At 46.1% G+C, this 117,811-nt stretch overlaps 6 protein-coding genes across 12 annotated transcripts; 3 read left to right on the plus strand and 3 right to left on the minus strand.

Moving 5' to 3' along the window:
* The first annotated feature begins 11,817 nt into the window (after positions 1-11,817).
* Positions 11,818-20,524, plus strand: GDF11 (growth differentiation factor 11). Its single transcript, XM_054441992.2, has 3 exons — positions 11,818-12,439; positions 17,262-17,659; positions 18,172-20,524. The coding sequence occupies exons 1-3, from the start codon at positions 11,995-11,997 to the stop codon at positions 18,550-18,552; spliced, it is 1,224 nt and encodes a 407-aa protein (XP_054297967.1). The 5' UTR covers positions 11,818-11,994; the 3' UTR covers positions 18,553-20,524.
* SARNP (SAP domain containing ribonucleoprotein) lies at positions 19,860-89,366 on the minus strand. Of its 3 annotated transcripts, XR_008492746.2 has the most exons (13): positions 88,652-88,862; positions 86,087-86,346; positions 72,126-72,225; positions 69,342-69,388; positions 69,045-69,112; positions 64,531-64,582; positions 63,322-63,395; positions 62,875-62,903; positions 59,157-59,182; positions 57,667-57,735; positions 29,082-29,171; positions 25,937-26,107; positions 19,860-21,509 (listed from the first exon to the last, which is right to left on the minus strand). XR_008492746.2 is itself a non-coding variant. In XM_063646975.1 (12 exons), exons 2-12 carry the CDS (start codon positions 86,120-86,122, stop codon positions 26,066-26,068), a joined length of 633 nt encoding a protein of 210 aa, XP_063503045.1. In that variant the 5' UTR covers positions 86,123-86,346; positions 88,652-89,366; the 3' UTR covers positions 25,824-26,065. The 3 variants fall into 3 exon arrangements, 2 of the variants coding, with proteins under 2 accessions (XP_063503045.1, XP_054297965.1); XM_063646975.1 differs by lacking the exon at positions 19,860-21,509 and having other exon boundaries at positions 25,824-26,107; positions 88,652-89,366; XM_054441990.2 differs by lacking the exons at positions 19,860-21,509; positions 88,652-88,862 and having other exon boundaries at positions 25,824-26,107; positions 86,087-86,412.
* Positions 86,438-88,890, plus strand: ORMDL2 (ORMDL sphingolipid biosynthesis regulator 2). 2 transcript variants are annotated; one of them, XM_063646977.1, is made up of 4 exons: positions 86,438-86,532; positions 87,412-87,586; positions 87,755-87,906; positions 88,673-88,890. In XM_063646977.1, the coding sequence occupies exons 2-4, from the start codon at positions 87,413-87,415 to the stop codon at positions 88,806-88,808; spliced, it is 462 nt and encodes a 153-aa protein (XP_063503047.1). In that variant the 5' UTR covers positions 86,438-86,532; position 87,412; the 3' UTR covers positions 88,809-88,890. The 2 variants fall into 2 exon arrangements, with proteins under 2 accessions (XP_063503047.1, XP_063503046.1); XM_063646976.1 differs by lacking the exon at positions 86,438-86,532 and adding an exon at positions 86,696-86,947.
* Positions 89,367-89,397: 31 nt separating the features above from the next.
* DNAJC14 (DnaJ heat shock protein family (Hsp40) member C14) lies at positions 89,398-99,519 on the minus strand. Of its 4 annotated transcripts, none has more exons than XM_063646972.1 (7): positions 99,360-99,519; positions 95,916-97,375; positions 91,814-91,920; positions 91,482-91,601; positions 90,987-91,147; positions 90,788-90,890; positions 89,398-90,602 (listed from the first exon to the last, which is right to left on the minus strand). In XM_063646972.1, the coding sequence occupies exons 2-7, from the start codon at positions 97,317-97,319 to the stop codon at positions 90,392-90,394; spliced, it is 2,106 nt and encodes a 701-aa protein (XP_063503042.1). In that variant the 5' UTR covers positions 97,320-97,375; positions 99,360-99,519; the 3' UTR covers positions 89,398-90,391. The 4 variants fall into 4 exon arrangements, with proteins under 4 accessions (XP_063503042.1, XP_063503044.1, XP_063503041.1 ...); XM_063646974.1 differs by lacking the exon at positions 99,360-99,519 and adding an exon at positions 98,839-99,222; XM_063646971.1 differs by lacking the exon at positions 99,360-99,519 and adding an exon at positions 98,152-98,282.
* A 70-nt stretch (positions 99,520-99,589) lies between these two features.
* Positions 99,590-104,974, plus strand: LOC129009299 (transmembrane protein 198-like). Its single transcript, XM_054441993.2, is given in 7 exon segments — positions 99,590-99,754; positions 100,745-101,011; positions 101,667-101,768; positions 101,770-102,208; positions 103,297-103,454; positions 103,579-103,702; positions 103,705-104,974. Coding segments are annotated over 7 exon segments (1,272 nt in total). The 5' UTR covers positions 99,590-99,751; the 3' UTR covers positions 103,884-104,974.
* Positions 104,975-105,153: 179 nt separating this feature from the next.
* MMP19 (matrix metallopeptidase 19) lies at positions 105,154-111,763 on the minus strand. The gene is made up of 9 exons (XM_054441991.2): positions 111,503-111,763; positions 111,131-111,216; positions 109,879-110,009; positions 109,441-109,656; positions 108,209-108,454; positions 107,328-107,453; positions 106,565-106,729; positions 106,277-106,404; positions 105,154-106,096 (listed from the first exon to the last, which is right to left on the minus strand). Exons 1-9 carry the CDS (start codon positions 111,587-111,589, stop codon positions 105,767-105,769), a joined length of 1,515 nt encoding a protein of 504 aa, XP_054297966.1. The 5' UTR covers positions 111,590-111,763; the 3' UTR covers positions 105,154-105,766.
* Positions 111,764-117,811: the final 6,048 nt, after the last annotated feature.

A 117,811-nucleotide genomic window follows, 5' to 3' on the forward strand; every position in this document is an offset into this window, starting at 1 on the left:
GATCCCAGCATTTTGGGAGGCCTAGGCGGGTGGATTACCTGAGGTCAGGAGTTCGAGACCAGCTTGGCCAACACGGTGAAACCCCGTCTCTACTAAAAATACAAAAAGTAGCTGAGCATAGTGGTGTGTGCCTGTAGTCCCAGCTACTTGGGAGGCTGAAGCAGGAGAATTGCTTGAACCCAGGAGGCAGAGGTTGCAGTGAGCAGAGATTGTGTTGCTGCATGCCATCCTGGGTGACAAGAGTGACACTCCGTCTCTTTTTTTTTTTTTTTTTTTTGAGACGGAGTCTCACTCTGTCACCAGGGTGGAGTGCAGTGGCGCCATCTTGGCTCACTGCAACCTCCACCTCCCGTGTTCAAGTGATTCTCCTGCCTCAGGCTCCCAAGTAGCTGGGACTACAGGCACGCGCCACTACGCCCAGCTAATTTTTGTGTTTTTAGTAGAGATGGGGTTTCACCATATTGGCCAGGATGGTCTCAATCTCTTGACCTCGTGATCCGCCCCCTCGGCCTCCCAAAGTGCTGGGATTACAGGTGTGAGCCACCGTGCCCGGTGAAACTCTGTCTCGAAAAAAAAGAGGAGGAACACATTCACCCTAGGTATAATGCTTGTATATATGGAGAGATGTGCTCTGCTACAAAAGTTTGTGATAAAGGATTAATTTTCTTAATTACTATATTTTGTAAGAATCGATATTATCTTTTTTATTATTATTATTGTTTCCTTAACCATAAACATCTAGGTTTTTTGTGTGTTTTTTTTGGTTTTTTGTTTTTTTTTTTTTTGAGATGGAGTTTTGCTCTTGTTGCCCAGGCTGGAGTGCAGTGGCACAACTCACCACAACCTCTGCCTCCCGGGTTCAAGAGATTCTCCTGCCTCAGCCTCCTGAGTAGCTGGGATTACAGGCATGTGCCACCACGCCTGGGTAATTTTGTATTTTTAGTAGAGCCGATATTGTGCCATTGCACTCCAGCCTGGGCAACAGAGCAAGACTCTGTCTCAAAGAAAAAGAAAGATGAAAATGTTGTGGAGATGGACGGTGCTGATGGTTGCACAATGTGTATGTACTCAATGTCCCTGAATTTTATGTTATATATATTTTACTACACACGTACACACAAAGAATGGCCCACTTCTACAGCCTGGAAAGTTGACACAGAGCCCCATGTGTTTGCTGAGGTGCAGGATAGAGGGGCCTCTTAGTGGGAAGTGGCTGATCTCAGACCTGGCCCTTCACATCCTTCAGATCCCCCAGCACCTGCTCCAAGTGCCTGACATCCAGATATGCCACCAAGCCGTCCCAGCTGGCCCAGGCTGCTGCCTCTAGGTTGCCTGGTAGGTGCGCTGAGGCAGGGACCCTTGTCCCTCCACACCAAGCAAAGCCAGGTTGCCCTCCAGCTCCACCACACCTCCACCTAGGCCCAGCGACACAGCATGGGGGCCACAGATGTCTCGAGCAAAGGTGCAGCCTTCTGAGAGCATGTAGGCATCAGCCAGACCCAGTGCCATGCACAGCAGCTTGTAGCCTGCATCTAAGCACAGGAAAAGGTGAGGGGATAAGAGGAAGGTGAGGAAGAAAGAAGGGATCCAGAATCAAGGGAAAAGAAGAGGAGAGTTGGGAGAGGGGTGAGGAAAAACGAGAAAGTGGGAGACACAGAGGAGGGTGGGAGGCATGGGGAAGGATGGGGGAAGGGGAGGCAAAAATACATGAAGGATCAATGCTTCTTGGGCTTCGGTTTAAAAAACATTTTCTTTAATTTTTGAAAAATAGGTGTAAGAGAGGAGTGGGGAGAGGGAAGAGGAAGAGATAGGGATGGGAGGGAAGAAGGAAACAAGGATGCATCATCAAAGCCATCCCCCCACTGGGAGGGTAAGGAGAGTGGTGGCTAAAATTCAAGATCCAGAGGTTGGGTCTGAAATGAGGGCCTGAAATTTAAGTCCAGAGGCCTCAGCTTTGGATAAGGAGAGAGGCACGGTGCCTGATGGCATCTCTCAGATCGCAGGGTGAAGGAGGGGCTGCCCCTGCGCGTTTGCAGGTCCTGCTGGCAGAAAAGCTCATAGACCACCCTGCAGGGCTCTCCAGAGAGTAGGTTATACGCCCCAGCACCAGCACTAAGTGCAGCCCCCAGGGGAATACTGTGCACGGGCTCCACGGCAACATCACCACTATGTACTTACCAGTTGGTGGAGACTGGGGAACACAAAGGAGTCTCCAGGCCGGGCGCGGTGGCTCACGCCTATAATCCTAGCACTTTGGGAGGCCAAGGCGGGTGGATCACCTGAGGTCAAGAGTTTGAGACCAGCCTGGACAACACAGTGAAACCCCATCTCTAATACAAATACAAAAATTAGCCAGGTGTGGCCGCGGCGGTGGCTCACGCCTGTAATCCCAGCACTTTGGGAGGCCAAGGCAGGCAGATCACGAGGTCAGAAGTTCGAGACAGCCTGACCAACATGGTGAAACCCTGTCTCTACTAAAAAATACAAAAATTAGCCGGGCATTGTGGTGCACGCCTGTAATCCCAGCTACTCAGGAGGCTGAGGCAGGAGAATCACTCTAATCCCGGGAGGCGGAGGTTGCAGTGAGCTGAGAACACACCACTGCACTCCAACCTGGGCAACAGAGCGAGACTCTGTCTCAAAAAAAAAAAAAATTAGCCAGGCGTGGTGGTGCATGCCTATAATCCCAGCTACTCAGGAGGCTGAGGCAGGAAAATTGTTTGAACCTGGGAGGCAGAGGTTGCAGTGAGTCAAGATTGTGCCACTGCACTCCAGCTCGGGCAACAGAGTGAGACTCCGTCTCAAAAAAAAAAAAAGGAGTCTCCAGTCACTGGGTGGCCATCTCTGCTCCAACTTTTTGGGGGAGGCCACACCCTTCATAATTGGCAAGACTACATTACCATGGTATCCAGAAGAACATATTGCCAAAGTCCCTTTTTATCTCACTTCCAGGAAAGTGGAGCTTAGAGAGGTAAAGCCACTCAGGGTCAACAGGTCAACCTGCAGGTAAGAATCTGGGTCTTTTTTTTTTTTTTGAGACGAAGTCTCACTCTGTCACCCAAGCTGAAGTGCAGTGGCACTCGGCTCCCCAAAACCTCCGCCTACCAGTTTCAAGTGATTCTCCTGCCTCAGCCTCCCAAATAGCTGGGATTACAGGCTGTAGCCAGCCACCACACCTAGCTAATTTTTTTAATTCTTTTTTTTTTTTCCCGACAGAGTTTTGCTCTTGTTGCCCAGGCTGGAGTGCAATGGCGAGATCTCAGCTCACTGCAACCTTTGCCTCCCGGGTTCAAGTGATTCTCCTGCCTCAGCCTCCTGAGTAGCTGGGATTACAGGTGCCCACCACCACGCTGGCTAACTTTTTGTATTTTTAGTAGGGACGGGGTTTCACCATGTTGGTCAGGCTGATCTTGAACTCCTGACTTCAAGTGATCCACCTGCCTTGGCCTCCCAAAGTGCTGGGATTACAGGCGTGAACCACCACACCCTGCCAGGGTCTTGATGTACCACTCCAGTGCTGTCACACCTGCCACCAGCAAGATGCTTTCTGAGGCCAGAAGCCCTGGTGTGAGACCTGGTTCTGCTGCTCACGAATGGGGTGACCTCTCTCCCTGAGCCTCAGCTTTCTCCCAGTTGAGTAGGAGGGAAACAACTCCCTTCCCCACCTCACAGGGCAGTTGTGAGGATCGCAGAATAAATTAAGGGAATTGGTTTTATTACTTTAAGAATGGTGGCCAGGGCCGGGTGCGGTGGCTCACACCTGTAATCCCAGCACTTTGGGAAGCCGAGGCGGGTGGATCACCTGAGGTCAGGAGTTCGAGACCAGCCTGGCCAACATGGTGAAACCCTGTCTCTACTAAAAATACAAAAATTAGCTGGGCGTGGTGGCATGTGCCTGTAATCCCAGCTACTCGGGAGGCTGAGGAAGAGAATCGCTTGAACACAAGAGGTGGATGTTACAGTGAGCCGAGATCGTGCCAGTGCACTCCAGCCTGGGTGACAAAGACTCCATCTCAAAAAAAAAGAATGGTGGCCAGGCCGAGCGCAGTGGCTCATGCCTGTGATCCTAGCACTTTCGGAGGCCGAGGTGGATGGATAGCCTGAGCTCAGGAGTTTGAGACCAGCCTGGGCAACACAGTGAAATTCCATCTCTACTAAAATACAAAAAATTAGCCGGGCGTGGTGGCATGCACCTGTAGTCCCAGCTACTCAGGAGGCTGAGGCAGGAGAATTGCTTGAACCTGGGAGGCGGAGGTTGCAGTGAGATCTCAGCACTGCACTCTAGCCTGGGTGACAGAGCAAGACTCCATCTCAAAAAAATAAATAAATAAATAAAAAATGGTGGCTGGGCACAGTGGCTCACACCTGTAATACCAGCACTTTGGGGAGGCTGAGGCAGGCGGATCACCTGAGGTCAGGAGTTCGAGACCAGCCTGACCAACATGGACAGACCCCCGTCTCTACTAAAAATACAAATTAGCTGGGTGTGGTGGCACGTGCCTGTAATCCCAGCTACTGGGGAGGCTGAAGCAGGAGAATCACTTGAACCCGGGAGACGGAGGCTGCAGTGAGCCGAGATCATGCCACTGCACTCCAGCCTGGGCAACAGAGCAACACTCCTGGATCAGCCCATCTGCTAGCATTCTGAGGTCCTTCTCCAAAGACCTCAAAAAACAAACAAAAAAGAATGATAAGGCTTTATCATACCCTGTTTTTAGACTCATGGGAATTAAAATGATTTTGCTTTGAGAAATATCTGGATACCCCACCCCAACTGACGTAGCCAAGGTAGGGTGGGAGGGACAATCAGCCTCCTTCTGCCCCTCACACTCACCTTAGCCTTGGCCTTGGCCTAGACCCCCCAATTCAAGCCCCAAGGTCTAGCTCCTCTTGCAACCCCACACTCCAGCTCCACCCCCCACCAGGATCTGTCCTTAGGGCCCGCCTCAATTCCTTTCCCCATTTCTTGGGCCCCTAGTTCCTGACCTCTGGCCCCTCATTGTCACTCCTGTCCCGGTCTCTTCCCAGCCAGTGCCATCATTAACAACGAGGTCCATCCAAATGCCCAGCTGGTGAGTGGGCAGGATGAACAGCTCCAGCCCATCCTGCTTGAGAGCCTCGTCCAGGTTCATGTCTTGTTTATGCACTCCCTTGGCCAGGATCTTAGCTGCTGTGTGGTTCTGGCCCAGAACCAGGCACAGGAGCACAGAGGTATCTACCTGAGAGTCACAGAGCCTCACAACTAAAGTTTTTCCTAGGATGGAACAGAGATGAACATAGGAGAAATGACAAAGAGGTGATGCTGGGACTGGGTGGTTATCTCAGGTTTCTGTTCCTTGGGACTAAAAAGCCAAAAGGCCTAGGCAGGGGCTTAGGAAAAATTCATTCATGTATTCATCCATGTATGGGGAGCCTAAACATGGAGATAAGTAAGACATGTCCCTGCCTTCAGGGTGCTTACAACCTTATAGGCACAGACAAAAAATACAGTGTGGTGAGAGGGCTATGACAAAGAGAACCCCTGGGTTCTGGAAGCTGCCTAGCACAGGCTGGGGGATGCAGTGGGGCAGCAGAGGACCTGAGATACCTGCCAAAGAAGAAGGGCCTGTGGCACTCACCCAGGCTGTTCTCAAACTTGTTGGGTTATTCCCCATGGATGTGGTCTTGCAGCCCAGGGAACTAGGGGTGAGGAGTGCTGGCACACCTCGGTAGAGCCCAGACCAGTTTCTCCTGCCCTCACCAATTTCAGGCTCCCATTCCCAGATCCCAGCCAGACCCTCTGGTCATCCTCACACCCTCACCGTTCACACACACACACATGCCCCTCATTTGACAACTTTGACCTTCACTACCCTCTGCTTTCTCCTTCATTCCCTCTGGAGAGATAATTCCCTCTGAACACTCCTGCAGTTCCTCCCTGCTTCCCAACAGCTCCCTCACCTGGCAGCCCAGCTACTGCTTTGTCGCCTCCTGGATCAGCCCATCTGCCAGCGTTTTAAGGTCCTTGGAGAAGCTGACATTGCACTCAGACCCGTTCTTTTCCTGGAGCAGCAGCTGGAATAGTGGTGCCTCCTGCTGGCAGCATTGGCCACTGCCAGAAATAGGGCCTGCAATGAGGACCCACCATGGGCCCAGAGAGGGAGCAGTAGGTGAGAACTCAGGGAAGAGGTGGGGACCCCAGGGAGGCCAAGAATGAAGATAAGCAGCAGCTTGCACCCAGTGGTGTTGTAGAGCTGGCCTGCCATGAGAAGAAGAGAGGGGACAGATTGGGGATGAGCAGGAGGGATGCCAGAGGCAAAGGAAGACATAATCCCAAATGATTCTTAGAGTCCCCCAGTTGTATCCTGCCACACTGCCCACCACCCCAAACACAAACTCTTTGGCCCCCTTCTCCAAACTCCCAACTTCTCTTAGAGGGCCTTGGGGCTAAAGAGGTTAACAAGACTGCCAAGTGATCCCAGCAAGATAATTATAGGGTTTAGAATGTGGTGTGGGAGAGGACAGTAATTACAGTGACATCCTCTCTGGAGCTGCAGAATTTGTGGGCAGAGGACTGGAAGGGGTCCACTCTACTAACACACCACCCCCTAGCCCAGAATAGCCTCCCCACTCCCCCAGAGGCACATGCAGGGAGAGCAGGAGAGCCGGGGAGTAAGCCTCTCCCCTCTGCTACATCTCAACGAGATGTAGCCCCTCCCCTCCTTAGAAAGCCCTGCAGTGCCAAAGAATGAGTCCACTGACCCTCAAAATAGAAACTTTAGGAGAAAAAAAGGAAGAAGAGATAGGATTAGGGATCCTCCCCAGGGAGGGGAGAAAAATAGCTACTCCCCACTGAGCCTAGCTCTGATAGACAAGGCAGTTTGGGTGTGGAGGTGGCCATTGTGGTGAAGGTGCAGGGTGGCGGGAGTCCCCCCTTACAGGGTTCCCTTACAATGGTTCCCCTGTTCTGGCAGCAGCACTTCTGATCACAGTCCAGGCAACTCTGGCCTCAGACCCCGGTGACAGGCTCCAGGGAGCTGCAGCTCTTCCTGAGGATGTAGCAGACCATCTACCCAAGCACCTCTCTCTCTAGCAGGTCCTGAAACCTCATACCTTCCCCCGGAACACAGCCTCCTTCTCTCCTGGCAGCTCGTACATTTTAAGCCTAAATGCCTCCCTTAGGCTGCGACCCACATTTGCTATGAACCAGTCAGGACCTTGAAGAAGGCGGGCCTGAAGGTTGCCTGGGTAACTCTGGGAGAGGGGCACCCTTGGCAGGAAGACAGTTGCCAGGGAGACTAGGACAGTGGGCGGGGCCCCAAACCTTAGCATGTACTAGGATAAGGAAAGATCTAATGTCCAGATCCCCCCGAACTTATTTTCCGTAAAGCCACCAGTGCCCCATTTTTAGGGAGTCTGGGGCAGCTGGAGTTCTGAAGCTCCTAAAAGAAACCTCCCAGGGGTTAATTCCTGAAACTCAGGGGATCCCAACAGGACCAAACCTGAGGGAACTCAAGGAAATAGGCAAGATCTAGGAGATGCTGGAGAAAGGACAAGGCTTAATGCATTATGATATGGAACTTTTCAAACTAAAAGTCTAAAATGAAAATGTACAACGTATGCAAAAATAAAACCCTTAAGCCGTGCTTTTAGTTCCACCTCCAAGGAGCTGATATTCCAGATTCTACCATCAGATGGCAGTCTTGTCCACTTATTGGATTATGTTTAGTCTTGGAAACTGAGGAGGTTATCAGGAGATAGAAATCCTTTCTGTCTCAAATGTTCCTGACTCCAATTCCCTGTATTTGACAAATACCAATAACCCCTCATATATACAAATACACTGTTTTCTTTCCCCCACCCAACTCTTATCAAGTTCACTTAGCAGGGCTCATTCATTCTTTATTCAAAGCTGTTAAGGAATACTTTGGTGAAAAAGTTCTTGCTCTCTCTGGTCTCCCAAGGTGAGCGTTGTAAGTTGGGGTAACAGTAATAACTAATGCATTTAGAACAGGTTTTCAGACATTTAATCTTCATAACCTTACGAAATAGGTACAATATTGTTATCCTTGGCCAGCTATAGTGGCTCATGCCTGTAATCCCAGCAATTCGGGAGGCGAAGCGGGTGGATCACTTGAGGTCAGGGGTTCAAGACCAGCCTGGCCAACATGGTGAAACCCCGTCTCTACTAAAAATACAAAAATTAGCCAGACTTGGCGGCGCGTGCCTGTAATCCCAGCTATTCGGGCGGCTGAGGATAGGAGAATCGCTTGAACCTGGGAGGTGGAGGTTGCAGTGAGCCGAGATCTCGCCACTGTACTTCAACCTGGGCGACAAAGCAAGACTCCGTTTCTCTCTCTCTCTCTCTCTATATATATATATATATAATTATCCCCATCTTACAGGTGAGGAATCTGAGGTATAAAGAGGTTTAATAACTTGTCCAAGTTCACACAACCAGAAAAGGGAGAGAGCTGGGACCTGAACCCAGCCAGCCTACTTCTAGTCTAGAAGCTAGGTGATTAATCTCCATACCTCACAGAATGGTGCAGATATATCTGGGAGAAGCAGCTACTCTAGACCTGAAGTCAGGAAAGGATTCTTGGATGGGATCTATGCTGAGACCTGAAGAAAGAGTAAACTTGGCCAAGAGATTGGTGGGTGGAAGAGAGTGGAAGTAGTAGGGGGAGTTGTTCTAGGAAGAAGAAACAACCTGTGCAAAGATTCAGAAATGGTCAAGAGGACAAGGGTGAAACAAGACATTCAGATTTCTAGCCTGGATGATTGTCATTCACTAAAATGAAAAGCTGCAGGATGGGACACATTTTAGGGAGAAAGAAGGGGTTCTCTAACCTATGATACTTGAAGTGCCATGAAACATCCAGATTGAGATACGCAGGAAGCATCTGGCCTAGAGTTCTGGCTGGTCTTGTTTACTTAATCTCTCCTCTCCTCTCCTTTCTTCCTTCCTTCTTTCTTTCTTTGTTTTTTTGTTTTGTTTTGTTTTTTTGGTTTTTTTTTTGACAGAGTCTTGCTCTGTCACCCAGGCTGGAGTGCAGTGGTGTGATCTTGGCTCACTGCAACCTCCGCCTTCCAGGTTCAAGTGATTCTCCCACCTCAACCTCCTGAGTAGATGGGACTACAGGTGCACACCACCATGCCCGGCTAATTTTTGTATTTTCAGTAGAGACGGGGTTTCACCATGTTGGCCAGGCTGGTCTCGAACTCCTGACCTCAGGTGATCCACCCACCTCGGCCTCCCAAAGTATTGGGATTACAGGCGTGAGCCACCGTGCCTGGCCTACCTAGTGTCTTTTCTAGTTTATCTGTTCTCTGAGGAAAGGAGCTGAGTCTTACTTACTTTTGCATCTCATTTATCTTTGTACCTGCCACTAGATACATGTTTGGTGAGGAAGTGAAGTCTGTACTACCTTCTCTTAAGGGAGAAGAAGGAGGTGACACCAACTTTGCTCTCACAGCCTTTCCAATTTTGCTGAAGAAATGACAGAGAAACATTTTACGACATAGGATATGCCAGAATATGTGCTAAAGGCAATCACTGCTCTGAAAAATCAGAAAGGAAAGGAAGAATCATGAAGGAGAAGAAGCCCATGAAGGCCACTATCGATTGCTTATATGGAATCCCCACAACCAGTTAAGGGTAGGGATTGTAGCCCCATATTATAGATGAAGAAACTTGGTGAAATGCTGAAATGCCCATGTCTTGGTTGAAAGCAAGGGAGGGAACAAGCTGTCTAAGTTTTTGTTCCAGTCTGTTTTGTTTTCAGTTTCTGTTACCCATGGAAATGGATTGTCTCTTCAAAGCTCCCCAGCTTGGTCCTCCTAACCCCTACCCAACCTCCTCCCCTCATACCTGGATCCCCAGTTTCTTCCCTTATTCTACTCCAGTTCCTCAACCCAACTCTATCCTTATGTCTGGTGCTCCTGATGCCTATGCCAAGCCAACTTTAAGACATTTTATTGGGCTTTAATTCCAGAGAGGAAACCAATGCCCCTCTATTCTGAGAAGCCCAATAATAAAGTTCATCCATTTATTAAATAAACATTGTGGATGCCAGGAAATTAGCAAGACCTGATTCCTTCAAACATTTTTTCTTTTTTTTTGAGACGGAGTCTCGCTCTGTCACCCAGGCTGGAGTGCAGTGGCGCTATCTCGGCTCACTGCAAGCTCCGCCTCCAGGGTTCACGCCATTCTCCTGCCTCAGCCTACCCAGCAGCTGGGACTACAGGCGCCCGCCACCATGCCCGGCTAATTTTTTGTATTTTTAGTAGAGACGGGGTTTCACCATGTTAGCCAGGATGGTCTCGATCTCCGATCTCCTGACCTGGTGATCCGCCCGCCTCGGCCTCCCAAAGTGCTGGGATTATAGGCGTAAGCCACCGCGCCCAGCCTGGCCCGAACATTTTCAATTTGACTATTGCTCCAGGGCTTTCAGATCCAGAAATAAGCCTGGAAAACCTGAAGTCAGAAGTTAAGCACCCTCAAAACATTTTTTCACCTTTGTACTGTTCTACTCTGCTCTCTGACTGCCCAGGATCACACCTGAAGACTAGGGCTGGTCCCACATCTGTATTTCATCTTGTGCATCTGAGCGCAGACTTCTTTCCCATGCTCACCCTTGCAACCTCCAGCCCCTTCTCAGACTTCTAAGACCCTGCAGATCCAAAGATATAGCTAGAAATCCAGAGATCTAGATTTCTCCCCAAGTATAACAGCCTCCAGCCATCTCCTCCCACCCTTCCCCCAGTGGCCTCTAGCTCCTGCCTTTTCCAGCCGGCTGACTACCTTAGCCCTGTTAAGCCCCAGTTTCAAGCTCACAGTCTTCCCAGCTCTGTCTTCCCTCTGTTTCAGTTCTTCCCATCACCTCTCCACCTTCTTAGGTTGTCCCTGACCTCTTCCTCTCCTAGTCCCCTTAATCCCTCTGATGAGCCTAGCCTGGTGCTTCCTTCCATGGCTTCCTTGAGCATCTTCTTTGGGCTACCTCTGGTGGCTAGAGCTCCTCTGGTCTCAAGTTCTCCACCTCTGTTCCCTGGGCTCTCTGTGCTCCCACCAAGGCTGACTCTTGTGGCTCCTTCTCTCAGGAGTTTCTGCCTTTCCTCTCCCCCACCCCCAATCCCCTGCACCTGCCTCCTCAGGGGCTCCCTTGGTGTCTCCCTGTCTGTGCCCCTCTCTCTCCTCCCTCATCCTGATTTCTTTCCCCCTCCCTCTCTTTCCCAGGGCACTCGTCTGTCCTCTGTTTCTCTGCCCCTGTTCCCATCTCCATGACCCCCGATCTCTTCTGGTCTGGCTCTGTAGACCTCTGTCTCCCCCTATCTAGTGGTACCCCTCTTCTCACCATTTTTGTCTCCACTCTAACTCTCCCACTAGTTGTCCCAGTCTTCCTCCTTCTCGGTTCTGTGTCTCCCACAGCCACACTATTTCCCTCTCTAGCTAAGTCTCACACTTCTGCGTCTTCCCCCGACTCTCTTTTTCCTCCTTTGTTTCTCCCTCTCTCCTCCTCCTTTTCCTATCTCTGCCTCTTCCCCCTTTATCTCTCTGATTCTCCTTGGTCTCTCTGGCTCTGATTTTCCCTCTATATCCGCCCCCCCCCCCCCGCCCCCTCATATCTCTGTCTCTTCATCTCTCTCTGGCCCTTGCTCCCTCACTCCCTCCCTCTCTCTATTCCTCGGCTCTCTCCGGCTCCCTCTTTCGCCTCGGATGACAGCGCTGCCTCTTTTGTTGGCTCCGCAGCCAATCGCGGCCGCTGACGACACGGGGGCCGGGGCTATAAAGGGCCTGGCCCGGGCTCGGGCCCCCCCAGCCGCCCGCCCCGGCCGCCCGCCCGCCCCGCCCGCGCGCCCGCCGCCCCCGGCCCCCCGGGTCCCCCCTCGGCCGGGCAGCCCCCAATCCCGCGCCGCCCGGACCCCCTCCTCCTCCCTCCCTCCTCCCTCCGCCCCCTCCCCGCGGGACTCCGGCGTCCCCGCCCCCCAGTCCTCCCTCCCCTCCCCTCCAGCATGGTGCTCGCGGCCCCGCTGCTGCTGGGCTTCCTGCTCCTCGCCCTGGAGCTGCGGCCCCGGGGGGAGGCGGCCGAGGGCCCCGTGGCGGCGGCGGCGGCGGCGGCGGCGGCGGCAGCGGCGGGGGTCGGGGGGGAGCGCTCCAGCCGGCCAGCCCCGTCCGTGGCGCCCGAGCCGGACGGCTGCCCCGTGTGCGTTTGGCGGCAGCACAGCCGCGAGCTGCGCCTAGAGAGCATCAAGTCGCAGATCTTGAGCAAACTGCGGCTCAAGGAGGCGCCCAACATCAGCCGCGAGGTGGTGAAGCAGCTGCTGCCCAAGGCGCCGCCGCTGCAGCAGATCCTGGACCTACACGACTTCCAGGGCGACGCGCTGCAGCCCGAGGACTTCCTGGAGGAGGACGAGTACCACGCCACCACCGAGACCGTCATTAGCATGGCCCAGGAGAGTAAGTGGGCTGCGGGGCGCGAGCAGTGGGGTGCTGGCTCTGGCCCCGCGAAGGGCGCCTTCTGCTCCAAGCGGGGCGCTCCCTGCTGCCCCGGCCCGGAAGCTTTTTCTGCTAAAACTTGACGAATTGGGGAGCGGGGGCTACTTCATAGAAGTTTTCGGAGCGGTGGAGATGGGCTGCAAAGTTGTATGCACGCCTAGTTCTCGGAGGTTGAGGCGGGGGGAAATGGGGCGGGTTTCGAGATACTGCCTCCCACCCCCAGTATGCCAAAAAGATCCTTGTTGGAGTCCGGGGAAGCTGGGACTGGGCAGTGACTCTGTCCTGAAAAGCCGTGGTAGGGAGGCTGGAGAATAGAATCGGGAGGCTGCAGGACCCCCGCAGCCCCAGCTGGACTGCAGTGCTCTCTGCTTCCCAGTGGCCCTGGCGCTAACTCCCCACTCCGTGCTCCGTTCGCAACGTGCCCACCCGGCTGCAGAGAACTGTGTGCTCTCTCCCAGGAATAGGGTCCCAGAGCCCTGTACACCTCCTGGCAGCCCAGCTGGCACCCTTTCCATCCTGACCCTTGTCTCAGACAGGGTATCCCAAGGGGTCGGAATAGCTGTGCCTTCTTGATACTGACCGAGCTCAGAGAGCTCAACTCCATTGCGCTGGGGGCTAGGGACACTCATTGGCTACTCAAACCTTAGTGTTCCATCCCTTATTCGCCCGCCCCTACCGCAGCTGGACTTGAGAGAGACGAAGACCTAGGAAAAAAGAGAAACTAGTAGATGGGGGAGCGGGAACCCAGGCATCCGAGCCCCTGACCAAACGGAAGATGAACATATAATAGACATGAGCTGCTTTGAAATTTTATGGCCTGGAAAATCCAGGCGAATACTACACCCCCTCTTTCCAGCTCTCCCTAGGGTCAGGTGACTCCTTCTCCTCCCCCACTGAGGTCTCCCCCCCCTCCCCAACTACAGGGAACCAGGCCTGTCTTATTCCCTAGTGGTTTGGCAAGGTTTCCCCCCTTCCCACAGCCCCCTGCAACACACACAGAGTTTGGTTTTATGGCTGTGAACAGAAGACGGGGGAGACTGGTTTATTGGCAGATGGGTCATAAAAAGCTGGGGGCTGAGGGGAGTCCCAGTGGCCCACCCCCATGGGAGAGGCACAGGAACCCAGGTGTGCATCTGGGAGGCTGAGTGCCTCACACTGCCCCTGGTATTTCTGCAGACCTCAATTCCACAAGACTTGGTCAGGGCTGTTAAACTCAAAGAACCAGGAAACTGGCTGTGGGGGTGGGAGGCCTGGGGATCTGGTCTGGGGTTCCTCAGTTTCCCTTCTATTCTTAAGGCTTCTGCTTATGGAAGCTAGGGTCAGTCTCAGATCGACTGAGGGCAGGGGTAGGGGGTGGGGTTTCTAGGATACAGAGTTATAGAGGAATTCAGATCAAGAGTTTGCTGGAAGATGAAGGTTACAGAGGGAAAAGATACTCTAGTCTATGTGGTGTAGTGTGTGTGATTTCCAGGATGGGTGATGGGGCTGTGGACTTCTCCTTGCCCCTAAATATCCTTAGCATCCCTTAACCAACAGGCCTGAGCCCACCAGAGTTAGCTCTGGTAATGGGGATACACGAAGTGAAGGGACCCTGCCTACATGAGTTGGGCTGTGCAGGTGAGGCCTGGGTCGGTGGGGAGGGGACACCAGCTGGTAGGATCCCATCAAAACTTCCAGTCCGGTGCCACCCCAGGACTTGTACAAGTAGGGAACTGGGTCTCCGGCCAGGTATTGTACGTCCCCTTTAAGAGCCTAAGCTGAGCTCTTAAGAGAGGGAGGGGGAGTGGAGGGGAGGGGAGGGGAGGGAGAGAGGGGAAAAGGAAAAAGAGACTTTTATAGTCTAATCCCCAGGGACCCGCTTTAATAAGAGACTTGTGCTCTGCTAATCGGGGGAGGTGTTTGTCAGCAGAGATGGCCTCCGTTCCCCTCCCCCTCCCTCCCCTCCCCCAGCCCTCAACCCTGGACCCCAGCCCCCACCTCTCCTAGGCTGTTCTGCCTGCCCTAGTTCCCTCTACCCTCTCAGGCTCTCCCACCAAGCCTTCATCCTGGGAACTCAGCCCCCTGCCCTTCTGGAAGCCAAGCCCAGCCCCTGAGTTTCTCTCTCCTCCCCACACCAAGAGGCCCCTGCCCTCTCAGCCCAACCTCCTGCCCTTAGGCCTTCCAGCCATGGTAGGGAGTGTGTGTATTGGGGGGGTTAGGGTGGGGGGAAGGGGAGGTGGTGTGCAGGGAGGGGGTTGGGCATTTGCTGAAAATAGTGCGGTGACCTCTCTCTCCCACCAGCGCCGCCTACTAAACCTGACCTGCTGCCTGCCACCAGCCCGATCAATTCAACACAGATGTGGCCCCTTTTCCTCCCCATCAGAGCTCGGCATATGTGTGTTGGGGACTCTCTCGAGCCCCGTTTCCCTCTGTGGCTCTACCTGCTTCTCCTTTGTTCCTCCGTCTGTACCCTTTCTATCCTTTCTCTCCTTTTTACCCCACTAGGTTTAGCTTCCTCCCACCCTTAGCTTTCTAACCATCACCCACTCCTTTCTATCACTGCCCCTACATCAGGATTCTCAAACTCCCAAACTTATTCTCCCTTTGCCATGATTATCCCCTGCATCTTTCCACTCTAACTTCTATTTCTCGCCCTATATCTACTAATCTGCCTTCACCTCTAACAGTCTCTTCTCTATGATCTCCCTCACCATCTCGTCTCTCCCCCGCTGGCTCTTCTCCCTGCTCTTTTCTTTCTCCCTATGTCCTGCCTCCCTGTAGCACTGACTGTCCCCTGTCCACTGGGACAAGTATGTGGAATCAAAGACTTAGATGTAGCCCTCATCTTCAAACCCTGGATCAGCTTAGGTAGAGGGAGGGTTTTAGAGCTTAGTAGAGAATGTGAAAATAGTAGTAGCTTCTCAATAAATGTTTGTTTTCTATTTTCACATTCTCTAGTTAATGCTCAGCACTCATGTAAAGCAAGAATTATTATTATCTGTATCACACTGAGAAGTTTGGTGAGTAAGGTTAGATAGTGGTTAGTAAGGAATCAGGCAGTGATTAAACCCACTTCAATTATAGCCAAAGAACAGAATTTAGATGCCAGGAAGAACTTTCAGGCACTTGCCTGTATAATTTAAGATTGGGAGTTTAGGGAGTTCATTCACTATGTATTTATTGAGTGCTATCTGGCACTATGGGAGGCACTAAAGCTACAATGGTGAGCAAAACAGACACTATGAATAACAACAGTGTCCACTCTCATGGAGATTAGTACCTAATGGCAAGAAAATAGACAATTCCTATGCAGAAATTTGTAAAGTATGCTATTTGAGATGTTGCTTGTCACTCCCCATCTCACTAGTAGCTTCCCTACCCCAGCTACTTCTGATCTCTGAATTCTCACCCGCCAAACCCTACTCTATTGCACCATCACTGAAGCTCCAGCCAGTAAAATAACTGGACTACCAGGGCCCTGGGACCTCAGAGAATAATCAAGAAAAAAAAAAGCTATAGAGACTTTGGGTATCATATCCTGAATAATGATGTTCATTAAGCACTTTCTCCTCATCTCACTTAGAAGGTCCTCTTTCTCCCAGGGTGGGGGTGGGGAAGAGCTGACAGGATATCCTAAGTCCATCCTGATTTTGCAGAACTGAAGACATGGGGAGGATACTTAAAGGCCTAGACTTCCTAACCCTACTTATCCGGCTCTGGAAGCTCATTCCTGATTCTTCCTATCTAGAGTGAGGATAGACATATTCTGTCCAATGGAGACATGTTGTAGGGCACTCCCAACTGACTTAGGAAAGGCAGTGAAGAGGAGCTGGAATGGAAGCAGAGGCAGATATTTATTGAGAATCATCCATTAGACCCAAGAAGGATCAATTTAACGTCCAGAGCAAGGGGAAATGGGTCAAAATGTAAAGTTGGGATGTTAAAACTTTGTAAAGACCTACTGGCACTAGACTGAGAAGCCAAAGGAAGCTCAGGGGAGAAAAAAGGCATTGTAGTTCATCTGGTGTATTTAATATTATTTCTGGTGCTTTAGGCAAATAGGAGGCAACACTATGGAGGTAATTATTCCTTTCCTCAAGAGCTTCGGGCAGTTATGGTGATGATGATGAAGCAGCAGCTGAAGAAACTTCTTAGGAGAGAGAGAATGGGGAGACAGATGTATAGGAAGTGCTTCGATAGTTCCATTTTGCTGGGTGTTATTCCTAATGGGAGTGAGGCAAGAAGCCTAGATCTGAATTCTGGTTTACATAATGGGATAAATTTAGCTCATGCTCCCTATCTGGACCCTGGGTTATCCCCTCTCTGAGGCCATCTGTGTTTTTTTGTGGGGGAGGGATGTGCCAGGCCCTACCTGTCCAACAGATAAGTCAGAGCAGATAGGGGCAAGGTGATGGAAGGGCAGCAGGTGTGATAAGAGGTATGGCTTCTATAAAGAGCTTCAAAGATTCAGAAAATGTTGGAGCCTTACATGCTGGGAAAAGTTGGACAGGAAGGATGGTGGTGGAGGAATAATTTTGCACGTTATCTGGTAGACAGGAACCTATATATTAGGGCAAGTGGATTAGGAAATGGACACAGATCAGTAAGGCCTTATAGGGCCATCATCCTAAAGAGCAAGTGCTGTTTTAGGTACCGGAGACATGGTATAAGATAGGCAGGGGAGAAGGGTAAAGAAGAACTGGAAAAGTCAGGCTGAGAAGTCCAAAATTGCCAATGCCACACAGGACTACTGATCCCCTACACAAACACCCTTTGCTGATGCTGTGCCCTTCTCTCTTATCAGCGGACCCAGCAGTACAGACAGATGGCAGCCCTCTCTGCTGCCATTTTCACTTCAGTCCCAAGGTGATGTTCACAAAGGTACTGAAGGCCCAGCTGTGGGTGTACCTACGGCCTGTACCCCGCCCAGCCACAGTCTACCTGCAGATCTTGCGACTAAAACCCCTAACTGGGGAAGGGACCGCAGGGGGAGGGGGCGGAGGCCGGCGTCACATCCGTATCCGCTCACTGAAGATTGAGCTGCACTCACGCTCAGGCCATTGGCAGAGCATCGACTTCAAGCAAGTGCTACACAGCTGGTTCCGCCAGCCACAGAGCAACTGGGGCATCGAGATCAACGCCTTTGATCCCAGTGGCACAGACCTGGCTGTCACCTCCCTGGGGCCGGGAGCCGAGGGGCTGGTGAGCAGGGGGCCTGAGGTGGTGGATATGTGTAACCTGGCCCTGAGGAGATGGGGTTACATTGGAAAAGGTAGACAAGGAATGTGAAGGAGGCTGGGGACTAGCATTACTTCTCTGGGGTCAGCAGCTGATTCTAGAGAAGTTGAGGAATTGGGTGGCAACTATTACTTCTCAAGGATCCAAATCAGACAACAGCTGAAAACTGGATTTGAAGGTAAAGGTGTCAGTTAATGGAAGAGCTGTGAGAACAAAAAAACTGGCTGTTGAGGCGTTGGGCCAAGGGGCTGACGGGGGTCAGGTTGCCAGAAGAGTAAGAATTAGAGATGGTGAGTTGAAGGAGAGCTAGCTAGCTGGCAAGAAAAGTGGGCAGAATAATTCTGGGGGTGGGAGCAATGGAAAAGCTGAGAAGTCAGCGGTCTCTATTCTGATACCCCTGGCAGGTGGGAAAGGAACAGGGAAGAGGAATTGTTCAGGGCCATATCACATTTCTTTCCCCTCTCCCTGACCCGCAGCATCCATTCATGGAGCTTCGAGTCCTAGAGAACACAAAACGTTCCCGGCGGAACCTGGGTCTGGACTGCGATGAGCACTCAAGCGAGTCCCGATGCTGCCGATATCCCCTCACAGTGGACTTTGAGGCTTTCGGCTGGGACTGGATCATCGCACCTAAGCGCTACAAGGCCAACTACTGCTCCGGCCAATGCGAGTACATGTTCATGCAAAAATATCCGCATACCCATTTGGTGCAGCAGGCCAATCCAAGAGGCTCTGCTGGGCCCTGTTGTACCCCCACCAAGATGTCCCCAATCAACATGCTCTACTTCAATGACAAGCAGCAGATTATCTACGGCAAGATCCCTGGCATGGTGGTGGATCGCTGTGGCTGCTCTTAAGGTGGGGGATAGAGGATGCCTCCCCCACAGACCCTACCCCAAGACCCCCAGCCCTGCCCCCATGCCCCCAAGCCCTAGAGCTCCCTCCACTCTTCCCATGAACATCACACCCTGTTCCCCGACCAAGCAGTGTGCAATACAACAGAGGGAGGCAGGTGGGAATTGAGGGGTGAGGGGTTTGGGGGAAAGGGGAAGGAGGGGCATAGTCAGGGTGGGGAGTGTTTGAAGTTTGCAGATGAGAAGGTTTGACAAAAAGACAGAGAGATGTAGAGACAGAGTGATAGAGACAGAGGAACAAAAAGAGCAGCAGTGAGAAGGCAGAGAGAGGCAGAAGAGACAGACTAGGCAGAGACAAAACACTGAGAAAGAGACTGAAATGGAGTAATAAATGAAAGCCCCACACCAAGCCTCCTTTCTTCCACTGGCAAGGTGAGGGGCTTGGTATAGTTTGGGGAGATCCCCTGACTACTCAGTAGAAGAAATCAAAAATCCATTCTTTTTCCTTCTCTCCCTCCAACAGTGGCCAGGGGAAGGGGAAGTGAGGGCAGGGGCAAAAAGATTTGGGAATTTTTATTTATTTATTTATTGTGACTTTTCATTTTTTTGGTATTTGGCTTTACTGGAATAGGAGGGCCCCTGCCCACTGTGCCCCATTTATCCCTTATTCCCCAAACCCTGCTCTCCCCAACACCTACTCACTTAAGCACTTGTATAAAGCCTCCAGGGTTGGGAATGGGAGTAAAGGGCAAGAGGGCAGACACATGAAGTTTAGTTTCTAACCCATCATCAACCTAACTCAACCTTTTCTGAGCTAAATGGCTTGAATTGAAGCCAGTTGTCATGGAAATAGTAAGAGGTTAGGGTTTAAGAGCTGGGGATGCGGGGGTGGGAGAGAGAACCCTCAACATCCAGGATCTATATAATGAGAGCTACTTTAAACCCTCAGGTCCACCCTCATGATACTGAGTTATTTAGCCAGAGGGTGCAGCCTGCTTATGCCCAAATTCCCTCAGCCAAGAGAGAGACCAAAGAGCCTCTGGAATGGCCCTGCTCCCAGCCTCTATCTTCAGGTCAATTAGAGAAAGTATAGAGACCCCAGAGTCCCCTGGGTCTGGAAAGCGTTAGGAGAGGTCAAGAAAGGAGCAGTAAGGAGGCTGAAGGTTACAGGGCATTTGAATCCAAATCACTGCTCTGGGCTAGGGAATAGAGCCAGCAGACCAAGGTGGGAGGGATTCTGGAAGGGGGACATTTTAGTCCCCTAACCCCAAAGCTCAGGGTGGAAGAGGGGAGAACAAGGAAGCAGAGTGTATAATTATTTTTTCCTTTTATTTTTGGAATCTAACAGTACCTGGCAGCAGGGAGGGGAAAGTACAGTGGGGAAAAGCATCTGACAAGGCCAGTTAGAACAGAGGATGAAAAGGATGGAGACTCCCGGGTTTGGAAGGCTAGGAAGCAGGCAGAGACTAGTTGCCATTTCAAGTCACTAGCTAGGCCCATTCATTCCTCCCACAACCCTGACCCATTCTCCTCTGGACTCACTGTGCCTCAGTTTCTTCCCCTCAATGGAATGAGAAATGACAGCACCCGCCACAGCCAAGAGATGAATTCTGAGCACTTACCACGGGCACTTTATGGACATAAAATACCTCTCGCTGTGGGACAGATAACCAGGGCACCAGAGTAGTGGTGAAGAGATGTGAGGCTTAAGAGGAGTCACAGGCTTCAGAGTACAAGTTCCCCTCTGCCTCCCAGCTGGACAGTGCCTAGAAGCCAAGGAGTTGAGAATCTCCTGATCCACACCCTATCCTTACTTCACCACCAGGCCTCTTGGCTCCACTCAAGAGCGTAGAGGATGTCAGGAGAGGTGGGGGTAAGAACCTTCAGCAAAACTGTCACTCTAAGTAGAACCAGCAGTTACGGGTCTGATAAAAACAGTACTGAACTAAAGTAAAGCCCAAGCTGGTGAGCAAAACTGGATGGCTCATTCTTCCCAAGAGCATGACTCTCCCCCTTGGCCAGTTGGTGGAAGGGGCAAAGGTATGTGACCACCCTTGAGAAGGTGATGTTGGTGAGCTTTAACATCTTATTCCTATTTTTATAGTGAGAAAGTGAAACAAGGTCTTTCAGTAGAGGAATGGGCAGGGCTGTTAGGCTCTTCAGCTTGCCTTCACCCATATAGCAGCTATGCTAACCCCAAGCCTCTCTGGCCCTGTTCTTCATCCTTCCTTCTGCCCCAATCCTGGAGGACAAGACACACCCGACCATCAATACCACTCACATTTCCTTGGTGGAAGGAAAGGAACAAAGAAGTGAAGAACAGATAATATCTCCCTCCAAGGTCAAATGCCTCTTGATCTTGGCAGAGTAGGGATTGGGCAATAAGCATCAGGTATCTTCCCTCTACAGATTCTAGAGAGCTGGGGCATTAAATATGGGGGACACTTAGAATACAGCCCCTTAAATACCACCAAATAAAGACCTTTGTTTGTGTGTGGTGGGTGGGGGGGCAGGGGTCTTTCTCTTATGAACATAAATCTGTGAGCTGAAGTCTCATTCCCCTGTTCCTCCCTACCCCCAAAGAGGCACAGAGTAAAGGGACTTGGGGGGCACAGCTCAGCAACCCAGTGGGAGTTAGCACCCCCTCCCACCTTATGATGTGTGTGGACCTGGCCAGTGCCCCTCTGAACATATCATTATTAGTGTAATTATCATTTATTTTGTGTATTTGTTACACTGTGTGCATGACAGCCTTTGTTAAGGGTGTCTGAGGAGTATGGAGCTGACAGGGGCACTGGAATGCCGGGAAAGAACTTCTTCAACTGAGATCAAGGCTTCCTGGAGGGAACCACTGCAAAAAGGCCATCAGGCAGTTTTCAAGTTATGTGACAGAGGGCAAAGATGGCCATAGGGTGCTCTGAGTTTTGGGATGGTCACATGACACAATCCAGCACTTGAACCTGAAAAAAAAAATAAAAGTGGTCAAAGAGTTTAGAATTCAGTGCTGAGCTCTTCTCCCTAATCAAGTGCCACATTTACACCTTGGAGAACCGGAGGTGAAGAGGATCTGAGACAGGAAACCTCGTGTTCAGTGACTAAGAAGATGGGGTCCTGGAGCAAGACAGAAAACACTAAGGGCATGGTGGTATGAGGTTTGGGACATGCAGGCCAAGGAAGGATGGGAAGAGGACAGGAAACTGGGGGCACCTAGAACAACCCCTCTCTGAAAAGCTTGAGCCAAAACAGTCCCAAAGACAACAAAACCCCTCTCCCAGCCTCCACAGAATGGAAGATCTAAAGGTTCTCTTGAGATGATCCAGCTAGTGTCCTATTCTCCTGCAGTCCCTGTTCCTAGGTTTCCTCAACGAAGTTTGACAAAAATCTAAACCAACATAGCCATCCAACTTGCCTTGTTACACAAGAGTGGCTAAAATAGCATCTCAAATATTCTTTCAGTTCACTGTAAAAATTTTTCCCATGTACCTAGAGCACAATTGCCCAGGAATATGAGTTGGGAATGGCAAAATAATACTGCCTGATTCACATTTTTAAAAAATAAGGAAAGCTGGCTGGGCGCGGTGGCTTACATCTGTAATCCCAGCACTTTGGGAGGCCGAGGCGGGCGGATCATGAGAGGTCCGGAGTTCGAGACCATGCTGGCCAACATTGTGAAACCTCATCTCTACTAAAATACCCAAAATTAGCCGGGCGTGGTGGCGTGCGCCTGTAATCGCAGCTACATGGGAGGCTGAGGCAGAAGAACCGCTTGAACCCAGGTGGCGGAGGTTGCGGTGAGCTGAGATCACACCACTGCACTCTAGCATGGTGACAGAGGGAGACTCCATCTCAAAAAAAAAGGAAAGCAGGACCCAGTGGTGTGCTCCTGTAGTCTGTAGTTCCAGCTATTCAGGAGGCTGCAGCAGGAGGACCACTTGAGGCCAGAGGGTCAAGGCTGCAGTGTGCTGTGATTGGGCCTGTAAATAGCCACTGTACTCCAAGCTGAGCAACATAGTAAGACACTGTCTCTAAAAAAAATTAAAGTAAAATAAAAATAAGGAAAGCTCCTGTGACATCAACCTGATCCAGAATTGGGGACAGCGCTACTGCAGGTTCAATGTACTGCCATGTTTTCCCTGTCTTATCAGTTCTATCAGCACACTGACCCCACCCGAGACCAACTACAAGAATGAGGCTGGAACTGGTTGAGTAGCAGAAGTGTTATGTATTCTATCTTCCCAAGGGAACTATATCCACATCTACCCCTGACTTTGGCCTGAGCTGAAAATGGGTTTTCTCTCCCTGTGGCTCATTTGTTTCCTATATTGAGAGAACACCCAAAAAAAGACTACTCAAGATGACTTTTTACAAGTCTTTTCTTCTTTATCCTAAAACATCCTCCAACCGAAGGCATGAGAAGCTACCCTATACTCTGACCTTGCCTATATTTTAAATGGCAGGGGCCCCAAGCTAAGAATCAGCAGGCAGTGGCATTTACAGCTTCTGGTCTGTAGTGGGGTAGAAGCAGGAAAGTCAATGCTCCAAAGCAACAATGTCCAGCTTTCCTGCCAGTGAGCTGGGGTTGAGGGAATGAATGGGACTCTTTCTGCCTTTTCTTTTTCTCAAAATACAACTGCATAACTGGGTGTATGCACACACAAACATGTTCAAACTAGGGCACTCACACCTAGCTAGAACCTACTCAGGGAAAGAAATATGTATTTCCACAGTACCCTGATCACCCAGTAAAAGCTAATATTTATTGTAGTGTGAATACATGGTATGAGAATATCACTTAATTCACACAGCAACCTTCACAATGGGGTTCCTTTTGGTACAGTCTGAAAAGAGAATGATTATCTGCCCAGGGTCTCAGAGCTAGTGTGGCAGAACAAGAAATTAAATGTAAGTAGTTGCTAAACAATATTACATTCTAATCTATCCTATTAAAAGTGATCCGGGAGGTAGAAACCTAAATACAGGAACAACATAAGGGAAAGAGATAACAAGAAAGTTGGGGACACCTTGGACTCAAAGAATCTGGAAATATGTGAAACCTGCAATTTTCAATCCCTTTGGAAGGGAAAAACAAGAAAAGTCTAGATATGGCAAGAGAAGGGGAGGTTTAATTTTGGGGGGATTCCAATAATCAGAAATAAGTGGCATTGCCAGAGGCCCTCATATAAGAGAATAGCAAAAAAGTTATCCTCCCTTAAGTTCCTCCCTCACTCCTCATGTCAGACACAGCAACAGAACTCAACTCAACACCAAGAAATCCTGCCCTTCCTTCCTATAGCCCTCATCCTCACAGAAGCTTCTAGCCTCTATCTTCAGCAGTTCTTAAGAGGGTGGGAGGCTGGGCAGTTTAGAGTGAGAGTAGAAAAAAAGAGAATAATGCTAGAGAGCCATAAAAAAGTACAGATTTATAGCTGAGGAAGCTAGTTCTCCCCACAGCTTTTATAGACTCCCTCATTAAGAGCTTTCAGGTATGCAGAGAATGTCACAGCTTCAGGAATTGGAATCAGTTAACCACATCTGGATGCTGGATCAGCTATAGTAGGGAAACTGGGGGATAGGAAGGAAGGGTACTAAGATCTCAGGTAAACAATTACAAGCCTCAATGTCTGTTCCATCACCAAATGGAATTACTATTTTAAAACTGAATTGGAAAAAAGGCATCCTGAACTATTCATGCTCAAAGAGTATGTGGGGAATGACTATAATGAGATAAGAAGGGGAGGACTTCATCTGGCTTGGAGGTTAGAGACTTCTGACCAACATAGGAACAGCTACTGAAATGGGATGAAAAAGGTTAATAAGAAAAAAAAAAATCCTCACAAATTGGAAAACACTGTTCAAAGATCTAGGGGAAGTAAGATGAGTGAGGAGAATAGTTAGGCTTCAAGAAGAGAATCCTGGCAAGTAAGGCTGAATATCTTTCTGGAAGGTTATAGAGGATAAAGAGACAAAGTGAAGAAAACTTCCAAAAGATCCACTGTTCTATTCCCTTACGTATTTTTCTCTTTTTAAAGCCATATTCAGGTAGAAACCATTAGTGAATCTATAATCTCTCAAGTTACAAATCAGATCTACTCTGTTTTCAGATGAAGACAGAGTAGAGAGAGGAAAAGCTAGCCCCGAGATCAGAGCCTGAGGTAAAGAAAAGGGACGCAGACGGAAAAGAGGGAAAAAGGGAAGGTCATTCCAATTTTAAGGTTTATTTGGTTGAAGAGGTGTCAAAAATTTAACCAGCATTCCCTTTTGTTCACTTCTCCAAAGTCTCAGAATGGGGCAAACTTCACAACAAATGGGCAGCAGTTTTTGGATTTGCTCTCCAAGGCACAATTTTTCTAAAGTATCTAAACTTTAGGTCCCTGCCTTCCTCACCAACCAGAGACTTTAGAGAAATAAAGAGATATCTTGACATTAGAAAGGTGATCAAACTATTACCATTTCATTAAGCACAAAACCAGGCAGGTTTTAGTAGGAATAAGGATAAAGGATTACACCACAGCAACATGGGACCTGATCATAGTACCAAAGTTTTCAGGTAAGGTGCCGGGCTCCTAAGTCTTATTACCAAAAATAACTCAAACAAAAACCGAGCTTATATAAAGATTAAGAGGAGAAACTCTGCAATAACATATCCAAAAAGATTAAGCAGGTTTCAGATCTACATGAACTTGAAGCCTCCAGTTCCACTGCTTATGTTCCCAATGATTTAGCTAACAATGCGTAACAGCTCTGACATCCTCTGTCATGCTTTGATTCTGCATACAAAATTTCTTCTGTCTCTGAGGGATATCCAGCCCATCTCCCTTCCTGAACTGACTGACCAACATAGTATCGTATCACATCACCCTTGAAATCAGGGCCCTTTTCCTTTAATGTGGGACCCTGGACTCCATCTTATCCAAGAAAAAGTCTGCATTATTAGCTAATAACAGAAGGCTATTAATCACTGCCCTTGTATTTATGTCCTTTGCAACACCTAAAACCTCCCATGTTCTGTTTTATTTCAGCGGGTCACTACAAGCTGCTGGAGCAAAGACTTGGTGGGTGGGTAACTTAACCTCTTCACAGAGGATAAAAAATGCTTGTGAGTATGACAGAAGGGAATAAATAGGCTTAAAGGGTAAACTCAATCCTTTTCCTTGTCTTCTAAGGGGTAAAGGTGTTATGGCCAATTCTCTATAACATTTGCCCCTGAAACTCCCTTTATCTGGTCTAATCTGGCTCCAATAAATCAAAGGAGCACCTAATAAAACACATTGTTCTCTTTTCTATTTTTTTTTTTTATTAACAAGCAACATAATCAAAAACAAAAACACAACAACCTTAAAGCTGAAACAGCAATAAGTCAAACTGCTGCCGCAGTTCACGGATGTACCTGGGGTACATGCTCCCTCATTGCGAGGCAGGACGTAGGCACATGACTGTGCATTTAGGCATATATGTGACCAAGAAGAATGAGAGAAATGGAAAACACTGGAGAACAGAAAGTATCAGGAACTTTTCATCAGGCAATCCCAAAGCGCTCTGCTCTTTTCCTCTTCTTTGCCTGTAAAGAAGAAGCAAGAAGAAAAAAATTAGACTGAAGACAACAGTTGCCTGGGTTCCTGGCTGCTTTAATCCAAATTCACATGAACTGTCACAAGGCCCGAGAAGGAAGGATGGCCCAGACTTGAGCTTGGTAGCTAGAGACTTCATTCCTGAATCTCTCCAATCCTTTCAGTTATCCAGTAGGAGCTGGAAAGTTTAATGGGTAAGGAGGGTGAGGAGTAAAGAAGGTTATTGGGGGCGAGGGACAGAGAGAAGAACAGTGGTAGAAAATGGGAAGATTCCTGAAGCAAAGAGGGCCACTCAGCCTGAGATCAAGCTAGCCTGGAAACAATGGGCTCTTAACAGGCTGGGGAAAGTCTTCCAGTTAATGGGGAGACGGAAGATTTCAGAGGATAAAGGATTAACCAATGCTATTCATAGAGGTGAAGGAGATGCCCTTCTGAGCAGTCAGGCCCAGAGAGTAGCTATTCCTTAGGACTCCAACTCACAAAAAAGGCATATAAATCTTTGATGCCAACAGAACGAATAGGGAGTGAGTGGTATGTGGGTGAGTCCCTATCACAGATCTCTTAAAGGAGACAGCAACACTGGAGAGGACACAAAATGGTGAGGGAAGACTTCTGGTTCTGGAAGTGACTCACAGAACAGCACCAAGTCCTTCATGGGCACTCCCAACCACTGCCCCTCGCAGAATACAAACTACTCTGGCTTTTTTCTAGTGAAGAGTGTTAGCTGATCTGACTCTAAAATTTTCAGGGTTTAATTTACAAGACTGACTCTGATACTTATTCATGAAGAAGCTTTTCATAGGCCAGGTACAGTGGCTCACGCCTGTATCCCAGGACTTTGGGAGGCAGAGGCAGGCAGATCATGAGGTCAGGAGTTCAAGACCAGCCTGACCAACACGGTAAAACCCCGTCTCTACTAAAAACACAAAAATTAGCCAGGTGTGGTGGTGCACACCCGTAATCCCAGGTACTCAGGAGGCTGAGGCAGAAGAATCACTTGAACCCGGGAGGCGGAGGTTGCAGTGAGCTGAGATCGCACCACTGCCCTCCAGCCTGGACGACAGAGCGAGACTCCATCTCAAAAAAAAAAAGAAGCTTTTCATAAAGCATCATCCTGTTGGTACTGTCCTCAAGATAGTAAGTTCTTGCCAGATATGGCTGTTTAAGGCCTTCCACCATGAATGTAAGCTTCCTGAGGCCTCCCCAGAAGCCAAGCAGATGCCAGCACCATGATTCCCATAAAGCCTGCAGAACTGTAAGCCAATTAAGCCTCTTTTCTTCATAAGTTACCTAGTCTCATGTATTTCTCCTTTACAGCAATGCAAAAACAGCCTAATATACTTTTTTTTTTTTTTTTTTTTTTGAGACGGTCTTGCTCTGTTGCCCAGGCTGGAGTACAGTGGTGCCATCTGGGCTCACTACAACCTCCACCTCAGCCTCTGGAGTAGCTGGGACTACAGGCACATGCCACCACACTCAGCTAATTTATTTTAAACTTTTAGTAGAGATGAGGTCTCACTATGTTGCCCAGGCTGGTCTCCAACTCCTGACCTCAAGTGATCCTCCCACATTGCTCTCCTGAAATGCTGGGATTCTTTCATTTTGAGAAACTATCTGTAAACAAAGTGACAAGAACAGGAAGTCTCATTTGAGTCCACTGTCCTTTTCCAGAAATGAGTTAGGCACAACCAGTTCTTATTAAATATTTTAAAACTATCCCTTTTTATACAGAATCGTTTCATTCTTTAAATAAAACTTTGAGGTAGGTATATTACCTCCACTTCCTAGATGATGAAACTGAGGCTCAGGAAGTACTGTAACTTACTAATACCAAGTGGCAAAGCCTTTTTCTTTTCTTTTCTTTCTTTTTTTTTTTTTTTTTTTGAGAGCAAGTCTCACTCTGTAGCCCATGCTGGAGTGGCGTGATCTTGGCTCACCACAACCTCTGCCTCCCGGTTTCAAGAGATTCTCATGCCTCGGTTTCCAGAGTAGCTGGGATTACAGGCACATGCCACTGCACCCGGCTAATTTTTTGTATTTTTAGTAGAGACGGGGTTTCACCATGTTGGCCAGGCTGATCTTGAACTCTCGACCTCAGGTAATCTGCCTGCCTTAGCCTCCCAAAGGGCTAGGATTACAGGCGTGAGCCACCGTGCCCGGCCGCCTTTTTCTTTTTTGAGACAGGGTCTCACTCTATTGCCCAGGCTGGAGTACACTGGCGCCATCCAGGTTCACTGCAGCCTTGACCTCCTGGGCTTAAGTGATCCTCCCATCTCAGCCTTCTGAGTAGCTGGGACTATAGGTGTGTGCCACCACACCTAGCTAATTTTTGTATTTTTAGTAGAGACAGGGTTTCTCCATGTTGCCCAGGCTGGTCTCGAACTCCTGGGCTCAAGAGATCTGCCTGCCTCAGCCTCCCAAAGTGCTAAGATTACAGGCATGAGCCACCACACCCAGCCCAGAGCCAATTTTAGAATCCAAGCCTACCTGATTCCAAACATTATACTCTTTGCCACTAGTCTAACAGACTGTAACACTGAATTAAGTATATTGATGGAATTCAGTGTTGCCACTTCATCCAGAAAAAAAGTTATCAAGAAAAAAGCAAAATATCTGGGCACTTAAGAAGTAGGTGGGTGGCCAGACATAGTGGCTCATGCCTATAATAATCCCAGCAATTTGGGAGCTGAGTGCAGAGGATCGCTTGAGCCCAGGAGTTTGAGACCAGCCTGAGCAACAGAATGAGACCCCATCTCTACTTAAATAAATCAATAATTACGAAGTAGGTGGGAAAACAGTGTTTCTCTACTCAGTTTATTCACTCTCACTTCCTGGGCAACAGAGACCCCAACTCGACTTAAATAAGTAAATAAATAAATAGGTGGGGAAACAATATTTCTCCATTCAGTTTATTCACTCTAATTTCCCTTCAAGGTCTATGAAGCGTTCCAGGTATACTTTTACCTCTGTATCCTCTGTGGTTCCAGTTCCAGCTGAACTTGTGACAATCCCAAATCGCTCCTTCCTCTTTTTCAGTTTCTCATCATCTTCAGACTGTTCAAGGACAAAGGAAAGAGTTGAAACAAACTAGCCTCCATTCACCAAGTAAATGGGAATGAAATGATAACTTACTGGTCACAAGGTGCTAACCAACCTTGTGCCAAGAACTAAGGATCACATAAAGAGATAAGATACATAAGAAACTGAATAAGCTAGCATATACTATGTTGTACCTAGCATGACTAAAAACTTAATTTTAGGCAGGGCCTCAATACTCATAAGACAAGTAGGGTAAAGAAACAGTAAGAGGCCGGGCACGGTGGCTCACACCTGTAATCCCAGCACTTTGGGAGGCTGAGGCAGGTGGATCAGGCAGTCAGGAGTTCAACATCAGCCTGGCCAAGATGATGAAACCCCATTTCTACTAAAAATACAAAAAAATTAGCCAGGTGTGGTGGCGGGCGCCTGTAATCCCAGCTGCTAGGGAGGCTGAGGCAGAGAACTGCTTGAACCTGGGAGGCAGAAGTTGCATTGAGCTGAGATTGCACCACTACACTCCAGCCTGGGTGACAGAGTGAGACTCCGTCTCAAAAAAAATAAATAAATAAACAGTAACAAACACCCATAAAACAAATTTCTATGCTCAATTTTGGCAGTTGAGGGATATGGAAAACTGAGGTTTCACTGAATAACACCCCAAGTTACACCTAGTAACACCTAGTTAGAAGGTACCCAAACTACTTGTTGAACAATGCTTACACGTTACCAAGGAAATTGCGAAAGGGGAAGAGGGCCAGAGTGGTATTTCTGAAAACTTATTTGCTTCAAACACCCAGCAAAGCCATAGAAGGCTCTGAATAGTTTGAAATGATTCTTAAAACAGGTGAATCAAGGTGACAGCCATGGTCAACTCTCTAAGAGAGATGCTGTGGACATTTTCCAAGCATCTGTGAAACTCATGATGTCTGCCTGGGAATGAGAGAATATTTCAGTTTACCATGAGTTGGAGCTGGCCATTATCCTAGGTGTTTTGTATCATTCATGTCCAACACTGCTCAGTATAAGAATCTATATATTTTCCTATCAGAACCTAAACCTACCACTTTATTTAGCCCACTTTAACAGTTATTTTCTCTTTCTCCACCTCCCCCTCACATCTTATCACCAGTCATCAGAAGCTCAGCCTCAGGATTAGAAAACATCTGAAATCAGGTAGGCTCCTCGGGTGTCTTTCCCCCAGGAAGGATTTTCTAAAACTTGGCACATATATAAAAAGATCTCATTCTCTCATAATCTCAAGAGACCCTCTACTCCCTAGAGATGTACCCATCCTCACTAAACAGCAGGACAGTTTCTTTGACTTTATTTACATAAGTTAACCCAACAGAAGGACAGATCAGCAAGAGTTCAAACAAGGGCATGGTGGCTCACACCTGTAATTCCAGCACTTTGGGAGGCCAAGGCAGGCAGATCACTTGAGGTCAGGAGTGGAGACCAGCCTGGCCAACATGGTGAAACCCGTCTTTACTAAACATACAAAAATTGGCCAAGTATGGCCACAGGTGCCTGTAATCCCAGCTACTTGGGAGGCTGAGGCACGAAAATAGCTTAAACCCAGGAGGTGGAGGTTACAGTGAGCTGAGATCATGCCATTGCAGTCCAGCCTGGGTGACAGAGCGGGACTCCATCTCAAAAGAGTTCAAACAATCTACTTTTTTTTTTTTTTTTTTTTTTTTGAGACAGAGTCTTACTTCGTTACCTAGGCTGGAGTGTAGTGGCACAATCTCAGCTCACTGCAACCTGTGCCTCCCAAGTAGCTGGACTACAGGCATGTGCCACCACGCCCGGTCAATTTTGTATTTTTAGTAGAGACGGGGTTTCTCCATGTTGGTCAGGCTGGTCTCGAACTCCCAACCTCAGGTGATCCGCCCACCTTGGCCTCCCAAAGTACTGGGACTACAGGTGTGAGCCACTGCGCCCGGCCTCAAACAAACTTTTAAAGAATGTCTGTGTGGTGCTTCTGAGCTGGATTTGTTTTTAAACCCCAAGGAAATTATATTCCTACAGTCTATAGGCAGGCTGTGTCTCTGGGTGTCCCAAAACTACAAGGTCAAAAGCAAAGGTAACAAAAAGACCTACAGAAATACAGAAATTTTTCAATGCCTCTACTCTCAACCCCAACCAAAGAGTTGCCTTTGTCCCTGTGGCCACAGCAGCCACCTGTACAAATCAAAAGCAGGGCAACTATCCAGCTTTCTGTGCTCAATGTAACTAGTCCACCTGTCTGAACACAGCACGCAGGAGTACTGTCTTGGTCTTTAACTCTTTCAGCTTGAGAAAGATGTCCATTTTCTCCTTTTGCTGCACCTGCTTTCTAGTGCCTAGGAAGGGACCTAAGAAAGAATGATGCTTACAAAGCAATTAAGAATCCTATACAAGTTATCATTTAATCAGTTTATTACTAGAATAAACTACTGCCTACACAGTTTTTCTGCCTTTCTCATTATGACCACCAGCAAATCCATAGCGGGTACCTCATTAATGTACTCTGAACTATTGTAAAAACATTAAGCCAGGTTCAAAGAAAAAAATAAGTATTCTTGTCCTTAATAATAATAAATTAAAATAATAACATTATAGCCATGAACATTTGAGTGCTTAGTATGTGCCAGGTACTGTGTGCAGTTCTTTACATGCAATATCTCATTTACTACTTTTTTTTTTTTCCCCCGAGACAGAGTCTCGCTCTGTCGCCCAGGCTGGAGTGCAGTGGTGCCATCTTGGCTCAATGCAACCTCCACCTTCCAGGTTCAAGCGATTCTCCCACCTCAGCCTCCTGAGTAGCTGCAACTACAGGCACACGCCACCACGCCTGGCTAATTTTTGTATTTTTAGTAGAGATGGGGTTTCACCACGTTAGCCAAACTGGTCTCGAACTCCTGACCTCAGGTGATCTGCCTACTTCGGCTTCCCAAAGTGTTGGGATTACAGGCGTGAGCCACTGCATCCAGGCTCATTTACTACTTTATTTTAATTTTTGCAGAGAGGGGGGTCTCACTATGTTTCCCAGGCTAGTCTTGAACTCCTGGGCTCAATCAATCCTCTTGCCTCAGCCTCCCAAAGTACTGGGATTACAGGTGTGAACCACTGTACCTGGCATCATTTACTTCTTATAATAATCCTATGGAGTAGGCACTGCAATTAAATTCATTTCATAGATAGGAAAATTTAGTCTTGGAGAGATTAAGTGACTCGCCCAAAATTTCACAAATAATACGAGGACTGGAATCCAGGACATTTTACTCAGGAATCCACTTTCTTAGCTTTACCACCTTATCAAGGTATCTCACTTAAGTATTTCTTTGGAAGAACAGTAGGACAATTAAGAGCTTAATTCCCAAGGAGGAAGGATCACCAGAACCCTTAGCTAAAAAAACTTGTAAATTTTAATCACATCACTCAAATAATCAGGTCAAGAATACTAGGACCCCTTCTTCTATCGTACCATATACCTACAATTTATAAGTAACAGCATCTAGGGAAAGAGCTCCAGTTAGTAATCTTGTACTAATGTTTTTCTCAGCTAAATCTGTTTCTAATTTTGCTTAATTGGCTATTCCATTTGTTGAGATGTAATAAAAGAATAACGGGCTGGGAGCAGTGGCTCACACCTGTAATCCCACCACTTTGAGAAAATCCCAGGAAGGATTTTCTAAAATCACCTGAGGTCGGGAGTTCGAGACCAGCCTGACCAACATGGAGAAACTCTGTCTCTACTAAAAATACAAAATTAGCCGGGCGTGGTGGCGCATGCCTGTAATCCCAGCTACTTGGGAGGCTGAGGCAGGAGAAGCGCTTGAACCTGGGAGGCGGAGGTTGTGGTGAGCCGAGATCTCGCCATTGCACTCCAGCCTGGGCAACAAGAGCGAAACTGCATCTCAAAAAAAAAAGAAAAAGAATAAGGCTGGGTGCAGTGGCTCACACCTGTAATCCCAGCACTTTGGGAGGCCGAGGCGGGCAGATCACAAGGTCAAGATATAGAGACCATCCTGGCCAACATGGTGAAACCCCATCTCTATTAAAAAAATACAAAAATTAGCTGGGTGTGGTGGCGAGTAGTATTCCCTACTCGGGAAGCTGAGGCAGGAGAATCACTTGAACCTGGGAGGCAGAGGCTGCAGGGAGCCAAGATCACGCCACTGTACTCCAGCCTGGCGACGGAGCCAGACTCCGTCTCACAAAAAAAAAAAAAAAAAAAAAAAAGAATAAGGAAGATTTCCAACAAACACCACATTTTTTACTAACAAAGTCAAGGGGGAAAGTTTTCTTGACTACTACCACTAAGATAAAGTGAATATAGAATATAAATGGGGATTTCAAGTTGAGAACCTCTAGAATGTTCTAGTTGATATATCTTCACTAAGTCTCCTGGCCAAGTAGGAAACAGTTTTCAGGAAAATAAATGGAGCCTGTCTTCTTGTGGAGAGGGAAGACTAGACCACTATCTTGTTAAACTACCATTATAAACTTTTTTTCCATTCAATTTAGCACTAGCAGTACTTCAGCAAGTTCAAATCACAGAGGAGATAAGACTTTTGAAACCTAGACATTATATAAGCACAAACCCTGAGGCCAAGCCCTCCCCCAACGTATGTCCACTTGGAATGTGCAGGCCAGTTTTGCTCCTCCTGGTTCTTTATTTGGCTATATCCTCAAATGGGGAGTCTGATTTCTCCATTAGCCACCTGCCTCGCTCCCCACCTTTTTTAGAGACAGGGCCTCACTCTGTTGCCATGCTGTTGTGCAGTAGCATGATCATGGCTCATTGTAATGCTGAATCCTAGGCTCAAGTAATCCTCCAACCTTAGCCTCCTCAGTAGCTAAGAACTAAAGGTATGTGCCGTGCCTGGCTAATTTTTTTTTTTTTTTTTTAATAGAGACAGGGTCTTGCTATGTTGCCTAGGCTGGTTTCAAACTCCCGGACTCAAGCAATCCTTTCACCTCGCCTCCCAAAGTGCTAGGATTACAGGCATGAGCCACCACACCCAGCCTAACTTCCCTTTTAAACAAGATCTTTGGTGCCACTTCAGGAGACACAGGCAGAGCATCTGTTCTAAACCCATCAAGGGGTTCCAGGGGAAAACAACAACAACAACAACATCTTTCCCCCAACCCCCCACAAATAGCCTGCTCTTCCTTCCCCACCCAGCACCCCTCAGCTCCTCTCTTAAAGCCTCTTTCCTCCTTTCCCTGCAAGGAAAGTACACAACTGGGCCCAGTAAATCAACACAGTTCTAATGATCTCTCTCACTTGACCCTTCTAGCGTGACGGTGTCGCATGGAAACAAACGTACAATAAACTTCACTCCATCTTTAGCTCCTTGCTGACAGGTTTTGATTCATGGGATGGTGAAACCCATCTGAGGGAAATTACCTCGATCAAAACGCATGTCTCTCTGCATTCATCAGGCCAATGCTCCCTCAGGCCATGCTCAAGTGCACAAATGGGGTTGTGGCATCTGCAGGCAGCAGTGACCCCTCTAGCTCAGTGTCACATGCATTTGAAAACCTTTCCCTTCTTCATCCCTCCCCCACCACCCTCCCTCAAACCCTCAACTACTAACAAATCTCTTTTTTCTTCCCATGCATACTCCTGTGTGAGGAGAAGTGCTTGAATCTGAAGTGCCCTTATTTCCTATCAAATCTATACTCCTAAAAACAAACAATTTGCACCCAAAATCAAGAGAAAACTATCCTTACTGGCCAAACACAGGCACTGGATGTTCAGATTAATCCATACATTTCAATTATTCCCTCCTCTTCCTTCTCAAGATTTAAAACACCAAGCCAACCAACTGACAGATGCCAGTAATTTCAGTATATGCAAACCTCGTGGTACCTAATACCTGCCTTGTTTGCTTTCCTTAAGATCTCATTTATAAAAATGAGAAATAATTGTGCAAAAGAGGAGAGAGTACCTATATAAGAACAGAAAGCATAGTCTATATATTCCTTTGGTTTTTTTTTTGGGGGGGTGGGGGTTGTTTTTTTGAGACAGTCTCACTCTGTCACCTAGGCTGGAGTGTAGTGGCTCAATGTCAGCTCACTGCAACCTCCACCTCCCAGGCTCAAGGGAGCTTCTTACCTCAGCCTTCCAAGCAGCTGGGACCACAGGCGCAAGCCAACATGCCCAACTAATTTTTGTTTTTTGTAGAGAGAGGGTTTCACCATGTTGCCCAGGCTGGTCTTGAACTCCTAAGCTCAAGCAATCTACCCACCTCTGCCGCCTAGTCTCTGCGTGTGTGTGTATACACACACACACACACACACACACACACACACACACACACACACACACACACACACGCGCACACACACACACACACACACACACACACACGAATGAGCCACCATGCCCAGCCCAAGGGTCTATATTTAATAAAACCAAATACCCTTAGTATCATTGTATTTTCCATTGTGGAATACAGTTCCAAACTGAGCCCTTGAAAACAATACCTGGAAGAGAAAAGACAGACATTCAAGCCTGCTCCAAGATACAAATTACACATGTAAAGAGTGCTTTGCACACAGGAACTATAAAAGGTATTCAATAAATGTTAGCTATTACTTTTATTGCCATATTTCTCCTGGTCCTTGAAACAAAGTTTGAGATCACAATCAAAATTTAAGCTAACAATGACATTCATTCTTCTAGATAAGAAGTGAAATCATGGTGGCCTAGTGTGGTGGTTCACACATGCCATCCCAAGCACTTTGGGAGGCTGAGGTGGGAGGATCACTTGAGCCCAGGAGTTCAAGACCAACCTGGGCAACATAGTGAGACCCCATCTCTACCAAAAAAAAAAAAAAAAAAAAAAAAAACATTAGCTGGGCATGGTGGTAGACGCCTGTGGTTCCAGCTACTCGAGAGGCTGATGGGGGAGGATTGCCTGAGCCAAGGAGGTTGAGGCTGCAGTGGGCCATTCTCACACCACTGCACTTCAGTCTGGGCAACAGAGTGAGATCTTGTCTCAAAAATATACAAATACAGGCCGGGCACGGTGGCTCACACCTGTAATCCCAGCACTTTGGGAGGCCGAGACAGGTGGATCACGAGGTCAGGAGATCGAGAACATCCTGGCTAACATAGTGAAACCCTGTCTCTACTAAAAATACAAAAAATTAGCCGGGTGTGGTGGCGGGTGCCTGTAGTCCCAGCTACTTGGGAGGTTGAGGCAGGAGAATGGTGTGAACCTGGGAGGCAGAGCTTGCAGTGAGCCGAGATCGTGCCACTGCACGCCAGCCTAGGCAACAGAGCGAGACTCCCTCTCAAAAAAATAAATAAAATAAAAATATATATATACACACACACACACACACACACACACACACAAATACAAATAAACAAATAAATAAATGAGCGAAATCACCAAAGGCTGGTAAGAATCAGATCCATTACCAAAGCAACAAGAAAACTCCCTTTAGCTGCCAAGAACAATGAGTATATATTTGGACAGATGACTAAGGGTTAAAATTTGGGTTGTGGAAGAACAGTTACTGGACAAAATCAGTCTTCTCCACAAAGTCCTATTAACCATCTCCCTCCCTCCCTCCCTCGCCCTCTCTATTTATTTATTTATTTATTTAGAGACAAGAGTCTTACTCTGTCACCAGGCTGGAGTGCAAAGGCATGACATTGGCTCACTGCAACCTCCGCCTCCTGGGTTCAGGCGATTCTCCTGCCCCAGCCTCCCGAGTAGCTGGGATTACAGGTGCCCGCCACCACGCCCAGCTAATTTTTTTTTTTATTTTTAGTAGAGATAGGGTTTCTCCATGTTGGCCTGGCTGGTCTCGAACTCCTGACCTCAGGTGATCCGCCCACCTCAGCCTCCCACAGTGCTGGGATTACAGGCATGAGCCACCGTGCCCAGCCCTCTTATTTATTTTTTTGAGACTGAGTCCCACTCCATTGCCCAGGCTGGAGTGTAGTGGTGCGATCTCGGCTCACTGCAACCCCCACCTCCCAGGTTCATGAGATTCTCCTGCCTCAGCCTCTGGAGTAGCTGGGATTACAGGTGCCCACCACCACCACATCAGGCTAATTTTTGTATTTTTAGTAGAGACAGGGTTTCACCAAGTCAGCCAGGCTGGTCTCGAACTCCTGACCTCAGGTGATCCACCCACCGCAGCCTCCCAAAGTGCTGGGATTACAGGCGTGAGCTACCACGTCCAGCCTCTTTCTTTTTTTTTGAGACAAAGTCTCATTCTGTTGCCCAGGCTGGAGTGCAATGGCACGATCTCGGCTCACTGCAATCTCCGTCTCCTGGGTTTAAGCGATTCTCCTGTCTCAGCCTCTCAAATAGCTGGGATTACAGGCGTAAGCCTGATGCCCAGCTAATTTTTTGTATTTTTAGTAGAGATGGGGTTTCACCATGTTGGCCAGGCTGGTCTTGAACTCCTGACCTCAAGTGATCCGCCTGCCTCAGCCTCCCAAAGTGCTGGGATTACAGGTGTAAGCCACCATGCCAGGCCAAACTATCTTCTCTTTCTCAGACCTTGAAAATCTGGGCTGCTAGGCTTTGCTGATTTCATAAACCCTAATAATTTACGACTAACAATAAAAGATATCTATTTAAGGTAATATATGAGGGGACTGGGCAAGGATCTAACCTCTATCTATGTAGATCCAATCCCAGGTTCTCTAAAGGCCCCTGAGGAATCTCTTTCACTGAATTATGTGACATCAGGTTCAATCAACATTTTCAATAGCATTGTAGCCATAAAATTAATTAATTCATTCACTAGTCAAATGAGTATCTACTTTGGGTCAGGTACTGGGAATACAGAGACCAATAAGATAAAGTTAAGGAATAAGAACCTTAACTTCACGAGGCTTACGAATTCACCAAGTTACTATAAAAGTGTATACTACTGTTTTTTACATAACTGCATTATGAGGACTCATAAGAAAAATTTTCTTTCTAGCTCTCAGATCCAAAAGAGTTATGCTTTTCTTGGGCAACTTGCTAGTTTTTTACCTTCTGAATCCTGTGAATCACCATAAACAGTGCAACTGTGCTTTCCTTTTCTACTGGCTGCCATAAAGTTTGGAGCCAAATGTGTGGCCTGTCTTTAGCAAGTGATTTTGAACATACAAATGGTCTCCAACTTATGATGCTTTGCCTTAAGATTTTTCAACTTTACAGTGGTGAACGATGCATGCTTAGTAGAAACTATACTTGACGTATCCATACAACCATTCTGTTCACTTTCAGTATTCAGTAAGTTACATGAGATACTCAACACTTTATTACAAAATAGTCTTTGTGTTAGATGATTTTGCCCAACTGTAGACTAATGTAAGTGTTCTGGGATTTTTAAGGTCAACTAGCTAAGCTATGATGTTCAGAAGGTTAGGTGTATTAAATGCATTTTTGACTTAAGACAGGTTTTTATCAGGACATAATCCCCATTGTAAGGTGAGGAGTATCTGTGTTTCTATTAGAAGAGAGAGGCCAGAAGTATTGAAGTGAGAGAGAAACATGAAATCCAGAGATGAAAAGCAAACACACAGAAACAGAGATAGGAATTTAGAAAGCAAGATGAAGTGTAGTTAGTTACAGGGTTGCTGCTGGTCCCTTAAGAACGTACTCCTCTATAAACATAATGGAATTTATTTTAAAATACTCAATGTCCTGAGAAGAAAAAAGAGAGGGGAAAGAGTTATCAGGTTATAACTATATATATATATTTTTTTTTTTTTTTGAGACGGAGTCTCGCTCTGTCGCCCAGGCTGGAGTGCAGTGGCGCGATCTCAGCTCACTGCAAGCTCCGCCTCCTGGGTTCAGGCCATTCTCCTGCCTCAGCCTCTGGAGTAGCTGGGACTTACAGGCACCCACCACCACGCCCAGCTAGTTTTTTTTTTTGTATTTTTAGTAGAGACGGGGTTACACCATGTTAGCCAGGATGGTCCCGATCTCCTGACATCATGATCCGCCCACCTCGGCCTCCCAAAGTGCTGCAATTACAGGCACAAGCCACCACGCCCAGCCTATAACTAGAAATTTTAAATTAAGGGTTCTTAGCAATGATTTCCATGGCATATATACTGTAGCCAGGAAGTAAGTTGCAAAAGGAAGATCAGATGCAACAACTGGCAGCTGAATACCGCAGATATTTTCTAAAGTGTCTCTTCCCTTTTTACAGCAGAGTACCATTACTATGTCTACCCAAAATGGAGTTCTAACTCTATTTTCTAAACCCAACCTGTGTCTTCAAGATATAAATTCATGAGAACATTTTTCGAAACTTACTAATTTTATCCTAAATACAATAAAGAATACTGCTCCTTGCTTGTGTGCCATGGCTGTTTACTCTGCCAAAAGGGGTCCAATTTGATGTAATTAGCACCCCATGGGTTGTGTGTTGAAGGCATTCACCTTCTTCAATCTTTTTTTTTTCTTTTTTTGACAGACTTTCGCTCTTGTTGCCCAAGCTGGAGTGTGCAATGATGCAATCTCGGCTCACTGCAACCTCTGCTTCCCGGGTTCAAGTGATTCTCCTGCCTCAGCCTCCCGAATAGCTAGGATTACAGGTGCATGCCACCACGACTGTTTTTTTTTTTTTTTTTTTTTTTTTTTTTGGTATTTTTAGTAGAAACAGGGTTTCACCGTGTTAGCCAGGCTGGTCTCGAACTCCTGACCTCAGGTGATCCGCCCACCTCGGCCTCCCAAAGTGCTGGGATTGCAGGTGTGAGCCACTGCGCCCGGCCCACCTTCTTCAATCTTATTACCAGTGCCACTCCGGATCATATAAAAAGAAACTAGGAGAAACAAAGCAAAGTGTAACCCAAGCATCATTAAGAATTTGAACTCAGTAATTCCCAAGAACACAAAGCATGAATACTTTCACTGGATTCAAATAAGAAACATCGTTATTCTCTGAGACCAAAAGAATTAACCAAGCCAGGCACTGTTCCCAGTCAAGTGTAACAAGCTCACTCACTTATCATCCCTCCTTATACCATGTGTGAGAAGCAGAAATTCCGATCTAAAGAGTCCAGTCAGAAAAATCCTTAGAAGCAGAAAGAAGCATTTCAGAGGAGCTCAGGTACTGCTATTATATTCCCCCTCAGAAGTCTTTTCCCTAGAGTGATGGAAGAGAGGCTGACAGAGCTAAGATGTCATATTTCACAAAAATAACAAATAACTGCCCCCCTTTGTAAATGAGTTACCATACTAAGATGTTAATAGTTCTCAGGTCAGTCTGATTTCCAAAGGAATGTAAGGTAGCATGGCAAAAAGGAAGAGGGAGCCTTTTGGCCACTTTTCCTGAATCTCAGTGCCACATGACTGATGGCAGGATGAAAAGCAGAGCCTGGGGGCTTTCAGGCGATGGTAGATTAATGATGACATGGCCTTGACTTTCCAGAGGTAAAGGTTATGAAACACTCCAGGGTAAGCGAGCTTCCAATTTCATACTCTCAGGATGAATGACAGCAACTGATGGTTATTCTCTCAGAAACACTTGGATGCTTAAAAACACAGCTGTCACCTCCCCTGCCCCAGTTTCTGAAACTGTTTATTCCTGAGCCTTTATGCCAGCCAGATGACAGAACACACGGTGGTCCCAAAAATCAATGCACAGAGCTTAAGTAGATGAAGGTGAGAGACCAGACTAGCAGCAAGTACACCGCCTTAGCAAATAATATGGTAGAGACACTCCAACACTATCCACACACATACACATAACACACCTACCCAATATAACCATCTTAACCTACTCTCAATAATCTCTTTCAAGTGTGAGATCAGTATCAACTTTCTAGGGCTGGTAGGGTGCTAGGAACTTTAAAGTTACACGACAATTAGAGAACACCAGGAATTGCATCTCCTCTCTTCACAGGATTTGAAGCCCAAGAACAGAGTCAGCTCAGAACCACTCACTCACTAGGTTCTACCACTTTTTCTTTCTCTTGTCCAAATCAAGGTCTTTCCCCAACCCCCTCTCCTCTTCAACCCCAGATGAGGTCGTTTCAGTCTTGCTCTAGCTGATTGTAGGACAAAGCAAGGCAGGCAGAGGAAAGGAAGGCTTCACACTTCAGACCCCCAGAAATCAAGTTTCTATTAAAAGTCCCCATCTCCCTCCTTTAAAAGCCAAGGAGCTGCTGCTTTTAAAGATAAGCGATGCAGAGCCTGGCAGAAATGTCAAGAAGTCAGTAGAGGGAAGCTGAAACTTTTTTTTTTTTGAGACAGAGTTTTGCTCTTTCTGCCCAGGCTGGAGTGCAATGGCACGATCTCAGCTCACCACAACCTTCGCCTCCCACGTTCAAGTGATTCTCCTGCCTCAGCCTCCCAAGTAGCTGGGATTACAGGCACGCACCACCACACCCGGCTAATTTTGTATTTTTTAGTAGAGACAGGGTTTCTCCATGTTGGCCAGGCTGGTCTCTTAACTTCCAACCTCAGGTGATCCGCCTGCCTCGGCCTCCCAAAGTGCTGGGATTACAGGCGTGAGCCACCACGCCCGGCCTGGGAAGCTGAAACTTTTCAGGAGAGGTGAATGCTGTCTTAGCCAAAACATATAGAGAAGGGAGGACAGTTACCTGACGATTCAGAAATTTAGAGTGAGCACTAGGAAAACAGATTATTTTCATCTAAAGTATTTTAAAATGCAGATTTCAGGCCACAACCCAACCTAATAAATCTATATCTCAAAAGGGAAGGCCTACAGAGCTGTATTTTTTAAAGGGTCCCCCGTAACCCTTATGTGCAACCATTATTTGGGGCCAATTTCAAGTAGCTTTGAAAAAATATAGACCAAACAACTTTTTAAAATTTCTCATCAAGTCCAAATAAGACTCCCATTCTGCTCCAATTATCTCCTATAAATGCTAAGGGTATTCCAAAGTTTATGCTTCCTACAAAAACTATTTCAGCTGCAGAGATGTGAGGGGTAAAAAAGAGAGATGTGAAAAAATCACAGAGGACTCTAGGTAGCACACCTGTCTTATTGCTCTCCTACAATTCAAATAGAAAAGCAGAGACAATCTTTCATCATAGTTCAATACAGGAAGAACGTGCTAAAACAAGATCAGGGCACACTGCAGTTATGTGGGGAAAAGAGGGAGGCAACTAAGTTGCAGCACACAAAGCCATTTTTTCCTACAGAACTGATACAAAGGAAAAGGAGGAATATCAATAAAGTGGGGGAAAAGGAAAATGGGATTTCTTCTTCTTCTTCTTTTTTTTTTTTTTTTGAGACAGAGTTTTGCTCTTGTCGCCCAGGCTGGAGTGCAATGGTGTGATCTCTGCTCACTGCAACCCTCCACCTCCCAGGTTCAAGTGATTCTCCTGCCTCAGCCTCCTGAGTAGCTGGGATTACAGGTGCCCACCACCACACCGGCTAATTTTTGTTACTTTTAGTAGAGACGGGATTTCACCATGTTGGCCAAGCTGGTCTCAAACTCCTGACCTCAAGTGATCCACCCGCCTTGGCCTCCCAAAATGCTGGGATTACAGGCATGAGCCACTGCACCTGGCCCTTTTTTCTTTTTGAGACAGAGTCTCTCGCTCTGTCACCCAGGCTGGAGTGCAGTGGCGCAATCATAGCTCGCTGCAGCCTGGACCTCCCTGGCTCAAGCAATCCTCCCACCTCAGCCTCCCAAGTAGCTGGGACTTCAGGCATGCCACCCCACCCAGCTAATTGTTTATTTTCTTGTAGAGACAAGGTCTCACTATGCTGCACAGGCTGGTCTCAATTCCTGGGCTCAAGTGATCCTCCCACTTTGGCCTCCCAAAGTGTTGGGATTACTTACAGGCATGAGCCACTGTACCACCTTTGTTCATTTCTAACTGCTTCTTCTTTTCAACCACCTCACACCTAAGCATGGGTACGACATGCAAATTCTGTAACTGCCTCCTCTATACCCCAATAAACTCCCTACCAATAATTACTTTCTAATGTCAAGATCAAGGGGCTGGGCATGGTGGCTCATGCCTGTAATCCCAGGACTTTGAGAGGCCTAGGTGGGTGGATCACTTTGAGATCAAGAGTTCAAGACCAGCCTAGCCGACATAGTGAAACCCTGTCTCTACTTAAAAAAAAAAATACAAAAATTAGCCAGGCATGGCGGCATGCACCTGTAATCCCAGCTACTCGGGAGGTTGAGGCAGGAAAACTGATTGAACCCAGGAAGTGGAGGTTGCAGTGGGAGGTTCCAGCTTGGGTGACAAGAGCAAAAGCACCCTCAAAATAAATAAATAAAATAAAATGAAGTCCAGATCAAGTATTTCAAATATAATCTCCTTCTCAGTTATACATCTCCCCTGCTAGGGATTTCCAGATTTAATATTTGTTACAAACTCCAAATATACAACACCCTGAAAACACATTTCTATTTGTTTTTTGTTTTGTTTTTTGCAGATGGAGTCTCACTCTATCGCCCAGGCTGGAGTGCAGTGGCGCAATCTTGGCTCACTGCAACCTCCACCTCCCGGGTCTAAGCCATTCTCCTGCCTCATCCTCCCAAATAGCTGGGATTACAGGTGCGTGCCACCACACCCAGCTAATTTTTTTGTATTTTTAGTAGAGATGGGGTTTCACTGTGTTAGCCAGGATGGTCTCCATCTCCTGACCTCGTGATCCGCCTGCCTCGGCCTCCCAAAGCGCTGGGATTACAGGTGCGAGCCACCACGCCCAGCCACACATTTCTATTTCTTTCCTAAGAATCTGCTCTGGGAGTTAAAAGGTTAAAATTAAAAAAAAACAAAAAACAAAAAAAAACCAAAAAACAAAAAACCATGAAAAAAAGATGGACAAGCATGGTGGCTCACGCCTGTAATCCCAGCACTTTAGGAGGCCGAGGTGGATGGATCACCCAAAGTCAGGAGTTCGACACCAGCCTGGCCAACATGGTGAAACCCGGCCTCTACCGAAGATACAAAAATTAGCCGGGCGTGGTGGTGCATACTTGTAGTCCCAGCTACTCAGGAGGCTGAGGCAGGAGAATTGTTTGAACCCAGGAGGCAGAGACTGCAGTGAGCTGGGATCGCGCTACTGCACTCCAGCCTGGGAAACAGAGCGAGACTCTGTCTCAAAAAAAAAAAAAAAAAACTATGAAAAAAAGAGTAGCAAAGGAAGGGGAGAGGAAGAAAGGAGTTAAAATTTTCTAGATCTTAACAAGGGACTTCATATTATATTAAAAATGGGGTCTTTGCTAATTTACAAACATCACCAACTATTCCCCTTAAAATATCTCCAATTTGATGTCCTGCCTCGTCCCCACCTCCATCTCCAAAATACTATGGGATCTCACCTTCTTCAGCTATCAGTCATGAAGAGAAACCCTGCTATTTTGGTGAGTACATAAAAAAATGAACTATCCCATAATTGTTCAATCTTATTTTAACTGAACCCACATATATAAGCCTCTCAAGTATTAACATACATTCTAAACATTCCCATTCTCCCATTGCTCTCACAACATGAGGAGCCTTTAACCAAAATTTCCTATCAAAAAAATTAATCACATACACATATACCAAAAAATTCCTTCCCCAACACTACTTTATTTCCTCCCATACAGACTTTGAAGGATATACAGTTGTCCCTCAGTATCCAAGAAGCACTGGTTCAAGGACCACCCCTGCCCCCACCTGCAGATACCAAAATCTGCGGTTCTCAAGTCCCTTATATAAAATGACATAAGGCTAAGTGCAGTGGCTTCCATCTGCAATCCAAGCACTTTGAGAGGCAAGAGGACTGCTTGAGCCCAGGAGTTTGAGACCAGCCTGGGCAAAATAGGGAGACCCCTGTCTCTGCAAAATAAAATTAGCCGGGCATGGTGGTGCATGCCTGTGGTCCCAGCTACTTGTGGGGGATGAGGTGGGATTACTTGAGCCTAGGAGGTGGAGGCTGCAGTGAGCCATGATCTGGGACACAGCACTCTATAGGAGAGTGAGACCACATCTTTAAAAACAAAACAAAACAAAAAAATAGAATAGTATTTGCATATAACCTATGCTCATCCGCCTACATACTTTAAATCATCTCTAGAGTACTTATCTATAAATAGTTGTTATACGATACTGCTTCATTTGTATTATTTTTTATTGTTGTATTTTTCCCCCCAAATGCTTTTGATCCACAGATGTGGAACCCGTGGATACAGAGGGCTGAGTATACGTGGATTCAGAGAGCTCATATTTCACCACAGCTGGGGAGAGTATCTGGGAGTGTGGACAGACACTGCTTCACTTAGAAAGGCCAGGCCAACTATCTATCACCCTAAAATTAGATATACAACCGGATATAATGTAATTTTTAAAATTATTTACCTTATGTACTAAGAGTGGTACTTTCAAAAGAAAAAAGAAAAAACTCTTACCCAGAGAATAAGCCCATCTCAAGAACCAGGCTGGCAAAAACAACTGAACATACTGAAAAGTTAAACAGGCTTAACAGAATCCAGCACTCTTCTCCCTTTCAGGCTGTGTTTACTCTCGTGGCAAAGACGAGCAGAGGGCCAGAGAGAGGCACAAAACTTGTTTTTTATCAAAGTCATCAGTTCTGACATGTTAGACAAAGGAATGCAAAGACATTATGGAGGGGGTATTGACCAGGGGAAATAGAAAAGAGTTTTTTCTTACTATAAATTTCTTTACCTGAAGTTCTTCAGGTGCAAATTCAATGAATGAAATCAGAGAGAAATACATAAAATTAAAAGGTACAAGAGCTAATGATCTCAGCCATGCACCTTTAGGGAAGTCTAAACATCTAACAGAACTTTCCCAAATACCTAGTTTACAGTAAATATAGGGCAAGGCACCAGCCATGAATGCTGACATAGCATCAAAAATTTCACCTTGTTTCCCTAAATTTTAAAAACTTTTCCTTTTTTTTTAATTTTTTTTTTATTTTGAGATGGAGTCTCACTCTGTCGCCCAGGCTGGAGTGCAGTGGCACCATCTAGGCTCACTGCAACCTCTGCCTCCCAGGTTCAAGCGATTCTCCTGCCTCAGCCTCCCGAGTAGCTGGGACTACAGGCGCATGCCACCACACGCTGCTAATTTTTTGTATTTTTAGTAGGGACAGGGTTTCATCATGTTAGCCAGGATGTTCTCGATCTCCTGACCTCGTGATCCACCTGCCTTGGCCTCCCAAAGTGCTGGTATTACAGGTGTGAGCCACCACACCCGGCCAAACCTTTCCTCTTAAAATGTTCAATTTATATGTCTAACATCTCTTGTCCAATTTTTTCCTCATACATTGGCTAGGTAAAAAGTATGTGTTGGAGGATTAGGGAATAGTGGGACAGTAGAAAGAGAAGTTGAGCGAAAAAACACCTGTCTCCTACTTCCCTGGTTGAAATTAGAATACATTGTCTAGCGCCCTAGTTAGGAGAGAGAAAAATTCCATTCTGCCTCTTTGCTCTTCCAAATTCCTATAGCCAAGTTGTTCAACAGCAGTTGAATGGCACACATAATTGACATCATTGATTGGAACCATAATAAAAGGAAGTGAGAAGTGTGGGTGTGGGGGAAACTGGGAAGGGAGGGAGATGATGTATTTGTGTTACAGACAAAAGACAAGTTCTGTTCCTCCATAGGGACAAATGAAGAACCAGATAATGATATAAACTGAGGTCAGAGAGTTTCCCCCATTGTTTCCTCTTTTTTTATTATTATTTTTGAGAGCAAGTCTCTCTCTGTTGCCCAGGCTGGAGTGCAGTGGCATGATCTCAGCTCACTGCGACCTCCACCTCCAGGGTTCAAGCAATTCTCGTGATTCAGCCTCCCAAGTAGTTGGGACTACAGGTGTGAGCCAACACACCCAGCTAATTTTTGTATTTTTAGTAGAGATGGGGTTTCACCATGTTGGCCAGGCTGGTCTCAAACTCCTGACCTGAGGTAATCCGCCCGCCTCGGCCTCTCAAAGTGCTGAGATTACAAGTGTGAGCCACTGTGCTGACCTGTTTCCCCTTTAAACAGCTCCTTTTACCACTCCCTCAAAGTTTGTTCCATTGGGAGGGTGGGGAAAAGTAGTGTATTTTTTTTATCTTAAAGGGGAGGAGACAGAGAAGAAAACAGATATAGGATTACACATTGTATCTCTCCTTGAAAAGGCCCAATATTTATTTTCAAAGTATTATGAATGAAAAGGGAATGTAAAGGAGTGGTTAAATATTTGTTTAGTCTTAAAAATGCTCCAAGAGGCCAGGTGTAGTAGCTCACGCCTGTAATCCTAGCCCTTTGGGAGGCCGAGGCTGGCGGATCACAAGATGAGGAGTTCAAGACCAGCCTGGCCAACATGGTGAAACCCTGTCTCTACTAAAGATACAAAAAGTTAGCCGGGCATGGTGGCACACAGCTGTAATCCAAGCTATTCCGGAGGCTGAGGCAGGAGAATCACTTGAACCTGAGAGGCAGAGGTTGCAGTGAGCCAAGATCATGCCATTGCACTCCAGCCTGGGAGACAGGGCGAGACTGTCTCAAAAAGCAAAGCAAAACAAAACAAAACAAAACACAAAACACAAAAAACCAAAACAAACAAAAAACTCCAAGAAATGTTATCTAAGAAATCCTGAAGACTATGTGAGGTTGAGTTTTAGCTTCTCCTGAAATTTATCTTCTAAGATATCCACTCTCTCAACTGCTATCTCTATCTACCATAGAGTTATCTTCTTTTCTTGTTGGTTAATCTAAGTTGAAAAGAACACAGTTATTCAAATGGAAGAAGGATTTTTGGGAAAACTGATAACCTAGGATGAAGGAGGAGGGAAATTCCCCCGAAAGCTCTTGATCAGTGAGGTATCAATGGCTGAGGGAGCCTACTTTGAGTTTTGTTTTTTCCACTTGGAAGTCTACTATCTGCGTTTTTCTTGGTCCCATGGCTGTATGAGAAAGAGAAATGGAGAATTAAATTTTACACTAAGCCTAGGCACTGCTGCTTGAGTATATTTGAATAGAACCCAAACTTACTAAGCAGGCTACTTTTCCAACTTATTCTGGGATCTAATTCTTCTACCACTACTTCCTTTAAAGATATTCTACCAAACTCTTCACCATAGCTTATGGTTCCTTAGGTTTATAAAGTTCCATGTTGGTAATATCCTATGCATGGCCCCATCATTCTTCCTTTGGAAAAGGTTTTATACAGCCATACCTAAACTACGAAATCCTAATTAGAGACCCTCTGAGAAGATCGGTGACCAACTTCTAAATCCACAGTACAGTAGTCCCTCTTATACAAGGGGGATACATTCCAAAACCCCCTGAAGCCTCAAATAGTACCAAACCCTATATATACTATGATTTTATCTGTAATTTTAATTTATAAATTAGACACAATAAGAGATTAATAGCAATAATAAAATAGAACAGGCCAGGCATGGTGGCCCAACCCTGCAATCCCAGCACTTTGCGAGACCAAGGCAGGAGGATCACTCGAGCCCAAGAGTTTGAGACCAGCTTGGGTAACACAGTGAGACCCTGTCTCCACAAAAAAATTGAAAAATTGACTGGGCGTGTTGGTTTGTGCCTGTAGTCCCAGCTACTCAGGAGGCTGAGGTGGGAGGGTCACTTAAGCCTGGGAGGTGGAGGCTGCAGTTAGCTGTGATCATGCCACTGCACTTCAGCCTGGGCGACAGAGCAAGACCTTGTCTCCAAATAAATAAATAAATAAGGCCGGGCACAGTGGCTCATGCCTGTAATCCCAGCACTTTGGGAGGCCAAGGTGGACAGATCACAAGGTCAGGAGTTCAAGACCAGCCTGGCCAATATGGTGGAACCCCATCTCTACTAAAAACACACAAAAAATTAGCCGGGCGTAGTGGCACATGCCTGCAATCCCAGCTATTCGGGAGGCTGAGGCAGAAGAATTGCTTGAACCCGGGAGGCGGAGGTTGCAGTGAGCACAGATTACGCCACTGCACTCCAGCCTGGGCAACAGAGCAACTCTGTCTCAAAAAATAAAGAAAGAAAGAAAGAAAAATTAGCCGGGCATAGTGGCACATGCCTGTAATCCCAGCTACTTGGGAGGCTGAAGCAGGAGAATCACTTGAACCCGGGAGGCGGAGGTTGCAGTGATCCGAGATCACGCCATTGCGCTCTACCCTGGCCAACAAGTGCAAAACTCCGTCTCAAAAAATATATATATATTACAACAATATGCCAGCATCACTACTCTTGTGCATTGGGGCCAATATTAAGTAAAATAACAGTTACTTCAACACAAGCACTGCTCTAATGGGGAAGTAGTAGGGATATGCTGGACAAGGGGATGATTCACATACCCAAGCAGGACAGGGCAAGATTTTATCATGCTACTCAGAACAGTGTGCAATTTAAAACTTATAAACTGTTTGTTTCTGGAATTTTCCATTTAATATTTTAGGATTATGGTTGACTGAGGGTAACTGAAACAACGGAAAGCACAACCACAGATAAGGGAGGACTGCTGTATGAACTTCTTTCATCTTTCCACATCCCAATGGCTAACCTCTATACCAAAACCTAGCACTGAAGTGAAGGAACAAACAAATATTTCTTCACTTATTTCAGATGGTGGGAGAATAGAAGATAGAATACAGTAGGCCCTCCAGAAGAGAGTGAATTGAGAACAGCATGCCATCAGTTAGCTACAATGAAATCTGTATGCTAGAAGACTGGTGGCTGTCTGTACTTTGAACTGACTTTGTCTCAGCTTCCTCTCTGGTACCTCAACATAGTTAAGTGACAAGCTCCTCACAAACAAGGCAGGTCCCTTTGGGAGGCCAAGGCAGGCAGATCACAAAGTCAGGAGTTCGAGACCAGCCTGGCCAACATGGCGAAACCCCATCTCTACTAAAAATACAAAAATTACCCAGGCGTGGTGGCGGGTGACTGTAATCCCAGCTACTTGGGAGGTCGAGGCAGAAGAATTGCTTAAAATCGGAAGGCAGAGGTTGCAGTTAGCTGAGATCGCGCAGCTGCACTTCAGCCTGGGCAAAAGAGCGAAACTCCATCTCAAAAACAAAAACAAAAACAAACAAACAAAAAAAACAAGGCAGGTCCAATATCTCACTCACTGTGAAGTGGTTCATCTACCAACGGCAATAAAAAATGTAATACAAAAGGCTCATGAAAATGATCACTGTAGCTATCCAAGAATATTCTAGTCACCAGCCTCATGAAGAAGACTGTCAGTAGAGGCATAGTTTATTTTCAACCTTTTTATATTCTTTTTTGTTGTTGTTCAGATAGGCTCTTGCTCTGTTTCCCAGGATGAAATGCAGTGGTGCCATCATGGCTTACTGCAGCCTTGACCTCCTGGACTCAAGCAATGCTTCCCCCTCAGCCTTTCAAGGAGCTGGGACTACCGGCACTCACTACCATGCCTGGCTATTCTTATTTTTTGTAGAGACAGGGTCTCATTATGTTGCCCAGGCTGGTCTCGAACTCCTGGGATCAAGCGATACCCCAAAGTACTGGAGCTAGGACTACAGGTGTGAACCTCTGTGCCCAGTCTAAACTTTTTATATTGTGACACTGTGTTAACACAGATCATACCCATCAGGAAAGAAGAGTGGCAAAAATCATAAACCTGGGAAAAGTATCCTTCAAGGTTTACAAGACTTAAGATAACTCTTTAGGACAGTTACCTATATGAAGGGCTGGAAGTAGAAAAACTCTGGTACTATTCTAATAGATAAAAAAGGAGGACGTACTAAGGTCAATAAGCATATAAGATGCTTGTACCTTCTACTAGTAATCAAGAATCAGTAACATATACTGCCCTCACATTCCTGGGGAAGGAGAAGAGTATCAACCACATTCCAATTTTCTGCTTAGTGCCTGGGACTAGACTTGTTTTGTTTTGTTTTTTAAATACCCATGTAGATGGATTTCCTATAATGTCCTAAAGTATCAAGTTTCTCCTTCCCGAGGGTGCCAATGTTTGAAAAATACAAAACAATCCACTCAAATTAGCACAGCAGTTAATACTACAGCCCTAAGCCCAGACTTAGTTTTTACCAAAACTAATATCCTTTGACTACAAATATATTAACTGAGCTGGCTTTATTCCCTCTATCCATCTCCCACTCTTTTCTTTCTTTTTTAAAATTTTTTATGGAGATGGGGTCTCACTCCATCACTCAGGCTGGTGTGCAGTGGTATGAACATGGCTCACTGCAGTCTCGAGTTCCTAGGCTCAAGCAATCCTCCCACCTCAGTCTCCTAAGTAGCTGGGACCACAGGCATGTGCCACACTGCACCTGGCTAATTTGTTTTTACTTTTTATAGAAGACAGGGTCTCACTATGTTGCCCAGGCTTCAAACTCCTTTCAAAGATGAGTTTCCAGCCGCAGTGGCTCATGGCCGTAATCTCAGCACTTTGGGAGGCTGAGGCTGGCAGACTGCTTGAGTCCAGGAGTTCAAGACCAGCCTGGGCAACGTGGTGAAACCCATCTCTACAAAAAATACTAAAATTAGCTGGGTGTGGTGGCGCACGCCTGTAGTCCTAGCTACTCAGGAGGCTGAGGTGGGAGGATCACTTGACCCTAGGAGGCTGAGGCTGCAGTGAGCTATCATTGCGCCACTGCACTACAGCCTGGGTGACAGAGTTAGACCCTGTCTTAAAAAAATAATAAAAATGGTTTCCTGTGTGCTAGGCTAAGTTCTGTCCTTCACCAATGTCACTGACCCAAACACTACTCCTTTTGGGAGGCATGGGAAACAGAGAAAAAACAACCAGTCAAGCACAAGACAGAAAACCTAGCTGGTGATCAATCAGAGCAAACCAGGTAGATGTTATTTATCTGAGTTTTGTTGTTTGAGGGGGGTGGGTGGAAGGTTTATTAGTCCATAGTCACCATGAGACTTATGAGAAAAGGCATGCCACTCTATCCTCAAACAGTCCAAAGAGTTGAAGGGGACAATTTACAGCCTCTTGTGTAAAAAAATTCTGTAAATGCCCATGCCATTCTTTGCCTTGTCACTTTCCATTAGCCTAAACCAATAAGATTCTGTTCACTGAGACTTAAGCTGGAAACATGAACGAACAGACTTTTCTTGGGCAGAGGGAAAAGGAGATGATGATTTAGGGGAGGCTGGGGGGAGGCGGGAGAGAGATTTCTTTACATTTCTGTGTAGTGCCTGACATGTGTATAGTATACTAGTGGAGCTAAAAACTGAAATATATAAATAGTCATGCAAAAGTCAGCCTAGGAAAAATAGCAGACTCAGGTTCTTAAATCTGTAATATGCTCAAGCCATAAATCTAAAATATGAAGAGGAGATGAGCAGATTGTGACAATTAAAAAAAAAATTAGGCTGGGCACAGTGGCTAACACCTGTAATCCCAGCACTTTGGGAGGCTGAGGCAGGAGGATCACTTGAGCCCAGGAATTGGAGACCAGCCTGGGCCACACATGAGACCCTATCTCTAAAAAAAAGAAAAAAAGAAATCAATCATAAACATTATTCAATCCATGGCTCATTTGCTCTCATATACTTCCTCTCTTTATTCATATACTACACTAATCAGTAGCCAAGTCCACTAAAGAGAAATCAGCAAGCACGCAGGGTCGTAAGTTGGATCAAGCAGACAACAGAGATGACAAAAAGTGGGTTTTTCATTGTCTTGTTTAGAATACTAGGATAGAGAAGAGGCTACACTACCTGCTAACCTCCACTATTTGCACCACATCTAACTGAATAAAATCTGTGCCTAGAGAATTAAATAACTTAAAGACAAGTGACCGAATTATATAGAAGGCTACACTGGAACCCAGAATCCCAGGATGAAGTGGACAAAAGTATGCTCATCTGGCAGTTCCGTAAACACAAACTTAACCAAGTCACTAACCTCTGCCAAGCAACCAAACACTACGTAGCAACTCATTCTAGTGATAAATAGTTAAGCACAAGAACTAGGCAATTCTCACCAGACAATGTACCCAGCTGCAATTCCAGGATGTGGAACTAGAACACTAACTTCTAGAAAAAAAGAATCCTTACTTTTCTTATGTCTTACTCCTTTTCCTCCAACTTCTCTCCTTTCATAGATTTACTCTGAAACTGCTGATATTTTTCTACAATTATTTAAAAAAATTCTCAGCTACAGATTAACAGTGGTCCAAGTATGTGGTCTGATAAATAATTTCTATGCCACTTCCAAGTATGAAAGCTGTGTGGGAGATATAAGCTAGATATGAGTTGTCCAATACGGTAGCCACTAGCCACAAATGGCTTTGTAAAATAAGTTTTATTGGACAGTGCTGGTGTAGATAGCAAAACATCAGCATTTCTGGGACACTGTGACGGTTTATGAGACAAAACAGACCAAAATGTTTAAATTAGGATGGTTCTGAAAATCAAGACTTATAACCAATGTAAATGGGACCTATACTCAAAGAGCACATCTCAAAAGGTCACAAATCTCCAAGTGAAGTAGTCGCTGGAAACCATACATATTCTAGTAAAGTGCTACTTAAAATATAGTCTGCCTCCTGGTGCTAGTTTCCAAACTGTTTCTTACCAGTGTGTAAAGGTCCAGAAATTGAAAATGTTAAGAAACTTTCAGAATAATTTAACGCTGTTGTAACATTTTAATTGTATTTTATAAAAGTATCACTGCAATAATTAAAAAAATTTTTAAACTAGTTTATTGCCACAGATAATTTCAGATGCACTACTCTAGCACATATGCAAATAAAAAATATGCTATATATATTGACAGTCAATGTTATTAGAGAAGGAAGCTCACAGCCAGAGTTCTGCCAATTACCATTATTGTATTACAACCCTCCAGAGACTTAAAATGGGCGCTGAAATCTTACCAATGATCAACTAAAAATAAAATTGAGTCAAGTTAATTGACTCAGTTTTAAGGCCATAAAGCCAATTTACCAACAGAATTGAACTAAGAAAAAAGGAAGAAAACTAACATTTATTGAAGGTCAAAGTATCACTGTTAGGTAATTTCGAATACTGTATACAAATTTTTTTTTTAAGACAGAGTCTAGGCCGTGTGCAGTGGCTCACGCCTGTAATTCCAGCACTTTGGGAGGCCAAAGTTCAAGACCAGCTTGGACAACATGAAGAAAACCCATCTCTACTAAAAATGCAAAATTAGCTGGACATGGTGGCGTACTCCCATATTCTTAGCTACTCAGGAGGGTGAGGTGGGAAAAATCACTTGAACCCAGGAGGCAGAGGTTGTAGTGAGCTGAGATCGCACCACTGCACTCCAGCCTGGGTGACAGAACAAAACCCTGTCTCAGAAAAAAAAAAAAAAAGACAGAGTCTCACTCTGTCACCCAGGCTGGAGTGCAGTGTCACCATCATGGCTCACTGCAGCCTCAAACTCCTGGGCTCAATTAATCCTCCCACCTCAGCCTCCCAAAATAATGGGATTTCAGGCATGAGCCACTGCACCTGGCCATGTATCCAATTATTTACTCTTCCCAACCAGGTTGCTAGTTATTGCTCTAAGTCTTAGAGATGAGGATCAAAGAAATTCAGTAATTTGCTCAAAGTCACAAAGTTAACATATGTATCTGTTTTATTCAGCCTCCTGTGGACTAAAAATGAAAAAAGGTCAAAGAAAGAGAAAAAGTCTAGGGAAGGGAAGAGAAAGACCTGATATTCCTGTAATGAAATACTATAAAAATAACACAGGTATACAGTATAGCACTGATGGACAAATTCTTTTCAGCAATGTGTAGTAGGAGCTATGAGCTATGTAGTAAGAGATATGATGTTCAATTTTGTAAATTCTGAAGGAACACAGACAATTCCTTAGAAGATGGAGTGAATTTTTACTGCTGGGGTTCTCACACATCTAGCCCTCATATAAAAGAGAAGACAGACGAGAACTAGGGCCACAGAACCAAGGCACCCTTCCTCTTGGCCATCTGGCACAACACAAGTGACCTTTGGTTTTTTTTTTTTTTTTTTGAGATGGAGTCTCACTCTGTCACCCAGGCTAGAGTACAGTGGGGCAATCTCGGCTCACCGCAGCCTCCGCCCTCCGAGTTCAAGCGATTCTCCTGCGTCAGCCTCCCAAGTAGCTGGGATTACAGGGACCTGCCACCGTGCCTGGCTAATTTTTTGTATTTTTAGAAGAGATGGGGTTTCACCATCTTGGCCAGGCTGGTCTTGAACTCCTGACCTCGTGATCCACCTGCCTCAGCCTCCCAAAGTGCTGGGATTACAGGTGTGAGCCACCGTGCCCAGTCGTGACCTTTGGTTTGTAACAGCCCTTTCCAATTAAAGTGCATGTGGCTTAAGAATCACATACTCTGCCTCTCAACTCCAAATTTTTTCTTACTTCACAAAAATGAGCAAGTATTCCCACTGAGCACCAATGGTCTCAGCATCATGCTAGACACACGGACCTGATGCTGTATTTCTGGTTAATATAAAAAATGATAACCCAGGCCAGGCGCAGTGGCTGACACCTATAGTCCAGCACTTTGGGAGGCCGAGGCAGGAGGATGGCTTGAGGCCAGGAGTTTGAGACCAGCTGGGCAACACAGGGAGACCTCATCTCTAAAAAAAAAAAAATTCAAAAAACTGGCCAGGCATGGTGGCACACTTCTGTGGTCCCACCTACTCAGGAGGCTGAGGTGGGAGGCTTGCTTAAGCTGGGGAAATGGAGGCTGCAATGAGCTGTGATCATGCTACTGCACTGCAGCCTGGGTGTCAGAGTGAGAACTTGTCTCAAAAAGATTAAAAAAAAAAAAAAAAGTTAACCTAAATGGAAGAAAGATGGAACAAAGTTGTGCACAAGTGTTCCATAGTGGCACAATAATGATTACTTTTAGTGTTTAGTTTTTTCCTAAGCAAAATATATAACCAATGTCAGGTAAGTTTCTTCCAATGGCTTTCTAGAGAGCTAAACACTTTTATGCTGAGTTGGAAATACTGATGTTTTTCTTTTTTTGAGACAGAGTCTCACTCTGTTGCCCAGGCTGGAGTACAGTAGCACGATCTCAGCTCACTACAACCTCTGCCTCCTGGGTTCAAGTGATTCTTCCACCTCAGCCTCCCAAGTAGCTGGGATTACAGGCATGTACCACCATGCCCGGCTAATTTTTGTAGTTTTAGTAGAGACAGGGTTTCACCATGTTGGCCGGGCTGGTCTCGAACTCCTGACCTCAGGTGATCCACCAACCTCAGCCTCCCAAAGTGCTGGGATTACAGGCATGAGCTACCGTGCCTGACCGATTTTTTTCTTTTTCTTTTTTTTTTTCTTGAGACGGAGTTTCACTCTGTCACCCAGGCTGGAGTGCAGTGGTGCAATCTCAGCTCACTGCAAGGTCCCCCTCCCGGGTTCACGCCATTCTCCTGCCTCAGCCTCCTGAGTAGCTGGGACTATAGGCGCCCGCCACCACGCCCGGCTAATTTTTTTGTATTTTCAGTGGAGACGGGGTTTCACCGTGTTAACCAGGATGGTCTCAATCTCCTGACCTTGTGATCTGCACGTCTCTGCCTCCCAAAGTGCTGGGATTACAGGCGTGAGCCACCGCGCTCAGCCCGATTTTTTTCTTAAATGATGGTTTTTCTGGTTTCAAATACCCTGCCACCATTTTGACAACCAAGAAACATGTTCCTGTTCTAAACAACAAAGATTAAGAGACCACCTGCTCTAGGCAAATAGAAAAATCCTTATTTTCTCCAATGTGCCTAGCAAAACTACAAAGGCAACTATGCCCTGGGGAACCAATCACCCCACACAGCATGAAGTAAACAAAGTCATCTTGCTTAATAAACTAAATAATATCAGTTAGCTGAGGGGCATAAAGAATGAATTAACTTTTTTATTTTTGTTCCACCAATCCTCCAAGTTTTATTTCTAAGTACTTTTGACCTAAAGACAAGGCTGTCTTCTCCTAATTATTTAATTCCCATTATGCCTATTATCAAAGTTAAAGTAGATGTAGTAAGTTTTAACATCACTGAATTTAACATCTTAACCAACAGAAATATAGACCATACTCAGACTGGGTGCAGTGGCTCATGCCTGTAATCCCAGCACTCTGGGAGGCAGAAGTGGGTGGATCCCTTAGGCCCAAGAGTTCGAGACCAGCTTGGGTAACATAGCAAAATCCCGTCTCTACCAAAAATTGAAAAAAATTAGCTGGGCATGGTGGCACGTGCCTGTAGTTTTAGCTACGAGAGAGGCTGAGGTGGGAGGATCACCTGAGCCCAGAGAGGTCAAGCCTGCAGTGAGCCGTGATCGCACCACTACACTCCAGACTGGGCAACAGAATGACCTTGTCTCAAAGAAAAAAAAAGAAAGAAAGAAAAGAAATGTAGACCATGCTCTAGCAGCCTGGGTGAAAGGTATGAAAACAATCCATGGGAAAAAACAATCAATCAGCTTGTGAAATAATTCCTGTAACATAATCAAGAGTCAGCGAGAGGAGGTGACAGTCAATCAAGTATGTGAAATGAAATGCTTTGTAGCCAGCTACATTCTCAGGAGGTCATTTCCAACCTATGTAGTTCCCATAAGCTGCTCTAATGTCACAAAAACATTACTTCCATCGAACCTACATTACCTTTCTGGAGATTGAAGAGACATTCAAACCAAATCTTTGAGCTCTTTCCTTCAGCTTATCCAAGTTAACCTATAAAAACATAGGGGAAAGAACATAGTTTTAAAAAATCAAAACGGAAAACAAAAAATGCAGAAACTATAGTTTGAAGCTAAGAGTTCAAATAAGCCTATAACATCAAAGACACCCTATGAGCAAAATAAGAAAACTAAGCAGCAACCATCCAGTCCACTGATTATGGCCTCCTCTGGAATGCAGTGAAAGATTCAGCCCTGCCTCCTGCATTTATCACAGGTGTCAAGAGCCTAAGGAGGGCTTAAGATCAAGGGAAGCCAAACACTGCGGGAGAAAGCAAACACATGTCTAAATCATCACCTCCAAACAAGTCTACCATTCACAATCCAAAATCATTAATTCTCATGTGGTCTCTGCAAGTATTTCTTAACTCTATCTCCAAACCAAGAGAAACTATCATGGAAGCACCTTTTTCAGAAGACAATCTATAACTACCACCCAACTCGATTCTCTTCCCTCCTCTTTCTTGGAAACCTTGGTACATGGACTTGTTACTATTGTAAGAATTATTTAGGGCCAGGCGTGGTGGCTCACGCCTGTAATCCTAGAAGTTTGGGAGGCCGAGGCGGGTGGATCACCTGAGGTCAGGAATTCAAGACCAGCCTGGCCAACATGGTGAAATCCCATCTCTACTAAAAATACAAAAATTAGCTGGGCATGGTGGCGGGCACCTGTAATCCCAGCTACTTGGGAGGCTGAGGCAGGAGAATTCCTTGAATCCGGAGGCGGAGGTTGCAGTAAGCTGAGATCGCACCACTGCACTCCAGCCTGGGCAACAAGAACGAAACTCCGTCTCAAAAAAAAAAAAAAAGAATATTTAGGAAATTTTCATTAATAATATTAAACCTTCACTTACAATATTAAACAGCAACCCCTAAAGCAGGATTTCATAAAGCTGATTCTATTTCACCACTGCATTCGTTACCATTTTTAAAATATGCTAACTAGTCACAACGGTCCAGAAAGCCATTTTATTCTACCATTCTTTACTCTGATTTCACATTTCATGGATAGTATTTAAAAAAAGAAAAAAGAAAAAAGCACTATCTACAAACAGAACTCCTAAATTGCTTCCATAGATTCTCTTGTGGTAATTATGAATTAGACATTATCTAAGGCCATTGGACAAGGCCTCCAGTACCATAAAACAGTTACATACATGGCTAACAAAATCCATTCTTACTTTCAAAAAGAGTGGTAGGAAAGAAGATGTCTGCAGTAATTGAACATGTGACAATTTTCCTGACCTCTCAGTATCTCCAACAATTTTTTAAATTCAAGACATACAACATTGTACTGAAAACAGTCAACAAATTAATGTTCTCAGAGTTTCCTCTAATCTGGGGAGGAGGAGTCTCTAAAGTTAGCTATATAGAATTAAGATCTGGGTGTGTAAGAAATAAAAAAAGATTTCTTACCATAGGTTTGTTATCAGATGACAGACCTAAGGAAGTAAATAAAGTTTCATTTAATATTTTTAAAAGTCATAAAAGCCGACAGTCTTCAAGTCAAATTAGGCAACATAAAAACAGTATACGGGACACACATCCTTTATCCTATGATGACAAAGAAAAGGCAGAAATTGCATCTAGCGATCATGTCTGCATTCATTGCTAGCAGGAACATAAAATGGTATAGCTGCTTTGGAAAACAATTTGGCAGTTCCTCAAAAGATAAATACAGTTATGTATGATCCCACAATTCCACTGCTAGCTATACAGCTAAGAGAAAATGAAAACATATAATTACACAAAAACTTGTACATAAATGTTCACAGCAGCATTATTCATATTAGACAAAAAGTTAAAGAAAAACACCCATCAACTGATGACTGGCTAAATTAAGTATAGTATATCCATACAATGGAATATTATTAATAAAAATGAATAGAGATACATGCTACAACATGAATGAACCTTGAAAACTATGCTAAGTGAAAGAATCCAGTCACAAAAGACAACATACTATACGTACTACACGAATTCATTTATATGAAGGCAAATTTCCACGGAGAAAAAACCTCAGTGGCTGCTTAGGGCTGGGCAGGGAGAGGTAATGGAGGATATCTACTAATGGGCACAGAGTTTCTTTTTGGGGTGATAAGCATGGTGATGATGGCTGCACAACCCTGTGAATATACTATGAAATAATGAATTATATACCTTTAAATGGATGAACTGTATGTTGTACAAATTGCATCTCAGTAAAGCTGTTAAAAAAAGAGATCGCATCTGGACAAACACGAACTACTATCATGAGTTGAAATTATGGCTCCTGGCTGGGTTCAGTGCCTTACACCTGTAATCCCAGCACTTTCGGAGGCCAAGGCCGGTGGATCACCTGAGGTCAGGACTTCTAGACCAGCCTGACCAATATGGTGAAATCCCATCTCTACTACAAATACAAAAATTAGCCAGACATGGTGGCGTGCGCCTGTAGTCCCAGCTACTCGGGAGGCTGAGACAGGAGAATTGCTTGAACCCAGAAGGCAGAGGCTGCAGTGAGCTGAGATGGCGCCACCGCGCTCCAGCCTGGGCAACAGAGCAAGACTCCATCCCAAAAAAAAAAAAAAAAAGAAAAAAGAAATTATGGCTCCTTAAGGCCAATTTTCTGTCCTGAAATTATCACCAATAACCTAGCCAATAATTATTTACTTCAAACTTTTCAGGATTTCATTCAAAAAACAATGCTTCCTTTTAAATGTTCCCAAATTCCGTTATTTTAGAGTTACTCTATAGTTCTAAGATGTCAGAATTATGAGTAACACTGAAACTGTTATTTTTTATCAGGTTCCCTTTTCAGACTATTAATTTTAACTATTATCTTTCTTCAAATAGCATTTTAGCCTTGCACCTGTAGTCCCAGTTACTCAGGAGGCTGAGGGAGGATTGCTCGAGCCCAGGAGCTCAAGTCCAGCCTTGGCAATATAGTGAAACCCTGTCTCTTAAAAAAAATTAAAAAGCACCACATTCTATAATTTCTGTTGTATCTTCACCAATTATATCTCTCTTGATATAACTAAGAGCCAGAAAAAATTGTTTTTTTCTAAAACACTTAGTGATAGTGGGCAGAATTTTTCTGTCTTTTTAAAAGCACAGCAAAACACTACAAGAAGATCTCTGGGGGACATTTTCTTACTTAAAACTACTGACGAGTCACAGGGAAAACTGGATTGAATTAGGAGACTACATTTAAATTTTAAGTTCCCGAGAAAAGGGGCTATGTTCTTTTTGTTTTTTTGAGAAAAGAGTCTCATTCTGTCCCCCAGGCTGGAGTGCAGTGGAGAGATCTCTGCTCACTGCAAGCTCCGCTTCCCATGTTCAAGCACTTCTCCTGCCTCAGCCTCCCAAGTAGCTGGAATTACAGGTGCGCAACACCACGCCCGGCTAATTTTTTTTGTATTTTTAGTAGAGAAGGGTTTCGCCACGTTGGCCAGGCTGGTCTCAAACTCCTGACCTTAAGCGATCCACCTGCCTTGGCCTCCCAAAGTGCTGGGATTACAGGTGTGAACCACCGTGCCCAGCCTGTCCTTTTTTTAAATTTTGAGACAGGATCTTGCTCTGTTACCCAGGCTAGAGTGTCATGGCAAGATCACACTCACTGCCAGCCTTGACCTCCCAGGCTTAAGAGATACTCCCACCCCAGTGTCCCAAGTAGCTGGGACTACAGACTCATGCCACCATGTCTAGCTAATTTTTTAATTTTTTGTAGAAACAAGGTGTCACTTTGTTTCCCAAGCTAGTTTCCAACTCCTGGGTTCAATTGATCCTCCCAGCTTGGCATCCCAAAGTGCTGGGATTACAGGCGTGAGCCACCACACCCAGCCATTTCTTAAAAATAATAACTATTTCAGGCTCGGCACACTTGTAATCCCACCATTTTGGGAGGCAGAGGTGAGTGGATCACTTGAGTTTAGGAGTTCAAGACCAGCCTGGCCAACACAGTGAAACCTGTCTCTACTAAAAATACAAAAATTAGCTGGGTGTGGTGTCACACACCTGTGGTCCCAGCTACTCGGGAGGCTGAGGCAGGAAAATAGCTTGAACCTGGGAGGCAGAGGTTGCAGTGAAACAGATCGCGTCCCTGCACTCCAGCATGGGTGACAGAGCAAGACTGTGTCTCAAAAAATAGTAATAATTTCCTCTAATTCATTACAAAAGTGATACATATTCATTGTATGGATTTTAAAAACACAGACAAGCAAAAAGAAAGAAATCATTCAAAATTCCACCAACCAGAGATAACGAGTATTAACCATTTAGAATACAGTCGTCCCTCCATTTCCTCAGGGGATTGGATCCAAAACCACCCCTCCAGCTGATACCAAAATCCTCCACGCTCAAGTCCTGCAGCAGATATAAGCTGCTCCTCCATATCTGCAGGTTTCACATCCCAAAAATACTATATTTCTGAACCACATTTGGTTATGATGAACCCTCAGATAGAGGGCAAACTGTATTTATTGGGAAAAAAAAAAAGATAGCTTTTTTCCTATCTATACATGCACTCTTACATGACTAAAATGGGAACATACTGTTAATATAATTTTGTAACTCTTTTCATCAATATCTCTGATAAATATCTTTCAATATTATTTCAGCACAGTATACTCTGCTATACCACGGCACACATTTAATAACCAATTCTCTGTTGTACAGTTGGTTGTTTCCAGTTATTGATCACTATAAATAATGCTGTGATAATCCCTAGGGCTAAGTCTTTATGCACATTCAAGGCTATTTCCTTATACATTCCTAGAAGTAAAACTGTTAAGGTAGAAGATATTCTTTTCTCTTGTATCACTTATAATAGCCAGTATAACACTGGATAGTATGCAATAATTTTATGCAGTAGAGACCCTAGAATAAGTAAGCAAAGTACGAGAGAAACTTCTTTGAAGATGTTCAAGAAAAGAAAGACAAATGTTGGCACTTCCTATCCTCTCATAACATTCAGTATCTCTCTTAATTGCCCAGGAAGGCCTAAGTATAATTTTACCTAAAGCAGGAGATGAACGTTACAATCTCTTAAGAGTTTCTACAGCTAGCAAGTTTACCTTATTTTGAAGAAATGAAACCTGTTATACCAGAAAAGAATAAAAAGGTAGCTTTCTCAGAAGTATCTCTGTACTCTTACCTTTTGTTGGAACTGAAGAAATCCCAAACCTGAAGAAGGAAAAACAAACTAAATTTTAGGAAGCTGTTCACACTCCTGGTTGTCTGTCTCCGTGTCAAGTATACATATGACACTTATTGCTTGTGATCTCAAGCCTTGCAATCATTAGCTAATTCTAACAACCCCATGAAAGAGGTTCAGAAATTAAGCTAAAAGGAAGCCTTATCAGAATTAGTAGTAGTCAGTTCCTGGCTTTAACTGTTACAAAAACCCTTCTCAATAAAGCTCAATTTATAGCTACTATAACCAAATCAGTAGACATGTTCTGAATAGGGTCAAAAAAGTGTTCGTATCCTTCAGCAAGCCTCTATTCTACTTAAAATCAACAATTATACCTAAAAGCTAGGATCACACATCTTCACCTTTACAACACCCCTATCAGAGGCCCAAAAGGCTGGGGACACTCACCTAGCTGCCCGGGCAGCTTTCTTACTCTCCAAGCTCACAGGTACATTGAATCGTTCAGCCCTCTTCTGCATTCTCTAAGTAAAAGTAGACAAAAGGAAGAAAAAAAAGTCAATTTATGGTTTAAGAAAGTTAGTCAGAGGTAGGTATCTTTAAAAAAAAAAAAAAAAAGAGTCTCACTCTGTCCCCCAGGCTGGAGTGCAGTGGCATGATCTCGGCTCACTGCAACCTCAGCCTCCTGGGTTCAAGCGATTCTTGTGGCTCAGCCTCCTGAGTAGCTGGGATTACAGGACTGTGCCACTGTGCCCAGCTAATTTTTGTGCTTTTAGTAGAAATGAGATTTCACCATGATGGCCAGGCTGATCTCGAACTCCTGGCCTCAAGTGAACTGCCCACCTCAGCCTCCAAAACTGCTGGGATTACAAGCGTGAGCCACCCGGCCCAGCCAAAGGTAGGTATCTTAAAAACATCAGAAGTAATTTCTTAGGGTCTAAACTGAAAATACTGACAATCCTAGAAGATATCAGGTTGTGTCCATGCTAGGACTTAACGGCCCTTCCCAGAAAGCAAACAAAAAAAGACTATTATTAGATGCCCTCAAAAACAAAAGGGAGAAATAAAGTAAAACCTACATTATGCATGAAGCCAAGAAGTCAAAAGCTATGTTTGGCTGACCTTTGAAAAGTGATCAAAGGAATAGCTTGGTTCCAACACCAATGGTATTCTTTCAGTTAGAAATGAGGCAGCATTGTTTTATGCCATTCTAAAAGAGTTTAATAATTCTCTACTTTGCAAGTATGATACTGAACACAAGATCTCAACTGGAACCTGGTTTCACAGTCCTGCACCACAGAAATCAGAGAAATTTCAATCTCAGCTACTGGCCAGTAGCAACATAAGAGTCACATCTACCAATACATTTTCAAGGTACAATCCTCCTAAATCTAATCCTAGGTTTGAAAACATCTCAAAGAGAGTCACTGTTAAGACCACAGTATTACATATAAAAAGACTATGGCTTCAAGAATGACTACCCCTATGCCAGCCAAATATTTTCCAAAGAGTAGCTGGCAGTGAAACGTATCAACACCAAAATCTGCCAATACTGATTTTCTGCCTGTGAATAAATTTTAGAGGATGATGCAGATATAATAAAGGGTAAGAGGGAGAGAGAAATGTAGAGACTGTTCTACTAGGGAGCAGAATACCTACCTCAGTCTGTGGTATTTCAGATGTAATTTTCACCACTTTCTTCTCTGCTGCCCTAGAAAAGAAAGAGATTTTTTAAAATGAGAAAACTGATATTCTAAACCACAACCTCAGAAATGTGTAAGAATTCACCTGAGCCACCGTTCTCTGCCCTATTATCTCTCTGTCACCCCTTAAGTCAAAGAAACGTGAAGTCCACTAGAGCTTTGGTTCCTTTTAACTGTCATCTATTGAGAGGAAAGAGTTCAAATAACAAACTAAGCTTCTTTAGCTAAAGTATAATAAAGAAATAAGGAAAGAAGTCTGGTTAAATATACTGGGCTGAAGGGAAACACTCAAAGGACACCAGAAACTGTCTCATTTGCTTTTAGGAACTTTTTAATTTACTTTTTTTTTCTGAGACAGAGTTTTGCTCTTGTAGCCCAGGCTGGAGTGCAATGGCGTGATCTTGGCTCACTGCAACCTCCACCTCCTGGGTTCAAGAGATTCTCCTGCCTCGACCTCCTGAGTAGCTGGAATTACAGGCGCCTGCCACCACACCCAGCTAATTTTTGTATTTTTAGTAGAGACAGGGTTTCACCATGTTGGCCAGGCTAGTCACGAACTCTTGGCCTCAAGTGATCCACCCGCCTTGGCCTCCCAAAGTGCTGGGATTACAGGCGTCAGCCACCGAGCCCAGCCTTTAATTTACTTTTGAACTAATGAGTAACCCTCCAATCCTCCTTCAAGTACCAGCTGCCAATGTTCATCACAACAATTAATAAGTACTCTACAAGGTCTGGTTTCCTTCTTTTAAAAATCCCTTATTTCTCCCATGGGGAATGTAGCTCTAGCTGGAACAGTCAAAGTGAAACAAATAAAAATGCCAAAGAAGGTAGGAAGAAAAAAGTCTAAGGGGAGTTTGAATTAGGAAAACATGTTAAGTTACTGGTCAAAGGTTTAAGAGAAAACAAAAGAGGGGGGACCACAGGGGCGGGAGACAAAGTTCGGAAGTACCCACGATAAATGGAAGGGCATTAACCCACCACCAAACAACTCCCATAAAACTGTGGGTCATAACCAGTCTCATTAAGGTCCCTCATTTAGAGACATGGGCAGCTTTTGTTCCAATATCCCGGACACTTTTCCCATTTGATGCCCTGAAAGGTAGTAATGGTTTAATGACATTTTCAGAGGAAGCAATTCTGGAATAAGAACTTACTCTCTTCCATTCTTTTATTGGAAATCCCTGGACTGAAGACAAGCAATGGGTGCCCCCTGCTGACCATAACGAAGTCCTACAATATGTAACCGCTTTAGCTGGTTAGGGGTGGGGAATCAAACTAGAAACAGGTATATTTGTGGAGAACTTCAGGACAAAGATGAAGAAGGGGATCTCTTTTTAAACAGTCAAGGAATCTAAACTAGCCCTGGCTATTCTGACGTTTAAAGAAATTTCTAAACGCTTCCCATTTCCTTGCCATCCTTCCCTAACCCTGTCTTATAATTTAGGCACAAAAGGCCAAAGTTTAATGTTTCACTTGAAATCCAATACCATCAAGAAAGCAGTACTCTCCATCAACCCCAGTGTAATGACTTCCTCCCCATTACCATTCTGAAGCACAGTCAATGCAGTGCACATCATGGCAGAAAGGGAACCCCAGAAGGGAAGTTTCATTCCATTCTATTACAATTCCCTTAGGCAACTAAACTCAAGCGCAATAAATAAACACCAAATTCTGGGATGCATGGGAAATTTCCACTCTTCACTGAGAAATTTCTCTCCTACCCAATCACGTAAACAACATTCTCTGAAATACAGAGACCCAGAATCTTTTTGTACATACTTCAGTCTAACCACAACTATCCTCTAAAAATAAAAAATGATCACCCCACCCACTTCAATTTCCTTGTTTCAAAATTCATTAATAGAATTAAAGCCCCCTGAACAGAATGCACATTTTAAATATTCTATGAATAATGAACTTCAAACTTTCGAACCTCTATTTTTTTAACCCACACAAGCCAATTATCTTGGTATTCACCTGATCTTCTTTCTTGTTCCAGAAATCCCCATAACATTTCTATTTTAAAGCTATCTCACAAAGTCATTTTTTCAAGGCACTATATCTAATCATAAACATCTTATGATGGAAAGATAACTAAATGGCTTTAGAAAGTAGTATTTGATAGGCTGGGCATGGTGGCTCACACCTGTAATCCCAGTACTTTGGGAGGCCAAGGCAGGTGGATTGCTTTGAGCTCAGGAGTTTGAGACCAGCCTGGCAAACACAGCGAAACCCCAACTCTATAAAAAATACAAAAAAAGAGCCGGGTGTAGTGGCTCGTGCCTGTAGGCCCAGCTACTCAGGAGGCTGAAGCTGGAGGACTACTTGAGCTGGGAAATGGAGGTTGCAGTGAGCCAAAATTGTGCCACTGCACTCCAGCCTGGACAACGGAGTGAGTCCCTGTCTCAAAAATAAATAAATAAAGGGATATTTGACAAAAATCTATCAAGATGTTAAATGTACATCCTCTGAGATGCAGCAAATCCACTGCTAGGAATTTACCCTATGGGTATACTTGTGAGTATAAATCATTAGAAAAGGACATGCAGAACTACATTTTTTTTTAAGAATAATCTAAATGTCCATCAACAGAAGACTGGTGAAATAAATTACTGTTTATCCATAGAATGGAATACTATTAAATGCTAGAAAGAACAAGGTTCTAAGTTGATAACTAGTAAATCTGGGTGATAGGTAGATGAGAGTCTATTATACTAGTCGAACTTTTGTATATACTTGTAATTTCCCATAATAACAAGCTAAACAAAAAAGGGATCACTTTCTAGGATAATTATCCTGACTTTACAGGGTCTACTGAGGATAAAATGGAAGTATATGTAAAACATTCAGAACAATGCCTAGCATATAACTCTTAAGAACAATGCCTAGCATATAACTAACACTTAAATAAGAAAATGATGATATAAAAAATTTCCAGATGTGAAAAAAAATCAAGCGTGTGCATAGTGTGTGTATATGTGTATCTATATATACACATACATACATATATATATGTACAGACCCCATATATAAAATCTTCCAAAAATATGTACTGTTCTAAAAACCTCAGTAAAGTCAGATCTAAGGATGGATACAAAGAGTACTTAATTCTTAATTGATATACTCCACTATGTACTGATTTTACTTGTAAATACACTGCCTTTTATAATTAAATGCACTAACACAGCTATGAGGAACAAAAATGTTTAAAGTTTAGGACTCAACTGCTCTTAATGTACTATAGTACAAAATGGCCAGACATTTGTGGAAAAAGCCCCAAATTAAAGATGTTTAGGATCACCTTTGTGGAATAGTTTAAACAAATCAAGATCTACTTTCCATTCTAGCACTTTGTCCTCCCCTCCTCCACTATAAATCAGAAAGCAAGAGAGAACAGAGTGCTACTTCAGAAACATAATCTCTACCTAACACCCTCCTCCCTTACAAAACTCCTTATATAGAGTTTCACACTTTTTTTTTCCCCCCGAGACAGCTCTGGCTCCCAGGCTGGAGTGCAGTGCCAAAGTCTTGGCTCACTGCAACCTCCACCTCCCAGGTTCAAGCAATTCTCCTGCCTCAGCCTCCCAAGTAGCTGGGATTACAGGTGCCCTCCACCACACCCAACTAATTTTTGTATTTTTAGAAGAGACAGGGTTTCACCATCTTGGCCAGGCTGGTCTTGAACTCCTGACCTCGTGATCCACCCACCTCGGCCTCCCAAAGTGCTGGGATTACAAGCGTGTGCCACCATGCCTGGCCTCAGTTTTACACTTTTCCAGAAAAGTGCAAAACTCTTATGAACAGTTAACAGAATGGCCCGGGCACGGTGGCTCACACCTGTAATCCCAGCACTTTGGGAGGCCAATGCAGGTGGATCATTTGAGGTCAGGAGTTCAAAACCACCCTGGCCAACATGGTAAAACCCTGTCTCTACTAAAAATACAAAAATCAGTCGGGCAGTAGTGGCACATGCCTATAATCCCAGCTACTCAGGAGGCTGAGGCAGGAGAATTGCTTGAGCCTGGGAAGCGGAAGTTACGGTGAGCCGAGATCACACCACTGCACTCCAGTCTGGGCAACAGAGTGAGATCCTGTCTCAAAAAAAAAAAAAGTTAACAGAGTTTACACAGTTTTACACTGTATACAGACTTGTACAAATTCTCTATAGAGTAACAGAATAATCTATTATGGTGACCCTACAAAAGAACAACAAAAGCTAGGAGAATTAAACTATGTCTGGTCTTGAAGTCACCTGGTCCTAATCACCTATTACATAACTCAGAGACAATTTGCTTTGCTTCACTGGGACCAAGTACTCTGAAGCAGTCCCTTCTAAAAAACAAAAAAATGACCTAATCAGAAATGAAAAGGCCAATGGGAACATGTAAAGATGTAAACAAAGTTAAACATTAAATACAATAAGAAAAGAGCTCCCTGCTCTGTACTCAGATTAAAAAAAGGGATAATTACACATCAACAGTTTTTTCAGGGGGTTCTTCCTCTTTGACAGGGAGCTCAATGGGCTTTGTTTCTTCTTCCTAAAACCAAATGAAACAAGGTGGTTAACATAAATCTAAAGAATAAATATCTATCAAAAGAAGAACATCAGAACTCCAAAATAAACCAGTCTCTCAGAACCTTCATACCCATCTTATGCTCCCCTAATAAATTTACATCTAAGTCCTCCAATGACTGATGTTAAAGCAATGTGGCCAAAGCAGTGGCACACTACCAGACCAGAGACTAACCTTACTCTATCCAACTCACCTCTGTTTCATCTCCCAGTACATCTTCTTCATTTGCCTCCTCTTCAGCTAAAGAATATTAAAATATTCAGGTCAAGCCCTGCTACAAAACCATCTTGATCACTTACCAAGGTTAAAATTATAATCACTTTGCTTTCCCCCAAAAAATCCAATAGTGAAGGCAGAAACTGATGCACATAAAAGCTGCCACATCTGGAAAAGATAAAACCAGATCTCTACCTAACATCAATTACAAATGTGAACTCCAGTTGGACTGAAGAACTAAATGTGAAGTCAAACTAGAGAATTAATTTTAAAAGTAATGTGGGGCCAGGCACCATGACTCTCTGTAATCCCAGCAATCTGGGAGGCAGAGACAGGTGGATCGTTTGAACCTAGGAGTTCAAGCGACCAGCTTGGGGAACACAGTGAAACCCCGTCTTTACAAAAAACATTAAAAAATTAGCTGGGTGTGGGGGTGTGCGCCTACAGTCTTAGCTACTAGGGAGACTGAAGTGGGAACATTACTTGAACCCAGAAGGCAGAGGTTGCAGTGAGCTGAGATCATGTCACTGCACTCCAGCCTGGGTGACAGAGCAAGACCCAGTCTTGAAAAACAAACAAAAAAAGTAATGTGGAAAAGTATCTTTGAGATTTAGTGGTGGGGAAAGATTTGTTTAAAAGAAAAACAACCCAGAACCAAAAGTAAGAGGTGAAAAATTGAAGATTTTTCAAAACTAAGTACTTCTTCTTGAGGATAGCACAAAGAAAGTTAAAAGACAAATGACAAGATATTTGTTTTTGTTGAGACAGAGTCTCACTCTGTCGCCCAGACTGAAGTGCAGTGGCACAATCACCGCTCCCGGCAGCCTCCCCCTCCTGGGCTCAAGGGATCCTCCTGCCTTAGCCTCCCAAGTAGGTAGGACTACAGGTGCACATCACCACACCCAGCTAATTTTATTATTTTTCTTAGAGATGGTATCTCACTATGCTGCCCAGACTGGTCTCAAACTCCTGGCCTCAAGAGATCATACCACCTTAGCCTCCCAAAGTGCTGAGTTACAGGCATGAACCACCCCGCACAGCCAAAGAAGATATTTGTGCCTAAAACCAACAAAGAATAGTTATTAGAATATAAAAAAATGCCTGCAAGCCAACAGGCAAATTATGGGAACCTCAAAAGAAAAATGGGCAAAGAAGAAACCCAAAGAATTGTGAAATGTTTAAACTTTTTTCATGGAGAACATAAAACAGCCAACAAATTAGCAAAACTTAGGCCACTTGATAGGACAGTGCCAAATTTAGGTTTGTAAAGATACAAGAACCCTTATGTACTAGTAATGAGACTGTAGATCTATGGAGCAGTTCTGGAAAATAATTTGGGAGTCCTTAGTCACATTAAGTATATATTTATGAATATTAATTAGCAATACCATTCTTGGGCATATACCCCAAAAAGACTTTCACAGGAACATAAGAGCATAAAATAAGTAGTTCATAATAATATACTATATACTATTAGTATATAGGATATAGTATACGATATCCTACAGGTTAAGCATCACCAATCTGAAAATTCAAAACCTAAAATGCTCCTAAATCTAAAACTTTCTGAAGGCTGATATGATACCACAAGTGGAAAACCCCACACCTAACCTCATGCAATGGGTCACAGTCAAAACTTTGTTTCATGTACAAAATTATTTTAAAGACTGTATAAAACTACTTTCAGATATGTGGATAAGAAACAAATGAATTTTGTGTTTAGGCTTGGATCTCACCCCCAAGATATCTCATTTTTTATATATACACAAATATTCCAAAATCCAAAAAAACTAAAATCTGAAACACTTCTGGTCCCAAGCATTTCAAATATATAACACTCAACCCATAGTATAATATATACTATATACTATTATATGCATATAGTATACTGTAAGTAGTATCACTTATAGTAGCAGAGGCTTGGTGGCAATAAAATTTTCTGTCACCGAGTGAATTAAGTAAAATGTGTGGTTATCCATCATTGAATGCTATGCAGGAATTAGAACCAACAGACTAGATAACTACACAGTCACATTCCACATGGACACATCTTTAAAAAAAAACACAATACTTAGTGAAAAAAATGAGAAATAAAGCAAGGCTATAGCCAGTTATGTAATTACAACACTACATAGTTAACCACTATGTAATAACAACACTACATAGTTTACCAGGAAAAAGACCAAAAAAAATACAAACACATTAGAACGGGTGCCTAAATGGGCTGGGGAGAAAAGTGAAATGAGGAATGGAAATAAAAGGGAATAAGTAAATAAAAATTAGAGAGGGGACTTCTACAACCTAAGATGTAGGTTGTACAAGATGGGCGGGCGCGGTGGCTCACAACTGTAATCCCAGCACTTTGGGAGGCCGAGGCAGGTGGATCACCTGAGGTCAGGAGTTCTAGACCAGCCCGACCAATATGGTGAAACCCCGTCTCTACTAAAAATACAAAAATCAGCCAGGCGTGGTGGTGTGCGCCTGTAGTCCCAGCTGCTCGAGAGGCTGAGACAGGAGAACTGGTTGAACCCGGGAGACAGAGGTTGCAGTGAGCTGAAACTGCGTCACTGCACTCCAGCCTGGGCAACAGAGCAAGACTCTTATCTCAAAAAAAAAAAAAAAAAAAGAAAGAGAGTTTTCTTGATGCCGTTAATTAAGAGCTTACATCGCTAATGACCTAAAAAAAAAAAAAGAAATCTTTTCAGTGTCAAAGCCTGAAAATCCCCTCACTCACATCACTCTGCCTCCACAAAGTACTCACCATGTTCTTCAAGATATGCCTGGAGTCTGTGGATAAGATCTTGCTTTATTCCCTTGGTCTCCAAACCACGAGCAAGACATTCTTGCTTTAGTTCAGCAAGCTGAGGGGGAAAAAATAAAACTTTTCCTTAGTTAACAGGATGAACACCAGAGAATAAAATGGTAGTTCCCACAAGGAAAAGAAAAAAAGAAAATGAAGTTCCATCCCAAATTACTGCCCTTAATCCTACCAAGGCTCTAGGTCCACAAAGATGATCCATTTTCCTCTAACGATACTCAATATACAAGAGGAAGTGCCTAACAGATGCTAAAGAATAAACATCACACTTTAATAAAAAACCTCATCTACTTGTATACCTACTAACTGTCACAAATCTCTAGTTATTTCTAAATATTCTGAGGGGGAAAAAGGTTTTTTTCTTAAGATTACTGTGGCAGCCAGCATATTGGAAGAATGAACCTTCAAGTAGAAAATCCAATGATCTAAAAGCAGATTCTCCTTACCACTTATTATCCCAGATCCGTTATTACAATCTGCCATATACATGCATACAGGTCTAACCACCATAGAATTAAGTAGATGCATTAGCTAATGTCAACAATGAATTGATTAAAGGATCTATGTCAAAATGGGAAGAAATATCTAATGTCATACCATAGAGTTCTGCTGAAGATTTTAAAATCAGTAACTTATCTAAAGATATAAAAGCTATGTTCATCAATTTTACAGACAATAGGAGGAAGGAGAATTGATGGATTATTGACATAACTAAGCTTAAAAAATGCAACACAGAAACAGAAAGAAAAAAAAAAACACTTCTTCAGGACTAATAATAAGCCAAAACAAAGACTCAATTTAGAAGGAATAAGGTATACATATAAATTCCTACACTTAGATTCAAAACTTCAGTTATATAAAAACTGGGTAAGGGAGGATTGGCTCAATAGTAACTCAAAGGATAAAGACATCAGAATTTTAGGCAAAGAAGGTTAACAGTATGATTTGCTACCTATAAGTCATAGGTAACTGAAATATAGACTCCATAATAAACGATGTAATGGGCTTACTGGGCTCTATACTCTTATTTTACGAAGCACAACGACATGCTGACCCAGGAGAACAAGCAGGAAAGAAAGGCTCCAGAAATTCTATATGCAGATCAACACACAGATAGATCTCTGGTCTGCAAGATGACCTTTTTTGTTTTGAAGTACAGATCTATGACCCATCAGTAGAAGCTAGAAGGCAGACTCCTATAGACAAAAAATTGTACAACTATGGAGTATGTTCTGCATCTCTACGTTTTTCAGCCAGGAGAACATTTCATAATGAAAAGTGGAGTTTCTTAAAACATATTACAACGGCCGGGCGCAGTGGCTCACGCCTGTAATCCCAGCACTTTGGGAGGCCGAGGCGAGTGGATCACAAGGTCAGAAGATCGACACCATCCTGGCTAACACAGTGAAACCCCATCTCTACTAAAAATACACAAATTAGCCGGGCGTGGTGGTGGGCGCCTGTAGTCCCAGCTACTTGGGAGGCTGAGGCAGGAGAATGGCGTGAACCCTGGAGGCGGAGCTTGCAGTGAGCTGAGATCAGCTACTACACTCCAGCCTGGGCGAAAGTGCGAGACTCTTGTCTCAAAAATAAATAAATAAAATAAATAAAACATATTACAATGACTAGCAAAGCATTTAGTGAGTGGGGTAGGCAGGCGGGGATGCTATGAACAGAACTGCCCAACCCAACAAGCTGAAAGCAACCTCTACTGAGGAACATGGTAGGTAATCACTCACTAAAAATTATTTTTAGGCCAGGGACAGTGGCTCACGCCTGTTATCCCAGCACTTTGGGAGGCCAAGGCGGGCAGATCATCTGAGGTCAGGAGTTCAACAGCAGCCTAGCTAACATGGTGAAACCCCGTCTCTACTAAAAATACAAAACTAGGCCGGGTGCGGTGGCTCACGCCTGTAATCCCAGCACTTTGGGGGGCCTAGGCGGGCAGATCAACTGACGTCAGGAGTTCAAGACCAGCCTGGCCAACATGGTGAAACCCTGTCTCTACTAAAAATACAAATAGTAGCCGAGCATGGTGGCGGGCGCTTATATTTACCCAGCTATTCAGGAGGCTGAGACAAAAGAATTGCTTAAACCTAGGAGGCAGAGGTTGCAGTGAGCCGAAATCGTGCCATTGCACTCCAGCGGGTGAAAGAGTGAGACTGTCTCAAAAAAATAAATAAAAATAAAAATAAAAATATAAAATACAAAACTAGCCAGGCGTGGTGGCACATGCCTGTAATCCCAGCTATTCAGGAGGCTGAGGCAGGAGAACGGCTTGAACCTGGGATGCAGAGGTTGCAGTGAGCCGAGATCACGCCATTGCGCTCCAGCCTGGATGCCAAGAACAAAATTCTGTCTCAAAAAAAAAAAAAAAAAATTTTTTTAAGGCTTTTGCCAGTTTAAAAAAAAAAAATGACTGCAGAGTGACTGGAGAGCATAGCCTCTGAAGCCAGACTACTTAGGTTTGAATTCCAGTTTTACTACTTATAACCTTATGTGAATAACTTCACCTCTCTGTGGCTTAGTTTCCTTACTTATGAAATGGGAATAATAACAGTACCTACTTCATAGGGTTGTTACGAAGATTAAATTTAAAAAAAAAATTTTTTTTTTTTGAGATGGAGTCTTGCTCTGGTGCCCTGGCTGGAGTACAGTGGCACAATCTCGGCTCACTGCAACCTCTGCCTTCCAGGTTCAAGCAACTGTCCTGCCTCAGCCTCCCGAGTAGCTGGGATTATAGGCATGTGCCACCATGCCTGGCTAATTTTTGTATTTTTACTAGAAGCAGGGTTTCACCATGTTGACTAGGCTGGTCTCAAACTCCTGACCTCAAGTGATCCACCTGCCTTGGCCTCCCAAAGTTCTGGGATTACAGGTGTGAACCATAAATTAAAGTAAAAAAAAAATTTTCTTGAGACGGAGTCTCGCTGTATCACCCAGGCTGGAGTGCAGTGGCACGACCTCAGCTCACTGCAACCTCTGCCTCCCGATTAGCTGGGACTACAGGCGCATGCCACCGTGCCCGGCTAATTTTTGTATTTTTAGTAGAGACGGGGTTTCACCATATTGGCCAGGCTGGTCTCGAACTCCTGACCTTGTGATCCGCCTGCCTCCGCCTCCCAAAGTGTTGGGATTACAGGCATGAGCACCACGCCCGGCCTTAAATCAAAAATTTTATAAAGCATTTAGAACAGTGCTTGACAGCTAATAAGTGCTTTATATTTATTAACTACTAAATCACTGGTCTCAGATTTCAGAGTTTCACAAATCAATGCATTTTTATTTTCTTTATTTATTTTTAGAGACAGTGGTCTCGCCATGTTGCCCAGGCTGAACTTAAACTCTTGAACTCAAGTAATCCTCCCACACCAACCTCCAGCTGGGACTACAGGTTCACATCACTGTGCCCAGCTCAAAGTACTTTTAAATAGGTAGGCTGACAAGGTTGCTTTTTACAATATTCCAATCAGATCATGGAGCAATACTTTCTCAATAACAATAAAAATCAATTACTACAAAAATGAGCGTACACTTGGATACAGTAGTGTCATCAAACTGCTATAAAACTTTCTAAAAGCTTACACTCGATTTTTGTATTTATCTCACCACTAACCAGGAACAGCTAGTTCATGGACCAGCACCCCGAGGCCTGTGAACCACACCTTAAGTAACATTACAAGTGATCTTTAATGTTCATTTATTAAGTAACTATCTTGATCCTGGTGGCTTATGCTTACAATTCCAGCCCCTTGTGAGGCCAAGGCGGGAGGACTGCCTGAATCCAGAAGTTTGAGACCAGCCTGGGCAACACTATGAGATGCCATCTCTATTAAAAAAAATTTTTTTTGGTCGGGCATGGTGGCTCACTCCTGTAATCCCAGCACTTTGGGAGGCCGAGGCAGGTGGATCATGAGGTCAGGAGATAGAGACCATCCTGGCTAGCAGGGTGAAACCCTGTCTCTACTAAAAATACAAAAAAAAAAAAAAAAATTAGCCAGGCACGGTGGCGGGCACCTGTAGTCCCAGCTACTCAGGAGGCTGAGGCAGGAGAATGGCATGAACCCGGGAGGCGGAGCTTGCAGTGAGCCGAGATCGTGCCACTGTACTTCCACTGGGGTGACAGAGCAAGACTCCGTCTCAAAAAAAAATTTTTTTTTAAGAATCTTGATCTTTCTCACACTGATACGTTATTTTCTTTCCACTTCCTGGAGAACAAGTCTTTTGATTTTAATTACACTTTAAATTTTTTGTTTGTTATAAAAGTATTATGTTCACTGTAGAATAGTTAGAAAATTCTGAAAAGTTTAGAGGAAAATAAAAGTCATATGTAATCCCAGCACTTACAGATCACTTAACATTTACATATATCATTTGTAGTGAGGCGTGAGCCACTGTGCCCAGCCTACATACAGCTTTTACATAATGTTGTACTACTTCGTTTGTTATATAGTGAGTTCTTCTCATATACTAGGACATTATTTTAAAAGGGAAACAGAGGCTGGGCATGGTGGCTCATGCCTGTAGTCCCTGCAAGTTGGAAGGCTGAGGCAGGAGGACAGCTTTGAGCCCCGGAGTTCAAGAACAGCCTGGGCAACAGAGTGAGATCCTGTTCCTACAATTTTTTTTTTTTTTTTTTGAGATGGAGTTTCACTCTTTTTGCCCAGGCTGGAGTGCAATGGTACGATCTTGGCTCACTGCAACCTCCGCCTCCCAAGTTCAAGCAATTCTGCCTCAGCCTCCCGAGTAGCTGGGATTACACATATGCGCCACCATGCCTGGCTAATTTTGTGTTTTTCCATGTTGGTCAGGCTAGTCTCGAACTCTCGACCTCAGGTGATCCTCCCGCCTCGGCCTCCCAAAGTGCTGGGATTACAGACATGAGCCACCGTGCCCAGCCAAATTTTTTTTTTTAATTAGTCACACAAGGTAGCCCACGCCTGTGGTCCCAGCTACTAGGGAAGCTGAGGTGAGAGGAATGCTTGAACCTGGGAGGTCAAGGCTGCTATGAACTGTGATCACACCACTGTACACCAGCCTGGGCAACACAGCAATACCTGGCCTCAAAAGAATGAATGAATGAATAAATGAGAAACAGATGAATAAAAACATAAAATAGCTGAAAATGATGTAATTTCTTTTTGCACATATTTCAGCACAATTACATTAGCAGAACGAAAACCTTTTAAAACTTAAAATAGGAACTAACATAAAATCTTACCCCATTTTTCTAAATTGATTTGATTTGATTTGAAATGTTTTGGCTCCAACACTTTGGGAGGCCAGAGGTAGGCGGATCACTTGAGTCCAGGAGTTCGAGACCAGCCTGGGCAATATGTTGAAACCCCATCTCTACTAAAAATACAAAAACAGCCAGGCATGGTGGCATGTGCCAGTAGTCCCAGCTACTTGAGGGGCTAAGGCTGGAGGATGGCCTGAGCCCAGGAAGTCGAAGCTGCAGTGAGCCGAGATCATGCCACTGCACTCCAGCCTGGGTGACAAAGGGAGACCCTATCTCAAAACAAACAAAAAATATTTTAACAGGTATACTGAATGAACTGTATAGTACATGAATTATATCTCAGTAAGGCTATTGAAAAAAAAAAATTAGCTGAGCATAGTCGCATGTGCCTACAGTCTCAGCTACTCAGGTGGCTGAGGTGGAAAGATCACCTGGGTCTGGGAGGCTGAGGCTGCAATGAGCCATGATCATGCCACTGCACTCCAGCCTGGGCAACACAGTAAGATCCTGTCCCAAGAAGAAAATAAACAAACAAAAAAAACCAGCTAGGTAGGCATAGTGATTCACATCTGTCATCCTAGTACTTCGGGAGGTCAACGCAGGAGGATCACTTGAGCCTAGGAGTTCAAGACCAGCCTAGGCAACACAGTGAGACCCTGTCTCTCAAAAAACAAAAAACTAGCCAGGCATGGTAGTGCACACTTGTAGTCCTAGCTACTCAGGAGGCTAAGGCAGGGGCATCACTTGAGTCCAGGAGGTTGAGGCTGCAGTAAGCCATGATCACACCACTGCACTCCAGCCTGGGCGACAGAAGGGAGACCCCGTCTCAAAAAAAAAAGGGAGTTATAGAACATTCTATACAGGATACTAACATTAATGTAAAAAATAATACACACACATCTCTGTATAATGTGTATAAACAAGATGCCTGGAGAAGAAACACGTAAGTTAACACTGGTTGAATCTGAGAAGAAGCAGCTAGTTTGGGAAAAGTGTAGGAAAGAAACTTTTTACCATATACTCTTTTGTGAACCTGTGAATGATTACCTATTCAAAAAATTTTTTAAATCTTATTTTTCAGTATCAATAAAGCATTCTCCATTCTACCTATCCAACCCACAGAGAAAGGACATATCAACTTACCCTCATCATACATTTGACATTAATCACGCATTGCCCTGTGATTTCTATTTATTTTTATTTTGACTCAGGGTTTTGCTCTGTTCCCCAGACTGGAATGCAGCAGTGCGATCATGGCTCTCTGCAGCCTCGACCTCCTGGGCTCAAACGATCCTCCTGCCTCAGCCTCCTGTATAGCTGGGACCACAGGTGCGTGCCACCACAGCCAGCTAATTTTTTTATTTCCAGGAGAGATGAGGTCTCACTATGTTGCCCAGGCTGTTCTTAAACTCCTGGGCTCAAGTGATCCTCCTGCCTCAGCCTCCCAAAGTGTTGGTTAGGATTATAGCCGTGAGCCACTGTGCCCAGCTTGCCCTGTGATTTCTTCTAGTTAACTGATCTTGAATTTTTTTTTTTTTTTAAGACTCAGTTTCACTCTTGTCACTCAGGCTGAAGTACAGTGGCACAATCTCGGCTCACTGCAATCTCCGTCTCTCCAGTTCAAGCGATTCTCCTGCTTCAGCCTCTCCAGTAGCTGGGATTACAGGCGTGCACCACCATGCCCAGCTAATTTTGTACTTTTAGAAGAGATGGGATTTCACCATGTTGGTCAGGCTGGTCTTGAACTCCTGACCTCAGGTGATCTTCCCGCCTCGGCCTCTCAAAGGGCTGGGATTACAGGCGTGAGCTACCACACCCGGCCAAATTTTGATTAAAATATTTTATCAGAAATCTTTTTCATGTTGGCCAGGCGCGGTGGCTCACGCCTGTAACCCCAACACTTTGGGAGGCCGAGGTGGGCGGATCACCTGAGGTCAGGAGTTCAAGACCAGCCTGGCCAACATGGTGAAACTCTGTCTCCACTAAAAATACAAAAATTAGCCAGGCGTGGTGGCAGGCACCTGTGATCCCAGCTACTCAGGAGGCTGAGGCAGGAGAAGGGCTTGAGCCTGGGAGGCAGAGGTTGCAGTGAGCCGAGCCTAGACCACACCATTGCACCCCAGCCTGGGTGACAGAGCGAGACTCCGTCTCAAAAAAAAAAAAAGAAATCATCTTTTTCATGTTATGTCAATGTATAGTTTGTGAATTCTTTGAAGGCAGAGATGTTTTATACCACCTATAACATATATGATGGGAACTCAAAATCCTTACAAGGAACCCAAGTGGTTGGTATTACAATTAGGCTTAAAGAAATTCAATAACTTGCTTAAATACCACATAGCTTGGCCAGGTGTGGTGGCTCATGCCTGTATTCCCAGCACTTTGGGAGGCTGAGGTGGGAGGATTGCTCAAAGCCAGGAGTTTGAGGCCAGCCCTGGTCAACACAGGGAGACTCTGTCTCTACAGAAAATTAAAAAATTAATACACAGTTCAGGTGTGGTGGTGTGCCCCTGTAGTCCCACCTACTGGGTGGGAGCAGGGGCTGAGGTGGATCACTTGAGTCCAGGAAGACTGAAGCTGCAGTGACCCCTGATTGTGCCACTACACTCCAGCCTGGGAGAAAAAGAGAGACATTGTCTCAAAAAACAAACAAACAAACAAACCACAGCTTGTAAATAGTAGGCCAATATGCCAGCTGAAGTGTCTCTGATTTATGCTCAATATTAACTGCCAAAGTCTTGGCACTTCTTTCTTTCACTCTCTCCTCCTCAGCCTCCTTGCTAGCTCGTCTTCCACCCAAACCTGTAAATATTCACTAAGATTCCTTCTTTGGGCCTCTTGTCATTCCACTTATATCAAAGGCTAATTCACTTCCTGATCTCAATCAGCGGCAAAGTCTATCAGCATTATCTTTAAAATATATCCAGAATCAAACCCTTCTCACTACTGCAAATGCTACTACTCTAGTCTTTCTTTCATACAGATTATTGTCAAAATTCTTCAGCCCTTGCCTCACTATAGTTTATTCTCAACAAAGTAACAGAGTGATCTTTTGAAAATTTAAGTCAGAACATGTCACTCCTCTAGTCAAACATCATCCATTGGTTTCCTATCTCACTAAGGGTAAAAGGCTGAATTCTATCACCTAAAAGGCCCTGCAGGTTTGCCCTCCCCTACCATTACCTTATTACCATTGCTCACTTTGATAAGCCAAACTGGTCTTGTGCTATTCCTCTAACACTTTGCACATAGCTCATTCCTTCACGTCCTTCAACTGTTTTTGTAAACATCTCCTTGTTAATGAGGACTTCCCCAGTCACCCTATTTAAAATTACAATACCCCTCCCATTGTACTCCCTTTCTCCTATTTTTCTCTATGTGCCTTATCAATCACTATTTGACATACCATAAATTTTACTTTTTATTTTGCCTTCCCTCAATAAAATACAAGCTCTATGAGAGCAAGGATTTTGTCTTGTTCGCTGCTGTATGTTTGGCACCCACAGTAACTGGGACATGGCAGGTGCTCCATATTTTCTGAATAAATCTCAAGTCTTCATCATCAGCTTTCAGCTCTTGAGTGAAAGACCCACATTTCCAACTGACTACCTGACATCACCAAGTGGATGTCCCACAGACACCTAAGCCTCAAAATGAACTTACCTCTTCTGTGCAAAACTGGCTTCTCCTCCTCCCAACCCAGACTAAAGGTATCACTGCCCAAACCCTGGAGTCATCTTTCATTTTTCCCATATCTAACTGATCTATAAATACTTGAAATTCTACTACATCCTAAATGTCTTTCAAATTCATTCCCATTCTTCTGAAGTCTTGACATGCTTATTCACTCAACAAATCATTATTGAGCACCTACTGTATTATCAAGTATTATCTTGGATACAGGGAAATAATCATGAGCAAAACATAAGAGTCCTTTCCCATTCCAAGCTTACAATCTTTCAGGGAACAAGCCAATCAATGATCAGATAGCGTTTAGCTTATTTTTTTTTGAGACGGAGTCTCACTCTGTTGCCCAGGCTGGAGTGCAATGGCGCGATCTCGGCTCCTGCAACCTCCGCCTCCCGGGTTCAAGTTATTCTCCTGTCTCAGCCTCCCGAGTAGCTGGGATTACAAGTGCGCGCCACCAGGCCCAGCTAATTTTGGTATTTTTAGTAGAGATGGGGTTTCACCATATTGGTCAGGCTGGTCTCAAACTCCTGACCTTGTGATCTGACCACCTCGGCCTCCCAAAGTGCTGGGATTACAGGCATGAGCCACTGTGCCCGGCATGTTTAGCTGATTTTTTAAGAACATACAGGGTCTTATGAAATTATATAAAAAGTGGCCTGACCATGTTTGTGGATAGAACAGAGAAAGCTTCCTTGGGTAAATAATATTTGAGTGAAACACCTGAAAGGGGTGTAGTAATTAATTAGATAAAGGTGTCAGGGAGGAAGGGCAGCAGGGAGTACTACAGCCAAAAGAAAACTCCAATTGTAGCATATGTGAAGGTTCTAGGTTGAGGTAAGAGGGAGAAGCAGTGTGCAATGATTAGAACATGAATTTTGGACACAGGCTGCCTGAATTTTTTTTTTTTTTTTTTTTTCTGAGACGGAGTTTCACTTTTGTTGCCCAGGCTGGAGTGCAATGGTGCCATCTCGGCTCACCGCAACCTCCGCCTACCAGGTTCAAGCGATTCTCCTGCCTCAGCCTCCCGAGTAGCTGAGATTACAGGCATGTGCCATCATGCCCAGCTAATTTTGTATTTTTAGTAGAGAAGGGGTTTCTCCATGTTGGTCAGGCTGGTCTCGAACTCTCGACCTCAGGTGATCCGCCTGCCTCTGCCTCCCAAAGTAATGGGATTACAAGCATGAGCCACTGCGCCCAGCCTGCTAGGATTTAATATACCACATTTTAGCTGTGCAACCTAAGGCAAGTTACTCTGTACTCTCTCTGAGCTACGGTTTTTCTTATTTTCAAATGAGGATAATACAGGTATTTACCTTACAGGGTTATTATGAGAATTAAATCAGTTAGTGTATGTAAATGGCTTCAAACAGTGCTTTGCCACATAACAAATGCTAAGTGTTAGCAATTGATGAAGACAACCATTCTGAAGAAATTAAAGAAAATAAGGCCGCAGTAGTTGAAGTGTTAGTAACTATGCTGGAGAGACTGGCAGGGATATAATTTAAAGGTTTTAAGCAGGGGAATGACTCCTATAATAAATATCTAAGTGGTGAAATCGCTCCCCCTACAAATCCCATCCACCAAGAAAATACAAGCTGATCACATCAAGCTCCTCCTTTCAAAATTCCAAAGGCTCCCAGCCCTACTTATTACATGACAAAGGCCAGAAATCCTTATTTAACTTAGAAAGCCCTTTTCAATATCACTCTGATTTACCTTTATGGTTTACCTATTTTCCTTTCCAAACTATCTTCAACTACCAATGTATTTCCTCACTTCACTTTTCAATACAAATGTCTCACTATTCTCAACACTCTGACACTACTACCACTTTCTCTTCTCTGCAATAGTTCCTTTTCTGATGTTTGACTGGATATCTGATACTGTTACAGTTCAAGCCATTTTCATCCACAGTTCAATCTCTCTTTCCAAATGTGTTAGAATGGGCCAGGCGTGGTAGCTCATGCCTATAATCCCAGCACTTTGGGAGGCCAAGGCAAGAGGATCACCTGAGGTCAGTCAAGTCCAGCCGGACCAATAACATGGTGAAACCCCATCTCTACTAAAAATACAAAAATTAGCCAGGCATGGTGGCACGTGCCTGTAATCCCAGCTACTTGGGAAGCTGAGGCAGGAGAATCACTTGAACCTGGGAGGCGGAGGTTGCAGTGAGCCGAGATCTTGCCACTGCTCTCCAACCTGGGCGACAGAGCAAGACTCCATAATCCTCAGAAATTTGCTGTTGATATGACATTACATATCAACTCAGATACATACTATGTTTCCTTCCTGCTTCAAAAGGTATAACCTTCCCCTGAGGTTCCATACCAAAGCCCAAAATTCTCTTTATGACAATGGAGAGATTTTTTATTTTCTTTTTTTTTTTGACACAAGGTCTCCCTTTGTCATCCAGGCTGAAGTGCAGTGGAGCAATTATCACATAGCTCACCACAGCCTCGGCCTCCCAGGCTCAAGCAATCCTCCCAACTCAGCCTCCTGAGGAGCTGGGACTACAGGTGTGTGCCACCATGCCCAGCTAATTTTTTAATTTTTTTTGTAGAGACAGGGTCTCACTATGTTACCTAAGCTGGTCTCAAACTCCTGGCCTCCGCCTCCCAAAGAGTTGGGATTACAGGTGTGGGTCACTGCGCCCAGCCAAGATTTTTTTTAAAGGCAATAAAACCCCAAGTCAACCCAGAAGTCAGGATCATTGCATCAAGATCACCAGTGGAACCAAACATTAACTGTCCTAAAAATCAGAATCAAAGGCATGAGTTCTCTTTTTCTTTTTGAGACGGAGTCTCACTGTCCCCCAGGCTGGAGTGCAGTACACCATCTCGGCTCACTGCAACCTCCATCCCGGGCTCAAGCGATTCTTGTGCCTCAGCCTCCTTAGTAGCTGGGACTACAGGCACTTGCCACCACACCTGGCTAACTTTTGCATTTTTGGTAGAGGCGGGGTTTCGCCATGTTGCCCAGGCTGGTCTCTAACTCCTGGCCTCAAGCAATCCACCCGCCTAGGCCTCCCAAAGTGCTAGGATTACAGACGTGAGCCACCACGCCCAGCTAAAGGCAAGAGTTCTTAACCAGAGGTCCATGGACTCCTCAGGGCTACAAAGTAGTTTTATGAAGCCCCTCAAACTGCATGCAAAATACGTGTACATGCCTTTTTCTGGGGAGAGGGTCCATACCTTTCATCAGAGTTTCAAAGATATCTGTGACCTCCAAAAGGTTAAGAAGTGCTCTAGAGAAAAAGCAAAGACAAGCAAATGTGATTAAAGAGCAAGTCCTTTTTAGGCTGTCAGGAGTGCCTAACGTTCTCTTAGACTGTAACACTGAAATTAGGTCAGAGAACTTTATGTAAAAGTTACTTATCCAATCAAATACAAATTTAATATAGACCTGACAAATACAGATTTGATGGAAGGAGGAACTCCATAAACCAACACAATCTATAAATGCAAGTAAGTCATCGGGCAGCTGGTGACTTACTCCAGGGATTTCAAAAATAGGACAAATAGGAAGAAAATATTAGCTCTTCTATACATAGTTCCTTTTTATCTCATTCAAAAATTCCTTTTCTGTGTTATGTTTTATAACAGTACGGAAGTATACAATTTCTATAAGTACAGTATATATACACGAAGTGGAGATGATTGCTCAATTTTTTTTTAACTCATCACAATAAAGATCACGAGACCACTGATATAGTCTATGCATTTCAGTACCATCAAGTTAACAATAACTCCAGAATAACACAAAAACCTACTAATAGAGTTTAGAATCCAAGAGTAAGAAAAACATCAGCTTTCACAGAAAGACTAATTGGGGTCAACTAATAAGTGACTAAAGAAGGGTCCTCTCCCTACCCTTACTACCCTTAAGCTTTCTTAAACAACAACAACAAAAACAAAAACAGAAAAAACTCTTCAAGCTTTAAAGGATCACTTTTCAGTTTCAGCTATATCAGCCTGGTTTGTCCAAAACATCTAATGGGAAAACTACTTGTGAAACCACAAACAGACAATTAATCAAGATATCTTAATTTACCCTAAAAGAAAATACTTTTTAAAATTTTCTTCAATATATTTTTTAACTTTTTTATATATCTAAGTGTGAAAAAACTACCAAGATTCTCATAAGACAATTTAAAATAGCTTCTGTGATTCAGTGTCAGCCAATGGTAACACCAGGAGATGCAGGGCCCATCCGAGATATGAAATGGAACAGAGATAATCTAAACCTTGGAATTGTTTTTCCCAAATATTGCAGGTATGAGTTCTCTCTGGTGGTTGGAGATGGTGTGTGAGGAAGGCTGGCGGGCCGACAGCCGCGTGAGAGAACTCGAAAACTTTTAAATCTGAGGTGTCTGTACTTCTATTCTCAAGACCTCCTCAACCCCAGGCTTCTAAGGCGAGAGACTGATCTTCTGAGAGGCCTCTCCCTGGTTTCAAAATTCGGCTTGGGGCGTAATCCCACCTAGAAAAGGGGTGTGGAAGTATCTGAGTGTCTGGTACCTATTTAGACAGAAATACACAAAAATGCCACCATTTGCTAACAGGGAAATCTCAGCTTCGGACGACAGACTGGAAACATCATCCCAGGGAAGAAAAACGGATCCCGGGTCCGACATGGGGCAAAGAGGAGGGACCAACTGACGTAATGCAGCCCTGAAAAGCAACGAAGAGTATAACAGGTAGAAGGCACTTACACAGCCCGGTGGGGAAGAGTGACGGACGATACAATGATGAAGGAAGCAGAAATAACAAATAAATATAGCAGTAAAGCTGTAAGGAGAAATGGGAAATTAGGGAAAGCGTAGTGTGGAAGGGTGGCACAAAAGAGCTACGGCGGGAGCCGAGAAACGAAATGGAAAAGGCTGCATGGAGAAGACGTAGGAGAAGGCGCAAGCTACCCTGTAGAATTCAGTTCCTAGAAAAGTCCAACTCAGCCCTTCCCCGAGTCACAGTACCTTTAGCTTATGAAGCTCCACCGTCTCGGTCGCCATCTTGTTACCCCTCACTCCACTAGGCCCCCACCCGCGGCCTCCGCCTCCGGGAGCTCCCGCCTTAGCCGTAGAGATGCAAGGCTGACCAATCGTTGTCACTCTTGCTCCCACGCCATACCATCAGCTCTTCGCATTGGTCAATAGCTGTCGTCGCTCTCACTTCTCTCGGCAGCTTTCCCCACCTCTTTCAAAAGGTGGAACAGGGAGAGGGGCGGGCACTGTATCTGGCGAACGACAGAAATGGCAACCAACGGTGCGTCTGCATTACAACCACCAACCAATGGGTGGTGGCAGCGCTGATTCTGTTCCTCCAATAGGAAAGGGGCAGAAGGGGAGGCGTTACTTCCTGGAGACTTCAGGTGTGGTAGCCGGCGCCGCGCCCATAGCCGGACGGGGTTCTGAGCTGGCAGGTAGGGGCTGCAAAGACTGTAAGGGTTGCTGAGGAAAAATGGTGGGAGGCGGAAGGGGCGCCGAGGAAGCGGGGACCTAAATACTGAGAGGGGAGCGCTGAAGGGAGCCCTGAAAAAATCGATGAACATGAGGAGGAAGCTGGGAGGGGCATGAGGCGGGCTTAAGGAACTGGCGGTGGGGCTGGGGCGGGCAAGAGCTGCTTCCTAACCAGACATCGTCAGCTTTAGAGCTACCACAATTTTAAAGATCCGAGTTCAGATAATCACTGCCGCCCCTGGAGTCAGAGCCAAGGCTCCAGCTCTCGAGGCGTTGAGCTCAGGTCCCTTCCTAACCCAGTCCGGAAGCCGTGGGCAAGTTGTTGTCGTGCCCCACGCTTGAGAGAATGGGGATGCAGACTGTTTACATGCCACGGAGGTGAGAGAGGGTGGACAAGCCCCAGAGAACAAAGTGGGGACCAGAGTGAGCTTTACTCTGTCATCCCTTCTTAGTGGTTCTTTGATGATTCCGACTTTCTCCTGGAATTCTGGGTGTACGTGATCTCTTCATGGTTATTAACTTCTTCAGGAAAGTCAGATACTCCTATTTCCCTTGCTCCCTGAAGTGAGTGCCCCAAGCCTACACATACACCTTCCTGTTACAGTTGAAGTGTAAAGATCAGAGCAAAAATGACTATGTCTCTAAAATGTAGTGAGGACTCTTCTTGTCTTTTAAAGTTTTCCCCAAGGCTTCAGTTTTTATTTTCTGCGTGATGGGTAAGTTCTTCATTCCCAATAGAGTTCAGGGGATTGGGGCTATCTGGGAGACAACTGGGAGATAGCTCAAAGAGCGGTTGAGAAAAAACTGAGTTGGACTCCTGCCTGATCCCCCATTATGGCTAGGATGAATGTGGGGGTGGCACACAGCGAAGTAAACCCCAACACTCGAGTGATGAATAGCCGAGGCATCTGGCTGGCCTACATCATCTTGGTAGGATTGCTGCATGTGGTTCTACTCAGCATCCCCTTCTTCAGCATTCCTGTTGTCTGGACCCTGACCAACGTCATCCATAACCTGGTGAGCACTAAACCACGCCCCTGTACCCACCCCAGGGTTTCCCAACCAAAAGCAAAATAAAATCACCAATTGTTTGGGGATTTATGTGTTCCTTTTGGGATCTTAACATAATTCTTTGACTGAAGAACTACTTTCTGCCCCTCACACTGCCACCTTCCCTGTTCCCAGGCTATGTATGTCTTTCTTCATACGGTGAAAGGGACACCCTTTGAGACTCCTGACCAAGGAAAGGCCCGGCTACTGACACACTGGGAGCAAATGGACTATGGGCTCCAGTTTACCTCTTCCCGCAAGTTCCTCAGCATCTCTCCTATTGTGCTGTGAGTCTATGGGGGAAATGAGATATGCTGGGTTAGAAAGAGCTCCAAGAGCCAGGTAGAAAGGCCCATAGGGAAGCTGTTAAAAAGTAGACTGTCCATCTAAAACCCTTTGAAGATATTATGGTATACTAGTTCTAAGTCTACAGAGAGTAGTAAAATGTAGATTACAGTCAATACTGTAATCAAGCATTCCTTGCTGCCTCCTTGGTAGTAAGGAAATGAAGGGACTGAGAAAAGATAAGTGCCAAATAAAACCAAATGATTTTACACTGCCAAAAGAAGTAAATAAAGGCAGAACTGATATTAATCTTCAAAAACACTGTAGGGAGTAGAAGGAAAGAGGACTGTAACAGTCATACAGACTGAAATAGCTTGAGCCATCATTTGCCATGTCATTAACAATGAACAGATACTGACTTATAGTCTCCAGTTAAAGGTGCTATCTCCTGAACCCCAAAGTAAATGCTGTTGATATAGCTGGAATAGTTTTAGATAATCTAGAACTATATACAATAAAACTGGTCATTTAAAATAGAAGAGAAAGAGCAGGGCACTGTGGTACATGCCTGGAGTCCCAGCTACTTGGGAGGCTATGGCAGAAGGATTGTTTGAGCCCAGGAGTTTGAGGTTGTACTGCATGTATCACACTTATGAATAGCCACTGCACTCCAACCTGGGAAACATGATGAGAACTGTCTCTTAAAAAAAAAAAAGAATATGGATAGAGAAGGCGAACCTCACTCACCCTATTTTTTTCTCTCCCCAGCTATCTCCTGGCCAGCTTCTATACCAAGTATGATGCTGCGCACTTCCTCATCAACACAGCCTCATTGCTAAGTGTACTGCTGCCGAAGTTGCCCCAGTTCCATGGGGTTCGTGTCTTTGGCATCAACAAATACTGAGGGATGGGTTTTGGGACAGCTCCATGGGCATGGGGAAGGCACTGAAACAGAGGACTATAAAACATCCTTCTCTTATTCTCCATACTGTCTTCTACACCTTGAAAGCCTGAGAACTATACAACCTTCCCCAGACTCTCAAGAAGAGAAGAGATTGGCAAATGGGGCTCCTGGGCCCAGTCCTGCTAGTGGCAGGTTTCTTTGAATCAGGAAGGCAGGTGAGGTAAGGGCCAAATCACTCTCCTCCATAGCAGGAAGCCATTTGGGCAGCTTGTTTGGTGATTACATCTTTCCATATCTTTTACACCTACCACCTTCCAGCTCTGTTTTGCTGTGTATTTTTCTTACAATAATTTTTTTCAGCTGTAGCTGCAGTTTAATCAGGAAGGGTAGAGAGCTGTCCTCATAAGGCTGGGGGTGGGAAGATGGAATACTGACCTAATGTATAAAACTTAAAACAATTCTCCAGTCCCCTCTCCTTTGGTCCAGTAGGAGGTGCCCTTCACTCCAAGCTTAACACTTAGTAGGAAAGAGATTCTCAAACGAGAAAAAGGGCTCCAGCTATATGGGCAACAAAGAGGGAAGATACAGGTTGCCAGTTATATGTTTATAGAAAGATAATCCCCTGGCTTTAAATAGTTATGTACATACAAATATGAACAAACTTAAAAAAAAATACAAACCCTTGGATCACATGGGGGCTTCTGGGAACCCCCGTATTCTTCCCCCTCACCCAAGGGCAGTGAGCATGAATCTACTTTTTAAAAATGATTAATTTTGGCCATCCTTGCAGAAAAGAGCCTAAAATTGGGTGATTTACCCACAAAGTGAAAGCTGAGGAAAAATTCAGTTTCCACTCTCTGAACTCTATGCGGTAATCTCCTATCATTAGGGCTACATGCTTTCTTGTTCTGTCTTTTAAATATTATATCAGGGTAAAGGAGAGGGCTCCCTCCTGAAATGGGTCAAGAAAGAAGATAGACTTGTGGCTTTAAAAGGGTGGGAAAAAGTGTCATCCATCCTAAAAGCAAATGACAAGACAAAGGCATACAGACCCCAGGGAAATACCCAGTTCCCACACCTAAAGGGATATACTGTCCAGCCCAGGTCCAGGCCCTAGGTTCTTTACTCTAGCTACCCCCTATTTCTTTGGTATTGTCAAAAGACAAGATTCAGGCCGGGCGCAGTGGCTTATGCCTGTAATCCAGCACTTTGGGAGGCCAAGACGGGTCGATCACCTGAGCTCAGGAGTTCGAGACCAGCCTGAGCAACATGGTGAAACCCCATCTCTACTAAAAATACGAAAAAGAATTAGCTGGGCCAGGTGTGGTGGTGCGTGCCTGTAATCCCAGCTACTCAGGAGGCTGAGATGGGAGAATTGCTTGAACCCGGGAGACAGAGGTTGCAGTAAGCCGAGATCACACCACTGCACTCCAGCTGGGCAACAGAGCAAGACTCCATCTCAAAAAAAAAAAAATAGATTCAGTTCCTAGGTGTTGGGGAAGGAGGGATAAATCAAACTCCATCCTGTGCTGTACACAGCCCTTTTGACTCCCTGACATTGATTTGAGGAAAGAGAAGGGGCGTCAACGTTGGAAGGGCCTCCTCACTTTCTTCCGCCGCTTAGGTTTGGCTTCTCCCTTGGGTACTGTGCTGTTGGGCTTAGAGGCTGCAGTGGCTCCAGGGGCAGGCTGAGGAGCTGCAAAGAAGTTCCCATTGGGCATCTGCCCTGGGGGTACTTGAAAGATCCGACTCAAGAAATCCTGAAGATCAGCAGGAGGGGCATCTGGGGTGGCTCTGAGGTAAAACAGAAGAAATAAGGCAAGAGATGTTAGAGTCATATGGTTATGTAAGTTAGATATACTTATCAGTTCCCAAACTTCCTAGAAAACAAGGCCCCTGGGTGTCCTAAAAAGCAGGTCATCTGAAACCGTATTCAAAACTGAAACGGTGGATAGATTATTGACAGAAATACCACCTACCTCTGTCGCCCTCTGGTGCCTGGAATCCGAGAACCAAATGAGATGTGATAGGGGACTCTGTGGGTATCTGGGGAGATACCTACACGCTGGCATCCAGCCCACTCTATAAACATGAGAAATAATTAGCCAAAACATCGCAGTTTAGAGCACATAAAAGATCAGGAAGTATAAGCCTGTATTTCTAGAGGACAGAGAGTACCTGTGATATCATACACCTTTCCATCCATCAGTGCAAAGTAGGTGATCTTGAGGCCCAACATGCTTGACTCTGCCCAAAAGTCTCCTTCCTCAGCGGGATGCAGCCTATTACACTCAGCACAGTATCTGGCACTCTTAGGTTCCCGGTCCATTTCAAACCTCCTGCAACCAACAAAAGGATAGTTCCTTAATAATTTGTCAAGCCTACCTAGGGCACTGCTAGTAGTCTTACCATTATTCACAAATAGGGCTGAAACATCTAAAATTACCCCACTTAGTATTTCATATCCCTTCAACGTTCTATCTTAAAGCTAATTTTTCTTAGTGCTAATTAAAATCGTCAATCTATCGACAATATGACAAAGGTAGAAACTTAAGGGTCTTTTTACTAATTATGAGATACAGATGTAACTCATAATTACCAGTACTCACTAGGAAGATTGTTGGTTACATAATCCCTGAGCTGTGATTGTCCCATCCCTCTCCTATTTCATACCTGTGCTTTCCTTGGCATCGGCTACACATCATAGTATTCATTGCCTCCTTGAGGTCATCTTGCAGCTTGGACAGAAACTCATTTACTGACCGGCTCAGCTCATTCTCTGCCATTCGTTTCCTAATAGAAGAAATGCTTTGTAAGTCAGAAGGTATTGAGGGAGGGACAAAGGAAGACATATCAGTTGGCCTCTTGAGGCCACTGTCTAGCGAGAAAGACAAGTGATTTCAGTTCTCTCCATCTCAACAAGCCTCCACCCCCAAGTCCAGATGCCTCTGCTATTGAGGATTTTTCATTTACCATTATCTGATGATTTCCCATCTCCAACTTACATCTCATATTCCTTTCGCTTTTCAGCATTGCTGACAATGTCCCAAGCTGCTCGCAAAACCTTGAAGGCCTCCTCAGCCCGGGGATGATGATTTTTGTCAGGATGAACCTACCAAGACAGAGATTTCATTACAAATCCATTCCAACCCTCTTCCCCACCTTGAGTTTATTCTCATATCAAAGGGTTCTCTTTCATCACCCTTTTGAAGAGTCAGTGTAGCTTAATGATTAATTGCTCTGGCTCTGCAGATCTGGTTCAATTCATGGCTCTGTTATAATTAACTACACTACCTTGAATATCTAACTTTTTTTTTTTTTTTTTTTTTTGAGATGAAGTCTCGCTCTGTCGCCCAGGCTAGAGTGCAGTGGCACGATCTCAGCTCACTGTAACCTCCGCCTCCCAGGTTCTAGCAATTCTCCTGCCTCAGCCTCTCTAGTAGGTGGGATTACAGGCATGCACCACCACACTCAGCTAATTTTTTTGTATTTTTAGTGGAGACGGGATTTCATCTAGTTGGCCAGTCTGGTCTCGAACTCCTGACCTCAAGTGATCTGCCTACCTCAGCCTCCCAAAGTGCTGGGATTACAGGCGTGTGCCACCATGCCCAGCATGAATATCTATCATGGATTGTTGGGAGGATTAAATAAGAATATATATGAAGTATGTAGCAAAAAATCAGGTACTACGGTGGATTCATCATCCCAGTTTGCCTGAGACTGTCCCAGTTTTAGCACTAAAAAGTCCCATGCCTCTGGAAACTCCTCAATCCCAGATGAATAGGGACAGTTGGTCTCTGGCACACACATGTATCAGTCATAAAATAAGAGTTCCAAAGATGTTACATCTTGAAACTCTTTCTTTTTTAACTAGAAAATTCTCATATCCAAAACTTCCTACAGTGATATGCCTTTCAGTCCCAGAAATGAAATAGCATATCATGGTCTCAGACTTTATGTACTTTTCAGCCTTCTCTCCAAGACAAGTAATATCCTCTCTTCCTACAGCTTCCTGATTGTACCCATCCCATTCCCCAAAAATGCAGAGATAAAGCTAGTCTCCCGACTGATGCCAAATAACTAAAATGCTGTTAAATTTCCCACATTCTCAAGCTAATTGAACAGCCTTTTAGTCATGTTCACACTAGGGCTTAGTAAGGCAGTGAGAGGTTCAATAAAAGCCCAGAGACACTCTGGTCCAGGACAAGAGAGATCTTTGGGGTATAGGGATAGATGTTTTGAGGGTAGGGGAACTTAACTACATCTCTACTTCAAGAGAAACTGAAAAATGAGAATTTTTGTTAAGAATAATATTCTCCAAAACAGGATGTCTACTAAAAGAAGGTGAGAAAAGAGCTCTACTACTAGTAGAATTAGTAACAATGAGAGTAAACAATTGTTACCCACTCTAAGAATACAGCAGAAGCCAAGCGCAGTGGCTCACGCCTGTAATCCCAGCACTCTGGGCAGCCGAGGCAGACAAATTGCTTGAGTCCAGGAGTTCGAGATCAGGCTAGCCAACATAGCAAAACCCCATTTCTACTAAAAATACAAAAAATTAGCCAAGTGTGGTGATGCACGCCTGTAGTTCCAGCTACTCAGGAAGCTGAGGTGGAAGAATCACCTAAGCCTGGGGGATCAAGGCTGCCGTGAACTGACATCCTGCCACTCTACTCCAGCCTGGGTAAATGGAGTGAGACCCTGTCTCAAAAAAAAAAAAAAAAAAAAAGAATATACCAAGCTACCTACTAAGGGGCGTACATTTCTCACCAAATTAATTCAGTCCTTTGGTAAGTTACAGGTGTGGTGGTTTACTGTACCTTTAATCATTAATGGAAACTTTAGTTGCCCATTCCTCTTTGGTGTCATGCAGCCATTGAGGTATTTGCACACTGTGATGTTTTACCAGTCCAGCTCCATACACTCCAGTGTAAGTAGGCCTCCAATTTACACACCTTACTTATATTCATAATAATTTGTACAGAAATAGCAATAACAATCCGTTATCTAATATCAACCTAATATCTACTTCTAATGCAATTTGATTGCATGCTTGTATTAAACCATTTCCCTCAAGCATAAGGTGCATGACAACTCCCATCTGCACACCCTCTTTTTTTTTTTTTGAGACGGTGTCTTGTTCTGTCGCCCAGGCTGGAGTACAGTGGTGTGATCTCGGCTCACTGCAAGCTCCGCCTCCTGGGTTCACGCCATTCTCCTGCCTCAGCCTCCCAAGTAGCTGGTACTACAGGCGCCCGCCACCACACCCAGCTAATTTTTTTGTATTTTTAGTACAGACAGGGTTTCACCATGTTAGCCAGGGTGGTCTCGATCTCCTGACCTCGTGCTCTGCCCACCTCACCCTCCCAGAGTGCTGGGATTACAGGCGTAAGCCACCGCGCCTGGCGCTGCACACCCTCTTATCAATAAAAGCAACCATATTTTCATGTATGACATACATATGCATATACCTCCATTTTCTTTCCCTCTCCTGTTGAAACAGCCTGTTTTCTCCTACCTGGTGCTAAAATACTTACATGCACTCCCTGACCCTCCTACACTAGGTCCATATTTGCTTCTCTGGGAGAAATAGTTGGGTTACCCCATGTTTAAAATAAAAAGAAGGCCAGGCACGGTGGCTCACGCCTGTAATCCCAGCACTTTGGGAGGCCGAGGCAGGTGGATCACCTGAGGTAGGGAGTTCGAGACCAGCCTGGCCAACATGGGGAAACCCCGTCTCTACTGAAAATAAAAATATCAGCCGGGCGTGGTCGCAGGCGCCTGTAATCCCAGCTTCTTTGGAGGCTGAGTAACGAGAATAGCTTGAACTCGGGAGGCGGACGTTGTAGTGAGCCAAGATCGCGCCACTGCACTCCTGCCTGGGCGACAAGAGCGAGACTCCATCTCACAAAAACAAAAACAAAAACAAAAAAAACCCTCATTTGTTCAGGTAAGAGCAACTGGGGTGCTTTCTGAATAGGTCTTTTTCCCACTCTAGTTAGAGGGACTTCACCTGGATATTCCAGGTGAGTGAGTTCTACACTGCCTAATATACCAGGTTCAAAAAATATATCTCATGACAAAGAAAGAAAATGGAGGGAAGATCAGATCCCATAGTAGAGGGGAAAATATCTCTTTTTTTTTTTTTTTTTTTGAGATGATCTGGCTTGGTTTCCCAGCCTGTAGGTTCATGATCCCGGCTCATTGCAGCCTCGACCTCCTGGGCTCAACTGATCCTCCCACCTCAGCCTCCCGAGTAGCTGGGACTACAGGCATGTGCCACCAAGCCTGGCCTCCCAAAGTGCTGGGATCACAGGTGTGAGCCACTGCACCTGGCCCAAAAAGTCTTTATGACTCTTTCCTAAGAATATGTTAACCAGCTGGGCGCGGTGGCTCATGCCTGTAATCCCAGCACTTTGGGAGGCCGAGGCAGGCGGATCACGAGGTCAGGAGATCGAGACCATCCTGGCTAACACGGTGAAACCCCGTCTGTACTAAAAATGCAAAAAATTAACCAGGCGGAGTGGCAGGTGACTGTAGTCCCAGCTACTCGGGAGGCTGAGGCAGGAGAATGGCGTGAACCCGGGAGGCGGAGTTTGCGTGAGCCAAGATCACGCCACCGCACTCCAGCCTGGGCAATAGAGCGAGACTCCGTCCCCCCCCAAAAAAAAAAAGAATGTTAACCTTCACCTACCCGTTAACTTTCTACTCTGCCTTCCCTTTATTCCACTCTCCCTAAAACTGGAATAGAAAATATAGGAACAGGCCGGGACCGGTGGTTCACATCTGTAATCACAGCACTTTGGGAGGCTTAGGTGGGTGGATCATGAAGTCAGGAGTTCAAGACCAGCATGACCAACATGGTGAAACCCCGTCTCTACTAAAAATACAAAAAAAAAGTAGCCGGGCATGGTGGCGCGCACCTGTAATCCCAGCTACTCAGGAGGCTGAGGCAGGAGAATCGCTTGAACCCAGGAGGTGGAGGTTGTAGTCAGCTGAGATTGTGCCACTGCACTCCAGCCTGGGCAACAGAGCGAGACTACATCTCAAAAAAAAAAAAAAAATATGGGAACAAAAGAGAGGAACAGGAAACAGAAGGGTACTCACCATCACTGCCAGCTGTCTATAGGCCTTCTTCAGTTCAACATCTGATGCTGTGGCCTCAACCCCCAGTACATGGAAAGGGTTTAGCTCATCCTCAGGAACCCCAGCCATGGTCAAGAGTCGGGCCACTTCCTCTTCAGGCTGGCAGTAGCGCCCACTGGCTACAGGTGCATTCCCCTGCCTATTATTCTGCTTGACCCAAGGCAACTCCAGCCAGCCCCACTGAACTATTCTTACCAGCCGCTGCCATGGCCTGCTGTCTCTCAGCAGAGTCAAGCAACGCTGCAAGGCTGGAGAATCCAGCCAAGAGAAGAGCCAGGTGGCCTTACCCCTCCAGCCTAACCGGTCACCTAGTCCCACCAGAAACCGCCATCCCAACTGTAGAAAGCCCAAAAAGAGGGCCAGAGCCAGGAGCAGCAAAGCACCCAGCAGCTTAAGAAAACGAGTAAACAGTCCTACTCCACAGTAAAACCCCTGGCTTAGAAACTGAAACATGACCTGGGCCCAGCCCCCCAACCGCCCTGTCCACACTCCCATCCAAACTCGAAAAAGGTCCAAATCACTGCTTTTCAGTTGCCTGCATGCATAGATGAGATGGCCACAAGTTTCTACGTACTCTCCCACCAATACCAGCAGTTCAATCAGCCACCAAAAGCCTGCCTGTCCAAGTTGACATAGTTCCTCAGCTCCCCACAGTCCCAGGCCTTTGCGCTTATCTGCCTGACTTCGTTTCCGACCCAGCCGATGTCGACCAGGGGACCTGGGATCCCTGCGTCCACCCTCCCGAGTATCGTCCTTCGTTGGAAAGCGGTGCCGCTGTCTCCGAGATGGGGGTTTCTTTCCGCTGGACACACGTGAAAAATCATTGGGGAACTTGAGAGATTCTTCATCATCATATTCCTCTTCCAACTCATCTTCCCCCAAAACTGGAGAGGTACAGTGGTGGCAAAAGTTGCTAGAAGAACCATTTCCTCCCTCAGAGTAAGGCCCTTCTGGAATTCCAGGTGTTCCCTGGCAGTTGCAAGCAGATGGAATGGAAAGAAAAGAGTTCCCATCCTCCTGGTTCCCAGTCTTGTTTTCTTTTGAGAGTTCCTGGTCCACTCCTGACTCCTCCTCTGAAGACGTCTCACTCTGATCAGGGTCCTCTGCATCTCTAGGTGGTCCTGGACCCCCTGGGGGGCCATGGCTTGGGTCCAACCAATGGGCTGGGTTTGGGTGCTGTGTGTGCTTAGGACCAGAGTGCTCTGTGAGGCAGCGGGTACCATTAGGAGCAGTCCCTGCTGAGTCCCTGAGTCCTGAGAATGAAGGTATTTCAGGGTCCACGGAGGGTCCTAAAGTCCTGAGGGAGGCACCACCACTGTGGTGGGCTCCATACAACCCTCTTTCTCCGGGGTGCTTCTGGGCCATGACCCCGGGGCTTCCTGAGGGTCTTAGGTCACAGCCATCATGGTGTGTTCTGATGCCTGTAACAGATATCAAGGTGGAGACAGTCAAGGATGAGACCAAGAGAGGAATTAAACAATCTTAAATAGTGGACACATTTAATGCATCCACCTCCCTTGTTTTCCCAAGTTCTTTTGGGGCATTCGCTATTCCTAGCAATAAGCCAAAACTAGACTCACCACAACCCTGCTTGCTCCCTCCCCTCTCCTCCAAATCACTTAAGTTTTTCTTCTTTCCCCAGAAAACTATAACCTTCAATCAGGGAAACAGGGAGGTACCGTAAAGGGTGTGGTCGGGGGAGGGTGGGTCACTCTTAGGAACATGGGAAAGACCGCCGGAAGAGGGGGCCACAGACTTCCAGTAAAGGGTGGGGGCCATGCGGCCCTAGAGGAAAATCTGGGGGCGGAGCTTAGGGCTGCCCCTAAGAAAGACTACCAGGGAACCCACCGGCTGTGTAGAAGGGACGAAGGTGGCCCGGCACCGTGGCTCACGCCTGTAATCCCAGCACTTTGGGAGGCCGAGGCGGGCGGATCACGAGGCCAGGAGTTCGAGACCAGCCTGGCCAATATGGTGAAACTCCGTCTCTACTAAAAATACAGAAATTCGCCAGGCGTGGTGGCGCGCACCTGTAGTCCCAGCTACTCGGGAGGCTGAGGCAGAAGAATCGCTTGAACCCGGGAGGTGGAGGTTGCAGTGAGCCGAGATCGTGCCACTGTACTCCAATCTGGGCGACACAGCGAGACTCCATCTCAAAAAAAAAAAAAAAAAAAACGAAAAAAAAAAAAAACGGACGTACCGAAGAACGGCGGTAACTCCTCCCCCTCGAGCCGCCCGGCCTGGGGCCAGGGTGAGCTACGAGAGCCGCTCTCCCGGCTCCGCCTCCCGCTCACGCTCTCCTTCCGCCTTCCGTCCCCGCGGCCGCCGCCGACCTGGGCCTACTTCCACTTCCGGGGTCACCAGGGAAGAGACGGGAAGGAAAAGAAATAGCGGTTGGCTGAGGGGCGAGCCAGTCCAGCTAGCGCTGCGTCGACTCCAACGAGGCGGTCCTAAGGAAGTACTGGCCCCGCCATTTAAAGGCCCCTCCCTCTGCATGTGGGAATGGGATTGCCGCAGGTTGCACCGCTGGAAGCAAGGCAAGTGGGTTCTGCACCAATGCCTGCAGACTAAGGGCAGACTCTCAGGATTGCTCTGGGTGTATTCCTAGGCTTTGTATTCCTGGGAGATGGAGGGCAGCCACCGAGCCACATATAGTCTGTTTCCCTTGCAGACAAAACCAGGGAGCTCAGAAGAGTCACTGCCCTGATCCCTTCCGTGCCGGCAGCTGCGAGGACACGGGCCCCTTTGTATCCTGCGGTGCGGAGGTGGAGCAGAGGAGAGGGTGCCCCGGCTGGCCCCCTTCCTCGCCCCGCAGCACTACCCCTTCTTTCACAGCAACCCACGGCCTCCCCCGCGCTTGACCCAGCTGGCGAGCTGCCCCTTATACCTGGATCCGCCCCTCGGGACGCAGCTCCCCAGGCCCGATCACCGAGCGGTGCCTAGGAACTGGGAGCGTAACTCGACTCGGCTCAGAACTTTACCCGAGAGCCAAAGAACACTGAACTCATCTACCTGCTGCTTGACATCTCATCTGCATACCAAGCTATTTGGTGGACGTCCACAAACGCCCCCGCCCCCACGTAGACCCAGTTGGGTCCCCGTTCCGTCGGTCCCCTCCTCTGCACACGCCTCTAGCCTTATACCCCGTCTTGATCCGAAAGTTTTTCCACCCTTGAACCCCCAGTTGGCACTCCCGGACCAGCAAAAGCCCCTTCCCTGGGTCCACGATCCCGACCACCCGGTTCTCCAGAAGACAATACTCCAATTCTCTGGAAAGTGGAAGAAACCAAGCTGGAGCTAGGGGGGCGCTGGGACCCCTATTGGGGCTTTGAGAGCTTCCGGTTGTCATCTCCTAAGTATTCGGAGACCCTTCCCCAAAACTCTTGGGGCAACCCTCAAGACTCTTACCTGCTATATAGTTGGGGGTCTCTGGTCCTGGACTAGAGCAGTAGGCAACCTGGGTCCCCCCACACACACGGGAAAGAGTTGGAGGGACCTGCTTGTGATGTCACCCCTCCTCTCCCCACCGCGCGCGCGCGCGCGCGCGCACACACACACACACACACACACACACACACACCAACACACACGCCCTGTCCCCTTTCTCCACCCTGCAAGCTAGTTGCATTTACCTCACAGAGCCTGGGCTGCGACTTGAAAGACTTTAGGCAGCAACAGAGTGACCCTGGGGGTGCTCTTGACCGACAGCCGCACCTCCGGCGTCTAGGACCTCCGAGCAGGGATGCATCTGGGGGTCTAGGGAAGCACTTCCACCCCCTCCTCTCCTCAACCCTGGCAGGATGGTGAGTAGTTAACATCCCCTCCCCAACCCCCCCTTGTTCAGGGTCCCCAGACTTCCAAGCAGATTGAGGAGAGGAGCTTCGAGAGCCAACCCTCCAGCCTGTAAGGACCTTGATATCCAAAGGACAGCTGAAGAAAGTAATGTGCCTGCATTTTTGCCACTTCATTCCCACAGTGCCCGAAATGCCAGCTCCTCCTTGGTGTTCTCCTTTCAAGATTTGAATTCAAATCCCATATTGGCAGCCCTGATACCGCTGGGGGAAGGGTGAGGTAGGAAAAGTCCCACCAATATCCTAAGGGGAGGTGCGAGTGGCTACCAGGATGTGAGATGTCTGTGGACAAAGTCCCTGCTTATTCCATGAGGGGCTGTGAGATTAGGACTGTGGCTGGATGCCCCTTCCTCCAACAACTCCATCTCAGCATGAAGTTGAGGCTTTAAAACCCTGACAAACTGTGGGTGACTGTCTCTACTTAATTCCTCCTCCCAAACTCTTGGTGTCTGGTTTTTTCCCTCTTTCTGCCCTGGGCCTGGAGCAGCTGTCCAGAGACCCCCACCATGACTCATAACTCTCCTGTTCTCCCTCTCTCTTCCCTCTCTATTAACCTCACCCTTCCCAATCCAGTGGGGTAGTATTAAGTCCCAGTCGCAGATGGGGCAATAATGTCCCTGCACCCTTCCCTCCACACACCCAGGGCTTCCCGTTCTTTCCACCCTCACCCTGAAGAGCTGCAGGGTGGTGGGGGGAGGCAAAGGCTCATTACTTTATAAGATTTTCATTACTTTATAAGATTTCATTTTACTTAAGTGTCCTTGTTTCAGAGAGTGGTAAAGACAGATCCTGCTCCTCTCAATCCAATCCTGTAGATTTCTTCAGTTACCTAAACAGGGTCATACTGGCTCCTGAAGTGGGCACCATTATTTAAAAGAAATAGACGTACAGAGTCCTCAAGATTTATGGGCACCTGAGTTTCTGCCCCGTGCCCCGCTGCAGGTTTCCCAGTCCCCTAAAGACATTCACGGATGGATGAGAGGAGCTGACACCTCCCGCTCTGTGACCACTTTCTCTTTGGCCGTGGAGGAAGTCTTGCTGCCCCTGGCTGTGACATCTGACCCCAGGCCCTTTAATCAACAACTCCCAGAGCCTCCAGACCCAAGATGTGTTTTGGAACCTCAGGACAATCCTGAACTGGCACCTGCCCTGGTGTGTGCCCTTTGCTGCTGCTTTGGAATCATCTACTGCTGCTTCAATGAGGGCAGGGCCAAGGACCTGGGGGGCCATTGCCCAAGACTGTCACCCTAAAGGATGATGCCAGCTTTCCTCCTTGCTCCTGGGCCATCTCACCTCCTCTGCCAGGGGTTCCTATCTCCAGTGTGGCCCATGTTGCTCTGGCTGTATTCCTAGGCCCATGTTGCTCTTGCCAGCTTCTTGTCCATCCTCCATGCCCATGCCTTCCAGCTCTCACCTCTGGCATCTATCATTTGCTCTTCTCTTAACTCCTACCTGAAAACCCCATTCCTAAATTATTCACTATGTTTCAGACTTCTTCACTCTTCTCCAAAAACCTGAATCAGCTTGTTTTGATTTTTTCTATCTGCTATCCCTGAAAGGACTAGACCTTCTTTCTATCCTTACTCCCCTCAATGTATCCATCTTACCTCTTGATTTTCCCTCCCATTCCCTCACAGTTCCTGAAACAGTGCCCCCCCCCCGACCCTAAGCTACCCCTTTCTGCCCCTGGCCTTGAGGTCCCTTGACGTGCTGCTCCTGTCTTCTGCTCCTCTAGTGAGCCATTCCTCTCCCTTGGAATTCATCAGAGTCATCCCTGTAGAGCCCCCTTCCTGCCTCTCAATGCCTCCTGCCTCACTTCCCAGGCTACCGCTGCTTCAAGACAGTGACGTTTCTCTCCGGTCAGCTGTCAGGAGCGCTGGTGAGCTTCCTACTGTGCCACAAGGTGCGGGTGCTGGAGACACAGCTGAGCCTGGAAATGAGAGTGGGCATCGCCGTGGTCATCATGACTCCTCTGTGGTGTGGTCACCATGTTGGTTCACTGTGTTGGGCTCTTATTGACTGGTCTCCTGCTAGGCCTGACCTTGGGTGCCAGAGCCCTGCTGGCTTCTGAGCCTATCTACCAACCACCTTCAGCCTGGGTGCCAGCTGGGGGGCTGGTGGGGCTGGCACTGCTGGGAGCCCTGCTCACACTTCGGTGGCCACGTCCATTCACAGTTCTGGGCACAGCCCTGCTGGGTTCTGCAGTGCTTGTGGCCTGTGTTGACTACTTCCTGGAGGGGCTGGCACTGGGCAGTCGGCTGGGCCAACGCCTGCAGACACTTCCAGCCTTGCCTTCTCTCTGCTGATATAGCTGGGTCTTACTGGGGATCTGGCCAGCCTTGGGGACCCTTGGGGCCCTGGCCCAGTGGAAGCTTGTGCCTGAGGAACATGGAGGCCACGCCAATGGTGAGTTAGTGCTGTGGTACAGAAGCAGCCAACCTGTGCCTACTCATGTCCCCAGTTCCTAGACTTGAGGAGGGAAGGGGAGAAATACACTTGAGGAAGGAGAGTGGGGGAGGATGTCCAAGGTGAATGGGGCAGGGCACTGAAAAAAAAAAGTTGAAGGAGTCAGGGGAAGCAGGAAAGAGTTACGGAAGGAAAGGAGGATCTCAGGGAAGTCTAGGAGGAAAGAATATAATTCCAAAGAGTTTCTTTTAGAATAAATTGGCAGGGGGTGCTGGGCACGGTGGCTCAGGCCTATAATCCCAGCACTTTGGGAGGCCAAGGCGGGCGGATCACGAGATCAGGAGATCGAGACCATCCTGACTAACATGGTGAAACCCTGTCTCTACTAAAAATACAAAAAAAAAACTAGCTGGGCCTGTTGGCGGGTGCCTGTAGTCCCAGCTACTCGGGAGGCTGAGGCAGGAGAATGGCTTGAACCTGGGAGGCGGAGCTTGCAGTGAGCCAAGATCGCGCCACTGCACTCCAGCCTGGGCTACAGAGCGAGACTCCATCTCAAAAAAATAAAAATAAAAAGGAATAAATGGGGGGAAGATGAGGCTTGAGAGAAACAACAGGAAGGTAAAAAAAAAAAAAAAGAAAGAAATGGGGGGAAGATGAGGCTTGAGAGAAACAACAGGAAGGTCAAATGGGTTTCTTTAGAATGTGAGTGTGTATAGGGTAGGATTCAGGGTCTAAAGAGGCCTCCTTGAGTCTGTATTGCCCCCTCCAAAACAGTGGTCTTTTTTTTTTTTTTTTTTTTTTGAGACGGAGTCTCACTCTGTCACCCAGGCTGGAGTACAGTGACATGATCTTGGCTCACTGTAACCTCCGCCTCCTGGATTCAAGTGATTCTCATGCCTCAGCTTCCCGAGTAGCTGGGATTACAGATATGCATCACCATGCCCAGCTAGTTTTTGTATCTTTAGTAGAGATGGGGTTTCACCATGTTGGCCAGGCTGGTCTTGAACTCCCGACCTCAAGTGATCTACCCACCTCAGCCTCCCAAAGTGCTGGGATTACAAGTGTGAGCCACTGCGCCCGGCCAGCAGTGGTCTTAAGCCACCAGCAAAACCATCTCCAACTCCTTCAGACCCTTCAGCAAAAGGCCAAATGGCACTGGATCCCCTCTGGGGTGGGGCTTTGTGAGGGCAGCTGTCGGCACCAGCTCCCTGCCAATACCTGCAGCCCTGCTGACAGTCTCGCTCCAGTGAGTGGGGGGCTTGGGGACACCCTGGGCAGATGGAGCAGAGGGCATATGGGGATGGTCAGGGTGAAAGGGGGGCTCTGACCCAGGCCCCTCCTTACTCCCTCTCTGCCCTGTGTCCCTCCAGAGTTACTTCCAGAGTCTTCAAGAGTGCCAACTGGGACCAGGACCCCAGGCCACAGCCCCCCACACCGTCCTGGACCTGGATTCTGACTGTGGTTCCACTGTACCCCTCACCTTAATCTCTGGTTCTAACCAGACCTGAGCCTAGACTTCCACTTTTTCCTTCACCCCTGTGAGGGCCTGGGAACACTAGGTGGGCAGGGTTTGAGCCCACAGGACCTGCACACAAACTTCCCCACCTCTTGGACTTGGGGACAGGATCTGTGCCTCAACCCAGACCAGCCTTGTAGGGATATGTTCCAAGAATAGAGAAGAGTCTTATGGGGAAGGGGGAGGAAGGGAAGTATGAATATTTACCTCTGACCAATAATAGAGGTGCCCTGGTCCCCAAAGAAACTGACTCCCGAATTCCCTCCAAGCCTTACCCATATAGCTTTTTTTTTTTTTTTTTGAGACAAGGTCTTGTTCTGTCCAGTACCGTGGCGTGATCACAGCTCATGACAACTTTGATTTCCCCGGCCCAAGCGAGCCTTTCATTCAGCCTCCTGAGTGGCTGGGACCACAGACGCCACACACAGCTAATTTTTATTTGTTCGTTTTTATTTTTTTTGCAGAGACAGGGTCTCCCTGTGTTGCCCAAGCTGGTCTTGAACTCCTGGGCTCAAGTGATCCTCCTGCTTCAGCCTCCCAAAGTGCTAGGATTACAGCCACCGCACCTGGTCTTGAAATAGCCTTTTAAATATCTACCTCAGTGCCTCACAGTGGTAAAAATAAGCGTTTTTTTGTTTTGTAGGATCAGGGAGCTTCCAAGGCATTTGATAGCTTTTTGATGGGAAGAAGGGCTCTGAGGAGCTCCAAGATACTCCAACCTCCAGGCCCTTCATTAGAGGGTAGTTGGGTTTCTGTTTGGCCTTTCCCCCTGGGCCCCATAGGCTTAAACTACCCCGCCACCTCCCCGCACCTCCTACCTCAGCTGGGAGCACTATCTTCCATGGTGCTTCCACTTCTCTCCTCAACCTGGGGAAGACCACAGGGCAGTGCCTGCCTCAGGACCTGCCTTCCCCAAAAGCTGGCTTCTTGCTCCAAGGAGAGAGCATTGGCCCGCCTGCCAGAGTCTTGCCTTTTGCCCAAAAGGAGCCTGGTCTTCAGGGCTGCATAGGAGACAAGTGCCTTCTCTGCTTCTCACTGTGGGTGGCACTAATTTCCTCCTTAACCAGAACTTTGTTCCTGCCACTAACCCACTCTAACTCTTCCCCCTCTGACTCTCCTGCCCAAGGTCTGTTCCTGGTTTCCCAGATGCATAAAGGAAGACATATCCGTCCCCTGGGCAGCAAGGCTACAATGGGAGGGAGGGAGGGAGAACATGGGAGCCTGTGAATAAAATGGCATTAAATACTGAACCAAGGAGTCCAGCCTCTGCTGTTGCTGCTCTTTTCTTTCTCTGCACCCCAAAACAAAGAGCTAACCATCTTGACAAATCCTCTGTCCCCTAAAGATCTAATAGAGGTACCTTTATTATACAGACTACTGTAAGAGTTATATAGCCAGACAGCTAGAGGAAGAGCTGTTCAGTCCTCTCTTATGAACATGGAGTTAGCTTTTATTAAACACAAATGTACCAAACACTGTGCCAAGCACTTCACATACAGTATTTCATTTCGTGCAACAATCCTGCAGTACTGCTCTTAACCTAATGTTGCAAATGGGGAATCCGAGATTCGACAAGGTTAATTAGCTTGCCCATAATCATAAGCATGTAAATGTGATTCTCAAGGATTCCAAGGCCCTTGCTCAGTTTACTGGCCATGCTGTTTTCTTGTATTTTATGTAGGAAGAACAGGACCCAGGCATCTCCCTCCACCATTGACCTCCAGAGAAGAGAAGACACAGTTGGAAGGGCTAAGACAGACAGGAAATGGAGTTGGGGGCCAGATCTAAGTTAGGGGATCTGAGTTAGGGGAGCACTTCTCAGGAGTGAAAATGCACAGGAGAGTGGTGGCTGGAGTTGGAAGTGTTAAGAGGCCTGAGGTCTACGGTCATGCCCCTGCTACAGCACCTGCGAGGTTCTTCTGAGCAGACAGGTATTTCATTCAGCTATTAGGCCTTAGGCTTCTGGGAGGGAATGAAAGGGTAGGTTGTGGAGCCTCAGGGGTTAATGTCCAAGATTGTGTCTGTGGGTGAGCAGTCAGTACTCAAACGTGGTTTCTGTGGCTGAGAGTGGTATCCAAGGTTGTGCCCGTACCTGAGGGAGTGGTATTCCCACCTGATGGGGTAGTGTCTATAGTCTGGGGACGACAGTGCATCCAGTTGTGGGCAATATTTCTGGGATAGCCTTTCTCTACTCGAAGCTGCTGGTTGAGGCGCCAGTAGACTTTGCCCTTGAAGAAGGAGACTCGGCCATCTTGCCAACTCATAGCAGCCGAGGGCTGGTTTGGCACTCCCGTAAACAAACCCTTGATTGGTTTGGGGTAGCTGCTGAAGTCAGTTCGGGCTAGCTCGTCCCACTGCCAGTACCCGGAGCCCTGGGTATGGGATGGGTGGGGAGAAGGGAGAGGAAGAAGAAAGAGCTTAGGACCCCCAGAGGTCTACCCCCAGCCCACTGCAGCTGCAGAACATCTCCCTTCAAGCGCAAGCTTTGCTTCTCAGTATAAGGTAGCCCACTCCTCCTAAGAAGGGATTTGCCCTTGCTTTGAACTTGATACCTTAAAGAGGAACACCTTTTGGTTGAGAGGCCAATAGAGAGCTGCATCCAGGTTGGGTTCTACCCTATTCAGCTTCTTGGGGAAGCCAGGAGACATCTTGAAATTAATGTAGCGCCACACCTTGTCTCCTGAGAGCATGTGAGGAAAGAACAAGTCACCTCTGTCCTCAGGTGATAGCTTTTGGTCTCCTCCGGTCCACCCATTCAGAAACTTCTCATCTCCCTCCCTTTTATAGTTTCTTTAAGATTAGGCCCTCCTCAAGTAAGACACTGTAACTAGCCCCCTTACCCTTAAAGAAGTGAATCCATTGTGTTCGAGGCGAGTAGACAGCAGCATCCAGGTTTCCGGGGAGCCCCTCCCAAAGGGCAGACACTCGGAACAAGGGGCCAGGTCCTGAATCTGATACAGTCCACACGTAGTCCCCCTTGAAAGCATAGGTCTTCCCACGGGGCCCTGAGAGTAATGGTGTGTCAACAAGTCAAACAGACAGAGGTCAAGTAGACAGAAACTTGGGGGTATCTCAGGCCGACTAACAATTTGCCCTCTCCCTGCAGGCTGATTCTTCAAAAATTCATTCAACTTTAATTCAAGGAGAAAATTAAAGGCAGAGAAAGAGGACTCAGAATGTTTTGTTGCTCAGAGCATTTCAGCTTTGGTCCACTCAACAAAACAAAAGCCCTGCAGATAGCTATTCCTCCTTAGGAACCTCACCCTCCCCTCCAAGTGGCTTCCTAGTTGTCCTTCCAACCAGGTGCACCCTCTCTAACAGGCAATCTGGGTAATATAGTTTTCTCCATCTTGCTGCATTTCCAGATGTGTTCTAGTGGCCCTCAGAGGGTGGCAACCTTGGTAAGTGCCTGCCTAAGCCACCTTTAGTTTGGCTCCGAACTCTCCCTCCCCATGTCACATGTCTCCTTCCATGGTCATTAATGCCTGGGGTCTAACCTCCATTGCTCATGCTGAAGTCCCATGTCACTCCCATATGTCCAGGCCTCAGGGTCAGCAGGCTGCCCCCACCGCCTGCCAACAGCCTGGAGGGGAGGGGCCTCACCCAGCATCATGGCATCCAGTTCACTACTGCAGGGGTCTGGCATGGGACTGGGTTCTGTGGGCACTGGGAGAACAGTGGGCAGCTCTGTCTCTTCTTCCTCATCCCTTATCACTGGACTCTTCTTGCCTATAAGGTAAAGTAATGCTGCTTAGGGAGAGAACTCACAGCACCTGTCCTCCACACCAGTCTCCTGTAAGTTTTGCTCAGAGGCCCCATACAGAGGGGAAAAGGGAATCCTAGAGCGTTTTCATTTGTGGTAGGCAATATTATGTTGATATCAGCGGGAGACACATTCTAGGTTTGAGAGGCACCAGAAAGGGAGAAGGAGGATTGTTAGAATGTGCATTCTTGCCGGGTGTGGTGGCTCACGCCTATAATCCTAGCACTTTGGGAGGCTGAGGCGGGTGGATTGCCTGAGCTCAGGAATTTAAGACCAGCCTGGACAACATGGTGAAACCCCGTCTCTACTAAAATACAAAAAAAATTAGCTGGGCGTGGTGGTGTGCGCCTGTAATCCCAGCTACTTGGGAGGCTGAGGCAGGAGAATTGCTTGAACCCGGGAGGCGGAGGTTGCAGTGAGCCAAGATCATGCCATTGCACTCCAGCCTGGGTGACAGAGTGAGGCTCCATCTCAAAAAAAAAAAAAAAAAATGTGCATTCTCCATTCCCAAGCATGGGTGTAAGGAGAGAGGCCTGGAAGGAAGATTAGACATAGAAGAGTCAGAGAAAAACTGTTCCTGAAAATGAAGAAGCCTGAGTAACTGGGCTGGAGGAGAAGAAAGACACTAAGCTATATCCCTACATGGAGGCTAGACCTGTCTCTTCAAGCCTTGACGTGGGAGTCAGACTGACCCTCCCCCTCACTAGGGGGAGGGACTGACCATAGAGAGCCTGGATCCCTGCCACATCATCTGGGTGCAGCTTGAAGTGGGGCCGGTAGCCCTCGTAGACTGGGGCCATGAGGGCCTGGGAATATCGGGAGTGCCCAAGCCCTAGAGCATGGCCCACTTCATGGGCTGCAATGATGCGCAGGTTCACCCCGTGGTAGGTCCCCTCGGTCCAGAACTCGTCTTCATCGAAGTGCACACTGCCCAGCTCTGGGATGTCGGCATGGGCCAGGACTCTCCCTGGACAAAGGCAAAGGTGAACAGGAAGGAGGTCAGAGCCCGCTAGGCTAGAGCACACCCTGCCTATTATAAACTCTAATTAACGCATGCCCTTAAAATTCCCCCAGCTATGTTCACTGTCTCTTGGATGCTTCTTTCTCTCCTTTCAGATTCCCCTGTCATCACCCAGTTCTCTCAGGAATGCCCATTACTGTCCCTTACCTCCCCAGCCTCCCTGCTCTCTGACCCAGTCCTCTCTGGCCCATACCTCTAAGGCATGCCTTGAACAGGGGAACTTAAGGGAGAAAAAGAAGCATAGGCAGCCAGGGGTGATGGCTCACACCTGTAATCCCAACACTTTCAGAGGCCAAGGCAGGAGGATTGCTTGAGTACAGGAGTTGAAGACCAGCCTGGGCAACATAGCAAAACCTCATCTCTACAAAAATTAGCCAGGTGTGGTAGTGTTTGCCTGTAGTCTCTACCTGGGAGGCTGAGGCGGGAGGATCACTTGAGCCTGGGAGGTTGAGGCTGCAGTGAGCCATGATTGTGTCACTGTACTCCACTCTGGGCAACAGAGTGAGACTCTGTCAAGCAAGCAAGAGAGAGAAGGGAAAGAAGGGAGGGAGGGAGGGAGAGAGAGAAGGGAAAGAAGGGAGGGAGGGAGGGAAAGAAGGGAGGGAGGGAGGGAAAGAAGGGAGGGAGGGAGGGAGGGAGAGAAGGAAGGAAGAAAGGAAGGAAGGGAGGGAGGGAGGGAGAGAAGGAAGGAAGGAAGGGAGGGAGGGAGGGAGAGAAGGAGAGAAGGAAGGGAAGAAGGAAGGAAGTTTCAAAGAGGAGGCTCCATGTAGATGACCAGCTGCGCCCCTGCTCCCATTAGAAGGTAATTAGAGAGTGTATGGTGCAGGTGGGATAAACAGCAGCCCAAACATCAAGGTTCTAGAGTCACTGGTTCAAGGAGACAGAGGTAATCTCAGAGGTCTATGAGGTGGGAACTGAGAACTGTTGCCTACCAGGCCCATCAAAAGTATTGGAACAGTACGAGCTTTGGCGGCCATGGAAGGAGAGGCGGATGTCAGCCGCGCCAGCCTGCACCTCTCGGAAGGTCAAGGGAGCCACATTGCTCCAGTCCTGGAAGGCTTGACGCAGGGCTGCCCGGGCTGTGTGGGGTGGAAGGGTGGAGGGCAGGTTCAAGATGCGGAAAGTCAGGTGCTTCTTTCTCCAGCGGCCTAGTTAATGACCAGAAAACAGATTAGAAATACAGATCCTTCTGCCAACCCCAGAGAGCTCCTCTGGGTTTAGGCACTCAACCCACAAGACAGGTGACAACCAGGTAATCACCAAGTGATTATCTATTCAACACTGAGCTGGTCCAGACTGTCCTAATGCCACTCACATGCCAGAATCACATCACCCCTCCTCTCCCTCCCTTTTCCAGGCTCCGTTCTCACCCAGCAACAGGTATTTAAGGGTCTTCTGGTTGAAGGGATCCTCTAGGCCACAACGAGGCTGCCTCATGCGGGCCCTTGTGGCATCATCCAGCTGACCTGAGGCTGGAAGTTCAGATGCTTCCTGAAAAGCTCTGAAGGAGGGAGAGGGATGGGTCTACCAGGACAGGAAAATCTGCAATGACTGGGAGATGATTGCTCTTTGACTTCCTGCTGCCCAAGGTCATGGCCAAGAATAGCACAGAATCCCTGAAGCTGACAGGGTTACTCCAGCCTCCAGTCCTCATAACTGGGACTTTCTTTTCTGTTCTGCAGAAATGGAGATACTCCAGCTTCATCTCCCCATTTTCAGTCTCTTTTATTTGAGTAAGTTTGCCCTCAGGTGTAGCCTTCCTCCTCTACTGCAATCTTCCTTCCTTCCTTCCTTCCTTCCTTCCTTTCCTTCCTTCCTTTCTTTTTCTTCTCTCTCTCTCTCTTTCTTTCTTCCTTTCTTTCTTTTTTGGTAGAGATGGGGTCTCACTATGTTGCCTAGGTTGCTGTCAAACTTCTGGGCTCAAGCAATCCCCCTGCCTGGATCTCCCAAACTGCTGGGATTACAGACGTGAGCGACCATGCCCAGCCCCTCTACTGCAATTTCTAACCTTCTCCTACTCTGTGGAGGTGTCTGGCTCCCCTGCTCTGGAGAGCTTTCCACTAGTGCTCCCACCTGACAGCCTGTCCTCCTTCAGCCTTCTCCCTTCCTGAATGGATACCCCTCCCAGCCCAGCTTGCCCTGGAGCAATTTCATCCATCTGTGGACTGTCTTAGGGCCTAGGGGCTTTTCAAGGGACCTGAACATATCTGAGAGCAGAAAGAAAAACAATCCATTACATCAACATATAAAACTATAAAATAGAAATAAATAAGTACCAAATTGAAGGCCCACAAAAGGTAACAGCATGTCAACAACTCAACTCAGTTTTACATATCATTATACTTTATGTGGACTATAACTAAATATTAGTATTTGAGATATGATGTGTGTAGAGACTCCAAAGGAGAGCTTATGGCCTAGGAAGATCCAATGACTGTGTTCCTCATCTGTGAATCCCCGTCTCACCCCATGCCCCACCATCATAATAATGATCGCCACCCATCTCTAAATCCTTGGCATGGTTTAGGGTCAGGAGGAGGTGGGCCTGGGGAGAGGAAGGGATGAGAAGAAAGAAGACCTTGAGACCTTAGCCCTAAAGGCATACACCTCATAGCTTCTCACCTCAGAGCCTCGGTGATATCTTCTGGTTTGAAGTTATTAGATCCTTCTAGAGGCTTCTGTAGGTACCCATATTGTGACAGGTAGTCCTATGATGGGAGTGGAGGTTAGCAGGTTAAAAGGGGGTTAGTCTCAGAGTAAAGCTTCTAAGTGACCTAACAGGTCCATCAGGAGAGGAGGGACCGGATATGGAAGCACTAATGGAGAAGCACCTTAGAGAAGGGGCTCAGGTGGAACAAGGGGAAGCAGCGGGAGATGGGCAGGGTAGACCATGGGGCAGAGAGAGCAGGGGAAAGGTAGGCAGGCTTGGATGGGGCTGTGGAGCAGTAACCCCTGTCCCTCTGCTGGCCCAGGTCTCTTTCTTGGGGGACTTACCACGGCCGCCACCTCTGCAAGCCCCAGGACCCGGCCTGAGACTGTCATGGGGAGTAGGAAGCCCAGCCACAGCTGCTGCCAGTTCATGGTCCCACCAGACAAGAGCTCCAGAGGCTGTCCGTGCCCTCTGACCTGAGATTTCTGGGAGCCTGGGGGGAGCAGTGCTAGGCAGAGGGGCTCTTACCTCCAGTTCTTTTTACTCTCCAGCCTCTGGTCCTCTTTATAACAGCTGAGGGGAATTTGGGGGAGAGGCAGAGAGAGGTGACTCAGCCAAGAGATATGTTGCAATTCACCATTAACCCTTGCCCTACCAGAGAGTGGAAGCCAAAGAGAGTTCCCAATCCCTTCCCTCAGAGTCCTCTGCTGGAGACGGAAAAACTTCATACTGCCCTAGGGTGAGCATCCGGGCAGGACAAGAACCAGAATCTCTGGAGAGACTAGAGATAGGGATCATGGACATCCCCTGGAATTAGACATCGCTGTGCCTCAGGGACCCTGGGCCAGCAAATCACTCTGCCCCTACCTTTGAGTCTCCCTAGGATAAGCTGAGAGGTAGGAAACAGCTGAGATAGCTTGGGTTTCAGGTGAAGGAGTCAAGCGTGAAGTCTCATTTTCTTTGTACCCAAGACCAAGTTGGCAATATAAATGCTCCTGCAACCTACTTATGTCTGCTTTAATAAAAAGTCATTATTTCAAGAATCTAATGAGCCTGGAGTATGTGGGTGTAGGTGGGGCTTAACAAGGGCACAAATAAGTAAAGGGCCCAGAGCCTACCTTCAGGGAGCTTACGGATCCAGTGAAGCAGATCCAAGCACCTGGGAAGAGGGGAGCCAGCGTGCCAGGCCAGAGGTGATTCACCCTAAGGCGCTTGGGGCTGGGGGGAGGTTTGCTGAGAAGGCAGGCTTTGAGAAGGGCTTTGAAGGCCAGCTAAGAATTGACGGGGTAAGGCCAGGCATGGTGGCTCACTCCTGTAATCCTAGCACTTTGAAAGGGTGAGGTGGGTGAATCACTTGAGATCAAGAGTTCGAAACCAGCCTGACCAACATGGTGAAACCTTGTTTCTACTAAAAATACAAAAATTAGCCAGGTATGGTGGCGGGCGCCTGTAATCCCACCTACTCAGCAGGCTGAAGCAGGAGAATCACGTGAACCCAGGAGGCGGAGGTTGCAGTGAGCTGAGATCGCACCATTGCACTCCAGCCTGGGCAACAGAGCAAAAACTCCACCTCAAAAAAAAAAAAAAAAAAAGAATTGATAGAGTAAAAGGATACTGAGAGACAGACAGTGCAGGTCTTGAGTAAAAGTGCAGAGCTGAGAGACTGCTGTACTCAGTAAGTCAGAAGGGTCAGGACTACTTCATTCACCACTGAATCCCAAGTGCCTACCGCAGGCCATCTCCATGCTTTCGAGGCTGTGCTTAATAAATCACTGTCAAAGAATGACCGGGGTAGGAAAGTGGTTGGGAGACAGAATTTGGAGAAGGCCTTAAATGCTATGCAAGGAAAAGAAGAAAAACTTACATTTAAAAATACCGGACGGGAGCGGTGGCTAACGCCTGTAATCCCAGCACTTTCGGAGGCTGAGGTGGGTGGACCACGAGGTCAGGAGTTTGAGACTAGCCTGGCCAACATAGTGAAATCTTGTCTCTACTAAAAATACAAAAATTAGCCGGGTGTGATGGCATGCGCCTGTAATCCCAGCTACTCGGGAGACTGAGGCAGGAGAATTGCTTGAACTGGGGAGGCGGAGATTGCAGTCAGCTGAGATCGCGCCACTGGACTCCAGCCTGGTGACAGAGTGAGACTCCGTCTCAAAATTAATTAATTAATTAATTAATTAATTAAAATAAAAATACCTACTATTGGGTGATGGGTGAACCAAAATCTCACAAATCACCACTAAACACTAAAGAACTTAGGTAACCAGATACCACCTGTTCCCCAAAAACCTATGGAAATAAAAAATTAAAGGAATTAAAGGCCGGGCATGGTGACTCACACTTGTAATCCCAGCACTTTCGGAGGCCAAGGTGGGTGGATCACCTGAGGTCAAGAGTTTGAGACCAGCCTGGCCAACAAGGTGAAACCCTGTCTCTACTAAAATTACAAAAATTAGCTAGGCGTGGTGACACGTGCCTGTAATCCCAGCTACTAAGGAAGCTGAGGCAGAAGAATTGCTTGAACCCGGGAGACAGAGGTAGCAGTGAGCTGAGATTTCACCACTGCACTCCATCCTGGGCGACAGAGCAAGACTCTGTCCCCCCACAAAAAAAAAAAAGTAAAAAAAAAAAAAAAGCTACTATGTATTACATGCTTTATATATTATCTCCTTTAGTTCTCACAGCCATCTGGTGAGGGGAAAATTATTCCGGCCACTTTTTGTAGGAGGAAATAGATACTCAGAAAGGGAAATTTGACCAAGAATGTGGAACTCCCAACTGGCCCGACCTTATTTAAATCCCTCTGCTGACTATATAACTCATGCTCTTTCCATACACCACACTGACACTTAGAGCTTTGTTCTTTAAGTAACTAGGACCCCTGAAGGCTCCACCATCAGTTACACATCATACAACATTTGCATATTGTTCAAAAGCACAGTGAAGTAGACATAGGAACGGGGGAAAAGGTAACTGAACTTTTATGTTGTCAGAAGGGCTGGAAGGCCACAAGGGAACACCTCACAGCCCAGGATCAAGGTGGGGGATGCTCCTGATTCATATTGCTGCCCTCAATGATGCTGGTCCCTCTGACCCATCCACCACCCAGCTGGTAACCACTGGGTGACTAAGTCTCAAGTGACCAGTGACAGGCAAGGAAGGACAGAAAGCCTCTGAGGGATGAGTGACAGGGCCCATCACCAAGGCTGATGTACCCAGGAAATGATGGAGTTTGGGGACAAGTTCCTGCTTAGTCCCCTGCAGGGCTCTTTCTCCTCTCTTTCTACCCCCTTTCCAGTCTTTCTGCTTTTGAGAACAGAACATGGGCCAACTAAAAATTAATTATGATTTTTAAAATTAATGCTTTGTGTTTTTTCCCTGAATAAGTTATTCATCATTCATTATAAAATTTGGTATTAGAAAATACCAAAACAAACAAGGAAGAAAATGAAAACCACTAGTAAATTCTACCCAAAAGAGAACCACTAGTAACATTTTGATGCATTTCTTTGAAACTGTGTGTGGAACTGAGTTCACCTAGCTCCACCTGCCTGGCCTCAGCCCCTAGAGACTGGCTGGGATGGAGGAGAAAGCTTTAGAAGCCAGAGAGGATAATGGAGGAGAGGTGAGGGGAGGGGTGGGGAAGAGACAGACAAGGAGGATGCAAGGGACAGGAGTAAAGTAAAATGAATGTTATAGCAAATTACTCCCTCCCCTTAGAAACCTCATGTAAGGAAAAAAAGAAAAAAATATTTTTTTGGGGGGTCTCCCAGGCTGGAATGCAGTGGCACAATAATCCTGGCTCACTGCAACCTTCGCCTTCGGGGCTCAAGCAATCCTCCCACCTCAGCCTCCTGCATAACTGGGGCTACAGGCACACACCACCCAGCCCAGCTAATTTTTGTATTTCTTATAGAGAGGGTGGGGGGTGGGGGAGGCGGGTTTCCTATGTTGCTCAGGCTGGTCTTGGGCTCAAGTGATTGGCCCACCTCGGCCTCCCAAAATGCTGTGATTATACGTGTAAGCCACTGTGCCTAACCAGAAAAAAAAAAAGTATATATATATATATTTAGTGTGTTAGGGAGAGAGATGGCAGTTATCATAAGGTGAGAGTGGGTACTAACTCCGGCCTCAGAAGGCCTGGGGGTGGAACTATATTCTAGCAACTTAGGAGCCAGGAGAGAGAGAATAAATCAAAAGTAAAAGCTGCCAAATAGTTAACTTCATTTAAATTTTAACAACAACCCTTCAGCCAGTATTATCATCTTTTTTACTCCTTTTCTGAGACTGAGTCTCACTCTGTAGCCCAGGCTGGAGTGCAGTGGCGCAATCTCGGCTCACTGCAACCTCCGCCTCCCGGGTTCAAGCAATTCTCCTGCCTCAGCCACCCAAATAGCTGGGATTACAGGCGCGAGCCACCACACCCAGTTAATTTTTGTACTTTTAGTAGAGACGGGATTTTGCTATGTTGGCCAGGCTGGTCTCAAACTCCTGAGCTCAAGTGATCCACCTCCCTTGGCCTCCCAAAGTGCTGGGATTACAGGCGTGAGCCACCACACCTGGCCAGTATTATCATCTTTTTACAGAAGGAGAAACTGAGTCTCTAATAAGTTGCCTCAGGTCACATAGCTAGGGTGCAGCAGAGCCTAGAGCAGGCTCTAAAGCTGCCATCTTTGCTCAGCACTCTTCAGTCTCCCAGAGTTCCCACAGGCACCCAAACAAAAGCCCCTAGAGTCAGGAGCTGCAGGCTGGGCACATGTGCAAGGACTGGATGACTAATTGTTGCCAGCACAGCATCATGACCACCCCCTCCACCAGCCCCTACCCCCTGAGCCAGGCTGACCCAGCTCTTTTTCCCTCTAAATTTGTCATCTCTCACTGGGGGAGATGTGGACATGTGTGCAAAGGGTTAGGACATGTGGCTGGCCTGCCCCAAAAAGAGAACTTGATCTGAGAGAAAAAAATGGGTTGTCTTGCTTGCTCCCTTCTTGCAAATTGATTTCCCTCTCTGTCCACAAATTGTGGCAAAAGAGCTTTACAGAAATATTTTTAATGACAATATTTTAAACTATAGCAAGTGGGAGCAGAGTAGACCTCTGAGAGTATTTTCTAATGATCAGGGGCCATGGGGCTATGGGTGGAAGGCAAAAGTTTGTAGAGATTTCTAAGCCCAGGAGAAGCTAATCTCGAAGCTATCGCCCACCCCCTCTGACAGCCACTCTTGCCCTGTGGAGGCAGTGGGCAGGGAAGCTGGGGAAAGAAGAAAGGGGAATCCTGGAGGGCAGGTAGAAGGGCAAGTCTGGAGCCTGAAACTGGAAACTGGAGGTGAGAAAAACATGAGCTGTAACCAAGTTAGGGCTGGCCCCGACTTTGCCCTTGACCTGGATAAATGTGGGAGTTGGTGGTGTTAGCCTCTGACCTGTTTCCCCCTCAGGGAGTCAGGAGATAGGGAGCTTTCTTTGGCAGAGTGGGGTTGAATTTTTAAGCCGTTACCCTGGAAACATCTGTTTTTAGGAGGACTCCCCTACATACCCACAAACACAGACATACACACACACTTCTTTAATTACTCATAAGTTCCTAGAAGCCGTATGGGAAGTGATGGTCAGGACTGTGCACAGCTGGAACTGGTCAGCGACCAGGGAAGTGGGAGGGGCTTGGGGATGGCTCAGGGACAGGGCCAGCACATTCTGTTCCCATGATGCTCCAAACTTCCTCAAGCCCCATATGAACACCTCCTGGCGTTCCCACCCACCCGCCACGGCAGCCTGCACACACACTGCGTCGGGCACTGGCCTGCATCAGCTCAGTTGAGAGGACGTCAGACCCAAATCCAGAAGTTCTTCAGTTTCTGCCAAAGTGTGAGGGAGACCAACATCTGCTCCCCTTCTCCATTTCTCAGAAAAAGGTGCTGTCCCACAGGACTCCCCTGGAAATGGCTGGAGGCTTTTCTTTTCTTTTTTTTTTTTTTTTTTTTTGTGAGGCATAGTCTTGCTCTGTCCTCACCTTGGGTGAAGACAAGAGGGCAAAGTGCTTACCCACAACCTACCTCCCTTAGGAAAAGCAGTTTGGCTTTCTTGAAAGAAAAGGCTGCCATTCCTAGAAGAAGCAAAACCCCCTGTGCTACCTTAATTTCCCTATCATCCCAGATGCTGAGAGAACACTGACGTTTCTTATTTCTCTAGTCTCCTTCTTGTCCCAGGGGCTAGAATTTATCCCTTCCTGCATCATGGTGAGCCACTGAGCCCAGCCTGACCTCTCCTTTTGAAGAGGGTGGTAACTAGATGAGGGAGGGAAAGTTGGGAAAGACCTAGCTCTGTTCGTGCCAGGCCAGCAACTGCAGAGAGGGGTGTTGGGGTGAGAAGGCTGTCCTTGATGGCAAAGGGATGCCTTGACACCTGTTTTGATGGGGTGGGGGGTTCTCCCCAACCCCCATTTTGCCTCTAAATTTTTAAAGAAGGATACTGGGTGTTCACCAGTGTGTTTTTATTCTTTTTTAAATGGAATTCATTAATTTGACCATAGGGGAAGGGTTGATGCTGTGTACAAGTATATCTTGCACAGAGGAAGAAAGAACTAAAAGGTTTTAAAGTGGTTTTAAAGGGGCACAATTCCAAACTCAAACTGGAATTGAGCTGTGTGCAACTTTG

The sequence above is a fragment of the Pongo pygmaeus genome, chromosome 10, assembly GCF_028885625.2.
Source record: "Pongo pygmaeus isolate AG05252 chromosome 10, NHGRI_mPonPyg2-v2.0_pri, whole genome shotgun sequence".
NCBI lineage: Eukaryota > Metazoa > Chordata > Mammalia > Primates > Hominidae > Pongo > Pongo pygmaeus.

Coding starts and splice junctions, on each gene's coding strand:
- GDF11 (XM_054441992.2), top strand. CDS start 11,995: ATGGTGCTCGCGGCCCCGCTGCTGCTGGGCTTCCTGCTCCTCGCCCTG. Junction 12,440..17,261: donor CATTAGCATGGCCCAGGAGA/GTAAGTGGGCTG, acceptor CTCTCTTATCAG/CGGACCCAGCAGTACAGACA. Junction 17,660..18,171: donor GGCCGGGAGCCGAGGGGCTG/GTGAGCAGGGGG, acceptor CCTGACCCGCAG/CATCCATTCATGGAGCTTCG.
- SARNP (XM_063646975.1), bottom strand. CDS start 86,122: ATGGCGACCGAGACGGTGGAGCTTCATAAGCTAAAG. Junction 69,389..72,125: donor GGCATATCTTGAAGAACATG/GTGAGTACTTTG, acceptor AATATTCTTTAG/CTGAAGAGGAGGCAAATGAA. Junction 62,904..63,321: donor AAAGCTGCCCGGGCAGCTAG/GTGAGTGTCCCC, acceptor TTCCTTCTTCAG/GTTTGGGATTTCTTCAGTTC.
- ORMDL2 (XM_063646976.1), top strand. CDS start 86,916: ATGGGGATGCAGACTGTTTACATGCCACGGAG. Junction 86,948..87,411: donor ACTGTTTACATGCCACGGAG/GTGAGAGAGGGT, acceptor CATTATGGCTAG/GATGAATGTGGGGGTGGCAC. Junction 87,587..87,754: donor CCAACGTCATCCATAACCTG/GTGAGCACTAAA, acceptor CCCTGTTCCCAG/GCTATGTATGTCTTTCTTCA.
- DNAJC14 (XM_063646972.1), bottom strand. CDS start 97,319: ATGGCCCAGAAGCACCCCGGAGAAAGAGGGTTGTATGGAGCCCACCAC. Junction 91,602..91,813: donor AAGCGAAAGGAATATGAGAT/GTAAGTTGGAGA, acceptor TTCTTCTATTAG/GAAACGAATGGCAGAGAATG. Junction 90,603..90,787: donor GGCACCAGAGGGCGACAGAG/GTAGGTGGTATT, acceptor GTTTTACCTCAG/AGCCACCCCAGATGCCCCTC.
- MMP19 (XM_054441991.2), bottom strand. CDS start 111,589: ATGAACTGGCAGCAGCTGTGGCTGGGCTTCCTACTCCCCATGACAGTC. Junction 111,217..111,502: donor TTGCAGAGGTGGCGGCCGTG/GTAAGTCCCCCA, acceptor CTCCCATCATAG/GACTACCTGTCACAATATGG. Junction 106,097..106,276: donor AAAAGGTGTTCCTCTTTAAG/GTATCAAGTTCA, acceptor TCCCATACCCAG/GGCTCCGGGTACTGGCAGTG.